At 40.8% G+C, this 124,658-nt stretch overlaps 2 protein-coding genes across 7 annotated transcripts; both read left to right on the top strand.

Annotated features, from left to right (window-relative positions):
* The first annotated feature begins 54,748 nt into the window (after nucleotides 1–54,748).
* PHLDB2 (pleckstrin homology like domain family B member 2) lies at nucleotides 54,749–110,991 on the top strand. Of its 6 annotated transcripts, XM_030471726.1 has the most exons (19): nucleotides 54,749–55,353; nucleotides 58,719–60,067; nucleotides 68,707–69,090; nucleotides 71,422–71,565; nucleotides 72,444–72,581; nucleotides 83,674–83,802; nucleotides 86,938–87,093; nucleotides 87,830–87,940; nucleotides 88,698–88,787; nucleotides 91,897–92,040; nucleotides 92,839–93,012; nucleotides 93,704–93,844; nucleotides 94,419–94,518; nucleotides 101,893–102,100; nucleotides 103,708–103,798; nucleotides 104,244–104,390; nucleotides 106,831–107,050; nucleotides 109,773–109,858; nucleotides 110,664–110,991. In XM_030471726.1, the coding sequence occupies exons 1-19, from the start codon at nucleotides 55,305–55,307 to the stop codon at nucleotides 110,802–110,804; spliced, it is 4,002 nt and encodes a 1,333-aa protein (XP_030327586.1). In that variant the 5' UTR covers nucleotides 54,749–55,304; the 3' UTR covers nucleotides 110,805–110,991. The 6 variants fall into 6 exon arrangements, with proteins under 6 accessions (XP_030327586.1, XP_030327587.1, XP_030327589.1 ...); XM_030471727.1 differs by lacking the exon at nucleotides 83,674–83,802; XM_030471728.1 differs by lacking the exon at nucleotides 92,839–93,012 and having other exon boundaries at nucleotides 54,750–55,353.
* Nucleotides 110,992–115,207: 4,216 nt separating this feature from the next.
* On the top strand, nucleotides 115,208–122,900 carry ABHD10 (abhydrolase domain containing 10, depalmitoylase). The gene is made up of 5 exons (XM_030471724.1): nucleotides 115,208–115,366; nucleotides 118,770–118,953; nucleotides 119,844–119,955; nucleotides 120,911–121,048; nucleotides 122,078–122,900. Exons 1-5 carry the CDS (start codon nucleotides 115,258–115,260, stop codon nucleotides 122,417–122,419), a joined length of 885 nt encoding a protein of 294 aa, XP_030327584.1. The 5' UTR covers nucleotides 115,208–115,257; the 3' UTR covers nucleotides 122,420–122,900.
* The last annotated feature ends 1,758 nt before the right edge of the window (nucleotides 122,901–124,658 follow it).

The raw sequence follows: 124,658 nt of genomic DNA, 5'->3' as shown, positions 1-124,658 counted from the left end.
GCCTGCTCCCGAATGGATAGCCCACCTGCCCTTTTAGCAAATACTATGCTCTTAAAAAGCCACAGCCCTTCTGTCTGCAGAAAGTACAGGCTTCGATGCACGTGTGTTGCTTCCTGCAGAAGATAACTCAAGGTTACTACCACACTGGTTAGAGCACTTAACCTTGTGTTGGACAACTAGGTACTGCAGAAGGGCCGTCATGGCCAGGCCCATGGACTCTGAACAGCCACCAGTGCTGTTTATCTTCAAGTGTGGCCTGGCTTCAGCGGAAGCTCCTTTTCCCAAGGATTCTGTTACCTTGGGCTTTGCATGGGGGTGTGACACTCCCACCTCCCATAAAATTGCTTTAAAGCATTTGATGTTTACAAGTCAGTTTATTAAAGTTTGCCCTAGGTCAATGGGACTTGCTTGGCTATTTTGGCATATGTGCCAAGAGGATCTATAGGGGTTCACTTTATTTTCCATGTTTTATACATCACCATGTAAAATAGCAGTTATCTAGGATTTTGTTATACAAAGGGCCATTCAAACCACTTCACCTTCCAGACTGTGACTCAATATTTGGGATTGTTTTGTCTTAAAGGCAGATAGAGCTATTACTGATGTTGGGTTTAGTTTTGGGTTTTGGGGCTTTTTTTTGGTGGTGTGTGGGGATGTGTTTGTTTTGGGGTTTTTTGTTTGGTTGTGGTTTTTTTTGTTGGTTGGTTGGTTGGGTGTTTTTGTGTGTTTTCCTTTAGTAGGCTGTTACTAAGCCTGGGTGTGTGTAACACAAACCAGAGTTCTGCTTCAGTTTTAGAAGATTAAGGCAAGACTGAGTAGATTATCTTTGATCTACCACAACCTCTACTGCTGAACTACTAAGAGCAAGGCTGCAAAATAATGGCAGGGCTTACTTGTGGTCAGGACACACTATTCCTTCCATTCTAGATACTGACTCCAGCACTGATTTAGTGGGCACCAGGAATAAATTTTCACCCATGCAATTTCCAGCTGAAAGATAGATTTAGAACTAAATTACTGATCTTTGAGGATTTCGGTCATGGCAATGATTTAGTTTGCCGATGAGTTGATGCTCCTGTAACCATGAAGGGCAACTCTGCGAAAGTCATCATTTGAGGATTTGTTGTTTTCTTGGGTTTTTTGGTTTTCTTTTTTTTTTTTTTTTTTTTTTTTTTTTTTAAATTTCATGCTGTTTACCTTGAGAATGAGGAATAAATGCTGTATAAAAGTGGCATGTCCTATGGGCCAGTATTATTTCACTCAGTGCAGGAGCAAGCTGTTCCAGCAGCCAGGGTGCACATTCCAAAGCAATTAGAACAGTTTCATAAGTAAATACTGCTCAGCAGTTGATAAAATGCCTTTCAGATGTCTTTGTAAAAGAGACTCAGGTGACTAGTGAAGAACTTAATTCTTTAATCTTTGCAGTCTAATATGAAAATACTTATTTTGATTTTTAACAAATTTTCATTTAAAAATTGCTGTGAATTGAAAGTAGTTAACTTGTCTTGTTGGAATAGCAAGTTCCTGAGTTGCAGGGACAAGAAAAGGTGACTACCATGGATTCCCCACTCCTGCCTGCTTCCCTCTGGGAGCATAACCACACACTGAAATTATTTGATGCTTGGCTCAACTGGGAGGATGAAAACTTCTAAGGAGGAGGAGCAACTGGGAGGATGGAAACCATAAAAGGAGGATTTCCTCTGCCTATAAACCAGCATGTATGTAATTGTAATTCATCTGGGAAGCTCTGTAAACAAAAGCATGCCTGAGTGCTGCCCAGAAGGAGCATGGCTGCAAGCTGCAGTGCTGCTTCCCAAACTTCATGGACCAGCAAACCTCTTCAGTCCTCAGCTTTTCTTCATGTCGTCCCTTGTCATAGAGCTTTGAATTCCCAACCTCAAAACAGCAGTGTAGTTTCCAGACCCCTTTGCCGGCCCACCAGCTCTCTATTCCCCAGCTGTGAGAACCCCTGACCCAGAGTACCCTTTGGGTACAAACAGAGAGAGTTGGCCATAAGGTACTCCAAGCCCAAAGCTAGAAATCTCTTTTCCAGAAACATGCTTTCAGAAAATAAACAAAGCAGTCTTTTAGATATGGGTTAGGGTGGGGTTTTTTTTCTCCTGTTTCTCTGCTTTTCATTCTTTCCCTGATACCTATTGGCTAGTGTTACTTTCTCTGGATTGATTCCTTTCTCCACGTTGAGGCTTTGTGAAGGATGGATAGAAAACTACAGAGGAATAGTTTTCTTTTAAATGCTTTGCTGCTGGAGAATGCTGCTGTGATGAGCCGCTTGAGAAGGTGGGCAGTGGGGAAGTTACCCACGGCACTCACTGGAAACTCCCAGTCGAAGGACGAAGGAGGCTGACTGCGTGAAGGGAGAGGAGCACAAGCCCTGTGAGTGGGGCTGAGCGCTGAGTCTGGAGAGCAATAAGAAATGGAGGTGGGCTTTGAGCAAAGCCAGCTGAAGTTCAGCCTGGACAGTGCATGAAGCCAAACCCTAAGTCTGTTTGTTTTGACTGGGTAACTTAAGAACTGCGCTTGGACACTGTGGTCCGGGCCCTGGCCAAGCACACAGAGCACAAGCCTGCCTGAGTATGGCAAGTATAGAAGTCATTTGGTTTGTTAATCTACATCCCAAGCCTGTCATATAAGCACATCCTGAACTTTAAGTGTGCGTGTAGCCCTGGTTCCAGTACAGCACTTGAAAAATGTGTCCTCATTCCAGTTCTTCAGCCTGATGAAGAGAACAGGATTTATAGGGAAGATTTTAAGCACAAAGTTGCCTTTTGTTCTGCACCATACTAAGCACACAGATAGAAAATGTACACAAAGATCTATTAAATTTCATTCATTTCAGCTAGTAGAAGCAGGACTAGCATTGTTTAGTTTTCTTATTTTGGGGGGGGGGGGGTGTGTGTGTGTGTGTGTGTGTGTGTCAGTTTTGTTCTGTTTTCATGTGGTTTTCCTGGGGAGCGTTGCATGTGGCATTGTAGCATGAGAAATGTAAGTCAAATAATTGGGCTTGGGAGTTTTCTGTGGACATCCTATGAGGTGATTGTTGGCACATACCGGGTGAGGTTCCAGATGTGACCAGCTATAGGAAGATATTTTTGTTGCCCCTTGCCCAAATGCTTTCCCCTTCCCTGCTCCCCTTTCAAGCTTGTTTCCAGAACAGCAGCTCACGGTTACAGTTGGTAAAGCCCAGTTCTACTGGAAACCTTGGTCAGCTCTGTCCTGTACCTGGGGCCTGATGTGATAACCAGGTAAATCCAATCCACTCTTTCTCTCCCTGACTCCCAACTCTGTATATAGAGTCTGTATTTCTGCATGGCCTTATCTTTTCTTTTTCCTTAATTCTGAGTTAGACTAAATAGGGAAACAATTGTTGATTGTTATGAGACCTCATTTGTGGCATGGTTGTCTTCTTCAGCTTGACACGGTTTAAAAAAAAAAAAAAAAAAAAAAAAAAAACCAAAACACAAACCCAAACACAATAAATGCTTCCAGAATATGAGATGACTGTGCCTAAAGCTTTCCAGCACCTCAGTTCACAAAAAGCGTCCTGGTTTTGGTTTGTTGTGAGTTGAAACCTAAACAAAATCATAAGCTCAACCTTATTTCCACCCCTGAGCTCCATTACATTAGAGGTAAAGATACAAATTTTACCCCCAGCTGTGATTTGAAGAGCTTTACAGGACCTTGCTTGGTTTTATAAACCTTGTGGAAAATGCAAGAGGGAAGCTTCTATAGCTCTGCATGTAGTTTCAAGCTGCAGTCAGAACCTCTGTAGTATTTTCTTGCTTTGGCTTGGGGAGGGAGCTGCCTTGGCCATCACCCAGCTGGCAGAGGTGTAGCTTTTGGGCCTCCCCATGGAGCCCTGCTCTTTGCAGGTCAGCCCAGCCATGGAGTCTGGCCATGGGCAGGAGAGTTGGGTCCTGGCCAATCTGGCATGCTATGGTCCTGCTGGGTCAGAGCGCAGCAGGCCAAGGACCAAAGCTTTTAGAATCAGGGAGAGGGTCTGTAAGGAGCCTGCTTCTACTGTTCTGGGGACCTGGAGCTTCATACCCAGCATCAGCTTGCAAGGAAGGAGGTGTCTTCATTGTGTGGACTGGATGGGGGGCATTTTTATTTTCTATTTCTATTCCTAATTCCACACTGAGTGGAACAGGTCTGGAATCTGCTGCCAAGTTAGCTCTGAGCCCTCCGACTCTTCAGGCTTGTAGCTTTATTAAGGTTATTATAGTAGCTTTCACCTTGAGAGCATTACAGTCTTCAAACTGAGAACTGTATTTAGGCTGAGGAAGACCCCAAAATCAGGCAGTGTTCAGGTTGAGGCCTTCATCTGTTTTCACAATTTTGACAATTTAAAAAAAAAAAAAGCTTTTTAAAATCCATTTGTTCTTACCTATTCCAAAGCTCTCGTGCTGGCGTGACTAACAGAAGTCCTGCAAGTGGGCCCACATGGTCTGCAGTGTAATTTGCCTATAGTGGAAGAGCTTCTACATTCTCCTTATGTTGGTATATCCAGATACATGGATATGTGTCACATTCATGAATTTGGATTAGAGTTTTCTCTTGAGTCTTTTAATTGAAACCTGGATGGCCCTGCTGCATCAGTGTAGTTGTTTGGTTCTTTGCTGTAGGCCACAGTCTTGGCTTCAGGTACAAAAGAGCATGATGAGGTCTGCAGTTTGGGAGTCTGAACTCAGTGACCCAGGCAGAGCCTGGCCTATTGTCCCTAGTGTCTTGTCTGCTATGTGGCAAAAGGTATGTCTTTATCAGTTATTGCTTTTCCAGTTTGCTAATTTTTCTTTTGAATAATTTCCTGGAAAAGAGAACCTTTAAAGCTGCTTTTTCACCTTTAATTTGGGCAAGTAGGCTGAGCGCTGCTAATATGACAAGGGATTAGTTAGCACATTAACAGTTTCAGCCGTTAATCTCCTGTAGAACATGGGGTTTTGGAAGTGAATAATTTCTGCTTCTCTCTCCTTGTTCTGCATGGATACAGGGTATTTCCCCAATAGCTGCATGAGAGTAGGAAGCAGTGTGCTGAGTTAACTCAAGTGGTATGGTACTTCCACAAAAATCAGTAGTCAGCTGAGGTTTTGAGTCAGCATTAAAATCACCTTATGGAAGACTATACTGATGATGATCAAAAAAAGAAAATCCTTCATGATATGACAGTATCTTCACTTCTCAGGGGAAGCCAAGATTTGCTTCCCAGTCACACAATGCCCACAGTGCCTAATCACTGCTCATAACTCCTCACTGAGTTAGAACAAATAGCAAAAAAATGATATTTTTTTTTTTTTTTTTCCCCCTGAGGTTTTGCTTTTCCTTCCAGCTTCTTGAGAAATCTATGTTTTCACCTCCCCCTTGAATGAAGATTTGGTCCATGTATTCATTGTCTTCATGGTGGTTTTCTTGAACTTGCTGTATGTAAAGCTAAGTGACTCTAGTGTACACATACTTCAGCTGGAATGCTAGGAAGCTGCTTGCTTTTTCCATGTGCCAGATGCTTGCAGATTCAATGGACATTCATAATGGAGATCCAGAATCTCTGGGTTCCCATGAAACAGCTGCACTCTTCTCAGACGTGGCAGGTCATGAAGCATAGAGTGCTGGAGGACAAAAGGTAATGTATTTCTGGGCAAGGAAAATTAAGTCAGAATTCTTCCTTAGGAAGTCTTTGCAAAGATGTTTCACATATAGACACAGAATATTCATCCCATCTTTTTTTCTTTTACGTGCCTAATAGTTTGTCCTATCAGAGAGACAGACATCTCTGGCTACTTCGGAAGGAAGGTAGTGAAGTTCAACGGGAGGCTAGAAGTCTCAGAGACACTCAGTATGTGATGTAGCCTCCTGGATTCCCTCTTGTGTGTGTTTCGGAAGAGTGCTTGCCTCTAATCTGGAGAATGTTTTCTTCAGTATGTTGTCAAATCACACCTTTTTTATTTTGGGTGAAGCTTTAACACTGTTTTCTTCAGTATTGCTTCCTATGCTGCTCTTAGCCCTGGTCTCCCACCACATCATCTCCTTAAAGCTCTCTTGTGCTCCGAAATGTTTTTTATGGAAGTTCAGTATCCAGGGAAAAGTAATAAAAAGAAGGCCCCGCAGCACCCTCTGATGCTTAACACAAAGTTAACAAGTCCAAAAATAGCTCCTCAAAGCTGTGGGTGATTTCAGGCCAGGTTTGCATGTTTCAGATTCTTGCTTTACCTTATTTGGCCACGCAAAATGGGATCCAGCGGTCCCAGGGGACTCGGCTGGGCAGAGATGGGGCTTTGTTAAGACGAAAGTATGTGCTTTTCACTTCAGACACACATGGCTAAATATGGGCTGTGTTAATAACAAATGAATCTGCTTTCTGGCAAAGTTACAAATTCCCGATGTCCCTCAAGTCAAAAAGGCAAGCACGCTGCAGCCCTTCTGCACCAAGCTTTGGCTTTGACAGCGACTGTATTGGAAGGTGGGGATTGTGGAGGGATGTGCCAACATTGACAATGATTGTTTTGATTTCATTGAGAAGTAGTTTAGGTACAAGATAAGTAGAGTTGTCTAAAACAACAACTTGCAATGAAACCAAGCAGGCCAGATAATGAGTAATTTTTGTGAGCCAAGACTGTATGTCATCTTTTTTCATTTTTTGTATATATTTTTTTAAGTTGTCTTTTTTCCTGTGAACAGCTATTCTCCATCTGAAAAATACAAGTAGACAGAACATAAGGTGGCCAAATAATATGCATAGTTTCAGGGAATAAATATTGACTTAGGATCTGATATTGGTCAAGTGGTACAATTGAGGTGTGCCTTCTAAAATGGAGCTCTTGGGGCAGGAGCCGTATCAGATTAAAAAGCATCTGTTGGCTGCATACTTTATTTACCTATTCACAAGTGTTCTGACTAAAATATTGCCCTTTGGTGCCTTGTTAGGTATGAAATCTGTTGACGCTTGGGCTGAGGTGAAGAGCATAAGGTAGACAGTAATGGAGAAGCATAGATGTATTAAAGCACATGTTGCATAAAGCATTAACTGTATAATCACTTCTTAAAAGCTAACAACAAATTTGGGGAATTCTTGTAAGAGCAAGGGGAGGGTATGGCCAGAGGCTGCCAGGAGCCATCAGGCCCAGAGTAGATGTTAGGAAATAGATGTTGGTAATAAAATAGCTCCTACTGTTTGCTTAGACACTGCTGATGGGACAATATAAGCTAGATCATAGAATGGTTAGGGTCATAAAGGAACTTAAGATCATCTAGTTCCAACTTCCTTACCACAGGCAGGGAAATCCTCATGCTCATTGACAAAGACATTTAGCTTCTCAAATAATTGCAGGCCAAAATCCTTATTAGGTGATTCTCTGCTCACAAAAGGACTTAGGAAAAAAATGAACAAAAGTCTAACTTTTCTATTAAGCAGGACTTGAGGTGAATCATGGAAGAAAGGCTGAGAGGGTAGGTCCCTGTTTAGAAACACATCATGTCTCAAGCTCAATCGCTTCATGAGCTTACTGTGCAGGTGGTGGCAACGTGAATCATCTAAAATGCTTTTTGGGGATGTTGAAAACAAGATGGGCAGAAGAGCTTGCAGGCCTGCTGATGACATGGTGCATGTCAGTGCAGCTGCACCATGAATAGAAGCAGATGGGAGGTCAGCTGCACCATGGCTGCAACCCTGTCTTGATACCTGTTCTTGAAACTTGTCAGAGTCTTGTGTGTTTACATGTTACCGTGTTTAGAGTAGAGCTTGTTGAAATTTTCTTGAAGAGTCTTGCAGAAAAGGATTTTTACTGAAAAATAAGAATTTCACATGAAAAAGGAGAACTCTTCCTGGACAGTTACTTTAGAGTTTTCTTGAGCTCTCTGTTTAAAATATTTTCCATGTAAAGAGGAGAAGGATTTTAAAGTTAAGGAGTCTTGCCTTCAGACTTCCTGTGAATATTTGTGTTTTGTGGTGGGATGGAGGAGAATATTGGTTCCCATAAGTGTTGTGTTGATTAAAGACTTGGCAGACCTTTGAACATGTGAAGTGTTACAAAACCTCTGTTATTTTTGATGTGAATGACATTCTCGGTCTTTGTAAGTGGTTTTGAAAGCCAAAGAGCTCCAAAAAAAGCCAAGTGCTGGCATTCTTACTCTAATGCATTTGCATGTCCAAGGGCAACATAGCTTTACTGGCCACTGAATTCTTCTCTTTTTTTCATTGCCAATGTTTGTACCTGAATATTTGTAGGAGTGAAAGACTTTGGTTGGAGTTGCAGGTGGTTCAGGACTACCTCAAGTTATGCTCAAGGCCTCTCAGGCTCCACACCAGGATTAGGGACTTTATCCTGGAAGTTTTGCTGCAACTTTTTGTCACAGCTGGTGCTATTTTTACCTCTGTTGCATGATGGTGAGCTGATATGAGGAGAAGGTGACCACTGAGGACTGATTTGCTTCTCTGTGTGGTTGTTACAACTTTGAAATGTGTGACCTGTTCAGGAGCCTGCTCTGGACCAATGTCCTGCAGTGGCTGGAGATGGGGTGAGTAAAGGACTGAAAACTGAATATAATAGAAGTCCTCTTAGATGGTGGCTTGTTTTCCTCCATATGGCCAGTACCCGAGGTGCGGGCACAGGTTGCCCAGAGAAGTTGTGGGTGGCCCATCCCTGGCAGTGTTCGAGGACAGGTTGGACGGGGCTTCGAGCAATCTGGTCTAGTGGCAGGTACCCCTGCCTGTGGCAGGGGACTGGGACCAGATGATCTTTAAGGTTCATTCCAACCCAAATCATTCTATGATTCTGACTCTGCACCATACCTATGACAAGCTATAGGATTTTGATAAGCTGTATCTTCTCATGCATTCAGACTGTCAAGAAACTATATATCTGTGCAAAGGTAGGGATGGAGCAGGCTTATGTATTTTGAAAGGTGAAAGACCTGTGTAGGAGCCAATCTAGCTTGGGCAAAGTGTGCCACAGAAACAAAACTGCTCCTGCAAACCGCGTGGTCTTTTAAACAAGTTTCAGTAATGTGGTGATCAGATTTCTGTAATACTAATGTTATCGCTGTTCATGCTGCCTCTGTTTTGAATCCAAGCACTGCCCACGTTCCAGGAGCATGGAGATGGTTTGTGAGGTTTTCTCCACACTGGATGGCTGTGCCCACATACTGAAATATGTTGGGACAAGGCTGGGATTCATGCCTGAAATGCTTGGTGCATACCAACAAACCCACTCCCACTGCCTGTCTGTTTGGAGGAGGCACTGGCAGACCAAAGGGCCCTCATGGCCTCTGATAAGTTAATTACTGGTAGCTTAAGTGTTTATGGGATGAAATGTGCCTCCCATTCAGCATCTGACCTGTGCTGAGAAGCTGCCTTCAACGTGTTGTTTTGTGGGTGAATAGTTTAAAGTGTCTGCACGAAGTCAAAAGTTTGAATGATGTGTTATCAGTACTCCTTTATAACACTGGGGCTTCCTTATTCTCTATTTTAAAAGATTCCAAAGCACAGTCAGTGCCTTGGAGCTGGACACGTAAGCTCATCAGGCACAAGGGTTCCTGTGAAGCAGCTATGTAGCCCCCTCAAAACCAGTATTTTATGTGTGTAATTGTGCTGCTGCTAATTACAAGGTAGTCATTGTTTATAACCTCATCTAACCTTCCTTCTTCCTCTTGGAAGGACTGGCATGGCTCCATCTACCCGAGGCAATGTGCTGCAGCTGATGGTGGTTGGCTGCACCAGCCAAAGCATGACACTTGAGAGGGGAATACCTGAGTTAGGACCCAACACTTGCTCTTATGACAGTCCTAACTGAGAGCAGGACGGGGGAAACATCCAGTCATGTGGAAGGGGAGGGTTGCAGGATGAGCAGTAGCCTTAGGGAAGGAGATGGAGATCTTCTCCAACATACAAAAAAACCCCTTATTCTGTAGTAAAGCAGAATGTGAACTCCAAGCAGAATAGTTAGTTTGAAACAACTCCATGCTAGATTGGTGAATCAGGGAATAGTTTGGGTTTTTTTCAGGAAATGAGAAGAAAGAAGGGAAGCATGCTTTTCCTTTGGAAACAATAATTTGGGATTTGATTTATCAGATAGCAGCTGTATTTATGCAGACACAGTAACTGTCTGCCAAGGGCTTAAGGATGAAATTGCAATGCTCCCAGCAAACACTGGTATCAACACTGGGAAGCATCACTGATTGCCGTGAATGAGGTGCAAGGTTTCTCCAGCATTACAGCTCAACATGCTTGGGGAAGCTTTGATGAAAGGGTTTTGTGTTGGAGAATGCAGTTTTATCAAAATTAAAGCCCTTGTCTGAAATTGTGTGTCGTGGGTGGATGGGGGGACTATTTGGCAAAAATTGAGGTGATTAGTTTCTTCTATTTGATTTCAGCTGAATAAAATCAGAATATCTCATTTTGAAATGAGACGTCTATACTGATTCAATCATGTTTTAGGAAAGTGGTATGTTTCATTTGGTTTATTAAAGAGTATACTTAACCCAAACCGTATTTGACATTGTAAGATGCATTTAAAAGTGAAGAAATCATGCTTGAGACAATGTTTCCTTAAACTGAAATGAGAAATTTGCATCTAAAAGAGATTTTCATTGGTCTTAACTTAAAATTTGGGTCTTTTCCAGGCTTTCATTCTTGTTAAGACTGAACTATTAAACATCATGATGTTTTTCAAGAACAGAAACTGATTCTTGACTGGCTTATCTACATAAGGTATTTAATTCAAATATCTACCTAACTGCTAAAAAGCCTCAGGGCACTCGTCTTTTATTTCATTTAGGCTGCTAACCTCTAAACTTTAAATAGCATCCCCCTCTGTAGTCACAGTGTTTTGCCAAGAGCTTATCTTCCCCATGTGGGGAGTGCAGAGTAGACACAACCATCCCAACTCCAGCAGCACATCCAAGCTTGACTTGGTTTAGGCTCCGAGGAAGAGAGAGAATAAGGTGCAGCACTGGTAAGCTGTGCAGGATCAAAACCCCTGTCTGTGTTAGCGATTGCAGAGGGGTGGGCAGGGGTAGCTTTTTGTCAGTGTAAGTGTACTAATGCTCTGGTGCCCTGGGCCCCTCATCTGCCGTTGCTAGCTGCTGGGTCCATCTGCTCTGCCATGTCTCTTATGGCTGATTGATGTGGCAGGCACAAAAGAAGGGAAGAGAGAAGGAGGTGGCTGTAAACACTGAAATCCCACCTGTGGGAGACCCTGCAGGTCTATGACTTGCCTTCTCCATTCTTCTGTGGAAAATGGCATTTGGAATGGGCTGATAGTTACATTGTTGTTATTGCAGGGGATCTGCCTGCAGACCTCATTGTGCAGCTCATGCTGGGTGGAGCTATTACACTGGGCTTTGTTCACATCTTGCTGCTGAAGGCAGTGGGAGCAGCAACCTTAACAAGGAGCAAAGCCTCTTCCAGAGCTGAACCTCAGGGGAGCATGCAAGCATCTGCTAGAGGTGTTGCAGGGGAAGAGCGGGAAGTGTGAACAGGACTCTCCTTAGTAGCTTCCTGCAACATGAGGGAACATACTTTAAAATTACATTTTTGGACATCTCTTTGTCTACTTGATATGCTCATTGTCTTCAGAAACATAGGAAGGATAACGAGGATGCTGGTCAACTGTTATGCTGTAGTGGTCTGGGCGGATACCATGGTTGGATGGAAAAAACAATGAGATTAAAAGATTCAAAGTATGTTTTGGTGGGGGAAATGAAGTGTGAGACACAAAGCAGGAGTGGAAATGAGAAATCCCTGACCAACATACCTTGCTTTAGAAGGAGTCGTTGGAGGCCTCTTCCCTGGCAGCAGCACCACTGGCCTCCAGCAGATTGGAAAAATGATTATGGATTGAGCATTAAGCAAAACACAGAGCCTGGGAAAGGGCATGTTCTTTGGTGGGGTTTGAAAGTTATTTCCCTCTGTCTATTCTTGTCTTGCACAAATATTCTAAACTGGCACCAACATTGGTAGCCAGTTGCAGCCAATGTTGCATATTTTTCATTCACCAACTTTCTGTAAATGTGACTTAGTACTGCTTAGGTCTGAAATTTAGGTTTAGTTTTAAATTGGGATGGATGGTTTATAAGCTTTTGTCTAAAAAGAATTTTATTGGTACATGGTTTTTGAAACATGTTTTGGCATTGCAAAGTGATGTGAATCAAACATTGATTCTCACATTGTACCTAGAAATAGGAAAGGCTGTATGGAAGGGTCAAATAACACTGAAATTTGAAAGATTAAACTAGCAGCAAAAAGAGGGTTAACGTTATTAATAATAATTTATTGCCCATGTTCTGGGGAAGGGGATAGACTAAAGGCTACCTCTGTCTTCAAAAGTTCTGTAAATGTGTAAAAAATGGAAAGGAGGGGGGAAAGAGAACAAATCTTATACAAGGCTGCAATTCACAGATGCAAACTGTAAACACATTTCTGCACTCTTTTTCTAGTACTGCTTTCCCAGTACTAGATGGTGGAGTTGTTCACTGGGCCTGTTAAGGAGAGGTGTAATTTAGAGGTCCTGCACAACTTGACTGTCAAGCAGCTCGTTGCAGTGCTCTGTTTCAGAGCATTCATTTCTTCTTGCCATGGGGATTGGCCGTGGTGGCTTTCGGGCGGTACGTGTGACTGCAGATTTGCAGTGGAGAGGGCAGAGGGAGGGGTGAAAATGACTCCTGCAAGCTTGTGGTGGTTTGCATGGAGCATCAGTGTTGGACGATGAGCTTGGTGTGGCTGCTTAGTCTTCCTTACGGCTGATCTAAGCCTTATCTTTGTGATTACAGGGAAGAAGTCTGCTACAAAGTGTCTGTAGCCTATGTGAGGGTGAGATGTGACAGTGCTGGGACAATGCTCAACAAGAGTGAACTTAGTATCCCACATCTTGATGTCTGAGTTATGAAATGGCATAAAGCCTGTTCTTTAGCAAGCGGAGTTTGCATATTCTTGATAATGACCAAAATAGGAATATTTCGCTGTGGCAGTAAATCCTGCTAAAGCAGCAGTATGATGTAAATTGTAGTGTTGCTGCTGTTTTAAGTGTGGAAAAGCTGTGCTCTCTTAAAAGATTCTCGTAAAGTCCAAGTTGCTACTTTATGGTTTGTTTCCTATACTGTGGGAGTGATGTGCTAGCTATATTATTTTATGGAGTAATAGGTAATGGTGTTAAATTTTTGGCTTTAGCAAAATTGTAAGATTTATGAAACGCTGAAGTTTATAAATGAAGGAACAAATCACAGGGAATTGCAGGAGGTAGTTTTTACATCTCATTGAAACTATAACATTCTAAAAGTTTTCATTATGACAACATGCATCTCTTGATTTTTAGCTTTAAATGCCTTTCGAAGGCAAAGATAATTGCTTTTCATGCAAATCAAATGGCTATGCTCACTTTGGTCTTCAAAGCGAAAGATCTACTGACCAGTGTTAATGAGAAATGGTGCTATTAGTCAATGAGGAATAGTTTCTGTAATTCTATGCTCAACTATAAAAAAGAATAGTACAACTGTGAGCAGTAAAACAGAATTTTGCAAAAGGGTTTAATTTAGCAGTTTTGGAAATCCAGATTTTGAGTTTCTCAGGCTTGGGTGATGGAATATTTTTTGGTGTGTGTCAATTTTAGATCCAGGTCTTTTAGACCTCTGGTTTCATCATGCTATTGTATTCCCCTTGGAAATTACAAGGAAATAAAATTGAGCATGTGCAGACCATGTGGATCATTGACATTATCAGCTGATGTTTTTCAATTTAAGTTGCACTGTATTTCGACACTGTTACTTTTCTATTCTTTTTCTGTTCCTTTTAGGTCCTGGCTTTGTTGAAACTGGTTGGACCCTAAGTCTTTACTTAGGGTGCAATTCTTCTTTCACTCTGCCTTCTGCAGGGTGCACCAAGCATAAATATGTTTTTTTTCTAATACAGCACAAACACCAGACATGGCCTGGCTGTGCATGTGTGAAGGGGAGCAGGATCTGACATGCAAAGGAGCAGCGGCTGCCTGTGAGGATGGCTTGTTCCTCGTGAGCGCTGCGGGCATGTCCTTGGTGTGCAGTTAGCATGGGCTTTGCTGTCAGCCAAAATCCCTTGAGCTGGTGGAAAAAAAAAAAAAAGTTTGTTTGATGCAGCAGCAAATCAAACCTCTCTGGTCCTCCTAAAGAACGATGATAACGATGAAGGTGATGAGACACAGGAACAGATTGCCCCAAAAAGCTGTGGCTGCCCCATCCCTGGAAGTGCTCAAGGTCAGGTTGGATGGGGCTTTGATCAACCTGGTCTAGTGGAAGGTGTCCCTGGCCATGACAGGGGGCTCGGAAGTAGGCAATCTTCAAAGTTCCCTTCCAACCCCAAACCATTTTGTGATTGTGTAAGAGCATCTTAGGGCCTGTTCAAGGCGGTGGTGGAAATAGCCGACTAATGGCTAACCCAATTGGCTTCAGAGAGGGCTCAGAGACAGATACTGGGAGATCAGATTTTGGAAGAGTGGGCAAAAGGTGGCTGCATTTTCAGAGAGGGAATATGGGACACTTGTCATTCTCCCTTTTCAGCTTGGTAAATCCATGCTTGCTGAAGATGTTTTAATCTGCCTGTCTTCTGTCAGTCCTCTGCTAAGGGAAGCATTGTGACCATCCCTTTTCAACACCAGTGTAATTTACATCAATTTTTAATAGATTATAAAGCCAGTATGAATGTGTTCTTTATTAATTAGACCTTCTAACTAAATGTTGGTATTGTCTTGCTTGATAGGTCATGTTATAATAAAACAGTGAATCAGAAAAGTGTTCCTCGAGTAGTTGCCAGGAGATCGTCATCCAAATGAAGGAATGCATCAGTGAGGCCTGAAGTCAGTCTGTATTTTCCCTGGTGACTTGGACAATAGAACAGTGACTTATGACTACATATATTTGATAATGGAAAGTTTGGGGTGGGGGTGCGGCTCAGGAGTTTTGGGAAAAAGCTTCTGATTCAAAATAACTGAGAAACTGGGAAAAATTGTTTGAAAACAGATTGTAGTCCAAAGAAGACGAGTGTAAATTTCTGCATTGTAACAAATGATAATCAGTCAGTTGGTTACAAGGTGGGAAACAAGTGAGCAGGTTGCAGTTCTGCAGAAAAAGATCTGAAAATGACAGAGACTGAGACAGTGAAAAATTCAGATACTTCACAAGGTTAAACAGAGGTGACAGGACATACAAAGTGATCCTACAGCATGTGGAGATGACAGTAGTAACTCCTTTGCAAGCCCAGCTGGTGGGGCTTGAAAGGAATAGGAAAAAAGACCAGGGCCCTACACAATGAAAAGGAAGACATGGGGCTGTGTAATTTAGGGAAGGTAAGGCTGAAAGAAACAAAAGGTTTCAAATGAGTTGTTTACAAAGACAAAAGCTGTAACCTGTTCTCTGGTCCACAGTGGCCACAACAGGCATTACGATCATTTTTCTGAAATTAACAGTAGTTGGGATAGGCAACTTGCAGAATCTCTCTTCAAACCATGTAGTTCATGTCTGTCAGGAATGGTGTGCATGCAGCTGATCCTGCCTGGGGGCATGGCTATGTAGTGTGAATTCATGAGATCTCACCTTGTCTTGTGCTTCTGTGATCAAATCAGGGTGGGAGGTGGTGTGCAGGGGGGACCCTTAATCTGTGGTGACGCAATATTTTGGCGAGTTTCATTCTGTCTCTCTTCACCCCCCTGCCTCCAACTCCTGAAGTTGGACTCCTTTGACCTGCTTGCTTGTTGACATAAATTATGCAGCAAGTCCTTTCAAGGGGACGTGTTTACCTGCCTGTTTATCTGGCATCAGTGGGGCTCCAGTTTTGAGTGGAGCTTCCAGCACAAACAATAACCATTGTCAGAGTAGATTATTCAGAGCAGAGCAATCTGAAGTCATTTGCTTATGAAAGGCTCCCCAGAGCATGAGTGCTTGCTGTGACCCAGAAATGTTGGCATGAAAATCAATTACATGGTAGGATTTATGTCGCAAACTTCAAGTTCTTCCTTGTGCAGACAGCATGCAGTGTCATGGAGATGGCGCCTATTGTGTGAAATGTATGTGCAGCCTTCCTAAAGGGAGCACAAACCCTAGCCATGGGAAAGAGGACTGAAGGAGCCTGTTTGTTGGGAGAAAGGGATGATGAAGCTGGAGAGAGTCTTTGGAATTTCTGAAGTGGGATGACATGAACAATAATTGCTGGGGAGGGAGATACAGGAGGCAAAGATACAGGGTATGAAGCTGAGTGTCTGCCTTCAGACATGTTCTCCGAAGGGATGGCAACTCTGTTGCTTGAGCGCGGATTAGACAAAGCACTGAAGAATACACAGCTGTTTGAAATGGGCCAAAAGCCCTTTTACTCTTCCACTTCTCTGCTCTGTTGCTCTGTGCCTCTGAATGTTCCTGCCAAATCCCGCTTTCCTTTTGGTTGGCGGGGAGAAACCAGGCATAATTATTCATATTATCTGCCTTGTTCCAGACAGCTTTGCTGCTGTTACTGCTGCTACTGCTGTTACTGTGGCAGCAGCTGAAGGTACAGCATCTCTTGAATGGGGATTCAGGCCCTGGAAACAGCAGTTATATTCCTCACTAAAACTGTGGGAATTGTTGAGAAGATCCCCAGCTGTTTCACCTAGTGGGTCTCTCAAAGCTGTTCAGGACAGACATGTGGGCAGACACACTGTGGGGACACTACACAAAAACCAAATCTTAACATGTAAGTTTGTAATTCTCTAAAAATAGTTTCAAAAAGCAAAATTTATGCTAAAAAAAGGCAACTAGAACCCCCAAACTGCTAAAGGTCTTAATCTGAAACAACAAATCTGCCCCAAAGACTATAAATGCAGGAGAATAGCTCTGAAGATGATCAAAGCCACTCTTCCAGTGCATTTTAATGAGCACAGCAAGGGAATTTCCTAGCAAGTCATTAGTATGTGCAAGTGCAGTGTATTACATATCTATGAAGTATGCTCAGCTTAGAGCAACGAAACTGTTGTCTTCATTTCTGCTCTGGACAAATTTCAAAGATACTGACCTAGTGAAATAAAGCAGCAAGGAGATGTGTGTGTGCAACATTCATGTCTCCAGCTGTGGCAAATAGCCAATTCTTGAGACTACAGCAAAGAAACCACTAACAGAGCTATGAACTTGTGTGATAATTTCATATGCAGTGAGACACAGTTTCTTTCCTAATCCATACGGTGATCAGTTTAAACCATGAACTGTGAAATGTGATTACCCTTGTCCAGTATTTGAATTAGGGGGATGTAAGGAAAGGCTTATTGCTGCAGCTTGCATGAGGGAGGGGAAAACAGGCACAAAGAACAAGAGCTGCTTCTGGATGTCTGAGACGGGACAGAAATACAGTCGTCTTCCATTTACTCACTGAGATTTAAGGATGATGAAACAGAAGTGTTAACATTCTCTCAGGAGGGGTTTAATTTGGGTCTTTGCTATGGACCACAGCTGCTGTGAAGGACAAATGAATAACATGTTAAGCCTTTCCCAGCAAATTGGAAAGCAGTTCTTGGGAAAAACAAGGCACTTGGAAATGAACATTTAGCTAGTGCCAAGCTTTGTGAATATCACAACCACTTATGCCGTATATATGGTCACAGTCTTAGCTTAGCTTTACCTGAACATCTGTTAGTTGGCACAAAAGTCAGGGTGCAGCTGCCTGTGAATTAACCTGCATTTGCAGATTATTTTTTCCCCCTGGTAACCTCATTCATCTTGAGTGGGCCTGCTGGTTATAGTAGGAGAGAAGTTAACAGGAACCTTTGTTTCATTTTCCAACAGTTGACAAGACACTGTCTGCTTTGGCACAGTTGCGATGCTGCTGTATCTGAGTAGGAGCAGTGATGTGGAAAGACTACCACTTACTCTATCTGCTGTACAACAGAAGTGGTGATGCCTCATGCTAATGCTTTGAACTGATAAATAGGTCAGTTTTGCCCCAAAAAGTATTTGGGGCAGATACAGGTGTGTCTACAGACATAGTACTGACAGTGGGCCTCAGTTTACAATGCACTGACTTGGAGCCCCTTCCCTACCCTGCCCTGAAAGGTTTCTAGTGCTAACTAACAGAAAACCTGGTGTGCTTTGCTGTTAATCTAATGCTCGTACTTTTCACACCATGAGGCTGGGAAATTTACTTTGGGGTTGGATAACCTTTCTTTTGAGTCTGTGCAGCCATTTGAGCTGTGAGCTTCAGAGAGAAGCCACAGTATGCAGTAAACTGCATATGTCAGGCTAGAATGTGTGAATAAGAGCAGCTGAAAACTAGTGGTGTTTGTCATTGAAATACCAAGTGAAACTTCCTGTTGCGTCTTCACTTGCTTTGCTTTTTCAGACTGAATTTCCATGGTTATCTAACCAGTTATGGTGGCTTTCTAGAGTCAGAAGAATTGCTGCCCTTCTCTGGAAGCAGCTGTGGGAAATGTTTTGATTTTAACAGTGTGGTTTCGTCTTAGTGCACTTGCATCCTATGATTGCCTTTAGAGAGACAAATCCCATAAATACCAACATTCATAGCTCTGCTGTAATTGACTGCTTGCAAGCACTTGACTCCGCTTGCAGTTGCTTGGGCTTGGACATGTTATAATAGTCATGAGCTGTCGATGGTCCATATTAAAAGGAAAAAAAAAAAATCCATTTTGCTAGCCAAGCCTGGAAGCTAGACTTAAAGAAATCCACACAGTACAACAAAAAAACCAACGAAACAACTCTGCTTTAGTTTGGTGGGCTGCTAATATGTGGTTGGTCCATCTGAGGGCAGAATAGTGTTCTTCACCCGCCTCTAAAATACTCCACAACAAATAAATTAGAGTGGTGAAGACTAATACTGTAATAGACTAATATTCTTTACCCTTATTCCTTCTCAGAGATTTTCCACACCATTGAAAACAAACTTATTTTTATCTACTCAGAGATTCCATTTTAGTTGCATGTTGACCTTTTCTATCATTTTATTGACCTATGACTATCTTTTTAAGCATAAGTCTGTGCTTATAAGATGTTTCCAGGATTTTTTTTTCCCCAGTCTGCCCTCTCCTTGAGGAAATTCTGGAGGGATGCTGGAGAGCTGTTGCCATGCTGGGCAAGTCTCACTGCTGAGTGCAGGGATTTTCCCGTGTGAGCTGAAGCCTCTGACCTTCCTCCTTGGGCTAATTCAGTGGCTTTGCTGCCCAAAAATAAAAGGCAGTGGAGAAAACAGAATGGCTTCAGGCTGGAAGACAGGAGAGGTGGGGAGATCCCTGTGTTTGGCCCACTGTGGGTTCAGCGGGGGTTCTGGGGTGCCTTTAGTGAGCCCCTCTATTTAGTAGCAACAGCTTTTTTTATTTTTATTCATGGCCTTTCCTAGGCTTGAACTGCCAGCATGTAACTGCAAGGCTGTAGATCCCCTGCCAGTTAGGCAGTGTTTCAAAGGTCCATTATTTATTATAAAATAAGCAAGACAAATAGGAATGACATAGTTTGAGCTATGAATCACGTCTGACTCACATTAAAGGTTACAAGTCCAATTCTACTTTCATCTGTATCAAGTGCTGTTTTGCTGTTGGTGCTAATACATGCAGAACCAGGTGTTAGTACAAGAAAGCTTTTAATATGAAGTATTCATATTATCTTGTTTCAGACTAGGTATTTCAAGTGTGTCATCACTTGTATTTAACAGTTGTCAAAACAGCTGAATACAGCTGAGGAGTTGTTTCTCACCAGCAAACTTTGCAGCCTGCCTGACTTCAGATAATAAATCCCTTCATAGCATAAAATGTTTTCCTATAGAGAAACCAGTTATTAACTTTGTCTTTGTCAAAGTTTTAATAATATGCTGCATATAGGAGATACCTGCGGTTTGGATGGGAGAGAAACAAGAAGAAATGTAGCAATTTATATTTACATATTAGGCAATATGTCTGGATGATGGGGGATGTGATAGAATTAATTATGTAGAGCTGCAGTGACACCTAAAAAATGGAGTGTACAAATATGGACGTATCTTTTGGCTGTTGTTAGTGCTAGCCACCACAAATAATAGCAACTATGAAGCTGGCCCTGCTTGGTTAGTTCATTATTTCAAATTAACTCTAATTTCTTCCAGATGTATGTGACATTAGTCATTTCTGTATGGTATATATAGTTTGCTTAATATTTTTTGATTATTTGCTATTCTTACTCTGGGCTTGGTTAAGTAATCCTGATGTTGCTATTTCTATTTCCCCATTATATGAGTGAAATGCTGGAGAGAGCACTGAGGAAGAAAGGAAATGCACTTGAGCATTCTAAATTTCATAATCTTGCTAATATTGACCAATGTTTTAGGAGCTGCAAACACTTTTACACATACTTGGCAATCTCCAAATATTTGCAAGCAATTCATATTCTGTTCTGGAAATGGACACAAACTAAGCTATAGGTTTAATTTTTTTTTCAAGTTGTGCTTTATCTTTAGCTTCCTGTTCTGCTCCCATGCTACCATACTTGATGAAATAGCTGCTAGCCACAGGGGTTTTTGTTTGTCACAGGGTATCATTTTCCACAGGAAGTTAAAGGCCTTTGGGCTCATGGGGCAGGAGGTCTCATACCACATTTCTGTATAGCTCTTTGCGCTAGTGGCCTCTGCCATAAGCAAGGCCATGCTCACAATTGCTTTGCTGTCTTGTCTTTTTTGTTGCTATTATGTGAACTCAACTGTATTTGGTTTGAATGCCAAGGTTTTGGTAGCAGAGGGGCTGCAGAGCTGGCTTCTGTGAGAAGCTGCCAGAAGCTTCAGCCGTGTCTGACAGAGCCCATGATAGCTGGCTCCAAGATGGACCCACCACTGGCCAAGGTTGAGCCCATCGGGTGGTAGCACGTCTGGAATAATGTATTTAAGAAGGAGGCGGGGGGAAACCTGATGCACAACAGCAGCTGGAGAGAAGAGTGGGAATATGTGAGAGAAACAGCTCTGTAGACCCCAAGGTCAGTGCAGAAGGAGGGGAGGAGGTGCTCCAGGTGCCAGAGCAGACATTCACAGAACTCAAAATATTTTCTGTTTTTCTTGAATCCTTGGAAAAAAGTTCAGAAACAAGTGACATCTGTCTTGCACATCCCTTCTTGGCATACAAGTAATGGATCTAATGACTGCCAAAGGAGACTTAAAGAGTAGAACAGGTAACAAAGAGTTGAAGGCTCAAAACTTTGTAAGAATTTTAACTGTGTAGCTTCTTGGGATGTTTCTTTTGTGTGGCTTTTAAAATTTAGGGTTAATGGTTTAAAATGCAAGCTAAGCAGGATATATGTAAGTCCTTTAGCCTTTGGAAATCAAAATCATTTTGCTGTTAGGTACCACTAACATGGGGAGGAAATTTCAGCTATTTTTTTATGAGGGAAAACACATCTTTATACTATCAGGTGATAAAATGAAACTTTACCCTAGCTGAGACCTCTTTGGATATTTGTACAACTTTGTATGACTTTTTTGGATATGTCTGATGTACATGAGCGTAATAAATCTCATGCTGTTTCTCAGCTGCAGGCAAATGGCTCCATCTCTGAATGGTGCGTGCAAATGGTTTGCTATGCTTGAGAGGAAAATTGTATGATTAGGCAATTAATAGTATAAACTTTGCTTTTACCCATTGGAGTACAACAATATTCAGCTGAATGTATTGCTCATTTGCTCCTTGAAGTTTTTTGCTTCTTAAACTGCTAGCATTGGTTGAGTAATCTTTCTTTTTCATATAAGAAAAACAGCTCTGATTGCAGAGTCACTGCTTTCTGTAGTCCCATACTGAATACATCTTAGACTCAATTTTCCTCTTGGGCCTATGTGTAGAGGAGTCATCAGTAAAAGATACTTCGCAATTACCTCTGCTTGTTCAGAGGAGGCAATTAAGCATGTGATTCTTCATCTTGTAAAGTGATGCTCTGTCTTTAATGGATCATTTTGCAAATAAATTCTGATGATCCATTGAGCACACGGGTTAAAGTGCTGCAGTCTGCAGTCTCATGCTGAATACTGCTGCAGCCACAGGTGGTAAATAAGGCAATAAATAAGGGATATATAGGTGGTAGAAGTCTTTCCATGGGGGAATATGATGTGGTTGAAGGAGAAAATATAAGCGCTGGGGAAAAAAAGTAATCTTCTATCCCTCACAGAGTCACTGGTATCCAGAAGTAATTACATCACTGCCTCAATCTTTCCAGTGTCATCAGTTTTGATAATATGTGCCTGTCTGTGAGAAGCAGTAGAACTTACCTAAAATGGAGTATGTCTTTTTGGCAAGGCATTACTACTTCTTAGAAAGAATTATGTGTATTTGCTGACTCATTTGGCATAGGTATGTGATTATTTTACTTTGCTAGATAGTATTTGAAGATGGTTTTCAGGGGCCATTTGATTTGCAAGCTTAAACAGCCCTGCAACTGGAGCAGGACATTTAATCTGTCATCATTTTTATTAATAAAATCTAAAGAAAAGAGTGAGGATGGACTCTAGAATGGCTGAATTTGGTATGTGGGCTGAGATAAAGGATAACACTTGAAATTCACCTAAACCACATGGGATGTCAGCTCATGCGCATTGAAGGTCCCCTGTGGATGTTAACGTTTCTCTGGGGCCAGTCTTTCGTGGCAGAATCCCTACTTGGTTGATTGCTCCTTCGTGACCAGCAGCACAGCTGTTTGGATGGCATGTGTTGATGCTGTTTGTTTGAATGATTCCTGCCAAAGTCAGAGAGGTTTGCTGCTGGAGATACTAATATGGAACTTCACCCTTCTGAAATGTGACTCTAATGGACTCTGAATGAGCTAGGCAATGTTAAAATGTCATTAATTCATCTTCTAGAAAGTGAATTAAAAAAACTTCCATGGTTTGGTTTTCTAATAGTATGCTTTCAGAGTCCATCAAGAGGAGCACACAAAACTAACTTGTTGCTCCTTGTGCTCTTTTGTATTTGGCCTAAGATGCTTTATCAAATTTGATCTGAATTTGTGTTTTTAGTTCCCACAAACCTGTGTATTTCTGTGAATAAATGTGTTACTATATCACACTAATTCTAATTTCTATTGCTAATACTGAGTTAGAAAATAATTTTCTTTGTGCATCAGATTTCATGAAGCATGAGTGCACAGAGCATACTCCAGGTTTAGATTATTAAATAGAGTGTATAATACAAATGACAGGAATAGCAGGGTAAAACAATTTACATATGGTATTTATTAAACAAGAAAGACTTCAGTCATGATTAATATAGGAGAGAAAATCAAGAATTAAATGAAAAAGGACACAATATGAGATTTTTAAGTATTAGTTTAAGATAATGTTAAAAGATTATTCTTTAAATCCAAATCCTATCTCCTAAATCACTCCCCACCCACCCCCAATCAAAGGAACAAGTTCAACAATAAAACTTTACCTTGCAAGACAGAAGGTTTAGAGGTCTTCTCACCAGGCCCACAGTTGTGTTTATCCACTAACATGGCTATATACCTACCTTTGCGTGGGCACTTTCGAAGGCGGAAAATTCATCATAGACTAGCTTCTGAAAATGTAATCTGATTGTGCAGAAGAAGTGACAGTACTGAGTAAAGAAAAAAATAGAGAAATACTTTTATTGGCCAGTGAAACTCACTACACCTTCGTTTCAAAATCACAGAAGCGCTGTGATTTTGTGTTTTGATCTTTTCTTGCAGTGCTGAGTCTGGGAACATGCAAAGCGGTGAATTGCGAGCCTGGTTTGCTATAAGCATTCCCACCTTTGGCAGAGGCTCTTCTACTTGCTGTTTTCTGCAGCAAAAATACTGGAATAATGGGCCATTTGTTAAAATTGGGATCTTAAAGCAAAAGGTGATGGGACTTTTACTGGTCACTGTCATTTGATCTCTAGAAGCTAAAAAATGCTACTTAAAATTGTAAATATGCACACTGTAAATTACATTCTACAATTATGATGCAAAACTCTGATATGAGGAAGGAATTTATCTTAGTCTTTCTCATTAAGGTCCAGGTAACTATTCACAGCAGGATGAGCAGAACACCTGATATCTTGGGGTGAACTGAGACATAACAGTTTTAATTTTGGTATAATTTCACCTGGGAGCAACATATTATGTTAATAGTGATTCACAACTTTCAGAGGAGGAATGTACATTTATTCAGATGTTCATCTTGCATTATGAAGATGATATGGCTCTTTTGAGTGAGGTGACAGCACCTTCTTGGGACATATTGAGCAAAGGATACTTTATTTTCTTCATCTCTATTACCTCACTGCTATTGTGTCACTGTTGAATGTGATTAAAAGTTTACAAAAGAAGAAAAAAATAGCATATGTCTGTGAAATGTGTTATGGTGGGAGAGGAAAGTAACTGGCAAATCAGCTGCTGGCATCGCCTTAAGACTTACCAACCTATGGCTCCTGGAGCCCTAAAACTCATCTTTGAAAGGAATAAGGAAAGTCTTTCAATGAAGCTGTGCTGGTTTCCTTGGATCCTACAGACTTGACAGCTTCTGGAAATGTTTCCTGTGTTGGTGCTGTTTGGGTGCCTGTTACTCCTGATCAGGTTTCCAGACCAGTTTGTCATCATTGGTGTTTTGGAGAAATCTGAAAATAAAAACCTAATACCTCATCTTTTGTTTTTCACTTGAAATGTTTTTACAGAAATCAAGATAGCCTGCTTTTCATTTTTAGTTATGGGAAGGCACTGGGCTTCTCTGACAGACAAAATAGGATATCATGAGAAACGTGATGTTTTCGTATTTGTTTGTTTTACTCTAGTAAAGATGACAGGTATCACTTGTTATCATTTAGAAGCCTCCTTTGGTTAGAGCTGCCCTTGTTTCAGTATGGACTTTACATTTACACAGCAACTGACTGTGAGAGATTAATCCATTTAAAATATACAGTTTGTATTAAGGCTGCACAGAATTTACAGCTTGAATAGATTTTTTCTGTCTTAACAGTTTTGAATCTGAATTTTCAGAGCGTCTTTGACCTAGGCAGTCTATATCCTCCTTCTCCTCTTCTTTATATTCTATCCAGTTTTCATTCCTTTTACCTCATTGCCTCATGCAGATACTAAAACATGTACTATTCTTATTCACCTTTGGCTGTAATTTCTATATCTCTGTGGTTCCTTTCCCCCCTCCATCCAGGAAACAAAAAACAGGGTGTGCTTTTAAAGGCAGGAAAGTAGTTTTAAATATCCTGATGGAAGAGCAGCGAGATTTCTTCTTCCTCTTAAAAAAACCCAAAAGGCAGCATGATTTTCTTGAAGACTCTCCAAATTTGTGGCTTTGTGAAATGTTTATTACAGAGTCCCTTTCCGAGTCCGGAGGTGAAGCAGCTTCTCACAACACAAGCAGCACTTCCTTTTCTCCTTTCATCCCCTGCCTTCCCAGGGCCTTACAAATAGGATTTTTCCTGTAGAATAAATAACTTCACCAAAATAGATATATAAACCCCCTGTAAAAGTCAGTCTGTTTATAGCTGAAATCCAACCGTTATTTTGCAGCTGGGCTCTGTAGTTTATACTGAACTTCGCAAAGGTTGTTGGCTTCTGAGATCTTTTTTTGGCACACTAGTTCCTTTTGAATGAGAAATAGGCCTTGTTCCTGGCATTTCTTAATGTCCATTCCTACAGCAATAGGTACAGAAAGGCTCGATACAAACACGTGGGGCTTTGTGAAGGCTTGCAAACAGTTTACTGTGTACACTTTCTGAACTGGAAGCTGCCCCAGAGGCTGGAGCTGATGTCAGGGCTGAATGCAGCTCTGGCAGCCATCGAGGGTAGCAGAGGAAGGTAATGATCAACGCGATTGTGTGACAGGCTGCCCCTGTGGTGGTGTGAGTCCTGCCCACATGCCCTTGCTGCTTCCCTGCCCTTGGACACCAAAGGAAGCAATTAAAAGCAGGGTGAGCCAGAGGCTGGAAACCATGCCAGATGAGAGACATGCTTGTGGCACCTGTCCATGGTGTAACACCGAGGAGGTGCACATGTCCCCAGGCTGCATCTTGTGTGTTGAAGGTCATTAGTCATGTGCTTAGAAGGGGAACCCATAAAGAGTATCAGAAGCTCAGTACCAGATTTCCTTTTCAGCTTATTACTTAACCTGTTTGAGACAAGTAGCTTAAGCCCATACAATGATACTTGTGTTGCATTGTCTCATTTTGCTATGGAGCATGCAGAAGGGTTCAGCCAAACAGAGCTGGTACCCTGAATGCTTCTTACCTGCAAACAGAGCTGGGGCCTTGCAGTGTGGAGATAACACAAACCAAGCAAAAGCTCCATGTAATTATTGTTATTCCTGCTCTACTAAGCTATGTTGCTTTGCTTTTTGTGGTTGGTTTGGGTTCTTTTTTATGGTGGGGGAAGAGACAGAGATGAGATTTAATGAAGTAATCTATGCAGGACCTTTTGTGAGTGTGTTCAGGACAGAGCTAGCATCTTTATTTCATAATAAGCTGCAATTTCCAAGCTATAGGTCATGGTCATAAAAGGTTCATGGTCCTAGAGGTGATGTTATGTGCCTAGAAACACGAATAAGAAATGTATTTACAAAGCAAAAATTTTGCGAAGCAGCCCTCTCTTTTTGACAGAGCTAGTTTTAGGTTCTGACCACAAGAAAGAAAAGCATGGAGACAACTGGAAAATTATGTTGCTGTTCCAGTTCAGGTGGTGTTGTCAGAATATGCAAGACCTAACAAGATTAGAGACGTTTTGCCCTTTAATTTGAACAGATGCAAGTTGGAGTCACTAGTAGATTTGCATCATAACTATGGTTCAGCCCTGAGTCATGGGGTTATTTCACTCTGCTATATTCATTTTTGGTGAACCACTTTGCTCCTTTTTTTTTTTTTTTTGTGTGTGTGAGAGAGGGTTAAACAAATGCTAATTCCTCAATGAAATACTTCTCCCTTGTTGAAACTTGAATGGGACATTTTCCAGAGCGCAAGATCAGAAACCACCCTTTGCACTGTTTAGCTGTGCCAGAAATGGCTTACCAGAAAAGCAGATTCCCGAGAGTGGGTAACATTAATGAAATAGGCAAGGGGGGCAGGGCTTCAAGGAGTATTTATATTTCAATGTTTCTAGCCTTGTGTTATTAATCTAATTTTTTTTCACCAAATTAAGTTGAATGTCACACATTTCTTTGATCCAAGTTGTCAAAATTCCCAGCTCTTGCTCAAGCAGACTGTCACTCCTGCTTTTCATTAAGGTTTTTTGACTATTTTATATCATAGAAAAAGTAGTTATTCAGATCATAGCTTTCCTAGTTGTTAACAGCAGATGGGATCATATCTACCTGACTGTTAAAGCAAGCCCAGGACTAGGTAGTGACTTTGTGCATTTTTACAGGAACCTACGTGTCCAGATGCCTACAAGGCGAAACAGGCAGGAGTGCAGAAGCGCAGCACCTACCTCACCCCAGCTGAGGAGGAGGCCCAGGGCATTTGCAAAGAATGAGTCATCTGTGTAGTTCCAGATTGCAGCTGCTACAGCATCATAGGAGAGCTCTAAACTGGAGCTTAAAAAAGAGGCAAAGGGACAAACTCAGTGCAGAAAGGAACTGCAAGCTAGCCTAAGGGTGCAGAAAGGATTTTAAGAGAGACCTCTAAGATTCTCTTGTAACTCCAACCCTTTAATAAAGATGAGCCTTTGTCCCAGGATGGAAAACAAGAGTTGCATGTATGGTCAAGATGGGCTTGACTGCCGTTGCTAATCTAAATGGAGAACAAATTTTTTTTTTCAAGGCAGTGTATTTAACCCGGAGTTAAAATGTCTGAAGAAAAAAGACCATTCTTGCCTAGCACTGATTTTCCTTTTACATTTTACCTTGCTTTCTCCCCTAGAAATTCAATCCCGCCCAAAATAGACTATGTAGCTATAGGAGCAAGACTGCACTGCGCTTGGAAAAATCTACATGCCTTTGTGCTTAGATTTCCTTGCTTTTGCGTCTGAGCTGAGCCCCTGACAATTGAAAATATTTAAAGAAGGAAAAGTAAACCCTAATGAATGTGAAAGGCATTTGCACAAAAACACAAGCCTTCTTCCCTCTGTCTTAACTGAAATACCTTAAAAGGCTTGCGTAGGGCATGCAAATAAATACAGCTACTCATTCCCTCTATGCTCTTGTGTGCCAGTTTTGAAGGTGTTTGTTTCTATTTTTGTCTCCTTATTCTTTGCCCTCATGAAGATCCATAAATAAAATTTCTGTCTGTGTCCAAGCTCAGCAGCTATGTGCTCACATCTCCTCTGTATCATTTTTCCTGTGAACTTTCAGTTCCTTCTCCTTTACTTGGACTAAAACTCTCTTAATGGCCAGAAGCCTGCAGCGGGAGGGCCATACCACAGCTCATCTGGGCCTGCAGATGCAATAGGTGAAATGCTATCAGACTACTGGAATGACAATTAGAATCTTTAAAGTCACTTTCCTATAATAGAAACTTAGTTTAAGAGCAGAAAAAGTGCTAGCCTGCTTCATGACTTCTCAAGACCTGTTTTTGCCATGTAAAGTCAATTGGCTGTAAGCTGTGGACCCCAGCTTGGCTTCAAAGTGCGCCTGGCTCTTCATTCACAAATTAAATGCTCCAGAGAGCTGCCAAATTGGGGAGATTATGCTGTCTTGTTTTCTGGCAAGCTGTGACTGCGTGTACCGCTTCATTTATATGCTAATTGAGGCCAAGCCTCCAAATAGACTCCGTACAATATCAGTGTGACTTGGCTCTGTCTGTATGGTTATTCTGCCTTCCAGCAGCTTCAGTGTGTGTGCTCTGAGCCAGACAGGGGTTAGTATGTCTTCATCAGTGAAGTCCTGCATCCCGACCCCAGCTTTCGTAAAATGAGGATTAAACTCATGGAGCGGGTCACTCACACCAAGGATTGCCATGTCGCTGTGAAGGTGAGCTTGTGCCATTTCTTGACTGGGACTCTCTTCATTTCAGCTCTGGGGAGATAGATGCTGATATTTCTTAGGCCACCTGGCCTAATCAGAGGTCTCAGAAAGCATGGCTAATTATGGGACCAATATGTTGACAAGCCAGCTAGTAGAACAGCCAGTTTTGCTACCTCCTCTCCTTTGCCAGCTAGTGGGTGACTGAATGCAGAAGCTCACTCTCCTCTAGACTGCTCATTTTTAAAGCGTAGTAAGAATCCACGTGTTGTCAACCATTCCTTCAGGAGCACCGTATTGTTATGGAAAAAACAGGTACAAATGTATGCATCAAGGGCTACATTAAAATCTGTAGATTAAGAGCTCCATTTTATTGTTTAAGATGTTATGAATTTCAAAAACCAAGGATGAACTATACAATAAATGGAAACATTAATTTTATGGGACATTTCACTGAAGGCTATTGAACTCAGGGTGGAAAATGCACATGCTTATGATACAAATTCTTTGATCCTTTTCAGAGGGAAAGTTTAAAGCATAGATGTGACACTGGCTCACAAGCGTGTTTTACCATTAACCCCAGGGATTACAGGTTTGTGCCAAGTTCTGAGGTTTCTATGTGATATCATTTCCATACTTTTTTAAAGATTTCCTTTAGAAACATATCAAGGTGTGGTTTTAAAATCTTTTTAAAAGAGAACCTGAGCACTTGAAAGCTAGAAAATTCCCAGCTGGCAGTCACCTGTGTGAATCTTTGTGGGGCTGCATGGCAGTGCAAGCCATTACACACAACAGCAGCTCAGGCATGGGAACATGCAGTTGCAACATGCCTAACTTTTAAAAACCTGGGGCTTGTACTGCAATTCCCAATCCAGGAACCCAAAAAGGGGCTTCATAGACTACTGGAGAGAGAAAACAGCCAAGGAAAGACTGCTGGCAAGAACAAAAATGTGCCAAAAATTCCTGTGACCTCCCAAGATGAGTGCATGCTGGCAGCTTAGAAAGAAGGGATTATTTGAAATCAGGATTTGTGCCTTGGGCTCAGGCCCCTGCATTGTCTCTTCACACATGGGGGGTTGCTATTCTTTTCTGAGTTGTGACCGTGCCCGCCCCTTATCTGGGAAGTGAGGGGTATCAATTCAGCATGAGCTTCCTCTTTGAGCTTGCCTGAGGTGACTCAAATTTACACCTCACATGCGGGATAACTGGCTTACCCAACAAAAAACATGCAGAGAGACACTCTCCACCTCACCTGTGGATGTGAGTTATGATCTGGCTAGGAAAGGAAGACTTATCAAGGGATAGAGAAAGAAAGCAAGACATAGCACAACTGTTTTGCCTAATGATGTGGCAATTTCCTGTGATGGAACAGTTATGGGTTCTGGTACTTCCCAGAAGTATCTAAACGTTTTTGCAATCTCTCATCATTCATCAGATAAAACTTCCATGGGATTTCCAAAGCCTGCCCATGCATTCAATTTTCTTTGTTCCTGTGTACGCCTTGTGTCTGTCCTTAACAGCATGTTGCCCTCAGGTTGTGACCTGTTGGTTGACAAAAATAGGTGCCAGGTGAGGTTCCTGCCGGGGCATGACTGCCAGACTGAAGAATACCACAATGCTTGTGCAAGGAAGCAGCTCATTTATTTCCATGACACTGTGCTCCTTTGTGCACTCCATGGAGCAGGTCTTGGCAAGCAGTTTCACGCAGTTCTCTCTGTTTTAAGTGGAAGAGCTCCAGAGCTGATAAATTTCCTGTGTCAAATGGGTCAGAGAAAGGACACCCCGCTTCTAGCCCAGGATGGTGGTGTTAGGTAAATGGGGATTGTTCCTTGGCCTGGGAACTGGCCCAATCTAGATGTGAGCGTTTGGAAGCTGTGCTAAGGGAGATGACTGCAAAGGGCAAGATTGTGGGGTTCATCTGCACTACAGGGGCTCATGGTGTGGGGAAGGAGAGCTTGCTGCTGTGCTCCGAGCACCATCCTGCACTTTGGAATGTTGGCAAGGGGCAGCAGTCCTCATTCCACCACTCATCGGCCCCTGCACAGGAAGCAAAGGCAGTAAAAAAACCTGAACAAGCCAGGGAACGCCAAGTTGGCACAAGTCAGTTCCTAGGAGGCTCATATCTGAAGCAGCATCTAAAAGTCTGGAAATACCATATGAGCAGTGGAAGCCTAAAGGTTTCTGCCTGAACTCCATCATTATTAGGACTGTAGTTCTGTTACTACTGGAGTATGATGCTTGCTTCTTAACAGGGTTGGAGGTTTGAAACTTGTTTATTCCAGGCTGTGTGTTTATTCCAGGAGTGAAAGAGCTGTTTGAAATGTTATTCTTCTTTGCATAGATATTTTGTTGTTAACTCAGTTGTGTTAATGTCTGCTTTTGGATGCTAGTGGGATGTTTCAATTTGTGAATATTTGTTCTGTGGTAGCAGGCACTGATCTGACACAGGATGCATCCCACTTTAAAGTGGTAGTTCTGCCTAACTTGGAGCAGAGGTTTTTAATTCCAGACCTTCTCAGATGAAGACGGCAGGAGCTTGACCATGGGTGTCCCATTGTCAAGTGCTCTCTAGAGTACAAAAGCAGTTTCTAGCCATTGCCAAAAGTGCAATCTATGACTGAAAGGTAAAAATTCCTCTCCCTGCCACACCCCAGTATATTTTGGCTATTCTGTGTCCCACTACATTGGGGCTAGCTGACAATACATGTTAATTTTGAAATGCGTAGAGCCGTGTTTCACAAAGTTATGAATCTACAATAAGGCAAAATCTAGCTCTTCCAACAAAGAGAACAGCCTGTTGGCAGATTTAATTGGAAAAGGGAATTAGCTGGGAAGGGGAGAGTGATTTAAAGGGCAGGAGGAAGAGTGGAACAGGCTGTTTTCCTGTAGTACTCAGATTCTACCTTTGCTGAGGAAAGGGGGGCTGCTGCATTTAAATTCAGGGCATCTTTACTGTAGGAAGATCGAAGAAAGTGGTCTGCAGCCCCAGAAGTTTCATGGGAAGAGATTTCTGTGTCTGAGAAAACTTGTTGTCAGTGGTCAGTGTCCTGTTGAGTAGTTCTGAGGCACACAAATGCAATGACTTGCCTGGGTACTAAAAATGTACATCTCGTGATGCTGGCAGTTGCATAAAGTCTTGCTGAAGGTAGTGGGTGTAACAACCACCCTTCATTTAAGTTAACTGCAAAGTGCAATTAAGCTTTATGGAATAGATAGCTGAAACAATAGGAGCCACTACCCCAAAACCAAAGGCACATACAAAGCTGTTTAAGAATGCGTCGTGTAGGTGGAGAGTTTGATAACAGGCTGAGTTAACATGCACGTGGCTGTATATTGTTCATGTGGAAGAGAAACCAGAAAGACATCAGAGCAGCATGTAGAGAAGGCATTTAAAAAGTCCAAGCGAAATAAACATTTGCCGCCTCAATAAAAGCTGAGGTTTCAGAAGTCAGGCACCTGGAGCTCCAAGCAAGCAAGGCGTTACCTGCTCCGAGGTTCTCACTGCTGTGTGAGGACTTGTATTAAAGGAGCTGCTCTGAATTCAGAAAGCTTTGTATCAGAAAAATGCAGTACCAGGTTCCAATATTTCTCTGTCTGCCACAGAGAAACTATGCAGAAGTACTGACCAGCTCAGAACGTGGTAACGCTCTGATGGATGTCCTCATTATTGCAGTGGCAATGAAGTCAGTATCTCTGCTTCTAACTGTAGTTAAACAAGTGAATCTTTTATAGGGAATGCAACTTCAGATTTCAGTGTGGAAAATATAAATGAACATCAGTTAGAAGGGAAAGGCCAGTTCAGAATGAAACACAAACCAGGTCCACCTGGCTTTAGTAGATTCCTGGAGTTGACTGGAGCTTTCCACATAGGAATATTTACTTGCTACAGAGTTGAATTTGACAAAATAAGATTTGCACTTGGGTTTTAAGGTTTGCTTTTTCTCTTTATTGTACAGTCAACTTGATCACACTTGATACTCTTTACTCATCTTTCTCATTACTGCACTGTCCCATACATACTCTCTCTTGAATGAGCTTTACTTCACTAGTCACCTATTTCATTGCTTAGAAGAACCCAGCTTTTTTTGCACAGTGTTTTATTTTTTGACTACATTTAGCATGTAAATGAGTTGTCTGGCTATGACAGAAAGGTTGTCCTTTGTATCTTTACGCCAGGTTGGACACAGCCTTGGGTGACATGGTCTAGTGTGAGGTGTCCCTGCCCATGGCAGAGGGGGTGGAACTAGGTGATTCTAAGATCCTTTCCAACCTTAAACATTCTATGATTCTATGAGTTATTTGAAAAAGACTTTTGACAGTCTATTTATAAACATGACCTTAAGAGATTTCTAACATTGTGAGTTTGGGCTGCAACTGAGACAAAGTTTAACACCATCTAAGCGGTTCCTTCCACAGATAGTTCCTCTGGTTTTAAAGTGCTTGCAGGCTCCACATAATTTCCCATGCAACTGAGCCTGACTCTTATAAAGAACTGTCTGAATCTGACATTCATTAGTCCCATGAATGATCAACAAGTGTAGATTTAGATTCTTCTATGTGCTTACATTGCAGAAAATGCAAAGCAAATGTGCTTAAGGTAAAAGTGAAGCAAGGCTGTACGTAATTCTGCTGCATTCTTCTGAACCCCAGATAGCACTCTGCTGATGCACTGGCCAGACTATCGGCCTTTCTGAGCTTTCCAGAATGCACTACCCAGAGTTCAACCTTTAGATTTCTGTACACAAAAATCCTTTCATATATGATAACAAAGTTTTTAGTCAACTTTCAAAGTGAGAATACAATGAAGGCAGTTACTTATTTCTCACAAAATAGCAGTGTGAGACAGCGTATATGGAATAAGCCACCAGGGTCATCCAATCCAGTGCCTCACAAGCACAGGGGTAATAGCTGGTTAGACCCCAAAGGTCTACAAATCACCCATTCTGCATGTACCACAAGCCACAAAACACTCCCCAGTGCTCTATAACAGATTCAAAGCCACAGTCAGGCTGTTGTTTGCCACAGTCGGGCTGTTGCAGTCATGGCAATCTAGCATCTCTTATAATGTACCATATGAGGATAGCAAAGAGATCTAAGGCGTTTTCAACATCCCAAGCACCAAAACCCTGAAGACCTCTAAATGAAAATGCACTAAGTGATATATCCTACCGCATTCTTTAGCCAGGCTTTTGCACTCTGCTGGTGTTACCTATGCTCAATATAGCATGCAGATCTTGTACTTGAGTGTGTATGCGCATAAATGCATTCCTCAGTGACCTTCCAGAAACGACTTTTCTGCCTTTATGGCACAATCGTATTGCATCTTCTGGCCTCTGCGGGGCCAGACTAGAAAGGTGGCACCTCTGTCCTTCCCAAGCACTTCTAAAGCCTGTCAGCAAGTCGGCATCCTTGGCCATGATCCAGCCCAGAAGCTAAAGGTTTACTGGTCTCTTGGTGCTGAGGAAAGATGAAAAGATCTGATCTGTGTTTGAGGTGAAGCAAGTTTTGGGCTCCAACCATCAGACCAGACACATCTCCTGGGACTTTCACCACTCAGATGCAGAGTTTTCTTTCCTCCCATGTCCTGCTGGTGGCTTTCATTTCCATGGATAATTAGGTGTGAATTGCCAGGAAGATTTCTCCCCTCATGAAAAACCACCATCTGTAATTTCAGAAACAGCTGTGTATATTTAAGATCACTATATCTGGATTCTTCTGGGAGAATCGATGTGCCCTGCTCTCTGTACATGTGCAGAAGGGACATGGAGTATTCTCACTTGTTTTTCTCCCCCTCTCAGACCAAAAGGCCAACTGCAGTAAACAAAAAGATGTCCTACGCAAGACCCTCTGGAAAGTAGGGTATATCTTCAAAATGTTTGATGTTTGATTTTGAGATTTAATCCAGTTTAGGTCTTCATTTACCCAGAACAGTTGCATCCATCTTAATTTAATACATGGACATAACAGCTCTGCTAGGGACCAGAAAGTTAATTCTCTACAAGTAATTCCAAATAGAATAGATCAGGGAAAAAAAAAATAATCTGAGAGCAGTACTATTCTGATAGCAGGTAAATGAGAGATTTGCTTTACATGGAGGATCGACTCGGTCTATTGGCATCCAAACAGATCAGCAGTGTGACATTTGTTTCTCACAGGAAAATCCTCTCCCTCGGGTACAGACAGGAAATCCAAAATGAGAGGAGGTAAATACCAAAGGACTGCTGAGGAAAGGGGAGGAGAAAGAACAGAAAGAACAGTGTTTTCTTGTTGTGTTGGCTAAGGAAAGGTTCAGGAAAGAAAACTGCATGAGAAATGAGTGCTTATTTTGACATTATATGAAATGCTCTGATTGCAGGATGAACCACTTCCGTGCTGTGAAGCTGTAGTGCAGATTGCTGTGCCGCCCGATGAAGTCTTTATTTACTGTGTTCTTCCTTAAAAAGCACTGAATTCCTTTGGGGAAAAAAACCCTTGAAATTCACCTTATCTGACTAATAGAACCTTAAATTTCTTCACAGCACCTGTTTTTACGATTGCTGACTGCTGTGAACCAGAAGGTTCTGTGAAGTCTTTGACTCTCTCATGTTAGAAATATTGGTGCAAACTCAGTAATCTGGTAGTGGGCCGGGATGTACTGCAGTACACATGTACTTAACTCCAGGGACCTTTTGCTGACCATACATTGTCTAGGCTAAAACAATCCTCTCAAGCTGCTTGCCTCAAAGTATGGGATGGCACATTACATGCATGACAAGGGGTGGGAGAGACAGGAGCCAATCCACTGGGCCTTGCAGTCACTCCTTGAACCCACTGATGGGAGCTTTGTTTTGGACTGATGCTGTCACATCAGCCTCCCTTAGAACTCAGTGTCCAAACACTGGGCAGCAGCATGTGGGTAATGAGAGTTAATTACTTAAGCAGAATAAGGGTGATTCACCTTGTAAGGAAAGGCCACGCAAGGCTCTTCTGTGTGGTGCCATTGAGATGGTCCGTGTCAGGGAGACTGTGAAATGGGGGCTCTGAAAAGGGTATTCCTCCCATTGGATTTGCTGACTTGAGGTTTTTGTCAGCTGGATCTTTGGGCTTCTTGCCAGCTCAGAAAAAGCTAACAAAGGCCGTTTCTTTGGTTGCATATGATCAGGGAAGAAGGAGAGGAGTACGAAAAGAAATGAGGGACTGTAATAGTTTTAAAAGAGAAACATTCTTTTCCAGAGAAGTAAAGAAGTCTTATTTGTATACATACTCGGCCTCTGGTTACTGTGAGCCCCCGCATAATTCTTAAATCTCTGCAAAGTGGCACGGATCACACCACTTTAACATAGTACAGATGCTGTTTGGCATGACATTGAACGTTAGGACAGTCTTGAAACTGAATCTACAATCCTGCTGTCTTCAAAAATTAGAAGAAAAGATGCAACACTGAGAGAGAATTGTTTTAACTGGGTTTGTCCATCAAAGGCAATTTATAATTTGATACATCAAATTATAAATCAAAGGCTTATTTCCATTTAACATTTTTTCACTCAGTTTCCTAAGTTCTTCAGAGTGTTCATGCTCTTAAGACAATGTTTATCAGGGTTGGGTGATTTCTGTGCCTTCAAATAAAAAAATAAACAGGGTACTCATCCCTATTTTTCAAAACTCCCACTTCAGTTTTTCAGTCATTTAAAAGCTGTCCGAGTGAGCTCAGTGATTTCATGGTGCTCATAGCCCCTGGCTACAGCATATTTGATGAAAGTTGAGCTGTTAGATAGCCTTTCTCAAACAAATTCCAGTACAGCTACATTTTCATGTGCTCTTCCTCAGCTGTGACCAGATAGAATTGGCACCATTTTAAGCATTGCCAAATTCTATCCAACTTCTCTTAAAAAAAGAAAAAAAGAGGTGTAAACAACATTAATAGCAAAGTCTAACTAATGATTGCTGTCCTTTCTCTGTGTAAGCTGTTATCAAGTCTTTGAAGTTCTGCCAGCTTGTTTCCATTACAAGGAAAACCTGATACCAGCTGGAATTTCTGGAGTACAGAGGGAGCGATGGCAATGGTCCTGTTGACTTAAAAACTGTGCACAATGTGCTGGGGTTTATGAAAGAATAAAATAATAAAGAAACTGGAAACAGTTTTCTTTTCACACATCTCTGCCTTTCCAGCAGTATTTCACCGCTAAGCAGCTCCATCTCTTTGAACTTTTCTAATGTGATATCCACAGCAACTTTTCTCATTCTCTTACTTGTTTTCAAGGCTTTTATTTTTCGTCCCTCCTGCCCATCAGTACCTCAAGCTATCAAATGTTCCAGCCCCGTGTTTATCTGCCCCATGAGAAGTCTCCTGGCTCACATAGCGTAGCTTCTACTTTGTGTTTTGGGTGTTAGCTTCTGGGGTTTTTCTGCCATCACTACCCTTGAGAGTGAGTCTTCCAGTTCGTTTAATGCAAGCCTGGGACCGATGAAAATGGTGATTAACACTTTAAGTCTAACAGCTGGCTGCAGCTAGTGACATAAAAACCAGCTGCCATGTTCTGTTGATGGCATGCATCAGTGGGCAGGTAAAGCTTTATAATCAAGATAATATGTGGTAAGGATCCTTACTAGTATACACAGCATGCACAAACAAGCTATAGCCCTGCTTTATCTACAAAACAGGGTTCAATTTCAGCATGTGTATGCTATTAAGCTTTTTTTGAATCAATGTAAAAAAATCTTCTGCAATATGTCGTGATTTGAGCCATATGGCGTGTGAGAAACAGGTGGAGCAAAGGCTGAGCAAAAAGCATGAAAGGAGGGAAAAAAACCCCACATTTTCTTTTTAATAGTCAAGATAAAGGACTACACTTGTGGCCATCACCCTCTCAACAATTGCTATCAATTTATTATTAACAATTATTATTGTCAAGCTCTTCCTAATAACTTATCCAGAGAATGGAGGCTGAGTATAAGAAGTTATCCACCAGCATGTCTCATGCTGGGAGAGGTGCTGCTAACAGTTTTCCAGTGTAGGTTATATACAGCCATGAACTGCTACAGGACTGTTGTGTCTGACTTAGATACTGGGTGTTTGCAATCTGCTGTTCTTGCTGTGATTTTTTTCACCTCCATCAGGGAGTTTTATTTCAATGTCCCAATTGCATGATTCTCAAACCCGCTAAGACTCTTTTTAAAGTGGTTGCTGGAGCATTTCCCAAGTAAATATTTGTTGAAGCGCTTATTAGCAAGACAATTTCCTTGTATATTTTCTGTTTCCACGAACATTCTTATTAGAAATGTTAACGGAAATGAGAGGCAATTTGCAAAATGTGTTGATATTTCTAGCATAGCTGAATAGGATGCTTTAATAGGGTATTTACAATTGCAAGCCTTCTTTTTATTTTGCCTTTTGCTTGATGTATGTTTTCTTTTTATAACAACAACAAAAAAAAGAGTATGCAGTTGCATGTTTCTATGGCAAGTAAAAGCCAAAGCAGTCATCCAGCTGTTAAAATTAGTGTTAGATCTGAATTTTCTATGGATTTCCCACTGCATGGCAGGAAATCAGCTTTCATTGCTGCTTCCCCCTCCTCCCCATCTAGCCTCCTATTAGATTAATACCAGAAGCATGAAGTAACGTTTAACAGAAAGTTGTTGCTTTTAGCCCTGGGAAAACTTGGCAGCCTCTCCAGAAATGAAGGGGGGAGGGGGAACCTAAAACCTCCGTTAACTAAAGAGGATATCTGAGGCATAAAGAAATATTTTTCTCCTGTTAAACCTCAGATGTTTAAAAAAAGCACACTAACGACAAACTGTTTCCAAGTCTAATGAGGATCTGCTGTCAGCCCTTCCTCCTCTCTTTATGCATCAATCACCTGGCTCCTATGGGCTACTTTTGTGTCCCCATTTCATATTGCTACCTAATTTATGTCCTGTCAGCAAAGTGTATCACCAAGATAGTGCATTTCTCTTGCTTTTTAGTATGGGTTTCTAGTTTACAGGATGGTCTGGGAAGCTTACAAACAAAAAGAAGGTTGTTGCTTATGAATGCTGGGATGCTTCCCTGACTGACTGAAGGATTTAGTAGTACAAAGAGCAAGGGAAAACCCCAAAAAGCAACGTGCAAACAAGGCATTATGAAAAAGAAGAGAGACCACCCCCAGCTTCCTATCTCAGATTTCACAGTGGTCTTTAAACTACAGTACAAAATTATAATTTATTAAAACAATGTGTTAAAGATTGTCATATGTTAATTTCCTGTGATACCCTGGGATCAGCAAGCATATTTTATTGTTTCCTGTGGGCCTAATCCTACATCAGTCAGTGGGAATTTCATGGGAAGCACACGTTGTTGTGGCTGCAGTGGTGCAGGCCCAGACTGAAGAGCACAGATAGGGCTTCGCTGCAAACAGGCTGCCGAGAGCAGCACTGAGTGATGGGGATGGATGCTCTCAGGTGAGCAAAGATAAATCAGCAGGCTTTACACAGTCCGGCTCCTGTAAAACAGCATTTCCAAACTACTCATATTCCACGTATGTCTGAGTTTGTTTGCTTTTCAGTTTACCATCATACTGTTAGCCGAGGTGCTGCCCTGTAAAGCTTCAACTTCAGGTTCAAGTGCAGTGGCCCTAGCCGCCGCAGGCTGCGCAGGTGGAGAGATGCTGGGCTTTGAATCTGAAGTGCTTTACTTCCTTTACACTAAACTTATGGTGCCAAAAGTTCTTCCAGCTGTTTCCAGCCTACGCAGAGGGCAGGGTCACCCAGAGCCCTCCCACGTTTTCATTCCCTGCCCTGCCTGCAGGAGCCCAATCCTGTTAGTGGCATGAGGACAGATTCTGTGAGGAAGGTGGCACATCCAACAGTGGGCACAAGGAACTAGCATTACCAGTAGGATGGCTGGGCACAGTCCCCTATTATTCCCCAGGGTAACCCAAAATGGGCCTGGCATAAGGAGGAAAGGGAAGAACAGGATATGGATTAATCTGGCACGGGGCATATGCAAGGGATATGTGCCATATCGTGCCTTACACACGAACAACCTGTCTTGTACAAATGCTGTCCTGGCCTCAGGAGCCAGGTTCCTACAGCACCCGTTAGTTAAAAAACTACGGGGAAATGCTGGCTCATGTTCCCCTGCACACTCTCACAGGAGCTGAATGTATTCAATTCTGCAACTCTCTCCACCACACTGCTATGTTTTCAGGATTTAGTTGAAGGGGTTGAAGTGCAGTGGGGAGGTCAGATGGTGGATTGTCACTTGACTACTGTTTTGGTTTATGCTGATTTTGCTCTAGGCATTAGTGCATCTTCAGGATGTTTATCTTTTGGGTTTGTCTGTTTTGTCTAAACATGTAAGGTAGTTTAAAGTAAAGGCTACGTAGGGAAAAAATGGTTATAACTTCTATTTTTTTCAGTTGCTTTTAATCCCACCTCTGGAGAAAAATCCCAGAAAGCAGAGGCTAACATTTATCTCTGCATCTTATTCTGCTTCTATTAGAGCGGGAAAGCAGTAACGATATTGTGTCATCCTTTGTGCGGCTAATAGGATTTAATTCCACATTTGGGGGCCATCTGCTGAGAAAAACCCTCTACAAACCTTCTCAATGCACATATAAAAATTCGTCAGCAAAGGCAGCCTCAAGAATGAGTCTTGAGGATATATTTGATCTAAACTTTGTTAGGCAGTGCTTTTTCCTTTATGAAAGCCACTATACCTGTTCCAGTCCAAATGACTCCAAACATTATGAAGTAAGTTTTGGCAATCATCTTTCCTTTTGGTAAAAAAACATTGGTTTACCTCTTTTTGACTATGTACTAATTAATTTTCACCTGAAGGGCGAGAATATTTTTTTGCAGGAGGAAGAAGCCAAATGAACATTTATTTCAACACAAGGAGATACTTCTTTACACTGAGTAACTGTGAAATCAAAGTAATATCTTGGCTTCTTGTGTTCCACACCTTGCTCCTGCTAAGATTTCTTGTGTAACCTTGGAAAAGGGGCTTAAATGCTTTTAGGTTTCTTCTAATTTCCTACTAAAGAAAGTACTATCTCACTGAGATGACCTACCACATGGATGGGTCTAGAATTGGCGACTAGGATGAAGATACCCTTGTATCCAACTACTGATAGTACAAAATGATTAGCTACCCCAATCTGTGGCTGTGACTATACCAGTGTAGCTATAGTACTTGCACCATGTCTTCTGCCAATGATTTGCCTACTGATTTAACACCTGTGAGGAGCATGGACCAAGGTTTTGCTGTAGACCTAGTGATTGCAGTTTTCAACGTTTGCTCACAGATCATATATAAAAATGTACTTGTGTGCAGAAAAACTTTAGTAGCACTGCAGTGAGTTTAGCTGCAATATCAGAGTGGGATAATTAAGCCCTAAGCCAGCCCCATTCACAAAAGCATGCTGATTCTAGCAAAGGGAAGCAATTTATCAGCTGCAAAGACAGATAGCCATACACAAGCTAATAGGGTAGTGCTCTTGTGATTTGAAGCAGAGTAATGTCTGGCCTGTGTCAGTAAAAATCCCTTTGATTACTAAAATATTCTATTTAAAGAAGAAATAGTATGATCTTTTATTGCACTATATGGTATAGTTGCTTTAATAAAAATAGTTATCTTCCCAACAAATCTTGTCTTGTTTATATCTTTAGGCCATTACGGCTACAACATTGCTGCTCCCTAAATGAGTCATTATGAGTTGTGCAATTATCGATAGAGACATTTTTAAGGTAACTTATTATTAACAGAAAACTAACCACTTCAATTAGTTGAGTCCTCACTTTAATGATAGCCATACTCTGAGCTAGGCAGTCAGCATCAAAGGAAGAACAACTGTGCTGCAAACCTAGGCAAAGCCTCACAGAAGCGCAACAAAATCCAACTACTAGACCTGTCCCCTGAGCTCTGAATTCGGCTGCAAAAGCAGCAGCACTTGATGATTCAGAGGAATGCAAAACCTAACCGCTTTCTTGCCTTGCAATTACAACCTAGTTAATTGTGTACAACTGTGCAAAGGAAGAGGGTGAGGAAATTCCTTTCTTGACCCTTCCAGCAATTGACTTGTGCCCTGGAGCATGAGATTTGATTACTCATGTAACTTATTTTCCCCAGGCCGTTTCTTCTTGGTAGCTCTTGGGAGACAATTTGAGTAAGTTTCAGAGCAAGTCACAAGAACACTCCACTAGTTGAACTTGAGCTTACATTATTTTGTATTGTTTGATATACCTCTCTACTGTGTGCTGCATTAGCAGATTTTTAGATTTTTAACTTGGATGACCAGCGTAACTATCGGGCTTGACTTTTTTATCGGAATAGTAGTGGTGAATGCAGTCATGTTCCAGATTGCCTTTTTATTTTGCAGATTCCCAATGAGCCTTAAAAATCAAGTTTCTTTCAGTATCTAGAATCCAGCCTGCTACACTGCCTCAAAATGTCTTTGAGGAAGTTACAACAGAAGAATCACTGATTGCTTTGAAGTTTCAACAGAAGTTCTGTTTGTGACCATTGTTATTATTTTCAAGCTATAAACGATTGTGTTGTTTTATTCTGCAGTGGCAAGAAACAGCTGGGTTTCTTCACTGAGGCAGTGGTTAAAAATGCTCTGGTTACATGCTGGAAAGCACTGAACCTTTACAACTTCATTTGTTGACACATGTTTGCTGAAAAGGGTGCAATTTAATAATCTATTGGTGTATTGGTGATGCTATTTCAAGACACAGAGGCTCAGTCTCAAGCACATCTGCTCAGATCTATGCGTTCCTCTTCTCATCAATCACTCTAATGCAAAAATTTGTTGGACCTTTTTCAGAAGGGAAGAGATGGAAGGAAGGAAGAGGTTTTACCTGGATCATTTTCTTCATCTGGTTTTCACAAATAACTGCATCAGCCTACCAAAGAAGGTCCCAAACTATAGATTGGGAATCCAAATGAATAGTTAAGGCAGGAAAGGGAAGAAACCAGACCAGTTTTGCCACCAAAGACTGGGTGTAACTACACCCACTCATCAATGAGTAGCCCTATCTTGACTGATTTTGTCAGGTTGGGTATTGTCTCTCCTCCTGCAGGTAGCATAAAGCCTGAACCAACTCCCAGCTGTGGGCTCTGGCTCATTTGACAGAAATGCAGTCATGTCCATACCTGATGTGGGTAAAATCTGTAAAGGTAAGGGACAAAACAATGCAGAGGTTGTGATTGTGGGTGCCTGCTCAGAGGTGACTTCAGTTCTGAAGTGATTTCTTCTTCCCTGTTGCAGAAGCATGGCACTGAAGTATTTTATTATCATTTTCAATGCTCCAGATTAAAGCATATTTTTTTTTTGCAAACATTCCAACATTTCATTTCTACTTATATGAATTACCATGGAAACTAAACTTTTATTGGGCATGCTTGCATACTCAGGGGCGGAGAATTTTAAAAGCCTCTATGTTATGCAGCATAGTTGATGTAGCCATGCAACTGCCATGAAAACAGTTAAAGCAAGCTAGGTGGACTGCTGAACCCATCTACAACTTGTAGCTCTCGTGCAAATTTCCATACCCTTTTTCTGCCTTTAATAGTAGTATCATCTCTTTCATTACAACAAGAGTTCTCAGCTCTTTAGTTTTTGGAGTTTCACTTGCATGCTAATTTTTAAGCATTTCCTACTCATAAAATGTCCAAGAGAGTGTCTCTTTTTTTCATTTGTTTATTTTAAATTGCCAGACTCTTGCCTGTTAGACATTCCAACTTATCAAGTTATTTTAGGGCTGCAGCTATGGCTGGTTTTGAGTACCTCTTGTTATTTTAGAAATAAACCCTATTCCTTATTTTTCTCTTCTTTGCTGCCAAGAAACAGATGACACTGACTCAGATAAAATTTTCCCAGCATACATGTATGAAGGGAAATACATGCTCTGCCTGACCCAGCTTTGTTGCCATCCCACCTGCTGTGTAGGAACTAACTAAAGGAACTTTTCAGCATATCGAAAGTCTTTCACAGTAACAGTTTAACCACAAGAGCAAAGTTACTCCTTTCTGCGCTATTAGACATCATTTTCCCTAAGGAGATTTTTGCAGACGATTACTTAGAGTTTTCCCACTTAAAATGAAAGGGAAGATCACATGAGACCAAGAGAAGGCTGGCTGCTTTTGGCTTTGGCAGAGTTAAAAGTCATTCTTGCCTCGTCCAGCTATGAGCATGTCCTTAACTCTGCATTTGCTATACATATATGCCTTGATTTTTTTAACTGTGTATACTCCTTCTTGCATGTTCAGTGAAAAGAAAATGGAAGAGCCAGGTTCAACGCTAGTAGTAAATGAAGCACTCGGACATTTGTGGAAGCAGTACTAAAAAGCATATCTAGGTTCTGGCCTATAGTAATTAGTCTCAAAAGTTTGTCTTTTTATAGGTAAACTACAGTAGACACCAGGACAGCCAAACCCTCTCTGTTTTTTTAATATTCTCTGGTGCTGTGGGTGTTACATAGATTCCAGATTTTAATGAGTTATTACTAAGTTTACATTGTGCTAAAGTAACGGTTTTAGCCAAGCCAAATATCCCCTGGTATACTCAAGGAGGGAACCACAATGAACACTATTCCCCTGCAGTGGATGGGAACACTCAGTGATCACGGCAGCAGTTTTCATCTGCCGAGTGCTGTATGAGCTTCAACTCATTCCACAGGACCCCTGTGCAGCAGGTATGCGCTGCGATCCCCAAATTTCCTCTTTGGGAAACAAACAGGGAAACAGAGTGGCGAGGCCACACAGCATGAAACAAGATTGCTATACAGGATACACTGGCTCAGTGCCCTGCACACAATCCTCCAGGCTGGCTCGCATCTCTCATCACTGGAGTTTTCCTTACCAAGCCGATGCTGTATGTCCTATTCCCAAGCGAAGGCTCCTTATATATCCTGGACTCCCAGCATCCTCTGGTCCTGGAGGTGGGACGACACCTCCTCGGAGGCTCTTCACCCTTTCAGTTTGCCTTGCTAACAACTACAGCCCAGCAGTTAGCCTTGCTGCCTCTACCACCCAGCAGCCTCCCAAGCAGGGACCTCTGGACGGACCTAGATTGGCACCTCAGCCGCTCGCCGAACACTTGGGCAATGTACTTTGCTGAGCTGGTGTTGGTTTGTATGCTTGCTTCGGTTTGGAAGCCCCACCAGCAAGGCTCAGCCAGGCTCATCGGCCCGCTCCCCACTTTGCGATGCCGAAATGCTGGTGGTGGCAGCTGCCACCTGCGTGCATCTTTCTCTTATGCGTGGGACCTGGGGTCTTCTAGGGGCCCTGGGTGTGTACACACACATATGTATATATATGTACACACACACGTGTATTTTCCTCATGTTGGACTGAATTGCGGGAGGCTCCGGCCGGGTGTGATCCCGGGTTGGGGTGAGTAGCACGGCACGGCGGCAGCCCGGGTCTCCGCCGAAGCTGGGATGGCGCACGGCAGCCCACTCTCCAGCACGGCTTCCCGCCGAGGGTTAGGAGGAGGAGGAAGGGCGCAGGTAAACGCATCCCCAGCCCCAGGCGAGGAAAACCGGGCCCGCGCCCTCGCAGAGCCGCCCTGTTTGCTCAGCTAATCTCGCGGGCAGGAAATTGACGCGCGATTCATATTTATGGATCGTGAAGCGCTGCCGGGGGCCCCTCCGCCGGCTGTGCCCTGGGACGGCCCCGGCAAGACCCGTCCGCCTTCCCCGGGTATCCGTGTGCGCGTTTCCCCCTTTTCCCCCATCAGCTTTCCGTCCCTCACCTCCCTCCCCCCATTCCGCCTCCTCTTCGGCCGCCCCGTTGCCGCGACCCCGGCCTGAGGGGAGCGAACCATTCCGCCCGCGGGGGTGCCCCGCGCCCCAGCCCCGCCGTGGGGCGGGCGCGCCCCTGCGAGGGGCGGCGCTGGCTGCAGCGCGGGGGGCGGCTCCCGGGGGCGGCGGGGGGGAGGCGGGAGGCGGCGGCAGCCGGGCGGGCAGCGGGATGCGCGGGGGGCAGCGGCGGAGGCAGCGGGAGGAGGCGGCGGCGGCGGCGGTGGTGGTGGTGAGTGCGGGGCCGGGGGAAGCACCGTCCCGCGGGGTGGCTGTTGCGCTGCGGGGCGGCGGTGGTGGTGGTGAGTGCGGGGCCGGGGAAAGCACCGTCCCGCGGGGTGGCTGTTGCGCTGCGGGGCGGCGGTGGCGGCTCTGGTGTCGGAGCCTTGCGGGGCTGCCCGCGGGGATGGGGAGAAGGTCCCTCCCGGGCGCGCAGAGCCGCGGCTAACGCTGGCTCAGCTGCTCACAGCTGTCCCCGGGTTTTGGCTACTTTTAAGGGAGTTTGTGCCAACCGCCCTCCGATCGCTCCCGTCGCGTTTCTGGCAGGTATGGGCGGCGGGGTCCCCCCTTGCTGCCCGGCTCAGCGGAGACCCTGCAGCTCTAAGGGACGGGACTCCCCCTGCGTCCCTGTCGGCGCCGGCCGCCTCTCCCTCTTTGTCCGGGTGTTTCCTCCCCGTGCCGGCGAGGAACAAAGCCTCTGCTCCGGCCGGCGGCGGGGGCGCCGGTCCCCGCACGTCCGTGGGCCGGGAGGGTGAGGGAGGAACTGCTGGGCTCGGCTCGGTTTTCCGTCGTCAGTAATTTACCTGGTGCAAGGGAGGACGTAGGACTGGGCTCTTTGTGCGCGCTTCTTTGTTAGGCTGCCGGCTTTTAAAGCCTCCTGCGGCTGTGCGAAGGCTGCTGCGCCCGGCGGAGCGGGGTGTCTCCTAGAGCTGAGCCCAGGGCTGTGGATGCCGTCTCGGCATCGCCGGAGTTCGGCAGCAGGGACCCGGCATTATGTCTGACTGGCTTGCGGGGATCGGGGGTTTGGACTCGGTCTTCCCTGACCGATTGGAGCCTGTAAGGCACCCACCTATGGTAGCCCTGTCAGCACTCCGGGCCGGGGTGCGCCTTAGTGCCCCTGGAGCCGCATGCTCGGTGCAGAATTCATCCTGGGGCTGAGAGCTTTTTCAGAAAGCTACCTGCTGCTCACCAGCAACAGGAGGAAGGAGGCTGGGAACCGGCAGTCCCCCCGCTCCTTCTGCTCCTTACCAAAGCTGCTGCCTGAGGAATTTCCCCATGTGCAGAAGTGTAAATAGACCGGCTGTGCTTACATAAAGGCTCAAGAGATGGGCTTTCTGCTCCTGCCACTGAGTGCTTGTGTGATTTTAAACACATGGGTTTTGTCACCAGTTCCTTTTCCCCAAAATGCTCAGCTTGTCAGCGTGATGTTTTGTCCCTGCTCATGCCCAAATCCTCCGTGTCTGCATCTCCAGGGCAGCTGGGGGGATGTGTTGCCACTCAGAACGTGGTGGATATCTCACCTATGTGCTGTGCATTCCCTCTCTTTTGAGGGAATAGTGAGATGAGAGAGGCAGTTTTGCAAGTTCTCACATTTGGTGAACTTCTCAATTTTTCCTTTCTCTATGTTGTCATACATAAGGATCCCAAAGATAAGGTATTAACATAGAAAGGAAAGTGGGAGGAGGTGAGGCATAGCAGTGCCAAATGGAATCACGAAGACCGAGGATGGTCTTAGGTTTCCCACTGCAGAAGGAAGCAATGTAGGAGAGAAAGGAGGTGAAGTAATAAGATGGAAAAGCACTTACCTTTGCTGTCAAGGGGTGGGTGTGGTGTAGGCTGAGCTAAGAGGGTGACAGAGAAAGAGATACTTTTAGGGCAGTCAAATAGTAACACCCGATCATCTGCAGAGGCAGTTTTTGTTTGTTTTATGCAGTTCCACTTCCATACTAGAAATTTATTTCCCTTCCATTTTGACAAATGCTACATTGACTCTTTTGTGTGTCCATGTTTTTACTGAGGGAATGGAAAATTTCGGCAGCAACCAGGACAGGAAGATTAGTCATTTTTTCCATTTTTTTCTGTATCAGTTACTGTCCATGCTTATCGGACAGTAAAGCAACCAGCTCCTTGAAGGTATGCAAAGACACCAGCTGACCATTACTGGGAAGGAACAAAGTCGATCAAGATAAATCTGGAGTATTTTGGTTTTAGATAGGAAGCAGAGGATGGGTGAGGTAAAGATTGCAGGTCCACCTTGAGGCTGGAGTTGGATCAGAAGGATTAAAGGGGTTTGGATGGGAAGATCTTGTCTTTTATACTTCAAGATCCTGAGAAAAGTTGAAATAATGAAACTGGGTGGGGGAAAGCACTGGTGATTGCTCATGAAGGAATTAATGCTGTGTTCACTGCACGTGGAGCGTATACTTTCAATTTTTGTTTGTTAAAACAAACAGTTAATTCTGATGTGTAGTAACTGCTGGTATAGCAAATAGTGCTTCCTATTGAATTAAATAAACAGCTCTAAGACAATGCCCTGTTCCAGGTGTTCAGAGGAGATGCTGTTCATTTAGGTTTTGTTTTGGACTGGTGGGGCACATCCAAGATGCCATGGAAATCCAAGGGGAGTTCTCATCTCTAGAAGGTCATCCAGAGACTCAATATAGGAGTGAACTCCATAGATGTGACCAGGCTTGTTTTTTCTTACTCAAATCTCATGCAGGTAGAATCAATTTTTAAGTGAACCATTTTAGTTAACTTCCTTAATTATATTAAATGGTGTAACTGCAGGTTTAGTACCTCTGTTCCTCCCTTGAGGGAATGCAGTCCTGGGACTTGCTGATAGATACTGCCCTGTATTTGTGCAGGCAGCCCCATGTCTTGGTAACACAGCAGCCAAACCGGATGCCACTTCAGCTTTCGCTGTCATGATGTGGTTTGCCAAGCAAATGTGATGAGAAGCATTTAGTCTGGAGGCATGCTCACTGCCCTGGGAGTGCTGGAAAATGAAGCAGCGTTAAGGAGCTAGAGGGGATGTTTGGAAATATGGGGCAAGCATTTCAGGAAGGAGACAAATTGAGGAGAAATGGGCAAACGAAATAAGAGAGACAGAAACTGTCAGAATAAGTGGGCACTGGAGGGAACTGATTAATGAAAGGAAGTGACAGGCACAAAGTGGCAGTGAAAGAAATCAGCACAGAGGAAAGCAGATCATGGGCAAAAGTTGCCTGAGAGAGCAATGTAGTAGACAGGGAAAAAATGCTGAGGACATTCAAGCAGGCCAAAAAAAAAAAGAGAGTAGATGATCTTTGAGGCAGTTCTGATTAGTTTTTCTAGCTGCTTAGATTTTCTGTGACTTACCTACCTGCTGCATATGACAAGCTCTCATTGAATTTGTTAGGGGTACCCTAGAGACAAGTTTATCATGTCAGCTAGGATGGGAAAGGAGAAACTTTTCTTTAGGCTCTTTTTGCTCTTCTACAGTAAGAATTTCTGCTCCTGTACAGTCTGGAATTCGCAGTCATAATTGTTTTTCACTCAACCTCCTTCCTGAAATTTTAAATGAAGAAAGTCTGTATTTCCTGGGCTTCAGGAGTGAGAATTATGTTGGTCTAAAATATTTATGTACATTTATAAATACACCAGATATCTTGTTTGTTTGGAGTTCTGTTAGTCTGCACAGTGAGATATAAACAATCAGTCCACCAGCTGAGCTTTCTATTTGCCATGTCTGTGTGAAATTTTTGAGTCTTGATTTGCAGATCTTTCGAGCACGCTCTTATTTTCAGTAGGAAAGGAGTTAATGAAATAGTGTCAGAATAATACCAGGGAGCTCATCATTACTGCTGTGAGATGAATCAGTCGTTGGGTCAGATAACTAACTCTTAAGCTTAACTATCAGAAAGGTGCCAAGACAGAAAGGAGTATGACTTGAGGTTGTCTTGTCCTCTGCCAGTCCTGTTTTTCTTCATGAAGGGTTCATTGTTTTAACAGAAATATCTTCTAATATGTTTCTAACTGTCAGTGGCTTTTGTTTGTACAGCAAAAAAACCACTGTCCTTCTCACCTCAATTTATCTCAGTGAACTAGTCCAGATGAAACAGTGGGTTTTGTGACTGCAAAACAAGGAGGAGGCAGTGACGTCTACTAAAATAATGTGGTTTGAGTAGGTGGTCTAATCTGTCGTCCTACCAAACACACAGGAACGAGATTAGATTTATTGAAATGTGTACTTTAACAGTTTCAATTTCAGGTAAGAGTAGCTGTTATGGTACAAAAGTTATAAAGCTTCAACATTTTCACTGTAATTTTTATTGAATGCACTTGGCAGTCAGTGGCTTTTATGTCAATGGTGTAAATCTCAATTTGTAGTCACCAAGCTGTTATATTTACATGGTAATGAATGTTTTCATTTTTGATGCACATTTAAAATTGTCAGTTGTCATGACCTGATTAAAATGATTGTCTGTCTACTGGAAAGAGCAATTGGTTTGACAATGCCTACAACATCAATCCTTATCAAGTACGAGAGAATCGTGCTTATACAGTAGGACAGAATAATTAAAAAATATATATTTGGGTGTAATTTTTGGAGTAGTTATTCCAGTAAAATAGACGTGGTTTATGAGGAGACTAAAGTCATTTAGGGTGTTTTCTCTTGTTGTTGTATTGCTCTTTTTCTGTTCCTTCTCCAATATCCGACACGATAATGTCTCAGAGGAAGAGATAAGCCGTAAGAGCAACTTCCTCTGCCGCTCCCTTTTCCACATCGGAAACCTGCAGGATTACAAGGGAGTGACTTAGTCAAATCTGATTCACAGATATTTGATTTTTAATTTATTTAAGTGTTGGTGGAGGTGCCAAGCTGTGAGCTTTGGAAACTAAAACACCCTATGCCTGTAACCAGACCTTGTGCTCACTTGCATCATGGGGACCAACGTGTTGCAGGTCCTGTATCATGAAAAAACAGGGACTGAGTAGATTTCAGGACTATGCTGGCAGGAAATTAGCTGTCGCTAATTTTCCTAGTCTAGTATATTGTGTTGTGGGAGAGGAGGAAATGAAGAAGGATGTTTAAGGCAACTTTAAATAACAGCCTTGCCGAGTTGTCCAGTTTTTGGCAGAGATGACTGCATTTGCTTTTAAGGATGTGTCCATTTGCTAGTTTATGGGTATAGAATCTCCACCAAATTATGCAGGTGCCTTTCTGTTAATATATTGTTTTAGTTTGACAGTAAGCTTTATGGGTTTAGAAAGATAGATTTACACTTCAGTGTTTTTGGAGGTAAACTATAGATCTGGTTGAGTTTTACTTTCCCATCAGGTTAAGCCTACCAAGTCTTTTGTTTGTAAGTAAGTGAAGTAAGTCAGGGAAAAAATCCAGGCTTGATTTAATCAGGAGAAAGTACATTGTCTTCAGATTATGCAGTAAAAAGGTAAATCAACTTGATAATGAAGCAATCCATTTATGTGCATAGGTGTGCTATACCACTTAAATCTCTGGGCACTGAAGCTGTCAGCACTCATTCACCAAATTTTGTTTAGGGTGTAAAAATTGAAGAGGCTTTCTTGTTTCCGAAACAGCATGTGTGTTATTGGAACAGTTGAAACAGACCCATATCACTTGAAAGCCCTTTTGTTGTAGAACAAATGAAATTCTAATGATGTGAGGACAGTGGCAATGATGGGGTTTTGGCCTTGCCCTCTCCATCACTTTGGGTTTCATCTGTGAGTGGCTGTACACTGCTGTAGGAGTTTCTGAAGAGAAGTGTCAGAGACGGGAAAGGGGACAAGAGCTGCTGGGAACCATTGGTAATGTTTTACCAGAAATTGAAAATGAAGAAGCAATGAAGAGCAGAAAAGCTTTAAAGGAGAGATGGCCAAATTTGAGAGCTTGTTTGAAACTGGCTGTTTATATTCAGTCGGAGGAGCATTTTACCAATGCCTGAGGCATTGCGATCCACTTGGTTGGTAATATAATAGCAAAGTGGGTGCCAGAGCAGTCTCTGCTAAAGGGTGGCAGGCATCAGCCCAGGCAGAAGTAAATGAAGAGGCACTTACTGTGCAGGAGAAACTGCACATTGAGAAAATGTTGCCCTAAATCTATGGACTAAATGATGGGTAGAGCTGTATCTGTGGCTTGGTTGAGCTGCAGCTTTAGGCTCCTATGCCAAGGTGTCCTGCGTTCAGCTGAGATAAGAGTTTTCTTCATAGTAGCGGATATAGTACTGAGGTTTGAATATAGTATGAGAATAATGGTGATAGCACACTGATGTTTTTGGTTGTTGCTAAGAAGTGTTTCTATTAAGTCAAGGACTTTTTAGTTTTTCACGCCCTGCCAGCGAGGAGGCTGGGGGTGCACAAGAAGTTTGGAGGACGCACAGCCAGGACAGCTGACCCCAACTGACCAAAAGGGATATTCCATTACCATATGGCTTCATGCTCAGTATATAAAGCTAGTGGAAGAATAAGGAAGGGGGGTGTGTGTGTGGGTGTGGGGTGTGGGTGTCGTTGGGTGGTGTCATTTGTTTTCCTAAGTCACTGTTACATGTGATAGAGCCCTGCTTTCCTGGAGATGGCTGAACCCCCGCCTGCTGATGGGAAGTGGAGAATGGATTCCTTGTTTTCTTTGCATACGTGCGCAGCTTTTGCTTTACCTGTTAAACTGTCTTGATCTCAACCCAGGAGTTTTCTTGCTTTTAGCCTTCTGATTCTCTCTCCCATCCCACAGGGGGGACTGAGTGGCTGAGGGGGCTGAGCTGCCAGCTGGGATCAAACCACAACACAAGGCAAAGGAGCTTTTACTGTGGAAGTCACCCTGTGTTAAAGTATCTTAAAATTGGAATCCTTTGTTTGACTTGCTGCCTGTCTGAGTCGTGAATCACTGTTTCTTCTGGTTGTTAGTGAAACAAAATTTAATTTGGCCTGGACACTGTAGAGATGAAACATGATTGTTAATGCTGTATACATTCACATCAGATGACTTTATAAAACCCAGATGAAATCATTTTGCTTTGTTCCAGCCAAGGCAGAGTAAAGCATGTGCTCTGTAACGAGAGTCAGCCTCACTGGCTGTTGGATGAGGCCCTGCATAACCCTAATCTGAAAGAACATGCTTTCATAAGAGCAAAGAGATTTTGAGCTGTTCATTTGCTTAGCTCATTAATTCATTAATTGTTTCTAATTTATGCTCACGGCAGAGAGTTTTAGAAAGTTCTTCTCCCCCAAAATCCAATTATTGCTAGGTGACTTCTCTGATCTCTCATCTGCTGAGAGATGTGTAATGAGTTCTCAAACTTGAACTGAAACCATATAAATATTTAACTTTAAAAAAGACATTTTTCCTTTTAGCTATTAGCAAACCCAGGTATTCACCAAACCGAATTGAAGATTGAATTTTCAATTACATAGAAACCCTTCCCTCTCAGCTGTTCTCTCTTTAATATTTGTCACATTAAGTGGTAGCCATCATTATATGAGATAGAAAGGATTGGGGTTTTTTGGTGATCTCTACCAATGATTTTAACAACAAAGCAGCAATGTTAGAGATGCAGGAAATCCAATTATACCTTTCTTCCTTTTAAAGAAACCGTTTCTTCTGTCTTTTAATTCCAAGTTCTCCTTATTTTAGTTTTCTGTTTGATGATATAATTATACTTGTGTTACAGAACAGTGTGAGATGTTGAGAGCCACTAGTTTTCTTTGTCAGGTTGAACATGTCCAGAAAAGTTACATTTTTGGTTCTTTTCCAGGGGAGCTCTGGGCTTGAAGTGCAGTATTTTGATAGCGATTACACATGCGATATTCCAAGACAGCAATGTAGCAGCGGTTTCAACAGGATTTCTGTCCTAGTCCTTCACGTTTTGTAGGCAGGCAAAAGGCAAAGAGCCGGTTTGACAAGTGGGAGAAGCACTGTGAACTCTTGCTGGGGTCAGCTGCCTGTCTGCCATAGTCCAGCCAGGAGGTCTTCAGGTTGCCCCCCAGCCCCACTCCTGACAAAGAAGGCACCTGGGATGCTACACAGGTTTCAAGTTTGGAGGATGGGAGGCAAGCTGAAAGGAATTAAGGAAGGGAGCCTCTTTGTGTGGTGGAAGACCCAGTGGGGTGAAAAAGACCATAAATGTTCCATATCAACAAAATGACTTGTTGAGCATGAAATGGGTTGAAAAGCTATCTGCTGTCCAGGCTGTTTGCCACCATCTGCTGGGGACAGCTTCAGTCCTCTGGTGCTGGAAAGGGCAGATGTGGTGGGTGAGGCCCCCCAGGGGGTTCCGCACTCTGAGGGTCTCCTTCCTCACCCTGGCTTCTTGGGGAGCAGCAGCATTTTTGGGGAACGATAGATTGTGTGGCTCTTGGAGGAAGCCCACCTCTTGCTCTTGGGAGGTGGGAGATGGGGTGGGAACTCTCTCTTTAGGACTGAGAAATTACCTTTGCAGAGAAAGAAAAAGCACTTTGAAGTGAGGGCAGCACCAGGGGTTTCCTGGGGTAGCAAAGGGGAAGGACAGCACCTGCTCCCCATGGAGAGAGCACCTCTAGGGGAACAGGTAAGGGAGAAGCCAGAGGTCATGGCAAAGGAGCCTCCTTCTGCCGCAGGGATTAGCAGCCAGCTCCCTTCTCCCAGGGCTGTCCTCCCAGGAGAATAACATGAAAAAGCATGGCACGAAAAGTCTGTGCAACAGAGACCTGAAACGTTGGGGCTGTGACGACTGAGGTTAATTAAATAGGTGGCTTGTCTCTAGACAGCCCCAGACATCTGTCTCCATTCTTCGCTTGTTTTTCTGCTGCGTTTCTATTTGCTTGTCCACAGTTAAAGCCCAGAGGACCTACAGATGGTCACCATTAATTTTGTCACTCAATGTGGGTTTTTTTAAAGCTTTTTTTCAACCTTTTAAAAACAGATGTGTGTATAAAAAAAATACATAAATCTTTCAATAGAACAACTCACTAGAGATCTTCTATTTGGATTTAGATTTAATTTTAGTCTTTAGTGGCTGGGATTTAATTTGGACATGTCTTTTAAGCCAAGTCTCTCTTATATCAATTTTTTTTAAAAATGTTTTTCTAATAAACCTTAAAAAAAAAAAAATCTCCTTGCATTCCTAGTCTGGCTTCTTTGGAACCTCAGAAATCATTGCATGCCAAAACATTTTCTGTGTTTGGATCGCATACCTGTTTTTGCATAGGTTTCTTTGTGATTGCAGGATGCTGGTGTTGCATGGGCTGAAACTCGGCTATGGGCTTGCAAAAATAAAATCTTCAGCAGAAATGTCCAACCTTGTTAGTGATTTCTTAGGGCAGCCACAGGATCGCAGACAAAACTCAGGAGCTGTGACTAGTAACTGCCTGCGCAGAGTCAGGATCATAGATAATAGTTGATTATTGAATTAAATTGTATGGACTTCTTAACTGATAAAACAACTGCAGAGAGTGTTTGTTTGGGTTTTGGGTTTTTTTTCCACAGTCTCCACATTAAACATGGAGTGCCCTTTCCAAATATCTTAACATATTTCTTTTTGAGTTGTCTCTGGAAATTTTACTACAAGTAAAGCCAATTTTGGTCTATGCTACACACTTGAAAAATGCTCTGAGAGTACACTTCTTAACAACATTTTTTTGTCACTCTATTTGCAGGTGAAAATTTGTCTGGTTCACTCAAATTAGCATTGTTTTAACCATCCTGTAGAAGACGAATATGATGCCAAACAGAAGTAACCTCTCCTCCTTTCAGAATGTTGGATCAGGTAATCAATAAAAACAAAGTTTGTTTGTAAATGTACTGAGGTCTTTCTGAATTTATTATTGATTTTTGGCCCTTTAATTCTCCTGACACGTGGATAAGATCAGTGCTCTGTTCTTATTCCATGTCTAACTCCATTTATCAGCCAAAAGAAAGCCACAGCTGGATATGCTGCAGACAGCCAACCCTCCCCCATCAGTTTAATGCCTGGCTGGAATAGATATCAGTGACCCCCAGCTAAACAACTCAGGAGAGGAAGAAAAGGAATGGGGGGTGGGGGGGAAAGAAAATGAATAATAAAAAGGAAGAATTTGCTTCTATATAGCTCCAGGCAGCAAATATCCTGCTAAACAGAGGAGCCTTGTGCTGTGCACTGAAGGTTAGCAAGTGAAAGCTAGGGCTGACCTGGATGCAGGATGGGTTCAGGGCATGCTGTGTGCCGGAGCTCCCAGCCTCAGTCCCTCTACCTGGATGTGAGAGCAGCGTCAGCCAGGATGTGTAATGCATCCTTAGCATATTCATAAAGTCTCATCCCAAACATTACCCTAAAAATAAACAAAACAAACAAGATCTGGTTTGTGGGAAGCAGCTATGGTTCGGTTAAACACATGCTGTTGTCCAATTGGGATTTAACTTAATGATTGCGGACACTGTGGTGGTGGAACCAAAAATGCAGAAGAACTGGCAAAAGGTATGGTAGAGAACTGTTGAATCCAAGTGGCTACATGAAGGTATTGTGACCTTTTCTTACTGTACTTGTTTGGATTTCAAGTACAATAAACCCTTCATTGCTGTGGTGAACAGGCCTGAAAGTTTCCATGAGCTAACTTGTATTTTGGCAAAAGTGTCCAGTCTTTGTAGGATTAAATGTGCCCTGCTAGTGTTGCAAGGGAGCAATAAACAATTATTAATGTTCCATTAATGTGCCTGCCAACTTATTTCTGTAGGGGCCTGTGGACTTTATGCAAAAAAAAAAAAAGTGAAGTTCAGTTGTGTTCAAGTTAAGATTTGGACAGTACAATTTTGATATGAGATTAGCTTTCAATTTTAAGAGAGATGTGGAAGAGGGAAGAGGAGAGAACGGAAGGCTAAGTATTCAAGTATACAAAGCATGTACATTGTGCTTCATATCTGTGCTTTTAAGTAACTTTTGCATCTTGTTGTTCTTCCTTATAACACCGCTAATGAGATGAATGCTTGATCTTTTCCAGATGATTTTGTCTTGTCCTGACAAGAGTTCTGTTGAACATGGGTCACATTCCTCCTTTTTTTCGTTTGAACTTCATCATTGCTGTTGATCAAATGTTGTGAAAATAGCTAAAAAATGTCAAGTAAAATGTCAGACTGTAAGAAACTGCAGTTTCACTGCTCATAGCAGTGATGGTCTGACAGAGAGCTCTGTGAACTTACTGGTTCAAAGGCAACTGAAATAGTTGTATCATCATAACCATGTGTTAAAATGACAGCAAATAAAATCACAGTCAGCATAAAAATACTAAATTCTGCGTAGTAGTAAACCTAAGGCTTGGTTTTGAAGCTGCAAGTTAATGTTTTTGGCCACTACCGGAGTTTGTAATTAACACAAGCTTAGCCAGGTCCACTGGTGTTCAAGAAGGTGTTTGTTATTTTTGTTTGGTTTGGCTTGTTTTTATTCCCCCCTGTAATGCTGACTCCTTTTATCTTCTGCCTATTCAATTACATTGTTAATGATGTTTTCCTTTGTTCTTAAACTTAGGGGTTTGTTCCTTAAGAATTGAAGAGAATGTGACTTACTACAGTTAGCGTAGAGGAAGCTTGTGCAACAGAGGTATATTGTATGATGCCCTGGACAGTAATGAATTCCAGGCGTTTTTGCCTTGTTAGCAAGGAAGGTCCCAGAAACAAGGACCCGCTCAAAGACTGCATTGCCACCTCCCATTAGGTATCTGAACCTAGTGATCCTCAATGCAACCAGATCACATCCAGTCTGGTGGGGGTGCAGGAACCTCAGTTTGGTGTCTAGGTTCATATAATTGCCTGAAGTGGTACTTGGAAGAGGATTAAAGTATTGCCTCTGAGGGTTTTAAAAGCACTTTACACATTTGGATGTTAGGTTTTCCTGCCGAGTGACAAGCTGAAATTAGGTTTCTCACTAGGTGGCTGAAGTTGCAGGTGAAATGTGACAAAGCCAAGAGTAAATCCCAGATTTGACCCTTATTTTCACAAGCAACACGCACTGGCATTGCAGGAACTGACTCTAAAGAGTGCTTTATTAGTTCAAAGCACAGCCTAGCACATCCAAGGAGACGCTGTAAATGTTAGCGGTGCCATTTCTACCTCAGCTGAGGTCTAAGTGCAAGCCTGCTAGAGGTCCTATTTATTTCCTACAGTGACTGACACTTTCAAGAGCTGAATTATTTTCTTTGCTTTTGGCAGAGCGGGGCTCAGAACTGCGGGCTGGAGCTTAGCACATCATTGAACAATAACATCCACCACAGCAAAGGCTTTTTTGGTTGATGTCCTCTTCCAGAACGTAAATTATAATTCTGCACAAGTGTTAGGACCTGGAACCCTAAACCTCTGTCAGTGTCAGTGTTTTTAGTGGTCATGTGCTTTTGTTGTTGTTTTTGAATGAAGTTATGGAGCCTAGCATTATACATCCTTAAGGCTATCTTTTAACTAAAGAGCTCTTTGCAGGTGTAGTTACAGGTTTGTGTTTTAAGAGCACTAAGCTGAAATACCTTGAAAAATGGGCCTCGCTTATGTACTTTTCCATGAAGCTTTGCATGACAATCCATACAGTAAGCAGAAATATGACAAGCTCCTACTGAGCTTTGATTAAGCTCATTAACATATTTGGGCTTGGATGCACTAGCTGCACAGGTTAAAGGAAGAGGTGGTCCAAAGCAGCATCTTATGTTCTGTATCCTGAGCCCTGGGAGACCTGCGCTCTTTACTTTGCTGTCTGCTTTGCATCTTCTCCCTGTACCTCAGTTCCTCAGGTATAAGACAGCAGGACAGTAATGCTTCTTTACTTTACGGACATCTTAGGAGACTCAGGATTGTAAAGGCTAAGCCAGACTCCTGCTATGGATAGGTCACCAAAGAGAGAGTCTAGCCTCTTTCTAATTGTGTTGCTGATTTATAGTATGGATTTGGTCATGTCTAACTACCCCTTCTGTTTTAGCCTCTATTTGTTGCAAGAACAGAGATGGGAAAGTTGTGCATCCCCTCCTTTGCTTAATTATCTGAGACACATTTATTACAAGCACAGTAATTATTATAAAAGTGTTCTTTTCAAATTAATGTGCAGGTATGCACATGCAAGAGGCGGCTACTTACTTGCTACTTACTTTTTTTTTCTTTTTTCTCCTTTTCTCTTCCTTACAGATTCCAGTAAGATTATGGCAGAGTATAGCCACACACAAACCCAGATGGAATTACAAAATGCTAGTTTGGGAAAGGGTTCTGTGGTGAATTCCCTTGAAAATGGTCTCCAGGATATTATGGAAAACCTCAACCCGAAGAAATATTCATCAAGTCTCAAATTTAAAACAAATGGGGACTATGCTGGCTCATATTTAACCCTTTCACAACCTATGCCAGTTAAACCTAATCCTTCCTCCAGTGTTAAAAATACACACTCTGTTACCAAAATTCAAGGAAGCAAGCAGTTCCCCTGTGAAAGCCCTTATCTTCCAGATAAAAGCATCTCTGTAAAGCATTTGGGTTCCATATCAGGCATGTCTTCATCCCTCAGTGGGTACAATTTAGGAAGGACAGACTTTGATATTCATGCCAGCAGAGAAAATATAAAATCCCTTGGACAGATGGATAAGTTTCACTACTCGAAGTACAGTCAGAAAAACAAATCATATGACAATGTCTACTTCCCAGGAATGCTGGAGACAAAGAAGATCTCGGGCTCTCTTCTGACCATGTGGAATGGAAGCTCAGGGAATGAGCTGATGCTTTCACCTGCTAGCAATTCGGGTGCAGCCAGCATGCCTTCTAGCCCAAAGCAAGGCAGGAGGATGAATATCGAAGACAACCTGGCCCTTCACATAAAACCAGTTAAGCACAAGGATGTGATGATGGAAGCTCTGGGTTCACGGCCTAGGAAATATTCTGGTGGATCTCTAAGTCATATGGGAATGTACAGTCGTTCCCTACCCAGACTTTATAAATCAACAGAAAGCCAGCTGGTGCCATTAAGTTTGCCCCCCAGAAGCTCTCTGGGTAATACTAAAAGGAAAAAACTTGGAGAAAAAGATCTACCTCAGAATATTTTAGATGCTGACAATTACCTGAATTTTTCTTCTTGCAGCTCAGGGGTTTCACCACATGCAAACTCTGTCTCTGCGAATAATTCCTATGCCAGTTCAACACTTAGTGTTCCTGCAAGCCCTCGAATTGCTAAAAAAATGCTTTTAGCACCTTCTTCCCCATATCTTCCTGATGATTTTGATAGACTTGGACTCTCAGGAACAAGTCCCAGTAGTTCTTTCTCCCCAGTGGATTTTGACAGGTCGTTCTCTGTCCGAAGAAACCTTTCCACCAGTTCTGTGGAACTGGATGACCCAGATCTGGAAAGTTACAGACAGACGCCAAACTCACTGCAAACGTCCATGCGAGAGCGGAAGAACAGCATTAGCTCCATTTCGGGAAGAGAAGACCTCATGGACTATCACAGGAGGCAAAGGGAAGAGCGGCTTCGGGAGCAGGAGATGGAACGGCTGGTAATTTTTTCTCTTCCTTTTAGTTTTTCATGGCATTTAGCATTTGGAAAATGTCCATCCCAGATCTGGCCACCAGGAATGTACAGCAAAGCATAGGCTGACATGTTTTGAAATTCAAATGTTGCCTGCTTCAGATGTCGTGTTTATTATTGCTGTCCATGAAGCTAATGCTTATATAGCGTGCTGCTGTAACAGCTTGGATAGGGATAGACCATTCAGCCATCTTAAAAAATGTTGGAACCCATGTAAATTGCCTTCAGTCATCCTGTGAGCTCTGTTAAAATGTCTACGTACATAAAGCCCACAAATTACACTGCAGGGATCCAGCACTTTTTGTTTTAGAGGATGGCACTGTTTTGTGGTAAGTGGGTAAAAAAAAGAGACTCCACTACAAGCTGCTCAGCCATGTGTGCTATGGTGTCAGGTATACATTGGTATGGGTTCAACATCCATCATCAGAGCTTTCTCTGCTTGGTTGTGGTTTTTCATTCTGAATATTTTCATTAAAATATAGGCCTCCTTGCTTCTCCCCCTCACAAAATGGTGAGTAGAAGAGAGGGCCAGAGTTTCTGTCTTTGTTTCTAGTCAAAACGTAAAGCAGTGCATACTACTTCAGCTTGGGGTGAAACTTGGGAGTAAAATGTAATTTATGTATTATATTTTTTGGGTAGGAAACAACTTTTGGGTAGGAAAAACATAAAGGTCTTCAGAACACAAAAGATAGTTGGAAAAGTTTCTTATTGAAACTGTCTCTGAAAGGATACTTAGTATTTCTTTGAAAAAAGTTTTCTCTGACCCTATTAACATGCATTAATATTATACTGATTTTACTGTCCACACGGAAACCAAGGTTGTTAGGCCAATTTGTATTGCTGAGTCTTAGATTTGAGACATTAACTTTAAATTTGTGTGCTTTATTTAAAGTCTTCATGGCTTTGAGCAAAGTGGGGGTAGGATACTCTTAAACCTGTCTGGTTTGCATACAGGTAGCAAACCTGGAGGGAAGTTCACTTCTCAGGCTGGCCAGGCTGAAAAACCATGAGCAGCAGTGGGATGTGGGAGCAGTGGGATGCCCATCAGGAAGCCAATAGCAGTAGCCTGTTGGTTGTGCAGGGCCACTGCTTCCATTTCAAGCCGCACCTGCGCCAGGTTCAGCTGAAGGATGGTAACCCATTCAGGTGTCTCCCTCCCATCTCACCTATGTCCTTGACGCAAGTTGGTGAAGAACCTGTTCTGTGAGGGGCCTGCCGTTTCATCTCTAACAGGCTCAGCACTGTAGCCTGTTAGATACATGCTGTTGGTTTGCAAGATATGAAAATGTTAATCTTTGCCTGCTTAGAGCCAGGGCTGTAGAGTCGAGGTGTAAAGGGGCAGCAGGCACAGCTCGTTTCCCCCTTCGTGAGTGGCACAGTGTGTGTCTCTGCCCTGCCTTGTCCCCTCCGCCCACCAAAACCTCTGCTGGCTCCCTGTGAAGTGTCAGCTTCTTGGGAGCAGGGGCTGGGCTCACTGGGGCAAGGAAGGACAACTCTGAGTGGAAAACACTGGGCAGTTTAGGGAAGGCTGTTACACTTGTGCATGCATGAATGCGAAGCATCAGCAGAAATGCTGGTGGGTTGTTTCTCTCTCCTTGCTGCCTTCTCCCTGCTTTTCCCCCACTTCTATAGGAAATCTCCTCCCTTTTCCCTGCTCGTGGCGGTTTAGGGTGTGCAAAGTGCTGTTTGCTTCTTATCAGAGGGTTTTCCAGACAGTCGTGCTGTAAACCCAGAGATAATCAGTCATAAAAGACAACATAGTAGAGCATATTTGTATTTCAAAGAGAATAGGGCAGGGGTGTTTTGTTTTGAGTTTGTTTGTTTGTTTGTTTGTTTTGTGAGGGATGAAAGATACGGAGTTGTTTCAGTATTCAGTAATGCTTGAAATTGTTCTGGGTTTTTATTTGGATGTAATGACTCCCTTCCCACTCCCCCCACTTCTTTTCTGACTAGACAGTACTTACTATTAAGTTCTGATTCTTTAAAAAGAGAATTTGCCTACTGTTTTTCCAAGGATGTTAAAGTTTTTGAAAAAATACAATGTTTTGAATATTGTGTATAATTTGAACATGAAGTAACTTCCTCCTGCCTGAGTCCATCTTCTGCTCAGGATCCTGCTCAATATTTTTCTTCCCCCCTTACTAGGGCTATCTGGTGGAAGAGTTGAACACCAGGAGAGTGCCTCCTTCCAATGGTTTGAGAGTGAAAAATGCCATAAACAGGCTTTTAGATATCTGAGAAGAAGGTATATATTTTAAAAAATAAATAATAAAATCCACACATCAGCTGTTTGTACATTAGGGCCTGTCCTGTTTTGATTTTGGTTTTGCCCTTTTGTGTGGATCTGGTCATGGGTCTTTATGTATCAAGCCTGAGCTTCCAAATAGCAGTTTTGTCTGACCTGTGTACCCTGTGATGGACAAAGGTTAGAGGTCCAGGTCTGCTCAGGTCTCTTTTTTGGGGGGATGGGAGAAGGAGTGATTAAAAAAACCCCAACTAAACAAGTACCCATGGATGGTAAAACACTGTGCTTTGCATTTTCAGTGCTGAGTAAAAGTTCAGATTGAGTGGTAGGTAAATGGCAGGGAGAACGTAGTCCCTCTATGCATAAGTGTCAGACCTTCCATACTGTGTTTTTGAGGCAAGATAAATGAAAGAAAAATGAAGGACTACTCAGACTTAATCAGAAACACAAGCCTTGTTTTTAGAGCATTAGACTGCTCTATGGCCCAGATACAAAGTGGAGAGTATCTTTCTTTGCACCAGCACTGCCCCTGTAGCTATTCTGCTGGCACAGAGTAGTTTTGGGGTGTTGTGTTTGATAGCAGCTATTCACGTCTACTAAAATAATTAAAAATCTAGTGTCTATCCTTGGTCTCTTCTACTTGCTTTCGCTTTTTTTTCTTGTTGTTTTCCATATAAATTATTCTGTGAGTTTTACTTGTGCTTTGTTTGCTTTTTAAGTGACAGAGGCTCCCCTGGAATTTTGTATTTGAGCTGCTGCTGTAGCCTGTGTATGAAACCAAGTGATCTGCTGTCATGGCCCAAAGAAATAAAAAGGGAATTAAAAAAATGAAAAAAAAAAAAAAAAAGTAGTAAAAAAAAATACAAATAGTGAAGATACACATTGCAGGGCTTTTTTTTTTTTTTTCTAAATTATTTCAACATCTGAGTTTTAATTTGCTCGTATGCACCAAACAGAAAAGACATGTACGTACTTGCATAGAATTTGGTGTTTCTCTTTCTTTAGATTTGCCTTTTTGGGCTGGGTTCACCCAAACGAGCTGAAGGCTGGTGCCACTTCTGTTCTGCCAGCCTGTTCCTCTGTGACTCTCGGAGCAGGAGGAACCAGGGTTCCTGTCACTGCCATCCCTCCAACGTTACTGCTGATTGCTGGGGACTGGTGGGATGGCATGACATTGCTCCTGGAGCTTGCACAGGGTTGCTGGATCACAGTCTGCTGCTGCATCCTCTCCAGCCCAGCTAACTGGACATTGCATTTTGGTGTAGGGATGTTTATATAAATTTTAAGTATGGTACTCTGACAAGTAGAAGACAGAGTTAGCTATTGCCAAAGCTAGCCCAGAAGCCTTATAAACAAGGAAAAAAATTATCACTGTGATCTAAGAATATTCAATGAGATTCAGTTAGCTATTGAATCTTTTTTTTAAGAGGAGATCTTTCCTTTTTTTTTCCCTATCTGACATAAAAGCCCAATTGTGGTAGCTGCTGGAACTGAAAGGCAGCCTTTCTCTTCAGCCCGTGGGGAGGTTGGGGGTGGAACAGCACAGCCAACATAGTCGGATAGATATTAAGGCCATCTGTTTTGTTTGATGCCCGCTCATTTGAATAGCACTGAACATGATTTTTGTACTGCTGGGTTTTAGGCAGTACAGTGTATTTCCTCTAGATGGTGGTAGGTACTTAAAAATTACACATGCAGTATCTGCATGACACCTTCCATAGCCCAGCTATTAGTACAGATCTGTAAACATACGCTTGTTAATGAAATTCTCCCCAGGAATTGTGCTGGGAGAGATTTCAGCTTATATGACCAATGCCCGAGTGAGCAATAATAAAATTCAGGGACCTTATTCCATAGTCCATGTTTTCATGGTTAAAAGAGCATTGGGTTTCATTAAGTTTATTCAGTAGGTAGGAAATAATACAGAATATCTCTGTGCCTGGTTTGCATTAATGCATTTACAATTCAGTAAGATGTGCTCATGTGAGGGGAAAATGAAATTAAAATATTTTTGAATTTGCAAGGTGATACTGCTTTAAAATTATGGTTATTAGAGCTTATGTAAATCTCCCGTACAGCTCAGAAAAACCTCATATACATGTTTTATAAATTTATATTGGCACTGTATCTTTTTATAGACCCTTTAAACACAAAGTACCCAAGCTGCATGTACAAGTATAAGTGACTTGCCTCTTACAGAAAGCCCAGCCAAGTAGGCAAAGGCTAGATGAAGGTAATTTTTCCCACCACTAGTATTTGACAGTCTCTGTAGCATTACAGAATAGCTACTTAACATCAATTTAGTTTAGTAAATTAACAAGTGTTGTGTAATAGGATAAAAAAAACCTCTGCAGTATATAACTAATACTGACAACTTAGTAGATTTTCAGGAACATTCGGTTTTAATTGTGTTCCAAAGCATTCCTGGGGGATCTGTAATCCACACTTTGGATTATTAAATATACTTAATTTTTGTGGCTGTATGGGCCGGGAAGAAATTAATTCCAGGAGACCTATTCTCATTTACAGAACTTAAGTACTGCACTGGAGCTCTAGTCTTCAGGCTCTTGCCCTCAGCAATTTGAAAGGGAGCTTCTGCATAGGTACTGTAGGGGCAAAAGGGCACTGGTCTGAATAATGCTGTTATTTTGGAAGCCAGTGGCATTTCCTCAGGAGCCTAATACATGCCTGCAGATACAGGAGCTAGTTCTGCACAAAGCTGTCTGCTCAGTTTCTCCCTAGAGGCTGACTTTGCTCCATGCCGCTGATCTCTTCTGCTTTTACCAGTCCATTTCTTCTGTGTCTGTAACAAGAAGGTAAAGATGAGATGTGATAAGCTGGTCCCTGTACCCTGTCCTCTGCTCTGAGCTGAGGTGGTCCCTCTGCAGCTCTACTCCATGCAGGTACCTTTACCATGAGAGGCTGCCTGTGCATCCTCTGTAAGAGATGGACATGGAATACGGGCACTCTTCCTGAATTCTGTGCTGCTAGTGGTAACCTCAGAGCCAAAAGACTAGAGCAAAACAAGGACTGAAAATGAGGAAGTAAATGTGGCTGGAGTGAGAAACTGCTGCAGACTGGTGGAAAGGGGGAGGATAGTTGGTGAGCTGTTCTCACACCCAGTTAAAGCCTAGCTTTGAAATCAGCATCTCGCTATCTGACACATGTGAAGTTACCAGCTCCTTAGAAATGCAAGAAGGAAAGAGAACCCTTTTTCCTGCCTCTTGTCTGTGGGATGCTGAATGTATTTGTAATAAAGTAAGTTTGGGAAGCTTCTCTTCCCCAGTCTCTCCACCCCTTTCCTCACCATCCTTTTTGACTAGCTACTGCTCCAAGCTTTTGCTATGAAGCTTGGTTGTTTTTAAAGAGCAACAGTGGAAAAGTATTGTTCCTTGGTAGCTGAAAAGAGCAACAGCCTCTTCTTCAGGCAAAGGGAGCCCTGGCTGCATGGAGTAGCCATAATTCTCATTAGCATTGGTCACACAGGATAGAGCGCACCTGTATTTTTAATGAAATCTGGGGTTATCCAGTTGTTAATAGCATTTATTGAAAAAGCTTCTTGCTTGCCGCAGCTGATTAGCCAAGTCTTGCCATGATATCTAGATAAAGCGTCACCTTTATGCATTTTTAAAATTCATACATATGAAGAGATCCACAGAAAATACATGCAGACATTTTAGGCTGTTAGAAAAGACATTATATGGGGAAATGAATCAAGCCTTGTAAACCTTTTGGTTTAACACCCCACCTGCCTGCCAGAGTCAATTTTAAACCAATTTCCCTCGTGACATACCTTTTCTTTTCCCCTCTGCTGTGTTCAGCGTCACAAATAACTTGTGTCATATTTCTTGCAGAATTATTGACTGGATTTTTCCATGTGGTACTGCTTTTGTGCTTTTCATTGCAGGGGTGCTTTCCTAGCTCGCTGCTTGACTCGGAAATTTATGCTGGAAACAGTTAAATGCAGATGTGCTGTAGATGGAATGAGTTGGCCGAGGTGAAATGATGAGAATAGGGCGTATAAAATAACCACAGAGCTTCCTGTCCATAAGCCTTTCAGCACATGTCAAAATAGAAGTGAGAGATATCAGTATTTCTGTAATGTGGCTGAAAGTTCATCAGGAATTTTTTGAAGACTGGCAGAGATTTTCCTGCAAATTTTAAGCTTTCCTGAGCATCTGGGACTTGTGGAAAAAATAATCCTTTTTTTTCCTTTTTCCTGACTGCTCAGCAAAGGGCAGTTTGCAGTGAGAGCCCCTTACCTGAGAGCTTAGGTTAGGATAAGCAGCAGCTGCACTTTGAAATTTGCCATTTCTTATTATTATTGAAGGGATGGAGGCTTCGCAGGGGGTAACCTGATATATGCTGTTGTTGCAGGGAAGGATGTCCTAATGTCGTTTATAGATGTTTCCCATCTATAAAACCATTACGCTGACTGTATGAAAGGGCCAGGCCCGATGCCGTCACAACAGGGAGAGCTGCATAATTACCGGCGGTCCCAGCCAGCACTTGCACAGCGCTTTAGGAATTGGGTTGCGCGGCCAAAAGACTTAGTAAGAGGGAGGATAGCGGCGTTGGAGGGGTAAGGGAAGAGGCAGTGGTTGCCTTGAGGCAGCAGGGCTTTGGGGAGTTATAATTATGTCGATCATTTGGGGTTGAAAGATGTCTGCAGAATTTGCTTGGACCCATTTTGTGGAAAATACAAGCTTGCAGTTGCTGCTCCACAGCTGCCCCAGGCTCTGTTATTGCAGCAGCTCGTCCCTGCCGGTGCCGATACAGGAGGCTTCAGAGGGAACCTGGGAATAAGCTACCTGAAGGCAAAACTTCTGTCTTGTAGTGCTGTCTAGGTTGGGTAGTGCTTGGAAATGGATGGGTTCAGATGGGTTCTCCAGCTCAGAAATGCAGCTCTTAACTGTGGGTGATGCGGGGTGATGTAAATGGGTTGTGCATACAACTGGGTGATCTCTTGGTAGCTGTATAAATTGCTGTGTGCTTGTAAACTGGTATTGATCTTTTATGAAACTCCAGTGTCTTGCTGGAGAGAAGGGGCAGGCAATGCATTGCCCAAACTGCTTTGTTTGATCCTTGTTATTGCTTGCTGTTGGGCATAGGGACTGTTGGGACTGTCACAAATAGCTGCTTTGTAAATCATAATTGCAAATGTAATGCCAGGTAGAGCTTGGAAAGTGAATATGTCTGCAGTGGTTCCTGGGGAAGGAGGCTGAGGGTTTTGGTTTTCTGGCTTTCCTTTTAAATACTACTGAAAAAAAGTAGGATTTCCTAGAAATCAGAAATGAGCTCATTAGTGCAGGTATTAATGACAAGCATGGAACTCTCACAGAGGTCTTTTTTTCCAGCAGAACTTTCAATAGGCTTATGGTAAGCATTTTTTTTTTTTTTTTAAGTATTATTTTTCTTCTTTAGCAAAAGAAACATGAGATCACATAAAAGAATTACGCCTTAAAAATGAAAATGTAAAAGAAAATAGTCTGAAACTGAAGTTACAGGAAGCTATGCATACAGTAATATAAAACAAATATAGCTTTCTGGTACTTTATGAAAATTATCATATAGATCTAGAAATCCTTAGGGCATTAAATGTTTGTAGCAACTTGAAATGCGTCACGTCAAACTGGCACAGATATTCAGATTCTCGAGTTTGAAATGTTGGTATGAATCCATAGAGAATTTGAGTTAACTGGTAAATAAAGATTTCCCTCATATCTGTGCATTTGACGTCTGTTGTATTTTAGATGTTATTCCTCATTTTTCTGTTAATGCTCCTAAAACTGTGTGTTTCAAACTGGGGACGAATTCTCTCCCAAGGAAAGGGAATCAAAGTTAGCAAAACAGAAGATCAAGAAAAGCCAGGAATGAGTGAGGTCATGGAAAATCTGTGTGATATTTTGCAGCTTGGTAGGAGTATGGCATAAGTGTAAAGTGGAACCATTAGTGATTTATACAGTGACCTCAGTGGACATGTGTACATACAAATGGGGTATGGTTACAACAACCTGAATAAACAATATTAAAATTTTCTACATTGGAAAGATAAGTAAGTGTTAGGGCATCTTATTTAAGTAGCAATTAATGTCTGTGAAATGTACTTTTAATTTTTTAAGTTCTTCTTCCATGTGAACTCTGATTCTTCATCTTGCATTGTAATTTATTTAATTATATCTGTTTGTTATCTCTAAGTGTTACAGATACAGATGGAACTGGAAGGCTTTAATCTTTCACTCTAAAAAACTCCCATACCAAGCAAACAAACCCCAAAAAAAACCAGCAAACTTTTTCTAACTTCGTCTTTACTTTAGCTCACATGTGATGCTTAGTGCTATTATCTTTTTTTCTTATACTAGGAACGACAGCGGCTGGAGACAATCCTCAATCTCTGTGCAGAATACTCCAGATCTGACAGCGACCCGGCTGCAGCTACAACAGTCGCTGATGTTCAAAAAATTAACAAAGAACTTGAAAAACTTCAGCTCTCTGATGAGGATTCGGTGTTCGAAGACTCCCAGATGAATCTGGAAACAAGGTTCAGAAGCCACTTGAAGTCATCTGCAAGTGATTCGGATTTCTCAGAGCTGAGCAGCCACAGTCGTGGTACTGCTGCTCTCCTCTCCTCTAGAGGGTTGAGAGCCGAGGAGCACTTCAATGAAAATGCAAAGTCTCCGCCTTTCACTGCTCCTGGCTTCCTGAAGGATGCCACCGAATCATCCTACCTGAGCATCACACCAAAGGTAACGCTCTGTAGGAGGAAAGAGTACAATCCAGGTTTGACCGCTGGAAACCCTCCTGTAGGAGTTGGCTTTCCTGGCAGGGCCATAGTTAGGAGGTCTTAGGTTTGAGAATTAATCTAGGAACTCATACAGTTTAGCAGCCTGCAAATGATTATTTCATTTTCTATGGAAGCTATTGGTACTGGAAGGGTTGGGCTGGTTTTTTTTTTTTTCCAGAGGTATGTACAGTTCAGGAAGAGTTTTAAGATTTTCTGAGGGAGAAGGATTTGCTTGAACAGTCATAGCTACCTAAATAAGGAGAGTTTCAGGAACCCTGTTTAGCACCTTGCTGGGATGTAGGAGGAAAAGGAAGCTCTGCCATCTTCTCCAGCCTGAGGCTGCTGTCTTCTGTAAGATGAGGATGTTTTTTCTCATGGGTAAACCAGAACGGTTGCACAGGAGGTGAAGAAATGTTCTGTGAGCCAAATTTACTGTCCTACCTCCTTTCCCAGGGTTGGACATGAGCCACTTGTAATCACCTGTTGCCTCTCCTGGGGTGCGCAGTGGCAGTCAGCCTCCTGCCTCCCTCACGCAGCTCCCGTGTTTAATGAGCTGCAGCTCCTTTCCTGTGTAATTCGCACTGCTATTCTGTTGCTGAAGGGAGACTGTCTTTTAAAGAACGAGCTAGCAGCATTCCTAACCATTTCCTTCAGCTAGGGCAGCAGCAGCATCCTCTGGGCTGGGGCAGGGGCCTTTCATAGTTTTGGGTCAGTGCCCAGGCTCTGGTGTGCCAGACCAGCAGTGCAGCAAATCCTGGTGACAGGCAGGGTGTTAAATAACTATATTCAAGAGTTAGAATCAGGAGCATAAGAAGGCCAAGCAAAGCCAGAAAACCAGGTTTCTGTTTAACAAATTCAAGCCTTCAAAATACTTTGTGTATCCTTTTTATTATTATTTACACACTGTATGAATTTCAGCATGGTTATATGCCTAACATAAATTGTATTTAACCTTTGCTAACTTACTTACATCTTTATTGTCAACAGAAGTATGTAGGTTTAGAAGACGAGAGAGGTGTGATAGAAAAGTATTTTATCTTATAAGGAGATATCTGTCTGGAAATCTGCTGAGTCTTTCAGTGTGAAATTATGCTGAGCAGAAACGTGCTATTATGGTTTTACTTGGTCTTTCTGTGTTGAAAGGTAGTAAGACATTTCATTTACAAGTTACTGTGGTCTTGCATTTCTTTCCTATTTGTTGCTTTCTTCGTGCAAGTCAGAGATCCAATTTTAAATCCTTATTAGGAAGTTGAAATTGAAGATGTTATGTCAGCATTATCCGAACAGGATACCGGACAAAAAGAGGCTTTCCTGCTAGGATTACTAATGCTAATCAAGGAATACCGTTCATTCATTCATTGTAAAGCGTGTTCTGCTAAGCCCTCAGAAAAGCAATAACAAGCAACTGTGTTAATGAAACACAGCTCATTGTTTTAAAATATCGAGATCAGATTTGTTCAGGACAAAATGCCTGCTCTCAGAATAGCCATTCAGTAGCTGAGCTGAGCCTCTTTTGATCAAGGCTGTGTGGTCCAGTGTTTAACACTGCCCTGCTCACAGCCCACCTCTAATTCTGACTGGGGACAATGACTGAGCAGCTTTACCAGGGTAATTGGATCACAAGCCCCTGGGGTCAGATGAACATGAAGAATATGTTTGAAACTCAGTACTCTTTGATCTGGCCTTTGCTGGTGTAAGATCACAGGTGTTTCCTTCATAGTGTTGTTTAATTCTTGGCACAGTCATCTAGTAAGTAAATGTAAGTAAATCTAGTAAGGCAGTGAAAAAAGCAATGTTAAGGGTACTACTTCCTCAGTGCTAACTGGGGAGACAGAACCAACTTTTGTCCTTATTTTACAGAAGATGCTCATCTTAATGGCTGGTTACAAAAATGTCCTATCCTACCTCCTGGCTTTTATTATATGAACAGCTGAGATTCACATAAAAAGCATCTTTATCTGTCTGTTATTTTTATAAGGGAACAATTGGATTTTTGCAACCTAAATAGCACAGCATGTAAAGTATTCTCAAAGGTTAGGTTTTAATAATTCCTGTAGAATGAATAGTATTTACTGTTAAGTATAGAGTTTACTTCCAATGCCTGGAAGTAAACTATCATGTTTGTTTCTCTTGTACACCTTCTAAATATAGAAATAACAATATAGTAGATATGAAATCTGTAATGGATTCAAAACCAGCAGTACTGTACTTGCTTACAATGAACACAGTATGAAAGAGGAAACACTGTGTTTAGCTCTATTTCTGATGAACCTCTTGTAACATGCAACTGCAGATAACAGAATGCACAAGTGATGAGCAAAGAGGGCAGGAGCTTGGTCGACTGGAGGAGGAGCGCATAGTAATACTAAATAACTTGGAAGAACTTGAGCAGAAGATCAAAGATTTAAATGACCAGATGGATGAATCTTCAAGAGAGGTATGAAATATGTTTTTGTTTTAAAAGTCGTGCTTGTTAAGTGTGTCTACATAGCATAAGTCTGATGAGTTCAGCAAGTACATAGGGAATTCATGGATGTGTGGAGCCTTCATATTCTGTGCTTTTTCACCAGGATTAGGCACAGAATGATGGCCCTGGCAGTCTCCTACTATGAAGGTTATTTTTCCCCAGCTGGGACATGGATGTGATGCTCAGATTAGACTTTCCCAGCTGTAACCATTATACTCCTAAGTGGAATTAAAACAATCTTGCTTGTTTAATGGTCACTCAGTTGATCTAAATACCTTGTGTCACTTGGGAGTTTTATGGTGGTATCTCCTGTGGCTGTTTAAAGAGAAAGGAAGTGAGACAACTTCCTTTCAAACCTCTTCAGCTTTACAGTGACAAGGGTATGTTGGCACCCACTTGACTTCTGGAATCTCACAGTTGCAGACTAAGCTGGCCAGGCATTTGGGTTGTGCTTGCTCCAATTATCAGCGACAGGAAAGAAACAGCTGTTCCAGAAGGGTTTCCTACGGAGCCTGGGCACAGAGAATCGGTACAGTATCATAACAGGAGGAAGCACAGAGAAGAGATAGAAAAGAAAAAGTTTTGGAAAAAAGTATCTTCAAACTAAAGTTGGTTTGGACTTTATTTTGTAGTTTTTAAGTTGCAGTTTTATTTTTTCTTAGATTTGTTGATCTCTTTTTAACTTTTGTGGCAGTAAAACTTATTTCCCCCTTCCATCCCCTCCCCCTTTTTTAAATGTTTCTGTCTTGTGAATAATCACCTACTCACTCCCCTTTCCCCAGAAAATAATATGTATCAAGATTTCTTCATAATCTGGACTGCTTCTGAAAAATGTTTTGTGTTCCTAGTTGGATATGGAATGTGCCCTTTTGGATGGGGAACAGAAATCTGAAACAACAGAGCTGCTGAAAGAGAAGGAAATATTGGATCATCTCAACAGAAAAATAGCTGAGCTGGAGAGAAATGTTATTGGTGAAAAGACAAAGGTAATTGAGTAATCTTAGTTAGCTGTTTGTTCCGCTTGATCTTCAAAATACATTTATATGATTAACATATTGATGGAGGTTATTTTATGAAGTACTAAGTAAACTTACTTGATAAATGTGGAAGAAAAATACAGTTGTCTTGACATCATCTTTCTGTAAAAATCTGATTTCCCAAGGTATGTTTGACAAGCAAAATATAGTATGCTTAAGTAAAAAGACCTGACCTAATATAAAGATATTTTTGATTAATAAAACATCCATATAGGGCTTGGACTTGGGTTATCTGTTGTTTAAAAGAACAGTATTGATTGAACTGTTCCACTGCCTTCCATTGTTCTATATTTTAAATTGGAAAAAAATAATAAATCCTTTCTCAGCAAAGGAACAGAATGAAAGGCGGCTATGGTTTCAGAAAATGCCTTTATTATTATATAGAATATATGATATATGACATCTGTCAAGCATATAATTTTAAAGCAATTATGTTGGTTTATTTTGTTTGCTGACTGACTGCAATTTTAGTCCTGTAGAACATTCTCTCTGTGATTAAGTCCAAGGAATTAATCAGTTCTCCTATACAGTCAGATAATTGCTCTCAAATATACAGTAAATACACACATATATAAAAGCATGTATTTCAAGACAGGATAGTACTATAATGAGATTTTAAGTACAGAAATGGAAAGGGCCTACAAGATGAAGCTGTCCCCCTCAAACCAGGGAGCACTGGCCCCCTTCAGCAGGCCCTCGGGTGGCCTCTCTGGGCAAGCAGTTACCTTCTCCACAGGGGATGAGCCATGGCCAATAATATCTCAAGGTCAGGAAGTTTTTCCAGGGCTTTCAGCCAGTAATGTTTCCTTTTTAAATTTCATCCTCTATCTCATAATTTAAACCTGTCACTTGTGGAAATACTCTAGCTAGTATCTTCCCCCCCTTTTCTTTTTTTTCAGCTTTCCAGAAATATCTGGAAGTCTTCTGCTTTATTTGCTTTTTCTTAGACAAGCTGCACGTTTTTAGCTTTTTCACAGTTCCCATTTAATTCACGTCTCACAGCTTGCATTGTCTTACTCTGAGCTTTTTGTCTTCGATTTCTGCCTACCCTGTCATGAGCCTGAATGCTGTTTTGTGGCTGTACTCATTGAGCCTGTGCCTGAGGAGAATGGTGCTCCCACCTCTCCACCCTGTGGCGTGACAGCACACATCCAGTTTAAGCTTTTGCAGACTTTTCTGCTTGTGCTTTCCTTGTTCTCGTGTACTCCTCAGTGATCATTCAGCTTTCGGTGTGGTCACGTTTTAAGTTGTCCACAGAATGTGTTGCATAGATGATTTTTAGTATAAAGATGAGTTTAAATTGGTAACAGAAGATAAGGTGGTGCAAACATATACCTTCCAAAAGGATGCTGCTAGAAGTTGTGGTTGGTAGGTGGTAATAAGTCACGTATCCAGAAATTCAAGACATCTTTTGCCTTTTATATTTTTTTCTCTAGTAGCCTCAAAGTTCAATGAAACTAACAGAAATTATTTTACAATATGTGGGTTTTTAAAATTTCCTTTTAGTCATATGATGGAACATAAGTGAGTAGCTGTCAGAAAACTAAAATTCCAGGTCTAGTTTAAATTTTCAGTTGGACTGAAACAGGGAAAGCAGCCTAGAAAAAGCACTTCTGTTATTTAAAAAGCAAGTTCATTCAAAACATTTTTTTTTCAGTACGAAGCATGCCACTAGTCAGATCAGACACAATATTTTAGTTGTCTTTTCTGTTGTGTTTCTTTTTTTTTCTTAAACAAACAAAACCCCAGCTGCATGTGTGTTCTCTAGACTTAAAGCTATAGCTCAGTTAATACTGAAATTATCTTTGTAGAAATAAACTCTGAGAAAGCCCCCAGGTTTTGTTCTGGAAGATGTCTGAAAGCGTTGTATGAAAGTGAAAGTTTAAAAAAGAAATGGGAGATGAGCTTCTGCAAATGGGCAAAATACAGAGTGGCAGCCGGAGGGTTCTGGAGAAAGTAGTGTCAACCAGCAAAACAGATGGCACTGATTGTGTCAACAAATCAAAGTTCTGGCTGGCTTGAAACAACAGCATTTTTTAAAGCTTGATTTGTGTGTCTGTATCACTAAGGTGGCAGTCCTACAGATCTGGTGCCAGGTAGGCAACATCTTGCCTCTGTAGTGCAGGATCAGCCTCTCCAGAAAAGGGGTGCTGGGGTGTGGGCTCTAGGTGGTCCTTTTTGCTGAAATAATTTGAAAAGCTCAGGTTTTGACCAGTAGTTGCCACCCTGTTGATGGTACTTTTTGTGTTGTTTCTTGCAAGAACAAGTGTCCTAATGTCCACACAGTGATCACAGTTTCTTCTAGTTGACCGAATATGTTCACCCCTAATAATACCAGTGGTCTCGGGTTTGATGGAGGTTCCTGGCAAGAAGCTGTCTGGTCCCATCGCTCAGACAGTGGTTACATTTCTGTCAGGGTAAGGGAGTGGTATCCGAATGCACTGCATGGTGTCGTCTTGAGGTGAGAGTTAATTTCACTCACAAAACCATAGTGGGGTGTTGGTGCTGTACATGATGGCACTTGTCTCTGGAGCGACTTGAGCAGCTCCTGGAATTTGCCACTGATCTCGGCACCTGTTTGACAGGAAACCCCTGCCTGGTTGTGTTTCATCCTTACCATGCACCTGTTTGAAAAACTTGTGAAATTCTTGAAAAGAGAGATCATAAACTACAACCTAATTATTAGGCCATGTTATGTACTTGAAATAGACTGTGGTGGAAGCTCTTGTACTACTTTCTGCCCAATTCTTTGATTTCTTTTTGTTTTTAATGCCCTGTGCACAATTCATTTAGATAAAGACACAAAGCTTTGTGAAGTTTTGCACAGTTTTAAAGCCACAGATTTTAGCCCTTGCAAAGCAAGAGAATCAGCTGGAAAACTTGAAGACAAGAGAGTTGTGACTTCAGCTTCAGGCCATGCCAGCATGCTCTTTGCCGTGGTACAATGCCTCTGTGTCTCAGCACCTTGTAAATCAGGGAGGGATTTTGCAAGTGGGTTTGTACGTTATATGGTAAGCTGCATTCTGATTTTGCTCGAGTCCCATGCTCAGCCCTGCCTGAGCACACGGCAGGACTCATGGTCAGGAAGAACAGATGAATTGGCGGGGAAGACAGTGTGGAGCACACCCTGCAGTGAGTTTGAAAGTGTTTCCCTTGCTTTTGTGAGCATGCCACCACACACATTGTAAGGAACGAAGCAATTAGGGTTGTTCTACTTCGGTTTTGGAAATAATAGCTATGAGCAGTTGCTGTTTTGAAAAGATGATGACAGAGCCTTTTAGCCCCATTTCGGGGCTCAGAATAGTTCTGGCTGTGGTGCATCTCTGCCAGGTACAAGTGCTACCAGGACTTGGCTGTCCTGGCTGGGGTAGCTACTTCCAGAGCTGTTTGGCATGGCCTGTGCTTTCAGCTATACTGGAAATCGTGCTACTGTATGGAGGAAGGTCTGGCTTTGTCTCTATGGCTGTGCTGTTTGAGCACAGCTTACAATCATCTCATTCCTTTTTTTCCTTTTTTTTTCCTTTTTTTTTCCTTATTTTTTTCCTTTTTTTTCCTTTTTTCCTTTTTTTCCCTTTTTTCCCTTTTTTCCCTTTTTTTCCCTTTTTTCCCCTTTTTTCTTCCTTTTTTTTCCCTTTTTCTTCCTTTTTTCTTCCTTTTTTCTTCCTTTTTTCTTCCTTTTTTCTTCCTTTTTTCTTCCTTTTTCTTCCTTTTTCTTCCTTTTTTCTTCCTTTTTTCTTCCTTTTTTCTTCCTTTTTTCTTCCTTTTTTCTTCCTTTTTTCTTCCTTTTTTCTTCCTTTTTTCTTCCTTTTTTCTTCCTTTTTTCTTCCTTTTTTCTTCCTTTTCTTTTTTCTTCCTTTTCTTTTTTCTTCCTTTTCTTTTTTCTTCCTTTTCTTTTTTCTTCCTTTTCTTTTTTCTTCCTTTTCTTTTTTCTTCCTTTTCTTTTTTCTTCCTTTTCTTTTTTCTTCCTTTTCTTTTTTCTTCCTTTTCTTTTTTCTTCCTTTTCTTTTTTCTTCCTTTTCTTTTTTCTTCCTTTTCTTTTTTCTTCCTTTTCTTTTTTCTTCCTTTTCTTTTTTCTTCCTTTTCTTTTTCTTCCTTTTCTTTTTTCTTCCTTTTCTTTTTTCTTCCTTTTCTTTTTTCTTCCTTTTCTTTTTTCTTCCTTTTCTTTTTCTTCCTTTTCTTTTTCTTCCTTTTCTTTTTCTTCCTTTTCTTTTTTCTTCCTTTTCTTTTTTCTTCCTTTTCTTTTTTCTTCCTTTTCTTTTTTCTTCCTTTTCTTTTTTCTTCCTTTTCTTTTTTCTTCCTTTTCTTTTTTCTTCCTTTTCTTTTTTCTTCCTTTTCTTTTTTCTTCCTTTTCTTTTTTCTTCCTTTTCTTTTTCTTCCTTTTCTTTTTTCTTCCTTTTCTTTTTCTTCCTTTTCTTTTTTCTTCCTTTTCTTTTTTCTTCCTTTTCTTTTTTCTTCCTTTTCTTTTTTCTTCCTTTTCTTTTTTCTTCCTTTTCTTTTTTCTTCCTTTTCTTTTTCTTCCTTTTCTTTTTTCTTCCTTTTCTTTTTTCTTCCTTTTCTTTTTTCTTCCTTTTCTTTTTCTTCCTTTTCTTTTTCTTCCTTTTCTTTTTCTTCCTTTTCTTTTTTCTTCCTTTTCTTTTTTCTTCCTTTTCTTTTTTCTTCCTTTTCTTTTTTCTTCCTTTTCTTTTTTCTTCCTTTTTTCTTCCTTTCAACTACCATGTGCTACATACTTGGTTTTATCCACAGAAAAAGATGACCAACTATATGTTTGGATAGCAGCATTTAAGCTATTAATTGCAAGTTCCAGTTTTTCAGGGACAACCCTACTGAGTCACTAGTAATACAATTTGACAGATAAAGCTTGAAGTAATCCAGTAAAGAGCTTTGTTACAGATATGGCAAAATTACTTTGAGCACAGCCTGCTCTGGATATCACCAACCTGGGCAGTACCTGGAAACAAGCAGGCAGGTGAGCCAATCTCCCTTTTCCCTGCCATCCAGGCAGGGCTCCCTGTAATTATCATGGCAGTCATTCATGTTACTATACTGCAGGTGTACAATAATGGTGGCGTTGTTTCAAGTGGAATAGCACCTCAGGTCCATGATGCTATTTACAATTGTGACTGCCTCCTGATGACCCTTTGCTCACAGGACTTAGTTCAGGATTGATGTCTGTCTATAAGGAATCTGGAGAAAATTGTATTTGCCTGATTGGATAATATCCAGATTTACAAAGTACTCTTTCCATAGTCTTCCTTAGTCTGTGTAGTTTTAAAACATGTGGTCCGGCATATGTGGAGAGGGATGCTTTAATGATTTGCCATGCCTAATGTTTCCAAGTTAAATCATGAGGTTGAAAGTAACATCGTAGCCAGGGAAGGAAAGAATAATCAGTGAGCGTGAATAAACAGGAATAACTGAAAATGAGTAATGAATTCAGCAGAAGTGCTGTGGGAGGTAATCATAGCTAAATGGGAGTTTTGGCAGAGAGTTTCAAAACAATTAGTATGCAAAAGTTTAGACTGCATTTGAAGAGAGGGAGGTTATTGCTTTTCTTCTGGAGGACCTTTGCCTTATGTCATGATGGAAATACGTACTCTGCGACTCTTTTATCAACCCGGGTTTCCTGTCCCTCTTCGAAAGCAGAAATCAAGACCAGCTGGTAGCGGCTAACTCCTCTTTTTTTGGAATACATTTAATTTTGTCCACATGCTTTTGTGGAAATATTTTTCAGTCATTACCAGAGTATCTCAGACATGCCAGTATGTTTGAAGCTCGGCTTCTTTGCTGAATTAGTACTGCAAAGACTTGCAAGAATTGAGTCAAGGAAAGAGCAGCTGTCTGATGAGCCACTAGCAATCAAAGTTAAATATACTAGTGGTCTCTCCTCAATCCTTTGTCTTCTGGATTCAAAATTCCTGCTGTTTTTTTTGTTCTGGCTTTGATCATTACTTTGTCCTCTCCTACATTCATGAAGAAATAGTGCTCTAGATTCAGGGGTTTTCTTTTGCCTCCCAATCTGTTCACTAGGACAACACATTGCAATGATCTGAGAATAAGCTTAGAAATTAAAACCTTTGAGTTGTCTCAGGAGCAAGTTAATGTGTGCAACTACTGTGACTTTTTTACTTACAGCAGAGGGATCACTTACACTGATTTAAAATGCTTTTTAACGTTAGCTTTGTACATGCATGTGAAACAAACTCACTGAGATCTCTCATACAGATGCTATTACTGTATACAGTCTTTTATATAATAATAAATTAGTTACCACTCTTATAGTAAAAAGAATTACTGTGCAATACCTCCTATCATATTAAGCTCCTATTAAGCCCAGCATATTATGTTTTTCCCCTCTTAATGGTTTCTTTCATGAAACCCACAGGGATTTAGGGACAAACAACTAAATCATGACAAGTTTTATGTTTCTGTTCTGAAAGAGATCAAGGAATGCAGGAAAGAGTAGTCTGAAAAATATAGAAGAGGAGCATGTACAGTTTGTGCACAGAAGGATCTGTTACATTTCAACAGTATCTTTTTTAATAAGAGTTGTACGTGGTCTGATTTGTGTCAGCTGTAGCATAGGAAATGTTTCTAATTTGCTGGAAGAGTTGGTAGACCACAGGTTTAACACTTTCCCCAAATGTAACATTTGCCCCTCTCAGCAAGTAACCACTGAAGAGCAGATAACATTTCTTAGCCTGCTTTCTGTCAGGGACTAGACTATTTTCTTAAAAATTCATGACAAGAGTTAAGCCAATTCTGTCAGTGAGTTGTTAAAGTCAAGTTTTCTTGCTCTTCCACTTATTCTCCAAAATGTTTTATTGAATAGGCAAACTGTAGCATCACACCACTTCCAAGTAGAAAGGAATAATTTGTGTAGTATGTTCTTTGTCCTCCACTTCTAGCTTTTGCAGTAGATTGTTTTGGAGAAGGGGAGGGATGTCCTTTTGGAGTGGAAAAGAATAAAGTTTGTCTAGGTATGAAAGCATGAAGATGAGATGGAGAAACTTTTCAGAACAAACAACTGCACATCTTTATTTCTTGGAAGCCTGTGGGAGTGGTGAGACTAGCTGATTCTGTACTGAGAGAGAGGGCGTGCATGTCTGAAGCTTGGTGTGGGTAATGAGACGTTGCTAGCTTAAAACATGAGGTGACTTGGACTGAGGAAGATCCTGGAATACTTAGATTGGAACATTTAAAGTATCAGAGCCTGCTGGATGGGAAGGCAGACAGGGCTTTTTTGTTTAGTTGGTTCTTTTTTTTGTTTGTTGTTTTTTTGTTTGTTTGGGGGTTTTTTTCCTTTATTTATGGCTTGTAGGTTTCTTTGCAGTTTCTCTCTGAAAATAACACATACGTTGGGGGTTTTGTGGTTTGTTTTTGGTTTGGTTTTTTGTTTGGGTTTTTCTGGGGGGGTGGGTTTGGTTTTTTGCTTTTGGAGGGATGGAGTGGAAGCTTGTAAAGGAGCCCATGTCACCACCCACACAATCCATAGTGACCTGGTAAAAATGATAGTGCTTTATTCTACATAAAATAAGTGCTTTATTCTTTTCTAATTTTTATCTGGATTTTTGAGAAGCTTTCTTGCTTGATCCACTTTACTCTGACTAATTTTTTCAGAGCCTACCAGTTTATGCAGGAGATTTGGTTCAGAAGGCACATACGCATGCGGACACATGCTGCTCTGCAATTTTAGCCTGCCTGCCTGCAGGAGCAGAATGTGATGAATGACAAATTGAAAATCAGAACTTCTCTGCAGAAGGGGTGTGGGGATCTGCTAGGGTTTTAAGTATCAGTATTGATTTGGCATAGGGCATCCTTCGCCACAGGAGACTGCACTGAAGCAATTGGTCTCTCTTTTTATGTTGTTCCCATTCTTCTAGGAGCTATGATTGTCTGTAATACTATCCTTTCATCTCTGTGTCCTCACCATCTATGAGATGTGTTGGATATATACATTTTTTTTTTGCCTTCGCTCTTGTTCCTAAAATCAGTTCTATGAGATCTAAACATTGATTTCCTTTTGTGACCATGTTGATCACTTCAGGTCTGTGTTCCTACCGTGGGTGCTCTGCTGACATCCTGTGTCTGGGCTTTTGGGGGACAGTGTCACACCTGAATTCTTTCAACTGCTATCCTTCACAATTTTCATGTAACTGCCAAAACTGATCCAAGCTGTGCCCCAGCATCATCAAACTCCAAGCCATTCCTGCTCTATATCCTGGCTAACCTAAAGTTCATTTAACATGTATCTAGAGGCAGACCACAGGGCAAGCTGGGCAGTAGGCTAAAACCAGGTGTTATGCTTTACTGAGCTGTACTTCTCTTCTCTGGAAACAGGATGTTAAGAATTCAGCCAGACTGTAGTTAATGTGACTCTGGAGTCAACGCTGGGGCTGGGACACGGTTGTCTGCAGAGAAATGTTTAACAAGTACAAGCTCATGCAGTTAAATGAGGATGAGCAGCTGGAGTTCACAGCTCTGCTGCTGCTGCTCTTCAGCAAACAGCTCATGGAGGCAGCCGCAGGCTTGCCCCAGCTGCATCTTGCACTTAGCTTGCACAGTTATTAGTCTTTTCCCTTCTAAAAGAACATGCCTTGATCCATTTATAGAAGAGGCTGTATGAAAAAAATTCTGATTATCCCTTTATTTATCAAATTATTTTTTGTGAATTAAATGGACTTTACTAATGCACAGACAGAGATGTCAGTGAACTTAACTCCACAGCTGCAAATGCCTCTCATTGCTGAAAGTGATATTTCCTGTTAAGACTGCACATTTTGAAGGGAGACAGTTCGCTGGGATGTTAGCACTTCCTATGCTATAAATAGACCAGATGAGTATCGCTTTCAATCTCAAAGGAATACATTTCTGATTTCTTGAGGGAAGTAACAGTATCTCTGGCAGGATTCTCAGAGAGTTTTATGCTTGCTGGTGATGTCTTCTCACACTCAAGATTTGACTTGCTTGTTAATGAATGAGCGTGCTTGTTGCAGCCCATAGATACTTAGAGAGCTATCAATAGCTTCAGAGGCACAATAACATCACAGAAGTCCTTGCTGCCTTAGATTGTTAGGTGGGCAGAAAAGGAGAGCAGGAAACAATGTGTCAGACCATAGATTGAATGTTAAATGGACATCAAGGTTTGTGAGGAGGGGAACTACCAGTTTATTTATAGATTCCTTTCCGTGTTGGAAGTAAGGATGATCTGGCAAATGGAGGTTCCGTCGGGACAGAGGTCTAGAGGTGACCTGTCAAGAGTTGCATGCTTCTCCTTCATTGTGCAGCTTGTACATGCTACATCCTCTGTTTTTCTGAGCCTTGCTGCTGCTAAGACAGAAACTAATACAGGAAGTCCAGGTAATTAAATATGCTGGCTCAGTTGCTCAGTTTTACAAACTTAAAAAAACCCCAAAGTAATCATTTGTGTTCAGCATTTTGTTCATCTGATTGTACAAGCTGAGAAGCTGCACATGTAAATGAAAGTTACAGAGCTGGGAATTTGTTTGACATTGGGCTTGAATGAGAATGCTTCCTGTTGTTGTTTTTAAATACTGGGAAAATTAAATCGCAGATCCTGATTCCACTCAGATTTAGAGATAAAACCATAAAGCAAGCAGGCAGCTAATACATGTTTGATACTGTCCCTCCATTGTGCGTGGGGGTTTGAGAACCTTGTCAGGATCAACAAAGAGGTGTTGGGAAGGACCATTCCACAGTTTAAAATGGCAGGTACTGTATACTAGAAGAAGTTTCTTCTCTATGGTGCGTGCCATAGGGTGCTGCAGAGTGTCTGATCATATAGCACCTGCTGAGCCACACATTTGATTTTAAAATTACATAATAATTGGGACTGAAGAGAGGACAAATGACTGGATGCTGTGACAGAATTCAACTGTTCTTGGAGCATCCAAAAGAAGAAGCTGAATTTTTGAGGCTGATACTGTTTATTTTTGAGTATTAAGGAGAGTCAGACATCACCTGAGAGGAGATAGATAACTACAGAACAAGAAGTAGAAAAGAGAACTGTGTCAGTGTGACTCTAGAAGGTAGCAGAGAGCTGGGCTTCAGGGATTTACTTGGTTTATTTATGCCTGGCATATCAGGCATATTGGCTTTTCCAGTTATTAATTGCTCATTTGAAGAAAATGCATCTGCTATGTTGGCCAGTGTAGGTGCAAGTAAAAGGCATTGAAAAAATTCTCTGCCCTCTGATTTATTGTTTCCCACCCTTTGGTCCATAGATAAAGAATAGTCTACAAGTTAGCTTTGCACTCAGTCTCTGGAGCAGTACTGCACAGTAAACCATGCAGTTGTTTGTAATAAAGATTTAAATGTTTAAGGCTTTTGGAGGCGAGAAGCAGTGTGCCAAATACTGTTATTTGGAATGAGAGGAAAGATGAATGAGACCAGGGAGGTCGAGCAATCCCCTTTGATCCCCAAGAACAGGTTAAAATTCCTCTAACCTGAAGCAAATTTGCTAAATCATTTGGTGTTTCTGCTGCAACAGGATTTCCTGGCCCAGGGTTATTTCTTTAGAAAGCTCTGTCTCATTCTGTTTTTTCACTGCTTGCTGCATGTACTTATCTGTACAGAGAGGCACATAGGCATGTAATTCATTCTCCCAGGAAGATCTGTTTTCCCCTCACTGCCAGTCTAGTCCTTTCCCAACCATTTTGCTTTCTAAATCTACTCTTTTCTCTTTCCTTCATCAGTTCCCTCACTAACATGGCTACCATTTCCTTTATTTTATTTTTTTATTTATTAGGTGAGACAAGTGTTTGGGCAGCGGGCTTTAACAGCATCGTCCAGGCACAGGTACAAAATACAGTGGCGAGGGAGAGAATTAAGCACCGCACTAAAAACATTAATGTTTTGTTTTGATCATTTTGCATCCCACCATTGCATTTCAACTAACAAGAGGTTTCTGTCTTTGACCTACATGCTTCAACTGTTTGTTAAGGTTTTGCCACACACTGTCATAATCACTAACAACATCTTGGGTTTGAAGGTAATTGTGTTTATTTTCTGGTTCATGCTTCAGGAAAAATTAAAACTTGATGCTGAGAGGGAAAAACTAGAGAGGCTTCAGGAGCTTTACTCCGAGCAGAAGACGCAGCTTGATAATTGCCCTGAGTCCATGAGGGAACAATTACAGCAGCAGCTGAAGAGGGTCAGTAGCAAGTTCCAAGATTGCACTAACTTTTTTTTGTTGTTTTTTTTATTTTGTTTTTTAGAGTTAAGTGTGACTTATTCTGTTTCAAGTATCCAGTGTCTGAACATATTTGAAACTTACAACTGTTACTAGTCATGAGGGTTATGTTTTATTGTGGAATGCTTATAATAGATAATGTGCACAGTGGCAAATGAGCAGAGTGCAAATGGGTGAATTAGAAATAATTTTGTGTTGAATGCATTTAAAGCTTTGGGCTACTTGCCTGTAGTTAGCACCTTAGGCCTTGTGGGTGGTGTGGAAGCTGTTGTGATGTCTAGATGGATGGTGTCTTTGCTCTTTACCTGTGTGAGCAAAGACAGGAATTGAACTTTGGTCAGTGCGATCAGCCATTTTAGCAGGCTTTCCTGCCGCTGTTGTTTGATCTTGTTGTATACCTCTCCTTTGCAATGCTGTAAAAGGTTGTCTTGGTGAAGCTGTGGATAATTTCTTTTTTTTAGTATATAATTTATAGACTGAACAGTATATAACTTATAACTTGTTAGCCTGAACTGCACCTTGGAAAATTCGTTTTTAAGATTATACCACCTATTAAAATAGGTTGATTTTTTCCTAAATTTTCAACATTTGCACATTGGTATAATAACCTTTGCATAAAGTCTAAATGCATCTTGATTTTTATTTTGTATTATTCGCAACTGGAAAAGCTACAATATAGTTTGTGAAGGTACAGTTACTATCTGTAGAAAGATTTTACTATTCATTAATGTTAAGTGGGTTCTACAGCATATAGTTACCTTTGGGGGGGGGCAGGGGGAATAATTTTCAAAGCATCAGTATGGTAAGCTCAAGAGGCCATCTGAAAGACAAACTTGATCTTGTAAAAGTCCGTCTTTGGAAATAACAGTATTAATTCTTCTGTAGTAATTGGGAAGTTTGCTGGGTTTAAGACACTTGAGAATTTTTGTAAGTTACCTTTAAAACAAAAAAAAGGCAGTATTCTGTAACATTCATATTAAAAGGAAAGGAAGTCAGTCTTGTGTAGTCACATACTTGAAGGTATTTATTAATGAGAAGTTGTGGTCCTGTTACTGTGGGATGGTAGTAAATCCTTTTTAATTATTGACTACTGTTCTGGTTTCAGCTGTAACAGTTATTTTTCTCCTTCCCAGTAGCTGGTGAAGTGCTGTGTTTTGGCTTTAGTCTGAAAATAATGCTGATAACACACCGATGTTTTCATTGTTGCTATGTAGCACTTACCCTGATCAAGGACTTTTCAGCCTCTCATGCTCTCATTCCTCCCAGCTTCTTGTGCCTCTCCTCACTGGCAGAGCATGAGAGAGGCTTCTAGAAGTCTGTTTGGTTAAACGTTGTTAATTTTTTTGTTCCCTTGGAATTGGCTTAATAACTATTTGGGATTTGAAAGTGGGACAAAACTTGAGATGTGGGGGTGCAGTTACAGGTCCAGTTAGTCCTCTTGCATATTATTCCAGGACAATTGTAATGAAAGTTAGCTGTGGTTGCTATGGTCGAAGCAGAAGTTCATTGCCAAATTAGTGCACAGTAGCTCTCAAATGGGTATCAAGTGTGATAGCTGTTATGAAATTACCATAAGTATCATACCCAAAATACAGAAAATAGCTTCTTTCCCCAAAATAACCCCGGTACAGGGTTAAATATTTGACCCTCAGCAGGTTACGTTGTGCTACTTTAATGCCAACATGGAAGGATGTGAAGGTGATGAATTCCCTTATTGCTTTGTCTCTGGGACCTCAGAAACTTTGCAATTTGTGCCCAGGGGAGCGGGCAGCCAATTTCACAGTAGTGCTGACTGCATGGTGGGTTTGAAGTTTGGGTTGGGGATGTTGGTGCGCAGCTGGCAATGGAATGGCTTATTAGCACGCTTCATCCTTTACTCTTAGTATGAAAGCCCCAAAGCTTGTTTGTTCTTGTGTGCCTGGGTTTATAAAGATACATGTAAATGGAGAATGAGAATAGATGCCTGGATTCCTGCAGAGATCTGAAAAGACACTGTCTGTTGCTAGGAAGTACCTTACTCTTCAGAAGAAGTTCTGATTTTTAGAGATGATGTGGGCACATGGAGCTCCCACCCCGTTTTGAAGTAATGGCCAGGTTCTCTCCCATTGAATTTTCTCCAATGTCATTACTGAAATAATAGAGATGTAGGAGAAATTTATGGCTTGGAAATACAATCTAGAAACATTGTGTCTGTTGTTTGTATATAGATTATAATTTACAATATTTTGAGGTCAATTGTTTTAATAAAAGGGAGGGAGTACACTTGCTACTTGGTCCAGGAAGCCATTACCTACAGCAAGAACAGTTCTCCTACAAATCCTATGCTGCCGACTAGGATCCTTGTGAAGGTTACAGCAAGGACTCTGTGGGCACGCCTTGGAGCCAGATCTCATGCTTCTGCCACTGTGCCTTGCTCCTGCAGGCTGCCCAGGGTCTCAGTCCTCAGGGGCCTGACTAGCTGGTGATCTGGCTTTGTTGCAAACAGTGATCTGTTTGCAACCATTGGTAGAGCTAAGCTACCACCAGTTACCCTTTGGATGGTTTTTAATTTGAGAATGAACTTGGTTTCAGGTGGGTTTAGATTAGATATCAGGAAGAAGTTCTCTGCTGTGAGGGTGGTGAGACACTGTAACAGTTGCCCAGGGAAGCTGTGGATGCCCCATCCCTGGGCAGTGTTCAAGGCCAGGTTGGATGGGGCTTGGAGCAACCTGGCCTAGTAGAAGGTGTCCCTGGCCATGGCAGAGGGGTTGGAACTGGATGGTCTTTAAGGTCCCTTCCAACCTGAACCAGTCTGTGATTCTATGATTTTTATTATTTAGGTTTTTTCCCCTGGTGGACAGAGTGGTACAGAATGTAGCTAAATTCTTGTTCCATAGCACATTTCACACAGAATATATAGCATTTTGTGAGCTCAACTAGCCCTATTTGCTCTCTTATTATGACAGTAGGTCATTAAAAGCATTGAGCTCCTGTTCGAACATGTTGCATGAGATATGTAAATACTGTTTCAGACTGATTTTTTGTGTTTGTAAGTATCTCTACTCTGGTTTCAGTGAAAGCATGATTTTATTTCTTTTTTTTTTCTTTTTGTTTAAGGATGCTGATCTTTTGGACATAGAAAGCAAACACTTTGAAGATTTGGAATTTCAGCAGCTTGAACATGAAAGCAGGTTAGATGAAGAGAAAGAAAATCTGACACAACAGCTCCTGCATGAAGTGGCTGAATATCAGCGCAGCATTGTCAGCAGAAAGGTAAAAGCACTAATACTCAACTCATGTGTTGTTTGTTGTGTAGCATAAAGAAGATGAAACGGATCTTTAACCTGCCCATCTGTAAGAAATAATGCAAAACTTTTGAAGCAGAGCAAAGATGATGGACTGGTAATCCCACACAGATCAAATCATGCACTTCTCCAAAAGGAAATAAATAGAATTCCATGCTCTGTTTTTATATTTGCGTGTAAAAACTAAACCCTTTAATTTGCTACAGAAGGTAGCAAAGCATTGTTTTTTCTCCTTTCAAAAAAGAGATCTATACAGTCTGGTCAAAACTACAGTTATTTTATGCTCATGATTGGTGTTGATGTTAAATGATTTTATTAAAATAACAATAAAGCACCAAGTTAAGAAAACACCTTAATTTTTGAAGTCAGTTGTAAAGGTCCCATCTCAACCAATTAAATACCAGTTTTTCAGAGATCAGAAGTGGCATCTTTAAACCAGTTCTATTCAGTATATGGATGCTATTCACCATATTATCAAAAAATATATGCAACTGTTCCTTTGTTCTCTCTTGAATAAATTGTCTCTTTACTGTCTAAATCTTATTTAATTATCTCCTTCAGAGCAATGAGCTGCCTTGTAAAAACTTATTTTCCTACTCCTTCACTCATATGAATGAGTGAACTCATGAATAGGATCCTTACTGCAGGTTGTCTTGTGCTTTGAAAATAAAACATAAATTGTGATAATTTTCTTTTTATATTAGGAAAAGATATCTGCTCTCAAAAAACAAGCCAATCATATTGTCCAACAAGCACAAAGAGAACAAGATCATTTTGTAAAAGAGAAAAACAACTTAATAATGATGCTGCAAAGAGTAAGTATTTACTGCCTTTCAAATGTTTTGGCATGTAATAAAAGAGCTTTCCATAGAATAAAAGAATGTAAAGCACAAGAAAAGCATCAGTTATGCAGAAGCTAGCAAGTAAGTAAAAACGTGATAGACATTTGTATCCATTAACCTTTTTAAAAAAAGAAATATTTTGTAATTAATCAACACATTTCCTAAGAGAAAACACTAGTGGCATTTGATAATCAAGAGGGTTTTAGAGGTGCCCTCCTTCCAGAGGACTCCACCAGAGGCACCCACCCAGGTGCTGAAGGTAGAAGCCTGTGCTCCATGTGTGGCTGCTCGAAGTGTGCACAGAGTGCTTGGATTTTTGGCTTGTAATAGCCCATTCTAGGCCACAAGATGAGATACTTAACATTAGCTAACATCTGGTTAGTAAGAAGCTGGCGCTAACCTTTCGTGTCCATTTTACATTTTGTTTTTAATCATGGGAGAAATCATGTTTGGTTCATTAAGCAGAATGAGCATTTTCAAAATGCTGAAGGAAAACCTATTTGGTTTGGCTGTGGTTATTAAACACTTTTACTAGCTTTTTGAAAATGGACCTTCTGTACCTCTACTTTTTGTTCAGTTACACTGTAAATGAAGGAAGTTGAAGCTCTGTGGTGCAGTTTCAACCCTTCTATTTTAGCATGTTTCTTTACATGGTTAAAAAAATGGCTAATGTTTATTTTCAGTACATAGCTGTTTGTTTTTAGCATAAAATGCCTCTTTTACTTAACAGGAAAAAGAGAATATCTGTAATCTGGAAAAGAAATATTCCACACTTTCCGGAGGAAAGGGATTTCCTGTCAGTCCCAATAGTCTAAAAGAGGTAAAGAGATTCACTGCTTTTGACTTTACCATAAGTAACTTTTAATAACACTTCACACAAAAGCACTTTAGTATTTAGTGAAGTCCTTTTCATACAATTTTTTGAGATGTGATGAAATTGTAAAGCTATTCATGGAAGTCCAAATGCATGGATGAGCAAAAATAGATTCTCTTGAATTTTTCCCAGATGTGATTGGCATTGCCTTAATCTCTTGCTCTGGAAAAATGATCGCTTTTGTGTGTGTGTCTAATTTTCTCAAAATAGACAATTAAGTCTCATTGAAGTGAAGAAGAATGAGGTCCAAGAATAAATCTGTTCACGTATGAATACAGTTCAGTCTTATTTTTGCACTGTAGATTTTATCATTGCCTCCCCTCCCTTTATTCTAAGATTCTGCAGTAAAGCATGACAAGTGTACATTTTGATCTTTTTAAAAAGGATTGAATTGAAGACTTCAAGCTATTGTGGTTGTAAGATACCTATTGAGCTATTTATTCAACTGTTTTGAACAGTTGAATAGTGGGAAATGTAGCATTTAAAATACACTGACAGGTTTCTATGGCTGCTTCGTTAACTTCTGCTTTAGAGGTTTGACTGGACTTGCCAGATCTGCTTGTATCAAAGCCCTGAACAAAGTCTGCCACATCTAGTGGTGTAGGTGTCACTGTGGGAAGTTGGGCTCTTGAAGTCTAAAGCAACCATATGTCCTTTCAGCACCTGGGAAATGCAGTCTTGCTCATTTGGCCTCCAGGTTCCTGGTGCACAGTTCCACGTGCCAGCGGGGTTGAGCACCCTTCCTCACTGAAACCCGTGTTGCAGATACTTAGATTTTCAGTGTCTTAGGTTGTGTTCCAAGTTGGACATCTAATCTCCCAACTGGAAAGTCTAAGCATTTGGGTGGTTTTGTTTGGGGTTTGGGTTGGGTTTTTTTTTTTTTCATTTTGAGATGGATCTGTTTATTTTCTCACTATAAAGTGGGTTCTATCTCTGATTTTTATCTTCGTATCCATGTAATGGTTTGTTTAATCACAGATATTTCAAAATGCAACTACATTAAGTGAGCCTGGCATTCTTTTTAATGAAATGGATTATTCAGCGGTGTCATTCTGTTCACTGCAGTGAAGTCAGTTAGGACTTACTCCAAGGCAAACAAGAGAAGGAACAGCCAGATGTTATGTTTGTTTCAGTCCAGTTTAATTTTTCTCCAACTGTTCTGGCACCTTTAAAAGTCAGGCACCAAATGGTACACAGGCTTAAACAGACTGCCTGCACACAGAAGTTAATTTCACCATGTGGTTGCTCACATATCCCAAGCCCCTCCTCACCAAAGCACACATTTCTAACTTTCTTCTATCCATCATGAAGCGTTCTGCCTGCATACACAGTAATAGAGAGTAACACGGCCTCACGTAAAGAGGCAGGATAGTTATCCCAGTACTTAAATAAGTGAGGAAAATCAGTGCTGTTTCAAAGTTCAGCATTGACAAAATTACTTGCCTAATCTGACTAGAAACCATTTATTTAATTTAAGGTAATAGGGGCCTGAGATAATGCACAACACTGTCATTTGTTGTTTGCCATTTCATTTTAACTCCATGGTGAATGCCCACTGGGGTTGTGAGTCTGAACTGAATGTTCTTCATAAAATGGTGTATGTGCTTTTATCCTCCATAAAAATGAACACAGTACTGCATTCATAGACTTGCCAAGTTTTGGTTACTGACATATATATACCAGATGCTTAAGCAAGTTTATATTTATTCTTACTGGGCTTCATTTCACCATAATTATGGCAACATGCTTTGAGAGGTAAACTTTAGTGTCTTACCCAGTCTCTTTCTCATTTAATAGTTCACCAAATAATATCGGAGTTAAGATTTGTCTCCTATTTTTAGAGTGCTGTGTTCACAGTGTGATACCTGATTTTTCAGAATTGTGTATCTGCTTGAAATAACTGATAAAATACGTTGAAAATTATGATAATAAATAGTAGGGTTGGTATTTTTTTTTTCAGCTTGTCTTCTATGATCATTACTAAATGTATGCATTTTTAAAAAGAAGAAATACTATAGCAGTCTCTGGCTTCTCTTACTGAATTGCTGTAGTATACTTACTGGCAAGTCGGTGTGCTGGTATAGTAATAGAAACACAGCCACTTCAAAACTTTCTGAATTTAAAAGCAACTTGACCATCTTGATTTAAAAAATAAGCATATTTCTATCTAATTTTTATGACATTGCTTCAACAGTGATTTATTTTTCCTTTTGCATAGCCTTGTTTTCTATGGATAAGAAGTTAGGATATTTGACATTTTAGTCTGGCATCCTATACACCATGGATTAGAATCCGTATTTTATTTTTTAGATAACATTTGTTCAGTTAACACCAAAACCATGCAATAATTGTATTCTGTCATTATCTCTCAAATCTGCCTGCATAATATTCTCTGCAGGCAGAAGCACACTCTGACGTCCGTGCTGTTCCTCAGTCCATCACCTCCTGTATGATAGTTTAAGAAAAAGGAGGCAATTTGCAGTGGCTGTGGGGCTAACACTAACAGCATCTTACCTGTCTCCTGGTGAGACCTAAAAGTTTGAAGTGACTTCCAGACAACACAAATGGAAGGTGTTGTGTCAGCATAATTTATAGAGTAGCAATGGCTTGTCCTTATGCAAGTTCTTCCCAGTTTTGTTAGTTATTTGGTTTACTCAAACTAGCTTAATAGCTAGGTAAGAAACAACTTATTTTATTTAAACATGTGAAAAAAAAAATGTTAAAAAATAAGATGGGTGAATAAGATTAGTTCTTTTCCCCCGATCTGCTTTCCTGAGAAAGAGCTACATACATTTACATTTTGGTCACTTAATGTACATTTGCTTTTTGATTACTTACTCTACATGTTTTTGGAATTAAATGAAGAACAATTTTCAGAATCAAAGTATTCAACATTTGAAGAGCTTGATGATAATTTTATTATGATGCAGTATTTCAATGTTAACATATATTTGGCTGTATCACTCTAAACTAACTTTCATCGTACTGGATACATTAATACTCTTGCACGTCTTTTGGCTTTTGCTCCTTTTAACTTCTCAATTCCTCCTTTTAGGGCTATATCAGTGTAAGTGAAATTAGTGAGCTGTATGGCAATTCCACGAATATATCCCCTTCCACTCAGCCCCCCACAGATGCTGAAGCAGTTGCCACTGAGCCTTCCACGGCTGTGCTGACGAGCCAGCCACAAAATAAAGAGGTTTGTTTGAGAGACATTTCCCTTTGTTTGCATTGTTCTTTCATGGCTGCCTTTTTCTTTTCTTTATATTTTTCGGTAATTTGACATGTAACAAATTGACCCTAAGGCAAAGTGCCGTCTGCGAGTTACCAGGTCAGATAACAGTTTAATAATAAAGGTGAAGGGCTGCTCCAGTTGTGAAGTGTCTTTGGTGATGTAGATGGGACTCTGAAGGCCAAAATCCTGAATGCTTATGACCCAAGCAGCAATAAGTGACAATCTTTGCCTGTCAAACACTATAATATAATGCACCTTTAGTAAATGGTCTCTGGAGTCCACAGGTGTTCATTTTGTATGTTCTGTAGCTTCCTATTTTTCTTTTTTTCTTTTTTTCCTGTGAGGTGGTAGAAGCATATCTTGACTATTTGTGGGAAATGGGTAGCTTCTACTTAGCTATTCCACGAAGTCTGTCCACTCTGTCTTCTAGCTTATTCTCTCTTTTCCTCATCCTTTGTGATGTTTTTGCCTTTGTAATGACTATAGCAAACTTTAAATAAATCCCCTTTTAAAGGAATGTTATAACCTTACGAATGTAAAACCACCTACCTTTGTGTTGCAATAAGGCAGCAATTGGTTTAGAATTCGGTATTTCTGTGCTGCTTCTGGTAGCTCAATACGCCTTGAGAATTGCAATACAACACACCTCCTTTCCTGCTAAACGCTCCAACACAGTGCTAAAACTGCAGCTTGTATGTGCCGTATCTTTTGAGCAATTCCAAAAAGAAAACTCTGTGTGTAATTTCTCTTTTTTCTATAAAGCTAAGATCACCTCTCTGTTCTGGATTTGTGTTTCCTCACTCTCTTTCTCCTCGCTCTATTGCTCAACTTCCATCAGTCCATTGGCCTGAGGTCATGGCTACTCATGTAGATCCTATTCCTTTATCTGACACACCTCCACCTCTGCCAGCTAAGAAACACCGCAGGCAACAACAGGTAACAGATAACTTGGGATTATTGTGTGTGTTTGTTATGGTGGCCGTGAGGTTGATTTACGTGTGATGTTTTTAGTGATATGATAGATCATAAGTTGATAGTGCTTGCAGATTGTTGCACTTAAAGGCACTGCTCATTTAAAAATCAACACAATGCATTATAGAATATCACGGAACAAAATTTCTCCTTATGTAAACAATCCAGAGGCAAATATTAATATTTAGGAGCCACTGTAACTGTCAGAAGACTTGCAGCAATAAAGTACAAGTGACTGTATTTGAAATCCTAAATTAATTTTTCATATACATTTGAACAATGCCTCTCAAAAGCTATATTGTTTTTAGCCACCAAATCATTAAAGTAACTATTAGAGGTAAATAAATGTTTTTCTTTGTAATTGGATAACACTTATACACTAGACTTGATGGTTTTTGGTGGGGTTTTTTTAATTTTTTTAAAAATTCACAAAATGTGCACATGGATTTAATGTATTTTCTTAATCAGCATGTTTTTAATGTGATATCTGTGGAAATCTTGCAAAGCACCGTGAAACAGGAGGTACTCTGTATTTTAGATTTTATTCTTTCCAGTGAAGTTCCCAGACTGTCACCAACAGTATATTCTATATAGTGCATAACTGAGCAAGTAGTTCGATTCATTTTGTCAAAACTGTAACAAATTACATTTGAAGCATTTCAGAAATCTGGAAGAGCGAAAGAAGCAGCACAGGGAATGCATGTACATGAGTGATACTTTACCTCGCAAGAAAACAACTCCGACTGTATCACCGCACTTCAATAGCTCTACGCTTGGACGAAACATTGCATCTAAAGTACGTAGCTGCATGGTATTAATAGCCTTCCAGTGTCTATATAAAAAACCTTTATTATGTTAGAGGTAATGCTTACAGTGGTTCCCAACCTTATGTAATCCACCAAATTATTATCTGAAATTGCCTTTGAAAGAACTTCAGGTTTATTAATGCATGGGAATATACATAAAGCCTTCCATACTTCCAGCTTTTATTCTGACCTCTGGAAATGCCATGCTGTAGTACATTAATCATAAATGCATGGTCACTGTCCCAAGGATTGTATTTTCAGGCTGGTTTCAGTTGATTCTAGAGGCAAAACAGGTTTTAGTCCTTCCTAACTAAGGTCTCTAAATAGTGAAGATAGGTTATGTATAAAGTGAAATTACTCTTTATTTGTGGTGTGCTAAATCAATAAACAGCATGAAGGTGAAGATACTTTGGAAGAACTTTGCCTAATGGAGACCGTGCACAACTAAAATATCCATGGCTGATTAATGTGACATGCCGTTGACCCATGACAAAGCAAGTTTAAAGATTTAAAAAAATGTCTTGAAATGTAGTTTTAAGCACATATTTGCAAAATTTCCTGCAGGGACATCTACCATTAGGACAGAGCAACAGCTGTGGGAGTGTCCTCCCTCACTGCCTGGCAACCATGACCAAAGAGTCAGAGTCGAGAAGGATGCACAAAGGTAAGACCTTTGTATTTGATTCATTCTGTTTAGAGTCAGTGTTCAATTTTTCAGGAGATAAGCCTGAAACTGGTGTTGCTATAATCGACAAGGCTGTAAATTAAAAGATTACTTCTTACTGAAAAAAGCAAGTTCTAAATATAATTTTCAAATATTGGCAAAATGAGATGTTAAGATTACGATGTAGGTGCACATCTAGTTTTGAAGTACGTGGTCACCAAATATCTAGTAAACAAGAAAAGTATATTGAAAAAAATACACATTGGTCAACTGGTTAATTTCTGTGAGTGATTTTGAGGCAATATATTACATGTTGCTTTCTTTTGGGTTTGGTTTGGGTTTTTTTTTTTTTTCAATCTTTTCATGTTGTGATCTTACAAATTGTTTTTCACAGGCACATATTTCTGCCTGGACAAATTCCCCAGAAATACCTTTGAGAATCTCTTAACTGCAGTATTATAAGTGGTCCTAAATATTTGGGCTACAAAATAGGAAAGGAGAGAGGTATTCTGTCATGGATAAATGGCTTCATTTTTGTAATAGGGACATGGCAGTAATGAATCCAAAAGAAAATTATATCTTTGGAACATCATCTTGGAGGCTATGGGATTCTGTGTCGGTTTTGTGTTAACTTCAATCAATAAACCTAATTTTTGCTTTAATGAGATTAAAGCAGAATTAGTCATAAGTCCCACCTTCAAATGGAGCTGCTCCTCAGTGCCATCTGTCAGTTTCTTTTCTTTCTGGCGTCTGTATCATTGTTACCAATGTAAGTGCAAGACCAAGAGGTCCTTATGTAGAATTGGGCTGACTAAGCCTGAGCTGAGATAGGATTCAGCCTGTTGTTACAGGACTTGCCAGAGCTAGCAGCTATTAAAGGTCAAAGACTGAGGTCAGCCATGCGCAACAAGATGACTCAATGCAAGGATAGAACAAGCTTGCTGAGAAAGGATCATGACTTACTACATTCACTTTATAGAGCTGTTCCAGTTGTGATTGTTGGTTTTGAGCTTTAGTTACGCAGCAGGCCTTCCACAAGCCTACTTTGGTGTGGCTGACTTATCTTGAAGTATTTCGGATGCAATACAAAAGGAGCTTCATACTCAGCTTGAAAAGCTGCATTGATGTATTGCGTGTGCAAGGGTGGAATAGCTTCCAAGTACTTTCAGACTCATCATTATGCTGTTGTGTAGAAACCATTTTGTTTCAGTTTGAAAATCAGTAAGGATGTTTCGGCTAAACTTTGACGACAAGAGATCAAGTGCTTAAAATTGGAAATATTTCTGTAAAACGGTTGCAGGAGAGTGTTAGTGTGTGACTTAAAGCACAATTACAAAATGCTACCAAACCTAATACAAAGGCAAAGACAAGAGTTTTAAAAATGAATCAACCAGTTTTAATGTTTAATTCTTTGTCACCATGCAATTAAGACAATTCTCAGAGTAGAGTCAGATTTCTTGTGCCAAGAGTGAGGAAAAGAAATATCACAAACCAAAACTGAATTATGGTCTGACAAAGAAGAGAGGCAGGGAGAATGAAAGAGACGTATTCATTAAGGCATTTGGCATGGTATTAGTCATATGCCGTGAGGAATCATGCCTGCTATACTGCCTACCATACTATTGACCATTATTTTTTGAAAGATCCAACAGTTTGAATGGAAATGCTAAATTATGAAGAAAGCCTTAAGGGATTAATTTGTAGTGTGTGAGAGGACAGTTCTAGGTGGCCTTTTCTGAAACATCAGCTTTGCCAAAAGAGAAATACTGCTGCCGACAGGTGCTTTACTTGAACTGTCACAGGATTTGCAAAGTAAGAGACAGAGTCAAAACACAAAGGAAATAGGAATGCAAAGATTGTTTGTGGCTTGACTACCTCTCTTAGTAGTTAGTGAAGGGTTTATTCCCTTTGTGTTCAACATGGACCTCTCTGAATTTATTGCTGTTGGAGGAGCTAAAAGAGTGTAACTGCTTTCTCTTGCTCTGAAGTATCATGTTTCTAGGCTGGGGAAAGCTCCTTTGTGTTGGTAACACACCACAAAAGTTTTTGCAGAGCTCTTTCTGCAGTGCAGAGCAGAACTTGGCAAGGACAAAGGTGTCCAAGTTGGATGGCTATACAGTCCAGGTACACAGAAGGGTCAGAGAAACCGCTTCAGGCACCTTTCATCCTTATAGGCATAGCCTTAAAGAATGTCGTGGTAGAAGCATGGAAGGGACCGAGTTCAACTTGGTGTGATTTCTGGTTTCCTCTAGCACCTCATACCCATGCCTATTATGTGGAGGAAAAATGAGCTTTTCTGCAAAGTCGTGAGTAAAGAAAGTACATTTCTGTGGGGCAGTGAGGTCTGGGAAATGTTTTGAACATGGTGTAGTATTTAAACATACTACATATTGAGTTGACCATTGTAAATTAAAATTCTGAAATTTCATGTGGCTTCCACTAAAATCAGCGTGATTTGAGTCTGTGTAACTAAGATTAATTTCAGCAGACATCCTTAAATACATCATTGAAAACCAAGCCAAATGTCATGTTAGTGGACATCCTTGGTGATCTTCTTTATTCTATCAGTCTGTGATAAATGTTTATTATATAACAAATACACTGTAATTCTTAGAAGAACATTTTTGAGGTAGATCAGGTTTGCCTTTTTGCACTGAGTATTTCTGAGGAGTAAGATTTTCTACTAAATCAGTGAAATTCTGCAAATGTATAGATACTGTTTATGCTGATAAATAATGCTTATTTCTCTTCCCGCTCCAAAAATCAGTTATTCGCCTAAAATGGGTGATGAAGAGGTAAAAAGTGTTCTCAACTTGCCATGTGTACTAAGCTACTGCTTGCTTTCCTTGTGTTTCTTTTCCCATTTGACAGGTCTTTCACTCCATCAGTTTTCTTTGTTCAGGGTGATGTATTGCAAATGACAGGGGGGGCGTCTTGAGTTACTAACAGCTTAAGCATACAGCTGCACCAAGTGCACTGGAGCTGGGAGTGCTTAGGCACAGTGGAAAGCCAAGGTATCATGAGATAAATGCCATTTCATCAACTCGATCTGGAGCACTGGCTATCTTGCAATGTCCCACAGACTGCTATGCAAAAAGGATGATGCACTCCTGAAGCAGTATTAGTAGCTTACTGTGTTCCCGTAGGGCTGAAAAGCATTAAGCAAACTTTTAGGCCAGATTTTCAGGTGTGTGCGTATAGATGTAAAAACAAGTATATTCAACGGTGCCTGGAGGAAGTGGCAGCTCAGCCAGTTTGAAGATACTACCTGAGAATTACCACTGAAATAGTAATGGTCTAAAATGAGTTTTCTCTAAGATGCTTTCTCCGGTTTTTCCTATTTCAGTCCAAGAAGGTAAACATAAAAGTCTGAGATGAAAAATTGAAAGTTAAAAATGAAGGCAGGAAATGAAGAACAGCCACTTGAGTTTGAACATGGATTTCAATCTCATTTTCTTTTTGCAGGAACAAGTAGTGCCTATGAATAAATTTTAGGCTGGTTTCAGTAGCAAATATTTTCATAGGTTTGTAAGTATTAAATAGTCTTTATCCCAGGATTACCAAAACTGTGTTTAGTCAGTCATGTGAGTTCAAGAATTGCTCTTGAAAGAAACAGTCACTGTCAGTAATCATAGCCTGAGTTAAGAGCAATTTACAGAATGTTTAAGAGGACACATCTTCGATATAAATCATTAGTGGGAAAAGCTATTTCTTAGCAGCCATTCATGAGGTGTTTTTGAAGGACTGTATTTATAATTTCACCTCCTGTGTACATGCGTTTGTATGCGAACCGTGTGCTGTTTGGTACAATCTAGGGACCTCGCTCTGCACAGATTGAAAGTCGGCCTACAGGTGCTGGGTGCCAGAAGCTTGCGCAGGGACAGGTGGAAGCAAGGAGGGAGTGTTAACCAGTTCAGTCCCACTGACTGCAGGATGGACTCCAGAAGGGAAGAGGGAATGGTTAGCTAGGAGTTAAGATCTAAGACCAGACACAGCACTGGGAAAAAAATTGTTGGGACAGAGAAGTCAGCTACTAGCAAGATGATTATTTGTATTCTTTCTAAGCTCTACAGAAAAACAGTATACTGAGGGCAAGGTACATATATACAAACAAATTATAAGGGTTTTTTTTAAAGCTGTTTGCTTTTTTGTTTATTTTTTTTCTTTTTTTTCCTCTTTCTCTTATCGAACTCAGGAAAAGCCAGAAAAGGTATGAGAACATCCCTTCATCTGGCTGTATCTATCACTGTCATGTTTTGGCAAAAGTACTGATTGCATCAGCACTGTCAAGTAGTTCCCAAAATCTTAAAAATTTAATGGAAAAATTTAACGATTGTTAAATAATGATAACACTTCAAAAATTCTTTTTTTCCTGCTGTCAAATATCCTGTCACAACACCACTTGTGATTAATGCTGATATCTGCAGAGCTATAGCTTTGTGCAGGCCTAATTTTTTGCTTCTTTGCTCATAGCCACACAAGTAGAGCAGAAAATTTGGAAGTCTTTGTAGATCTGTGGGTGACAATGACAAGGTAGACAGACATGGGCTTCCTACTTTGACATGTTTCCATACAAAAAAATGTATCTTGACATGTTAATGTCAATCTCCAAAGAAAGAATGGAAATAAAAGAAAATGTACTGTGATATTTTTTATGCAATACTGGCTTGGGGTTTTTTATAACGTACTTGACAGTGCCACTTCCAATAACAGCTTTCAACTATAGGTCTGACCCCACCATAATTTTGTGGTGGTATATCTGTTTTCTATGATTTTGCAATAACTCTTTTGGAATATATATGTGTATTCATGATATGGCTTTATGTATATTTGCAGTATTTTGCTCAACAGTATGGCTGTTATCAGTGTTTACTGTTTTACTACAGAGAATGCAACAAGAAATATTGTAGCTCTTGTATCAGCTTAGACTTGGCTGATAGAAGTCTTGGCTTGTGGGATGCTTTTAGTGAAGTGGTGGACCTCATGAGGAGCCTAATATTTTTCAGTGCATGTTCTGTGAATGGGCACCTGAGCAGTTCAAAACTCCCTACGCAACAGATTGTGCCTGTGCAATGTGTAAGTGGGGCTGTAGCAGGGGGAGGTCAGTTGCAAGGCTTCTTGGTGCCGGTACGCAGCTCATCCTGAGCTTTGAACTGCTTGTTGCTTACAGCATGACGGGAAAATGAGAACATCAAGTTATGCTTTGTTTTTGTGAATGCATCTCGTTTTGTAACCTAACAACTATATATTTCTGGCAGTGGTTAGTTACGCTTTTATGATTACATAAATTTAACTGATGTTTTACTTAAAAATTGGGCCTTTATGTAAAGTTGACTTTCCCTTAGGAGAGTGTTTGAAAAACTGCTATGTTTCTCTATGCCTTTTAGATGGGTTTATTTTTCAGTGAAATATAAGGTATGAAATTCAGATTTGAGTAGGCAAGGTTTTGCAAAGGGCTCAACAGAAAAACATGAATTTGAATGAAGTTCTTTCAGTAATTTATTTTTTTCCCTTTCTCTTTCCATAATGAATAATTGATAACCATTTCACAGGAGCAATTAGTCATTCCAAAGGTTCCAGTATGAAAGGTAATTGCTTTTCTGCAATAACAGCAGCATTTGCCATAATAATGGGGGCGAAAAAACCAAACTGCACATGTGAATCAGTAACACCTGTGTTGTGTGAGGCTATTATCTACAACTGCTGAGCTGTATTTGTGTCCCTTTTGTCTCTTTGACTAATTGGTGCAATTGAACTTTTACTGAAATTTAATGTTCTTCCAAATGGCGAGTAAAGTCCTATTAGTTCCTTAGAAACCAGCTTTAATTGTGTGTGAGAAATCTTTGTATGCTACAGAGGAAGGTGAGGAGCAAAGAAGAAACTATCTGCCTTGGAAAAGCTTGCAGGGCATGATTTCCATAATAATATGCTTTAATTATTCAGCTTCAGTCGTGCTTTTCAGGTACCTTTTGGAGAATATTATAGCCTTTCCAAGGTATAGCTGCAGTTGTTGGCTCCCTGAACTGGGGCACTTCCCACTCCAGCATGGGAAAAAATACTAAACAGTAACCTTGTATGTGCGGATAGAGAGTGGGAATAAGGCGGGAAAATATTCCTACTTTAAGCATGTTTTCTTACCATCAGTGTCTTAATGGTGTCTAGTAAAAATTTTTATCTGGATTTTGCTGCATTTGTACATTTGTCTGCATTTTTTCTGTGTCTGTTTATCTTAAATATGTGACATGTCGCTGGCTGTCTTCCTGTACGAATGGGAGGTTTTCACGTAGTCTAACAGTCCTTCCTAATCTCCAACTCTGCCACTAGCTCAGATTTTGGGTCAGGACTATGCAGAGAGTATCAGAGTATCAGAACTGTGAGAAAATCTCACTGCTTGCATTCACTGAAGGAAAAGATGAGCAGTGCAGTTGCGTTTCTAATCAGATTAAACAAACCTTAAAAGGGCACTGTAAAATAACTTCAGCAGTAAAAATGACAACTGTCATTATACTCTCCTCTGCATCTGGCAAAGTCAACAACCTCTCTGCAAGTCTGTATAAATACTGCTGCATTATTTACAAAGAGCAATGGAGATATGAGCTAAAAATAATTCTGAATAAATATTTTTTAAAGGAGACATAGCCAAAGCTCCTTGTGTTCGAAGAGGATGGCTTTTCAGAAAGGATGACTTTGTGGAAAAATAACAGCGCAAAGAACTTGAATGTTGCATAAACCTTATTTTTCTTTACAGACATTGAGCTATAGGGATCTGCTTCAATCACGTACAGTGAACTGCAGTTTTAAAGCTCCAGTGAAGTACCTCTACACTAGTAACCATGATGATATGACAAGTAGCCTGTATTATTTCAGCTGAAACTAAAAGCCCACCTTGCAGTTACCAGAAAAGTTCCCCAAACAGACAAAAAATAATCCACATTCAGTAAAATCAACCAAACAAGTACTCAAGACCACTGAATATCAGGACTTCTTTTTCGCTTTAATTGGTGTCAGTTTTTCTAGATCCCTGAATTAAGCTGCATTACTTTCCAGATTAGGTCTCATTTTCAATTTATAATTAAAATTTTATTCATGCAAATTAGATTTTCATAATACACATATGAGTGTGTATATATATATAGAAAAGTCAGCCATACTAATCTGCATATATCTGTGTCTGTCATAGATAAAACAGTTATTTAAAGGTTTTATTTCAGTTGTGATTAACTTGTGAAATTAACTGTAATATTGTAGTACCTTGGTCACAATGCAGTTAAGACTGAGGTGAAGTTCAGAATGCTTGTGCTGCAAACGTTACATTTGGGTCACAAAATTTCTCTGTAAAATTTTCACACAGAATGCTTCCTCTGTATTCTGCAGGGTATAACCATCATCGTATCTGTGAAAACCAAAGGCAGAAGTCTCCTGAATTCTACAGCAGAACAGCATCCGAATCAAATGTGTATTTGAACAGTTTCCATTACCCAGATCGCAGTTACAAGGACCACACCTTTGATACATTAAGCTTAGACAGTTCTGACAGTATGGAGACAAGCATATCAGCGTGCTCACCAGATAACATTTCCAGGTATATCATCTTTCTTTCTGAAGTAATAGTCATAGGGTTACAATGAAAAAAGAATATGTACAAGTTGATGCTATGATAATGTGAATGCTGCTAACTGGTTAAGAAAATATAAGATCATTAGACAAGTGCAATATTTAGTATTTGTGTAGCCCTTCATAATCAGGTTTAACTATCACCTCACGTGTTTATTTAAAGATGGAAAATAAAAATGTCACATCACCTCTCCATAATGTTGAAGGCCACAGAGAAATCAGTGTCAGTCCTGAACTGAAATTATGAAGCTGTCAATTCTCTTTTCAGAGTGGGCAATACCTGAGCTTCCTTCCCTGGTCACTACAGGGAAGGAATTTCCTGTGATAGGAAATTTCTTGAAGACATCTGCTGGCGATGAAGAACACTTGTTCTGGTAGTCTAGCATGCTAACTTATTAGAGCCTTATGCTGAAACACATAGGGCTCCTCTGGTGGTCTTTGTGCCCTTTCTCTTTCCTGGATCAGTAATAATGAAGATATGACATCGAAAGGCTTATGGCCCTCAGCTGCTTTTCTCATCCTCAGAGGCTGACAGCTCAGACACTGTGCCTCAGATGAAAGGAACATCAATGATCTGTGTTAAAAAAGAAGTCCAGCTGAGTCTCAAAATTGTTTGCAAACAATTTTCTTCTGACAGTCTGGTTTTAATTATAGTACTTTCATTTCTGCTCACTGTTCTGCCCCAGCAGTTTCACAAGCATAAGTGGAGGCTGATAATTAAGTACAACATTGTCACAGCATTAAGAATCCCCTGTGAAACAGAAGGGCAGCTTTTAGCATGTTGTGTTTTATTCAGCATCTGTTTCCTGTAACAGGCTATCAGCCCACTGATTTCCTCTTGTAGTCTTTGTCACTGCAATGTGGACTGCATTAGGACTCAGGTTTTGAGAATTTCTGCTTTAGATACACAGTGGGCAAGTTTCTGATAGCTGGAGACGGTCTGGGAATTAACTCTATCTGTGCAGTGATCTAACATGGCAGTGGTTGAAATCTGTTTCTCTTTGGCTTGCCTCTCTGACTGTTTTGGAGGAATATGACATGTGTCTGAGCTACCTCGGGGCCATCCTGTAAGTGGAATCTCCAGCTCAGGAGAGGGGAGCCCTGACAGCTGTTGAATTTCACTGGTGCCGTTTGCTCTTCTGCCTCCCTCTGCTCTTCTACAACTTCCAGCCAATGATGGCAGAAAAAAACCCTGAAAGACAAAACCCTAAACCAATCAAAAAACCAGGAAAGGACCCATTACAATAGATCTCTCAGTTTCTCACAAGACAAACTTTGGTGAGGGAAGAAGAGTTTGTGCTGATTTTGTTGATAAAACATAGAAGATAGGCAGTTAGTTTTCCTTGACAAAAATTCCCTTAAGCAAAATTAATTCAGATTAGTTTTGATGGTGTTCAAGAATCTTTTCTAGCCATATCAGACTTTAAAGTGCCTACTGTACTGAACTGAATGAAAACAGTATCGGCTCCATTCTTAAGCTGTTTTGTGTTGGATCATATGTCTTTAATATGATGCTATGCTAAAAAATACCAAATATTCTTTTAAATAACTCAGATTTTTGGGGGGTTTGTGCAGTGCTAGCACTTCGAATGTTGCAAGAATAGAAGAGATGGAGCGACTTCTGAAACAAGCGCATGCTGAGAAGACTAGGCTGCTTGAGACCAGGGTAAGCATAATTTTGTGAGTAAAACTAAGAGTGGGCATGTTAGGTGATCTCCTCCTAAATGCAACATTGGACCCTAAACAGTTTACACCTAATAGACACTAAAAAATTTACCTCTCTCCCTTTAGTCTGGTCTGGTTTCACCCTCATAGTACATCTTTGAGTTCATATGCAATAGCTGCTATCATAATGGGTGAGTTGATGGCAAAATCCCATCAGCAGCTAGGCCAGCACTGCTGCCACACCTGCTAGGAGAGCTGCTTAAGAAGATCCTTCATTTCTGGAGTGGTAATATTTGCAATTTTGATTCCAATTCTTGGTCTACTTTGCTGGATATATATTTCTGACTACTTAAGAGGCAAAAAGGTATTTAGTCCTAGGTTAGAAACTACATTGCCAACTATAGTTTCACATATAATTGAAGTTCTGCATGTGCTGTGGTATTTAGGAACGGGAGATGGAAGCTAAAAAACGAGCTCTGGAGGAAGAGAAGCGCCGCAGAGAACAACTGGAGAAAAGATTGGAAGAAGAAACTAGCCAGAGGCAAAAATTAATTGAAAAGGAAGTCAAAATACGCGAGAAGCAAAGAGCACAGGTGAGATATGTTGACATGAAATGTTTAAGTGCAAGAGTTCCCCTTGATATTCAGAAGGGACTGAGTGTATTTCTGCCAATGGTAAACAGAACTGCTTCCAGTTGAATAGATGGATTTAGTATTTCTGAGGTGTAACTGTGTTGCTAAAAGTATGTTTAGGCTCTTGGAGGCTTAGATAGATGTCTGAGTATTCATTTAAAGTTAAAGAATAACATAGATAGCTATTTAGCATCTTATATCTAAAGTATAAATAGTAATCCTATAAGGTTTATTACTGAGTATGGGCAGAGCAAAATTTTTTAGCCTGAACAACAGAAATTTGTGTGTTCATTTTTATAAATGATTGGTGGTTGTTTTCTTTTAATAAATAAAATATCTTGAAATGCTTCCAAATACTTGACTGAAAAAAATACAGACAAAGAAGCTTTTCCAGTTCCACATCCACTGTAGAGAGGACATGGGTTTTTTTTCTAATGTTACTTGGACTACACCACATGAGAAACACTATTTAACTAGAAGTGTCCCCTACATCTTCTTGCTTCTTATTAGGATTTAAAGGTATCTTGAGCTTTCTTTAGGCTTACAGGTCTTACCTATTTGTTTCTTCCACCACAACTAAGAAGATCTACATGGTACAGCAAATGGACTAGGTAGTCATTTTATCATTAGTATAGTATAGCAAGACAATGTCTCCATCTTAATATATGTATCTGAGTGTGGAAGATTCCATATCATATTTGAATATCTTTGGTTTTATCTGTTCTACCTTTACTACCTTTTGTTTCATGAATTGTTATTATATTTTTTAAGAAAAATTCCTACATAACTTGCTTTTCTAATAGACAACACTAAATCAGAACAAAAGGACAACCCCAAAGGAACTTTAAGCTGTTTCTGGCTAAACATTTCCATTCCTTTGTTTTTATATAAAATGTAATTACCAGATACAAAATTTTCACATGTACTTTACTTTTTTCTAAGAAATTTTAATGACAACTCAAGTATGGTGTAAACAACAATGCAATGTGTTGTAATAGAATGCCCTATCAGTTACTGCTAATTGGCAGTCTTGGCAGAGAGGCTGAAGACTGAATTGGCAGGAAGACAAAATGTATCTGTCAGAAATGACTAGGATATATTGTTAACTTTTTTCTTTCCTTTATACAGTAAGACCTTTTTTTTTTATTTTTTCCAGCACTTCCTGACACTTAGAAATGTAAACTAGGGGAAGGAAATCCAGCTTTGTACTTGCCAAAGCTGGTGCCAGCTTGTATCATACAGGACTGCAGGTTTTAGAAGGGCACTGAGTTCTTGCAGGCAACACAGCTCCCATTGCGCCAAGAGGTTCTTGAGAATGCAATGAGGGAAAGTCCCTTTGATTTGTGACTCACTGTGGGATTTAACAGGCTAACTTTAGGCATGGAGCAGGGGCAGATAAGATTCTTCAGGTCACTGACTTCTCTGGAGTCAGGGGGGAGAGAGATAGGGAGATGCTCTTTACATGGATCATTCAAAGCACCTAAATTCAGCTTCTGTTCTGAATCGGCCTGTGACACAGCCTCTGTCCGCCTTGACTGCAGCAGGAGCCTTGGGAGACTTCTCTTCCGTATTTAAAATGAAGGGGAGGTCTGTATAGACAGAAAACGAGCATATTCCCTCAGCTGGCCAAGTTCCCAAATCACTACCTCCTCCTGCTGGTTCCCCCAGCTGACGCTATCCAGGCTTGATGCAGAGTCTTGAACTGCAATCAAGAATGAGGCACCACTTCCTGTGCTGCTTTGCTGTCTCTTGCAGAGGGGTGCGCTTCAGCTCTGTATGCTGAATTACTGACTGTGAGCTAGATAGCCCATTTAATTCATTCAGAAGAAAATAATTCCACTTTGTTCACAGAAGTCTCTGTGAAAACTAACTAGCAATTACAATTCACTTGTTATTAATTTTTCTTCTAATAGCATGTTCTTATTTGTCTTATATTTGTATCATACTTTGCATGAAAATACATCTAGCAGTAAAATATTAATGAGATAGATGTGTAGCGAGTATCTAGCCCAGAGAAATAAGGGGGTTGCTTAACATCATGCAAATGAAGTTCTTGCACTTCATCTACTGCAGCAACACACCTTTACATTTAATAAATGTTTTAATTCTAAAGCAGACTTTCTATGCTGTGGCCCCTGTTTTACCAGCTTATCAACTGATGACTTCAAGAAACTCCTATGCTCTAATATTGCTTTTATAAAGTTATTCAACACTTCGTAAAGTTACAAGTTCTAAGGTTTTTTCTTTTCAACATTAGGGCTGCAGCAAAAGCTCTTTATTTTTCTTACATTCATTCTTAGAATCTATAGACAGCATGTGGTTATGTCTGCGCAGCAGAAAGAGTAAAGGAGAAGTTATGACTTCTGTTAAAAATAATATCATTTTCTTCTCTTTACTGTAGGCCCGTCCCTTGACTCGCTATTTGCCCGTTAGGAAAGAAGACTTTGACCTACGAAGTCACATTGAAACAGCTGGTCACAACATAGAGACCTGTTACCATGTCTCCCTCACAGAGAAGACCTGCCGAGGCTTTCTGATTAAGATGGGAGGAAAAATTAAAACATGGAAAAAACGGTGGTTTGTTTTTGACAGAAACAAGAGAACTTTTACTTATTATGCAGGTAGGTTGCAGGATCACTACTAGGGTACATCTGCCCCTCTGTTTTCCTATCAGCTGAGTTATGAACATGCCCTTAAAAAGACTTACATTTCCATTTAACTGGGTGTTTCACACGTACGCTTAGAGCTTGTGCAATCCCTTCCCTATAGCGTTCAATCGTAATGCCAGGTAATGCAGAAATGAGCATAACAGACAAAGGGAGAGGTGTGGATAGGCAAGAGTTAAAAACAGATCACCAGGTCCCCAGTAGACAGAATAATGGCTCCACATGATTTATTTTTAAATATTATATACTTTCCCCAGTGACAGAATGATTTCTTGTACCCTTCATACAAGAATATAATTTATTATACTTATCATGAAAATTAAATGGAATGCTGCTGCAGTCCCATTGCTTGATGTGCTGAAAAATCTTTCAGGAAATTAAATACTCAGGAGTAGACTTTTTGAAATTGCCATATGTTGAGGGTCTAAGGAATTTCAGACTGAAATTGATGGTAGGGGTATGCATTGCTCAGTCCATCTCTTTTAAAACGCATTTGAATTCATTACATTCATTCATTACATACCCACTGAACATTTCTTTACCAGTCTGCAGGAATAATACGAAGAATGTGACAAACTTTTTTTTTTTAATTATTATTATTTTGTTCTTAACATCTGGTTTATTGGTTAGCAAGGCCTGTAACATAAAGTAGTGTTCCCATCTGGAACTGGTATTTATTTATTTATTTTTAGTGGTTATATTAATAGTTAACAGTTTCAGTCTTGAGTGCAGTATAGTTGTCATAATGCAATTTCAATTACCAAAGAAAACTTTTCATAATGCCTCAAGGACTCCAGCCAACAAACATAGTTTCATAAGACTTCTATACAGCTGCACAAAAATGCAGCTGCTTGTGTGAGTGTGGATTTGTCTAGATCTTACATGTATAGTAGACTTCCAAAATAAATATTGATGTTGTAAATTTGGAGTAATTGAACTCTTAAGTGAATATACTGCTATATTGTTTTAGTTCTGCAAGTGTACTGACCGAAAAACTTACCCTGAGGTCTAACAAGTTAGTGCAGGGACTGAAGCATCTGCACTTTCTGAAATGAAGCATACAGGGAACTCTACAGACTGTTATGATGGGAGCTTGTGGGTATCTGGAATGTTCTTGTAACCAAGACCCCAGGTGGGGCTTGAAAGGAGAGCGGATCACTGTTTGCTTGTACTGCATAGACAGTATACTTTGTATAGTATTTCACTTACCTTAGTATAGTGTGTGCTATAATCTTATACCCCAGTACTTCTGCTGGCCCCCTGGGGCCTGGCGGGGAGGTTCCCAATGCTGTATCATTAGGTCTTTGGGATTTCTTTTTGCCCTCATATGATGCTTTCGAAACTGCCTGCACCTACCGACAGCATGTAAGCTGACATTCCTGAGTGTTCAAAATTACAGCAGAATCTCTCATGGGACTGATAAAAAATGTTCTGCATGACTCTTCAGTGTTAAGGTGATGCTAACCTGAGGTCAGAATGCATTACATTCCACTAACATAAAAGTACTGGGAGTGGAAGGAAGTTTGTCCTTCAGTGTCGGATGCCGCTGTGATCTTAACCCCTCTGGGATTATCTAACAATTTCTTTAGCATTGCAGGAAAACAGAGAGTCCTGTAGATGCTTATGCCCCGTTCCTTTTCTTTGTAAAACATTATAGTTGTGACTGTTGGGAAATTCACAGTCTGTATCCTCCTTGCCCTAATGATTCACTAGCTAATGCTGGGACAGAAGGCAGTATCAGATGATACCTAAAATAGTTTAGAATCAACCTCCTGCAAGTATCTGCTTCTTTCTGTTGCCTTCAAAAGGAGGTTGTCAGCTGTGTCTCCATTTTGCATATAAAATGCACCCTGTATTTCAGCTTTGCTGCAGTGGGATATTGGTATCAGAAACACGGTACCACTGGATAACAACCTACTCCTTGTTAGCAGCCTCCCTGGAGTTACTATTCCATACAGGCGTTCCTACCTCAGGTTCCCCAAAGGAAATGGGGAGTTCCATTTCTCAACAGGGGCAAACTGCATCTAATTAATTCAGCTTTTACCTGGAGTGTCAGTGCAAACAGACAACGCTGATGCTGCAGGTGGTGCCCAGGAGCTTTTACCCTCCTATAAACTTTTCCATGTGTCAGAGCTTATAGAAACTTGCCTACAATCAGCTAACCTCACAGCATTTTTTAATAAGTACAAGCATAAATGACATTATAATGTAAAGCTATTGCTACCAAATTGTATTTCAAGTTTGCTCATCATAATAGTTTTCCTTTGAAGGCAAACTGTAGGTCTTGGCCTGTGAACTAGGTAAAGTCTGGCTAGTTTTCATAGACTTAGATGACTGGATGTATCTCAGAGACATCTGTCCTTTTGTTGGCTAATAACAGCCATAGTGTTCAGATACTTCAGTGAAGGGAGTGACTTGCAAAGAGATGAGAAAATTGCAAAAACTTTATTTCCTTGAAAACCATGTGGAAAATAAACATATACAAGTAGGAAATGCTGGAAATGCAGGAAAACTGACCAGCTAGTAAGAAAGGTTGAAGACTTCTGTGGATTTCACAAGCAGAAGTGTTAATCCAGTTACTTATCAGCTGAACATATATGGAAATGCACATTAAGATTTTGCTTCTCAAAGTACTGTTCATTTCAGTTCTCAAGTCATTCTCTCTTTTCCTTTTTAGACAAACATGAAACTAAGTTAAAAGGTGTAATATATTTTCAAGCTATCGAGGAAGTCTATTATGATCATCTAAAGAACGCATACAAGGTAAACTTTGTTATTTTAAGAGTATCCTATAGCAGAACCCGAAGTATGGTAGCTGCTGTAAAGTCAAAGGGGGGAGCTGACATTATTAGGAAAAAAAGAAAAAGATATAACAACACAAATAAAAACCCCAAACCAAACCAAGAGTGGAAGAAAAGGAAGATGAAGCTACATCACTGATTAACGCTGTTGTTGGTTTTTTGTTGGTATGGTTTTTACTGGTTGGGGTTGTTTGGTTTTTTTTTATATACTAATGAAAGCAGAGATAAGTGTCTACCTGCCAAGTGGGATTTGCTGAGAGAATTCCTTAGTCCAGTGGTGAGACCACTGAAATCAGTGGCATTAGCAAATCAAGGGATGGCTGTATGCATCTGACACAGGCAGGGAGTTAACTGGTACTGGCAATTAACTGGCAGCTCATGGCATCCCCTACCTCTCACGTAATTTAAATGAGCTGTGAACAACATGAATATATCCTTGGCTCTTGGATTTGTGAAACCCAAAGTGGTTTTTGACCAGTGTACAAAGCGTGGGAGTTATTTGGGCATGAAACTACAGTTTGAAGCCCTGTACGATTCTGTAATAACCTAGTGGAAATACATTGTAAAAAGTGTTTATGATGGATACAAACACTTTAAACATGTCTCTGCTTCCAATGCTGCAATGCAGGATGCAGTAGTACAGCATTTTGCATTTCATCTTTCTTCTTAACACTATCGTAAATTTTCTTGCAAGTAATTATATTTCTGGTAGCAATAAATGGCTTTGATTTCTTTCTTTTGATACACTTCTTCCTGTTTTACTTCAGAGTCCCAACCCGTTGCTCACTTTCAGTGTTAAGACACATGACCGGATATACTATATGGTTGCTCCTTCGCCAGAAGCCATGAGGATATGGATGGATGTTATTGTTACAGGCGCAGAAGGCTACACCCACTTCATGTTATAATAAAAGGGGGCAATAGGGCATACTGCAATAACGTAACATATGAAGTTAGCCATATGTAATGAAATCTGAAAAGCCAGTGAATACTTTGAAACATCCTCCTTATGATGTGCACCTGAAACCTCAGAATGAGAGGGGTTTACAAATGCATTGAAAAGGGGGGGGAGGGGTTTACTTCTTTTAGTTGATCTTTATAGGAATGAAAGAGCTAAACTGTTGAGAGAATCGTAGTGCTCCAAAACAGATAATCAGGCAATTTTAATTACAGCATCTTGATTGAATGATAATTTCCTACAAATTCTCTTACATGGAGAACATCTTCATAAATTCATACTAAACAGTTTACAAACGTGTGTGCTCTCATCAGGATGCAACAATTCTAGTAATGGAACAAAAAGTTGTAATAAGCATATATTTTAATATGCAGCATTTGACATTTATAGATGATTAGGTGGCTTAAAAACTTTTAGTCAAGTATTTTATAAAAAGATAAAAAAGCAACCCTAAGGTACACACAGTTCTTGCCTTAGTAGTTAAGTATTACAACAGAGCCAAAGAGTTACACGATTCCCTTATCATAATGTTTTCATAATGTTAGTTGTACCTAACTTTCTGCAAGGGGACAGTGCCAAAACTCTTCATAACTTTTAATGTAATTAAATTGTTACGATATTCTGTGTGTTCAAACATTCAGTAACACCAACTGTATGTTTAAAGTGTGCATCTATGGAGTTCAACAAAAAAAGAGAAGGATAGCTTTATAAAGATGCATTTTTCCACATGGATATGAAATGGAAACACATGTATTATATTCCTCATAAGGAGTTGTCTGGGGTTTTTTTAATTTTCCTTGCTGAATAGAATGAGGTGATTTTAGCCCCTACAGCAATTTTCTTTTATCTAGTAAGGTCACGGTGTGGTTCTAACCTTACTCTGTCCTAGGTGAAAGCTTTGCTGAAACCTCTAAAACACTGGTTCCTTTGAAGCCAGCATCAAAACCTCTACCTAAATTCTTTGGAGCCAATTTTTCAGCCCCAGAAAGTGTTTGTTTTTTGGTTTTGTTTTTTTTTTTTTTTAATGCATATCTGCACAGAATAATGCTGTCAAATAGAATAAATAGAGAGAGGCAAGTTTTAAGAGTTTATGCTAAGCAGTGTATGAATAAAAAAACCCTGAAAATTTTAAGTGGTGGAGATTGAGATTCATAAAACAACAAAAATACTAAGGGTGCTGTGGTCTCCTGTTTTAAAATCACTTTCATGTCCTCGAGTAATAGTGCAAAAGCATAAGTTATTTGAACTAAACTTCAAGAAAGTCTCTTATAATATGACTTTAAAGGTTCTATTTCAGTAATCCAAACTTATGTGCTATGTGGTTTGTATAACAGAAGAAAGCACATTAGCCTTTTTTTTTTATCCTTGATGAAAAGCTGATGGCTTTTGATGGAACAAATAAAAGACTGAAAGCAGAATAGAAGTATGCTGGCAGAATATTTTGTTATACTTTTTAAACCTTGTATCTGTAATGAACGGGTTGAATTTTTTTGTGGTACACACAGGTGATAATGGTTGCTGTAGCACGACGAACATCAGTTTCGACCTGAATCATGAAGGGACTGTTACTACAAGATAATTGTTACCATCTGTGCAGATCACAGCTTGTAATCTAATGATTTAAAACACTATCAGAAATTGCTTTGGTTTATATAATTATTATTTTTCCTGATGTATCTTGATTTTACTCCTAAGTATGGTTATAAAGGTTTTCTAATAATGATTTTTGTATCCTGCATGATGCAATGAAGGCATTTCAATAAACATTTTTAAAAATACATGTGGTTTAGATATTCACTGGATGCTTTGTCTTGAGACATTTCTGCCTGTCTTCTAAAGTTGTATACAGTTGTGCAAGTAATCTTGTATTTCTTAGTAGTGCTTAATCTAACCATTCCATGTGTTTCCACACAAAAGAGCTCTGGAAAATAGTCTTTCAAGTGGCAGTGAATTGGAGTGTAGTCTGTTTGCTGCATACATAATGTATCTTTAAATTTTTCAAACAGGGTCATAAAAAATGCATCACCTGTCGTGCTTTAAGCCCAGCCGGTAACTCGGAACCACGCAGCAGCTCGCTCACTCCCCACCTTCTTCCTCCCCCTGCTCCTGGAGGGATGGGGAGGAGAATCAAAAGAATGTAACTCCCACAGGTTAAGATAAGAACAGTCCAGTAACTAAGGTATAATACAAAACCACTACTGCTACCACCAACGATAATAATTATAAGGGAAATAACAAGGGGAGAGGATACAATTGCTCACCACCCGCCAACCGATACCCAGCCCGACCTGAGCAGCGATCTGGGCCTTCCGGGTAACTCTCCCCGGTTTATATACTGGGCATGACATGCTGTGGTATGGAATACCCCTTTGGCTAGTTTGGGTCAGGTGTCCTGTCCCTGCTTCCTCCCCGCTTCCCCTCCTCACTGGCAGAGCATGAGACTGAGAAAGTCCTTGGTCGGAGTAAACATTACTTAGCAACAACTAAAAACATCGGTGTTATCAGCATTGTTCCCAGGCTGAAAGTCAAAAACACAGCACTGCACCAGCTACTAAGAAGGAATAAAAATGACTGCTGTAGCTGAACCCAGGACAATCACCAGCCTTGGATATAGACATATATTTTGTTTAACTGCAAAACAGAAATTTCTGAAGTTCAAGGGTTTCCCAGTCTTCCTAGTATTTGACACAGACATGACTTGAATTGGAGGAATTGCTCACTGTAGAAGCCCATGCAGTTTTATGGTGGGTTTTTGTTTGTTTGTGTTTTCACTTAGTTTGTTATCATCATCACAAAGCATGGTGGGTTTTGCAGTAATGGGCATCAAGACAGCGTAAGCAAAGCAGGGCATTAGGCACCATCTTTTATGGTCTTATGCAAGCCCTCCAAGCTTACCCCCATGGGAGCTAAGCACCCACTTACCCTAAAGTATCTTGGGCAATTGCAAACCGCATAGGCTTGAGTCTTAAAACCTTAGCTGCTGCATCCCTTGACCTAAAGCTGACAACAGGTGCTGGCCTTGTTGTCTCAAATCAGGGTTCTTCGCTCAGTACACAGAGAGCCAATTAACACAGAGTCAAGATAATTTGATTATTTCATGTTTGCAGAGATGGATGGTAGGTGGTAACTCCACAAAGCTAGCACACCCTCAGTTTGCCAGCTATCCACTTTTATACATTCATTTTATACATTTCAGTGAAAACCAGTGCTTGCTGTTTACATAACAGTCTGTATCTACAATTATTGGCTCTTATGTTCTCTTGTCTGTCTAAAGACAGTATATATTTCGCAACACATGTTCCGTAAGTAGGGGTCTCTTATCCAAGGGGGTATGATTTTTAGTAGTATAATGAAACAAGTTCCTTTAGGAGCACTGTTTTTCCTTGCTACATGCAATTCTAAACTCAAGATTTTCAAGCTTTCCCACATAATAATCATTTACAAAATCTTAATTTCTTCACTGCCAAATAACAGCCTGACACTTGGCCTCGGAAAACACCTTTACCTTTGCAGGTACTGACCTTTCTTGGTGTTATTTTCCCCCTTTCTGAGTTTCTGCTATCGCCTATTTGTAAAAGGTACTGTGCATAAAGACCTTGTTTTGGCTACCATTCCCATACAAATAAGGCGGAGCAGAGACGGGTGGAGACGTGTGAGCTGGTTCAGAGGCCCTGCAGACCAGGGAATGGCCAAGTCCTGATGTTGCTGGAAAGGTGACCGGGACAGGGACACAAGGGTTTGAAATGTCCCTTCTGGACGTCTGGAGGACCATGTAATTACAGGCATCAAATTATCATAGAATCACAGAATGGTTTGGGTTGGAAGGCACCTTAAAGCTCATCTAGTTCCAACCCCCTGCCACAGGCAGGTCACCTTCCACTAGAGCAGGTTGCTCCAACCCCTTTGTCCAACCTCGCCTTGAACACTGCCAGGGACGGGGCAGCCACAGCTTCTCTGGGCACCCTGTGCCAGCGCCTCAGCACCTTCATAAAGAACTTCTTCCGTATACCCAACCTGAATCTCCCGTTTAGGTTTGAACTCATCGCCCCTTCTCCTATTGCCGCAGCCCCTGATGCTAGTCCCCCTCCGGCACAAAGTCAAATGTATACTTTATGGCAGTTTATACCCACATGTGTACAGGCAACCTCAACTATGGGGGTCTCCAGCCTTGCCTGGTACAAGGAGGCCTTTACGGAGGATCCCCTCCCCAGAACACACACTAAGGAGACGCTCATTAAGCGCTTTTATTTGCAAAACATTTATTTTCGACTTCTTAAACTTAATGATGCCCCCCCCGGCACTACGCATGTCGGCGGCCGAGCGGCGCATGCGCGTGCCCCTCGCGCAGGCAGGTGGCGCGTGCGCGGTGAGGCGCGCGCCGGGGCGGTGGGGCCGCAGTGGCCATGGCGGCGGCGGGCGCGGTGACGGGGCTGGTGCGGGGCGGCTGCCGGCATCGTGCCTCCGCCACCGCCGTGTTGCTGTCGCCGCTGAGGGCGGCCCTAGGGCTCCCGGGTAAGGGAAGGGCCCCGGGGCACTTCTGCTGGTTCTCCGGCCCTGCTTCTCCTCTCCCTCCGCCGCCGGCGTGGGAGCCCGGGGGAGAGGCCGCGTGTCCGCGGCGGGGCCGTACACCAGGCGCAGTGGCCGTGCGGAGAGCAGGCACTGCTGCAGGCAGAGCGCGGGCGGGGGGCGTCCCCGCGGCTGGGGCTGTGCGGCTCCGCTGCCCCCGCGGGAGCGGGCTTCTGGTGGGCCTGCGGGGCGTGGGGCGGAGCAGGTGCTGCCGAGCCTGCGCCTGTCTGCGGGGCAGTTGCTTGCGCGCTGCTGCTTGCATCGCGGTAGGCTTCTCCTGCCGCCGCTGCTGTCTGAGGAGCTGGAAAGAGGAGGTGGGCCAGTTCGCTTCCTCGGAGGCGAAACGTGCCGATGTGTGAGGTTTTACCTGGCACCTGAAAAGCTTTGCTGGCGTCTGCTTTTGAGTGAGGTGGTCCCCTGCCCAAACACATGGTGCCCTTTCGTGCTGTTCCAGGCTCAGTGCTTGTTTGACTTACTCCGTGCCTTAAATTTGACAGACATCTGCTTTTTCCTGGTGTAATGAACCTCGTCTGAGGTTGCTCGATGTAGAAGTGAGTTAAAACTTACGTGTCACTGAGGGTGCACGCTTTGCATCTGCATAATAACATTAATACAGTGGGGTTTTGTTGGTGTTCTTTCTGTGTGTTTAGAGTGGTGTGATCAGAATAGCTGGTTATTGAGTGTGCTGTTAGGTGCTCTGAGACTGGGCTAAGCAGCAGATCCTGCTGGCAGAACTGGTGGCCACCGTACTCCTGTAGCATAGCAGTTGCATGGTATGAGGTGTGGACAACGTTGAGTCCATTATCTCCAGAACGGTGTTAATCTGCTGCCTATAGGTCACAGTCCTGGAGCCTTCCCAGAGTTGTTCAGAGGATTTCTTTGGCTTTGGCATGTAGCACTGGTCTCAGTCCCATTTCTGGTGGTTATAAAACAGAAGTTGCACAGTGGTTATGATATGAAGAGAATTCCATAACATTAGGTCCAGAGGGGGTCCTGTAGGTAGGTCCTTCTGTTTGTAACTTGCTTTTATGAATACTAAGTATTGCCTCGCGCCCTTAGAAGTGTTTCCCTGCTCTTACCAAGGTCTTTCAGTGAAATCAGGAGGAGAAATTAATGGCTAGCTCTTCATTTCTTGATGTTTTTGTCTGTCTAAAGGGAAGTCAGAGCATGACTCAACTAAGCCTTGCTTTTGGATTGGCCAGGGTGGTTGTTTTAGAGTTTTACATTATTCAGGTTAGGATTGCTGCTGATGCACTTACAATGACTTGTTAAATGTGGAATACTAGTTTGTGGAATAGCTTAGACAGCAGTTGTGTTGTGTTTTGTAGCTGCAGTTGAAACCCTGCCCAGTGTCAAACCAGTGTGAGGACACCTCCAGAGTGCTGCAGGGTAGAAAACCAGTGGCTTCAGAGATGGTTATCAGAGCTTAAAGGGCAGAAAAATTCTCCCAATTCTTTTTCTGTCAAGTTTATTCTTGGTGTATTTCCTCTGTTACTGGCAAGTGAAGAAGTGACTGGCGTACTGATAGACACACGCAATCCAAAAGCCATAGTGTGGATGCATCTGAGTGAATACACCTTTCTGTTATTTATTCTCCTTTATTATAGTTGATGCATCAATAGGAGAAGAAAATGTCCATTGTTTCAGAGAGCTAATGTTTCAGTCTGTAGTTCAAGTGGTATGATGTCTGTTAGACTATAGGAAAGTGCCAAATACTAGCTGCGTCCTGCATCTGTTATGCATCCGCATTTACTCATGCATGTGCAAGTTTAAAAACAGACAGACAAGCAAAACCCCCCAAATCCCTTCAATGTAATCTCTCCGATAGCAAGAAAACAGAACTCAAACCTGCAGAACAGTTAAGTGGGGTGACACTGTCACAGCCTGGTTTTGCAGTATTTACCCAGTAGTTATAACACTAGGAAGCCAGTTGCATTGTTTTTGTACCCTGCTATGGAAGAACTAATCATCTTCTAACCTAAGAGTGTCAAAGTCTTAGAAGTCTCAACCAAGCTTTCAGTTTAATAAATTATCTTGCTAGTAGAGTGTCAGAGTGGATTAAGTCTCCATAATACCCCTACGAATCATTTCTTATCCTCAAGTACAATTGACGGCTAAACTTAAATACTTCAGCAGCTGTTGACATTCAGCACAGTTATTAATTAGTTTGTATTTCCTGTGTTAATCTTTTTTCCTTGTTTGAAAACAGCTTTTTTTTTTTATTATTCAGTTATTAATGTGAATAATCAAGTCCAACTTAGTATTTGGTTTCCAAATGTATCTAGTTTATTATCTTAAACTATATAAAAGCTAAATAATTTTAAGTTTATGCTAATAGGAAAAATTCTCATGTAATACATTGCAGGTTACTTTGACAGAAGTTGCACTTGGTGATCTTTCATTTTTAAACTATGTGGAAAATACATTTGCAAAGTGCTGCTTCATTCTGGATAAACAGAACAATCTGAGTACTGGAATAATGTAACCTCTACAGTAAGAATACACCAAACCATATAATGGGATATCTGTGCCTCTTTTCAAGAGGCATAAGAAAATCATAGCTCTGCAATGGTCAACTCTTTCTTCTTATGAGATGTGTTTAATGTGTTGCTTTGTATTTACAGAAAATGTAGCTTTATTCTGGTTTTTACCTTATGTGCTTCATATCTGAGGAAAGGACTGATGTTAAGATGGCATAGTGTTAAAGTGAGCCTTTTTTTGGTGTTCCTGGCAATAATCTTTCACTTAAACAGAAACAGCTGTTGATGAGATGATGAAAAAGGCTAGATGTTATCATTTGGTTTGAAACAATGCTAATGTTGTTTTATGTTTATCATGTTGGAAAAGTTAGTCACAAGATTCTTTCCCAGTTTCCACTTTTGAACTTCCCTATTGTACATCTTCTTTGTAGATTTTGTGGATTTGTCTCCTCTTGTCATTGTAAACTTACTGCACGTATTCAGTCACAAAGTTATATTTTTTGAAATTCAGTCTGGGGGAAAAAAAAGATGAAAAATGAAGAGTTAAACTATGAGTAAACATATTCAATGGTATAAAACATGAAGACAAATGTGTTAATATTTGGCTTCAGTCAGTCACTCTGCTGAGTGAACTCCTTGCATACGTGGTTGGCATTTAATGATTTGAGAATAAATCACATTCAGCTTTCCCTTTCAGATTGATCAATACTACTTAGTCATTAAAAAGTAAATGAAGTAATTATTTTTTTGGATGAAAGCATCTAATTTTCACGTAAGACGCCCATATTTCCTGAATCCTAGTTTTATAAAATATTAGTATTTCTGCCAAGGTTCTTATGATGGTTGTACTAAATAGTTCTTTTTATTAGTTTGCAGGCTGAAGTCATCAGTCAGCTTTCTTACTCGACCAGATCAACCAAATCTTGCTTATCATAAACTAAAAGGCAGGAATCCAGGAGTTATTTTCCTTCCAGGCTTTAATTCAAATATGAATGGTCAGAAAGCAACTGCCCTTGAAGATTTCTGCAACTCTCTGGGTCATGCCTTCGTCAGGTACATTCAAGTTACATTGATCTTGAGAAAACAAGATTAGTATCGTGGGTTGGGGGAAGGGTTTTTAGCAAAAATGTGTAGACTTTGGCGTTTGGTTTGGAATGCGTGCTGTGCTGTACGCATAAGCTAAGAAGTGTCTATCTTCCACTTCAGATGTGGCCTTTCTGTCTGTGGCAAGACTGAGGAAAATCAGGACAATGTATTGTGAAAGCAATTCAGAAAATTCTCTGATCAAGTTTTGTAGTCTAGCCAGTGCTGTGTGTTACATTAAGGCTATAGGCACAAAAAATCAAAAAGAAAGGACCAGGAGTTCTCTTTTTTTAAGTTACAACTATAAGAATGCTTCTTAACTGCCAAATCTTAAGTTACCCAGTGTCTTCTGCAGTTTTACAACATCATGTACATGCTTGGTGTTACTCTCCTTTGATAGACTAGGTTGAATCCTGAGTTTCGTAAGTCTTCATATTTGGGTGTAGCATTTGAAAGAGAGCTTGTACATTTAAAAAATACTTTTAAAACTGCAGTATTTGGTTCGGGGTTTTTTTGTCTGTAAGGGGAGTTCTTTGGCTGATAATTTGTCACAAATATATAATATGTCACAAACATATAATATGTCACAAAAATATAATTTGTCACAATAAATACAAATCTGGCAAATTTGGATATTGTTATATCAAATGATAAGAGAGCATGGCATCACTTAGTTGTCTGTGTTGTGTTTAAACCTATTTTCATGTGATTTCTGGTGCTAGTGATACACAGGACTAAGTAAGAAAATATTCAATGCGTTATCTTGTCTCTGTTTAATTTGGTTAAATGGTACTATTTAGGTAGCTTCTATATTGCTGTAGACAGTACGATGACTTTCATTTTGATGGTTTCTTTTTCAGATTTGATTATACAGGATGTGGAAGTTCAGATGGTAAATTTGAAGAGTGTACATTTGGGAAGTGGAGAAAAGATGTTCTGTGTATACTGGATGAACTTACAGATGGACCACAGGTTATATTTTATTTTTAAATATAGAATGCTTTTTTGTCCTCAAGATAGAACATTAATCAAAAATATGCCATAGTAGCTCTGGTCAACAGTAGCTTCTATTTCACAACTGCCACCTGCTCACTTTCAAGCTGACTCATTTGAGAGGTCATATTCACAGGACCAATTTTGCAAGCAGGTGGATCACAAGATCTTGGAAATGTGGGTTGGCAGGACCTCCTGGAGGTTGTTTATTAGAGCCTCCTGCTCAGAGCAGGGCTGTCGTCCCTCTGAGTGAAAAGTGTGTCACTGCCCCATTCTGATACATTAATTAAAGGATTTGCAGGAGTGTTACAAGTTAGGATACTCTGTCATAGAATCATAGAATGGTTTGCATTGGAAAGGACCTTAAGATCATCTGGTTCCAAGCCCCCTGCCATGGGCAGGGATGCCTCACACTAGACCATGCTGCTCAAGACTCCATATGATAAAATAATTTACAAAAACTAGCAGAAGCAGCACTTCTTCAGTTACTTTAGAAATGACTGTACGAAACTTAAAATCTCCTGCAACCTGGAAAATACCATACCTAGTGTTTTGTTTAAAATTATTTTGTATTACGAATTGCTATTGTTAACCTCTTTCACTGCACTGAGCCTTTACTGTGTGCATTTATTTTAAGAAAGAAACATAAAGTATGCATGTGATACTGAATTGTTTCAACTCTCATTTTGTTTACAGCATTTCAGTCTCAGGCAGCAATAACCAGCCATGCCAAATAAAAAGAATAATAAAATACCAGATCCTATGGTGCTTACTCAGGCAAAATTTCCACTGGAGGTGACAGCAGTTCTGCCTGGCTAAGGACAGCAGGATTATGCCCAAGGTTCAAGTAGTTAAACAAAAAGAACTTGTAAAAGAAGAAAAAAATTATTAGCCATTTCCTGTAAAGTAATATCTTATTTTCTTTCTTTTTCAGATTCTGGTGGGCTCCAGCATGGGTGGATGGCTGATGCTTCATGCTGCCATAGCACGCCCAGATAAAGTAGCTGCTCTAGTTGGAGTAGCTGCAGCAGCAGACTATCTTGTAACAACTTTTAAGCAGCTTCCCATTGAGGTAAATGTTGATTGTTGGCTTTTGTGCAGTCTAAAAATCTATCACGCATTTAAGAAATTCTGTTGTTCAAACTGTACTTTTCCTGCACATCTTTCTGTAAATTTTCCATGTTGGTGGTGGAGAAAAGCTGAAAATTTACATTAATCTAAAAGTCTGCGAAATACTTCAAGTATGAAGCTAGTGTGATCAGTACCTGGAATGTGTTTATATTACTGTAGCATACAGGACATGGAGTTAGGGTCCATTCGATTTCAGTGTTGAGTACCTTATATTTGCATTCAAATTGGATCCCTCTGCTTTCCAGGATGGGGAAGTAGCTCCTGAAGTAGTTGAGATGACATTGAGTGAGATGAGATTGACACAGGCTGTGTGTGTAGAAAGGGAATTCTTCGAATTAGCATGTTTATAAAGACTAGAAGATTTAGGTAGTGGGAAGTCTCTTTGAGTTGCTTCCTTGATAATGATGTCCAGTCTTAAGGAAAGTAAGTCAGGTGTTATAATGTGACAAATAAATGCAGCAATAAATAACTCTACTTTAGAATAATTAAAGTATTTTTCTGTTTTGTTTTGTTTTCTAAGGCACTTCATAGTACCTTAGGTAAGATTCTGGAAATGTGGTATTTAGACATAGCTGTTGTGGCCAAGACTGAAAAAGACTGATTGTTGGAAAATTCCTTTTTCCTAGGATTCTTCTTGCTTAAAGTGAACTGATTGAAGCCAAAGAGACTTACTGTTCATGGTGGCTCTGCATCTTTTTCTTTCTGATAGATTCTGACTGAGAAACTTAATTTCCTTGGTGAATCCTAATTAGATTAATTTGCAGGAGAGGCATGCAGAGTAGCTTTTGTGACATGGTAGGGGGGTTTGTCCCTGGACAAACAGGAATATAGCTCCTCTGCTAGTAAAAATGAACAAAGTGAAATTTTATGCCTGGTGAAGTTTCGCTGCATTTAGAACAGAAATAAGTTGAGGTGCTGCAAAGAGCTTGTAACATCTGTCTTGTCTATTCTTTGCTCTCTTTTTTTATAGGTACAAAATGAAATAGAAGAAAAAGGTGAATGGAGGTTTCCAACAAAGCATAATGAGGAAGGATATTACTCCTTGAGATACAACATTATCCAAGAAGCAGAAAATCACTGTTTGCTAAATAGCCCTATTCCTATAACATGTCCCATACGACTTATTCATGGCATGAAGGACAGTGATGTCCCTTGGCAGATCTCTATGCAAGTTGCTGATCGTGTTTTGAGCAAAGATGTGGATGTTATCCTCCGCAAAACTGGCCAACATCGGATGAGTGAGAAGGAGGATCTAAAACTTCTTGTGAACACTGTTGATGATTTAATTGACAAGCTGGCAACATTCTCTTAAGCTGCAGAGTAGCATAAGTGCATGAACTCTACACCTGACTCTTTTCCATAAGTAGCAGAAACCCTGATCTTAATAAGATGATGCCTGTGACTTGTCACTGTAGGAGCTGAGCTTCATCTGCTGTTTTCTTACCTCTGTTTCGTAAATACAGGTATTGATGCTGCATTTGCACAGACAGTCCCAAAGCTGAAGGAGTGCTGCTGTTGTGTTCAGAACCTCTCCTTCACCATCTAAAGCTTTTTTGGTAGACTTCCTACACTTTTGTACTGAAATGTTGATTTGTCTGTGTCACTATTGGCCTGTACAGTAAAACTTTAATTTCCTGTGTCTTTGACACCTTTTCAATACTGTCCTTTTGCTGTAACATTTTTGTATCTTATGTTTGAAACCATCAGTGCAAGGCAAAATATAACTTAAGTGTTTACTAATGTGACTATTATTAGAAATAGCAATGAAGCACAATAAACAGATTTCAGATAAACTATTATGTTGTTCTTAAGTACTGTTGAAAAGTGGAAGGCACACCCTGATGGTGTGCTTGGGGTGCTATGTAAGGAAGAAGTTCACTTAAAAGAATGCAGGGCTTCAAATTGCAGTCAGACCTCTTATATCTATGCTTATGAGTAGGGCTTCTGTCCTCTTCTCCAGGCTGTCATCTTGAGGTATTTAATTTGTGGGCCTACTATTAAAAGAACAATATATTATCTTGGTGTAAACTGAAACTGGATCAATATAGTGACTCTTACTTTCATAGTAACTTCTTTATAAAGTGCGGAGTACAACATCGTAGGGCAACACTGCCTCTTCTCTGGGACTTGAGAGCTGTAGATTACTAGGAACAGTGTCTTCAGAGTTAGAAATTTAACGTGCACGAGTGCAAGCCTCAAAACTTGTAGATGAAACTTGATAGTTGGATAATTCCTGTAACGCAAATCCATAGAATTTAATAGTAAGTGGATTTAATTTCAAATGTGACTATAATCTCTGTTTTGTCAAAAAATACTGTGCCATTCTTACACTTGAAAAAGAGAGGAGCTTAGGTGAGAGGCTGGGATTAGTTCAGGCTGGCCTTAATATGAAACATCAGTCAAAAGTACATAGTTGTTTCTGGCTTTATTATTTCAAGTAGTAAATGGCATCACTATTGCTACCTTAAAAAACTAAAGCTCTCGGGGGTAAGGTATTCCTAATGAGATTGTCATTTTCAGTGTTAACATTGTCAGTAGAAGTATGTTGAGCTTTGCTAAGGTAGTGGGTTTTAATTTTAAATCACAAACAAAAAAAGTAAAACCAACAATAAAACAAAAAAACTCCAAACCCTAAATTTCAGGTGAGTTCCAGTGAAGTACAGTCTTATTTAGGCTTCAATACTGCAAAACTCGAGAAGCTGTCATGTAAAAAAAAAAATTGAATTCTAGTATGAGAGTAAAAAAGACAGCTCTAGTTTAGATGTAAACCTTCTAATTCAAGTGTATTGATTCCCTAACTCAATGTAGGTCAGGAAACTTTTGTGAGGAATTGCAACATTCCATAAAATCTTATTTCCAGGTTTTTCTGTTTCTGGAGTAGACTTTTTTTCTGTTTGAATGAATATGCAGTCCACTATTTAAGGTTTAAAACCTCTGGAATGTGTTTTTTACTTAGAAAAATCAGTTCAGGTAATTTATGCAGATTGCTCAGCCACTTCCGTTCCTGAAGGTTGAACTGTGTTCATGTTCGTGTATTGTTAAACAGTTACCGTCTTTTTATGTGTCAGATTAAAACCTGAAGAATAGATTTTGTGGGTTTTAAAGACACAGGCAAATCAAAATCAAGTTACTTAAGAGCTTTCTGCTCTTAACCTTACCTGTGACAATTTTTTTAATCTACTTTTGTCACAGCTCTTGGGTTGCTTTTGGAAGAAAAAGTTGGAAAAACTGGACTGCAGTAATTCCAGAGCAATTAATTTTAATTAAGGCTCAAAGTAACGAGTTGTTTTGATGTACTTTTTGTGCACGCATATTAAAGGTACTTCAGTAACTGAAAAGTTTCGAGCTATTTTTCTTTTTAATTGGGATTCATACCTCTAAACACTGAATTTAACCAGAATACTTCAGACAGGGAAAAGTCTTGATATGTCTGCATATACCGTAGTCTTTCTCTTGGAAGAATGGCATAGTAGTCATTCAAAGCTTCGCTTTAGCAGTTATTAAATACTTGATTTTTTTTTTTTATGGGTAAGGTCTTTTTTCCAATGTCT

Source organism: Strigops habroptila, chromosome 2 (assembly GCF_004027225.2).
Source record: "Strigops habroptila isolate Jane chromosome 2, bStrHab1.2.pri, whole genome shotgun sequence".
NCBI lineage: Eukaryota > Metazoa > Chordata > Aves > Psittaciformes > Psittacidae > Strigops > Strigops habroptila.
The sequence above is the reverse complement of the archived record's forward strand: the minus strand, read 5'-3'. Positions and strand labels throughout refer to the sequence as shown.

Excerpts from the sequence above, each read along its gene's own strand:
- PHLDB2 (XM_030471726.1), top strand. The coding sequence starts at position 55,305 with ATGATGCCAAACAGAAGTAACCTCTCCTCCTTTCAGAATGTTGGATCA. Across the intron at positions 103,799-104,243 it reads CTAGGCTGCTTGAGACCAGG|GAACGGGAGATGGAAGCTAA; the intron begins GTAAGCATAATT and ends TGTGGTATTTAG. Across the intron at positions 109,859-110,663 it reads ATCTAAAGAACGCATACAAG|AGTCCCAACCCGTTGCTCAC; the intron begins GTAAACTTTGTT and ends GTTTTACTTCAG.
- ABHD10 (XM_030471724.1), top strand. The coding sequence starts at position 115,258 with ATGGCGGCGGCGGGCGCGGTGACGGGGCTGGTGCGGGGCGGCTGCCGG. Across the intron at positions 115,367-118,769 it reads GGCGGCCCTAGGGCTCCCGG|TTTGCAGGCTGAAGTCATCA; the intron begins GTAAGGGAAGGG and ends TCTTTTTATTAG. Across the intron at positions 119,956-120,910 it reads AACTTACAGATGGACCACAG|ATTCTGGTGGGCTCCAGCAT; the intron begins GTTATATTTTAT and ends TTTCTTTTTCAG.